This window comes from Carica papaya, chromosome 5 (genome assembly GCF_054855325.1).
Source record: "Carica papaya isolate Zhongbai chromosome 5, ASM5485532v1, whole genome shotgun sequence".
Lineage (NCBI taxonomy): Eukaryota > Viridiplantae > Streptophyta > Magnoliopsida > Brassicales > Caricaceae > Carica > Carica papaya.
Genome location: NC_142313.1, coordinates 22657618 through 22773464, shown reverse-complemented (window position 1 = coordinate 22773464; position 115847 = coordinate 22657618). Strand labels below are relative to the sequence as shown.

At 36.0% G+C, this 115847-nt stretch overlaps 1 protein-coding gene across 5 annotated transcripts; it reads right to left on the bottom strand.

Annotated features, from left to right (window-relative positions):
- Positions 1-820: 820 nt before the first annotated feature.
- On the bottom strand, positions 821-80455 carry EDD1 (glycine-tRNA ligase). 5 transcript variants are annotated; one of them, XM_088219412.1, is made up of 36 exons: positions 79881-80453; positions 79680-79730; positions 79351-79418; positions 78830-78911; positions 78633-78696; positions 78255-78310; positions 55168-55245; positions 54914-54988; positions 54758-54828; positions 53164-53280; positions 52966-53067; positions 47190-47316; positions 40582-40665; positions 40279-40365; positions 37498-37599; positions 36244-36307; positions 25584-25639; positions 21458-21529; positions 19449-19531; positions 18452-18500; positions 17270-17332; positions 17076-17165; positions 16911-16997; positions 16148-16219; positions 15985-16043; positions 15563-15656; positions 15064-15282; positions 14581-14675; positions 9696-9786; positions 9489-9593; positions 9096-9134; positions 8736-8825; positions 4213-4314; positions 3834-3915; positions 2255-2340; positions 821-1121 (listed from the first exon to the last, which is right to left on the bottom strand). In XM_088219412.1, the coding sequence occupies exons 1-36, from the start codon at positions 80130-80132 to the stop codon at positions 1023-1025; spliced, it is 3213 nt and encodes a 1070-aa protein (XP_088075538.1). In that variant the 5' UTR covers positions 80133-80453; the 3' UTR covers positions 821-1022. The 5 variants fall into 5 exon arrangements, 4 of the variants coding, with proteins under 4 accessions (XP_088075538.1, XP_088075539.1, XP_088075540.1 ...); XM_088219413.1 differs by having other exon boundaries at positions 9489-9572; XM_088219414.1 differs by having other exon boundaries at positions 78633-78663.
- Between the last annotated feature and the right edge of the window lie 35392 nt (positions 80456-115847).

Genomic DNA, 115847 nt, shown 5'->3' with positions numbered 1-115847 from the left:
AATATGTTGTGAAAACTTATTTCATTTATATTTTGATTAGTTTATAAATTCAAAAAGTTTATATATCTTATTATTCAAATATATATGGCTTTAAAAAAAAAAATTAATATTTTCAATTGTCAATTTCATTTTTTTTCTAAACACAATGTTATAATAAATTTATATAATATTATAGTCTAGATTAACTTTTGGAAGTGAAAAAGAAGAGAAATAATTATTAAAGTAAAATACTCAACTGACTTGAATATTTCGTGAGGGAGGATGAATTTGATTGCCACGTGTCTTTGAGGTTTTATACCTACCGTTAATCATGTGAAGAGGTAATGATAAGAATTTTCCACAAAGGAATTCTTTTTAGAGAATAACTAAAAGCACACACGGAACTAATGCCTGTATCATGCCAGAACTCTCCCAGTCTCAAAACTGCACACTTCATGTATTCTTCAGTTTATAAAAATTAATTGTACTCTACACATTTATTACATAATTAAATTAATTTTATTTAAACTTTTTAATCAACGGTCATAAATTTGCATTCTTACCTCTTAAGGAAGAAATGATAAAAATAACTTGGATGTAAAATTAATTTGGAATTCAAATGTTATTTTCATTAACATGTCCGTCATAATTATATTAAAACTGAAATTTCTGCCACATACTTCGATTCCATTTTCTTAGCAATAAAGGAATGCCCTCTAAATTTACAGAAGAAATATTTATATTCATAAAAAATCTATTTTTATCCTCAATGTAAACGTAAAATATATACTTGAACCTCAAAATTCAGCACCCGACAGTGTTACTTCTAAAAGAAAATTAGTAATCGAGAAGGGTCTGTTTATTGACATTGAGGTTACAAAACATGAAAAAATTATGCTAGTTTACAATTAAGAATATTTTATGATTTAAATATTCCCAAGTTTGAACTGAAAGTAGATAAATAATACCACCCGAACTCAACCCAAAATTGAATAAATAAATTTACTCTACACGAGTAGAGGTGAAAATGATCTCCAAAACTTCTAAAATCCTGGCAGAACAGAGAGGTCTGCTATGCCTTTCGGGAGGTCAGCAATTTTCTTGAGTAGAGCAAGTCTGTTCTTTCTGATTCTTTCATCATCCTGCAATTAATGTTCCGATCCGTTGATAAATTCAAGATTATGAGATAAAAGATGACGAATAGAAGCAAAATTAGCAACCAGTTGGTGTAAAATGAGCATTCCCAGATAATGAATAGAAGAAAAATTAGCAATCAGTTCGTGTACAATGAGCATTTCCAGATATATTACTCAAAAAATTGACAGAAAATGCCAACTCGATTGGAATTGAGTAAATTCTGTCCCTATTATTACAAACATACAATTCACAGGAGATAAAGAAATAGATTAAATCAAGTGCTTGTAGTCAATTTTCCAAGGAAAATTAGGTATGTACTATTACATATATTTACATATAAACAAATCAAACAAAGAGATGATAGGATTTAGAAAACTAACATGAAAACAGTTCAGTGTTTCTAAGCAAAATCAGTTTGCCTTAAATGTGAAAAAATTAACTTAGCAATATGTAATGAGCAAGTTATAACTTATATTTGGACCTATATGAAGTCTATCTTTCTTGGAATTGACTTGAAAGTATTTGAAAACCTCTTTAGTACCTAATCGTTTCATACAACTAATAGATTGTTCCAATTGATATGGTGAACTAATGGTTAGTAGCAGCCTATACCTTATTTTTGAAAGTCAGAAATTCTTGAAGCATATAAAGCTGTCTGATCATAAAAAGATTTCTTTTCCCCAAAAATGAATTTAGACACATAATTAAGCATCAATATCAATTGGTTTTGCTCCCTCAACCAACCATTTCATCTGGCAGATGAACAAGGAAGCATACATGTCCATGTTATATCTTGCTGAGTTTAACTACAAAAATTACACTAACAGAGGTTAGGACAACTCGGAGCCACTTTTCCAGTTCTTATCAAAACCAACACTTACTTAGGGTTGTTCATTAGTGAAGGTTATTATCAGTACTCTCTGTAAATCGTTGATATATGGTGATTGTGTAAATAGTATTAAAGATATCAAAGCAAAAGAGACTGACGTTTAGGGTTTGTGCGCATGTGTGCATGCAGAGTAGAAATGATGGAACATGAGAACTACATGAATTCAAATCGAACTTTCAACACTTCAGCAGTGGTAGATGGAAAGATCTTTACTCAACATTTTTCTATTGTATTTTGAAGAAAACATACCACCATCACAAATACGTGATTGAAAAAATCCTCGAGTGGTTGTAGTAGCTGTGAAGATATTTCAACAAACTCATCAACCTCAATACCTGAAAAAACAAGATATATTTTCAGGATACCCAACTCAAATACTAAAAGTTCTTTAAGCATAGTGAATACAGAGACAAACGAGGGCTTATTTGGAGCAAATTTTGTTCTTTTTCAAAATAAACTCCTAGTTATAGAAACAAATAAAAACATTTTCATGTAAAGTTTGACAGAAAGTAAAACATGTTTCTTGAAAAATTATTTTCAGCTCCTTTTAATTTAGAGAACATCCAGAACATGTTACGTGCTTTTCATAGAAAAAAGGGAAAGAAAGGTAAAAACCGGAAACAATTCTTTCAAACTAAACAAGAACTACATTTTCAAAAAAGTAGAAAGCACGTATGCTACAACAACATGCAATTTTTGAATGAAAAGCGAAGATTCTTAACTTGATATATGTTAAGGGACATTTGGTTCATGTTTGACACCTAGTTAGGCTAATTAGATAGGATAGTGTAAGACAGTGAGGTAGCATAGGATAAACTACCGATAGGTAAACTTACCCTATCACATGTTTGAGATATTTAGATAATGATTTAGTAGGATTGAATGATAACCAGAATATCCTCTTCACCTGCAAATCCTCTCCTCTCTAAACCCAAACATAAAAATAGACTAACATGAAGTATGCTTGTTCAACTAGGTAAAGCTAGAAACAAAAAGAATTTTCAAGACCAAGATGAAGCATAAGGTCCCTGAGAACAAAACAATATAAAATAGAAGAAGAACAAAAAATATCAAATAAATAACCAGGAGTAATACACAAAAGATTTGTTTTGGAACTTCAACAACATAAAACCAATCAGCATCAAAGGAAAGCAATTCACGGGTCAATACATGCATAAACATATACACAGATTGAAATCTCCTTTGCCAAACAAGTCTTTCCAACAATTCTTCTTCTTCTTCTTCTTCTTCTTCTTCTCTTGGAAGACTGGTACTGAGCTTGCAAGCAATACCGGGTATGACAAAATCAATCTGCAGAGAATTCTTTTTGTTTGTTGATGAGTTGGGTGAAGCATCGAAGGTACAAGGCAAACAAATTGAAGTAGAGACTTGTGGACGGTGGCAGACTTGTCGATTTGGGTTTCCTGGTTTTTCCTAGGGGTTCATTTGGTAAGGTCTCTTGGTTTTAATCCAAAGACGCAGTTTGAGTATGTGGTTTAGACAGAGGAAATGGAAGGAAGGTGGCTATGTCAGCAAGGAGAAGAAAAAATGGGGCTCGGAGAGAGGAAGGAGACATGAAGAAAGATAATAAGAAGCAAAAAGAAATAGGAAGCAAAAGGAAAAAGAAGCATATTTTGGTATTAAGTTAAACTAGCGACCAAAGTAGTGTCTTATTCTGATGATAATATAAACCCATTGCATAGTGTCTTAACCTACTTAAAAAAAAGGTTCCCAAATATTGGGTAATGATGCTAAGGGGCCTTCTCCACCCCTTGCCTTACCCTAACTACCATAAGAAAAGTGGCCTTGGATGAGAAAGAACAATTACCTGGGTAAACGTTGTTTTCAATTGCCGTAAAAGTGCTCCACAGAGCAACCTCTTCATTTGTCTCAAATGCAGCCTCATCCACCTTACAAGATTATTTAAAAGCATTACAAGAATGTAAAGCCAAATAAACTGTTGACAGAAAACAGCAAAATATGCCAAAGATATATCTAAACAATGCATTATACATGTCTGACACTAGTCATATCCTTCCGTGATAGTAGTTCCCACTCACCATGAAAAGGACCTCAATAAATGATTATGACCCCATCAAAGAATGCAGAGAATGATCTGAACCTCATAGTTTTTGGACAAGCTAAAGACAAAAGCCAGACCTGCTTCAAGATCTGAGAAAATTCCTTTCAAATTTAAACAAAAGTACCTTCAATTCAACATCCACATCTTTTCCGCGGACAATTCTGGTTGGACGAGAATATGCTTCTACAATCTTTGGAAAAAGCTCACCCCTAGACAAAGTTTCCATCTGCATGTCAAACAAGAATTATAAAGGGAAAAGGTTTCCTATAAAGACTATATTTACATAACAAGGCAAGCATAAAGGTATGCACAAAGCTCAATTTCCTCAGTAGATCCCCACCCACCAGTTGAAAAGAGGAGAAATCAAGAGTACCTTCGTCAAAGACCATTTGAAAATAAAAGCTGATTTCAAGTGAGATATTAACTGCTGGACTATTTCATTTTCTTCCTTAAGTATCAGGTAGATGACTGCACAAAGTTTTCTAACTTTCTTAAATAAAAAGAAAAGCTCAATATGGAGTTGCAAAATCATATTTCTCAATCCATATACATTCAGAACAGAGAATAGGTTTTGCAGAGTTGATATTTGGAATGCTAAAAGCTAAGCAATCAACTGGGATTTTGTAGGCACTATTACCAAGATTAGAAACTTCCTTGGCAATTTTGTATTAGAGATGTTCAGAACTTTTACAGGGGGGTTAATAAGGAAAGATAAAAATTTCTGACTTGTTGGCTTCCCTATGGTAGTAACATAAAACCGTAAGAAGCTTCAGTTACTATCACTGAAGTTAATAATGCACTTTAGTGGTCCATAGTGGAATGGCAGAGGCAAAATTCCGTAACAGATAATACCAGCTAGAATTGGTGAATTCTACTCAAGATTTGTTGATACCATCTAATACAGAGCTTACCAGCTGATATATTGGAATAGAATAGTACCAAACAAAATATGCTTGGTATACGTTTTTGTACTTGAAAATTAAATTTAATGCTCGAATTCATGTATGACAACTAGACAAAATTTTTTCGTTTTAATGTTTTTATATTTATTTTAGTATGATATATTTTCATTTTGTACTTTGAATTATGAGTTGGATTTACTTAATATATTTGTAAGTTAGATGTTTAAACATGATCTAATTTTTTTAAAAAGTACCTTTCTAATGCTTAATATGAAGTCCTTTTTTCGACAAAAATATCAATATTATTAGTACTATTATTATCAGCGAAAATTCCTGATTCATTTCTCAAACTTTGGCTAATTTTTCATTTTAGTGCCAAAGGAATCGTTTCTTACAAATTAATCATCAATGCTTTTGTTGTTCTATATCATTGACGCTGTTTAGTTTTTAACAAAAAATAAAAGGGGGTAAAATCTTATTTAAGAGAAAAACTTAAGACTAATTTGAAAATTAGGGAAAAAAAAAATGTCTATTTTCATTATAAAAAGGCGTGACAGAAGTTGCCACTTCTAAGTTAAAAAAAGTCATCTCTGTTTTGGGCCCTCACCTCAACCTCCATATGCTTGGCGTCAATTTCACTCTCAACTATACGTGCAACTACATTGCCAACCTCCTTCCACCGTGTGTATGCCACATACTCGACTTGGACCTCATCCTCAATGGCATCGCCATGCTGGCAGCCAGGTTGCTTCCCAATGACATTTTGGCAGCTCTTGAATACTGCACACCAACTTCACCTCCTATCTAACCCAGCTTTTGGTTGAACCCATCTCTCTCCTTCAACCTCACAGCTCGGAGAATAGAGCCCTGGTGCTTTCAACAAAGAGTGGACAGCCAGAGAGCAGGGAATGGAAGCAGAGATATTTTAGGGAATTTGGGATTATAGGTTCTTATTAGGAAAATCAATCACGTAAATAAAGGGGAAATAAAGGGTACTTGAAAGGGAATTTGGGATTATAGGTTCTTATCAGGAAAATCAATCACGTAAATAAAGGGGAAATAAAGGGTACTTAAAAGGGAATTTAAAAAAAAGAAACCAGAGGGAATCGAGAGGGATAAAGGTAGCTTTGGGGAGAAAGGGAGAGGCTCCAACGTGAAGATTAGGGTCTGCTCTAGCTTGCTTTCAACCTAAGCAATTGAAACATGTAAATCTTTTCAACAGATTTTAGTTTTTTTTGAGCAATTGGGATGAATCTTGCAAATGTCTATTAAAAATTTGTAAATAAATTTTCTCTTTATTGAATTTTTATTTACACTTCTTAATTTAAAATATTTGGATAGATGTAGCAGAAGATTAGACAGAGTTTTAGTAGAAAACTAAATACAAATCAGACCAATAAAAAGAAAAGGTTTTCAAGTCATGGAAGTCGACTATAATTTTTCTTTACATGAAGATTTCCTTGAAAATATCATTTTGTATAGAAATTGGACTTTTACAAGAAGTCGAATTTATTGATACATATCTACATAGGAATTGGATGTCTACGATAAGTCAGATTCCGACACTTTCCTTCAAATTGGTTTGAAGATGTTGAGCAAACCAAGTTTGGAACTCAATTTTTCGAAAGTCTTACTAGGTAATGTCTTGGTGAAAATATATGCAATTTGATGGGAAAATTGAATGTGCCACAAGGATAATCTTCTTGAGTTTATTTTCTCTTCAACAATCTGACTATCAATCTCTACATATTTAATTCGATCATGATGAACAAAGTTCTTTTCTACATTTATTGTAAATTGACTTTCATAAAACATTTTCATAGGCTCTGAAGAAGGAATTCTCAGTTCACCCAATACCCTCTATAGCTATATTTCTTCACAGATATCATATGCTAAAACTTTAAACTCAGCCTCAGTACTACTTTTTGATATCATTGACTGCTTTTTACTTTTTCAAGTAACTAGCTTTCTCCAAATACATGCACAGTATGCAAAGGTGGATCTTCTATCAGTTATAGGATCAAATTAGTCTGCATCAATATATATTTCAATTTCTTGACTTCTGTATTCTTTTTAAATAGTTCTTTTCCAATTTTCATTTTTTGATACTTGAGAATCCGAAATATTATCTTTATAAGTTCTTCAGTTAAGTTATTCATGAATAAACTTACTATATTGAAGGCAAAACTGATATCTGGTATGCTATGTGAAAGATAAATCAATTTACTCACTAAAGACTAGCAGCGTAGTTGGGACACCGCGAGAGGCTGGATCCGGCAATGAAGGTCGATCCTAATGGATGTGCTGAGTTCGTGGTAGTCGATAGCTTGGGTTGTCGTGGCCGAAAATAAAGGCTGGGCACCCTTTAGGATTTTTTTACTTCGGCAATGATGACTCAGTAGGATTTGTGAAAGAATTTAGAGTTTCTTAACCGAATTCTGGTACCATGTGAAGAATGGTTAAATGTGTCTTTTACTAAATATTAGAACTCTATATATATAGATTTTCTAGGATAAAAATGAAATAAATAATTAACTACAATTAATTACATCGGATGTATTATATACTTATACCTTTTAATCTAATTCATACTTTTTTAACCGATACAATTTGGTATAATTTATTTGAGACAATACAGTTTCTCAAGACATTTGATTTTTCGTCCTCAAAAAATCTTCTTCTCCAATGAATCTACTACTTCACTGAAAATATTATTTTACCCAATTGAAGTAGGTACAGAAGAAAAAACCCTCTCAGTCTTAATTTGAATATTCAATTATTTTACCCAATTGAAAAAGGTGCAGAAGAAGCTTCATAGGTTCAAATTGAATGATTTGATGACAAAATCTTTCACATGTTCCATCGTGCTTCAGTAGCCATACGAGCAGAGGGCAACATAAGGGGGAAGGGGAAGAGCCGATTGAAGAAGATGAAAGAGGATGAAAGTTGATGATTTAGGATTATTAGAGTTTTATTATTTCAATTATTATTTTTTAATTGTTTTTGTGATTCATATATATATTTTTTCCTTTCCAAAACAAACCTCAAGCCAATTCCATTTTTTCCATCCAATTCTAAATAATGTTAACCTTTTACAATAACGTTCAAAAGTTGAAGAATTAAATTGTAACAATTAGGACTAAAATGAAAAATTGGACAAAGTCTCGGATGCGTACATGCCCTTATTATTATTATGTATATATGTTTTCATATATTTTTTCAAATAAATTAGAAAATAACAATAAAGCTGGTGCAACAGAACTTATAAATATCAGTATTACTTCTCATCAACTAAAACCGAGACGTCAACGAGTACAGTATTTAGTACTTTTGTTACTATCACAGGTTAAGCCTTTTGTCTCCCACTTGAAAGGAAACAAGTATACACTTACAGCCTATTCGGTTAAACTCCCAATCAAATTGTATAACAATCTTTTCTTTTATTTAATTACTATAATATCCTTGATATATAAAATTGCATGATATTTTCATATTTGATTCAATTTGGCTTCTAATGTCAGTTCTTTGGAGCTACATTTCAAATTCCTGTCCGCAGGAATTCAAACTTGGAATAGAAATTAATTAAGAAATGAATAGTCTCATATTATACATATCAAGAATACTTAAACAAGAGAATGTAAAAGAAATTAAACCGAAGCTGAAGCATAGTGGAAAGAAAAGTTTATCTGAAACAGAAATTTACAAGTTGCAAGAGGAAATAAGTACGGTAGCAATACAGGCTTACTTTAGAGGCTGTTCTTGCTGCTAGACAAGGCAAGTTTGCACGCTCCGCGAGGACAGAACGCATAATCTCTGGATTTATTCCCTTGTCAATCTGTAACAAAATGGTAGTATATTGGACGGACAACCATCTACTTCCATATAGAAGAATGGTAAAAATCTTGGTTACAGAGGTATATTCTAGTTACCGGACTACCAATCTGGATTTCTATGAAGAAACAAAACATAAAAAGATAAACTTCAAAGAAAAGAACATGGTTAAAAATTTACGCCTCCTAACATCATACATACATCATGTTCAACAAAACAAAAGGACGTAGTAAACAAACTAGGTAGAATGGTACTATGTGAATGTTATCCATACCAGAAATTGCTCTAATCTCCGGGTAACAAATTGGTATACCTAAATCATAAAAAGAAGAGAAGCTCAATTATCACATACTGTAAGCAAATCAAGCAAAATATTAATAGCACAAAGAGGAAGCACGTTAAGTGGCATTAAACCCATATTTGATCGATCTACAGAGTCAGAATCTAATTTACTGCTGAGGAATTCATAATATAGATGTGGCCTAAGCAAAATTTGTTTAGGCACTTTTGTGGATCTTGATTGAGAAAACTTCACTGGTGGGAAATGAGTTGACCTTTTCAGGACCTTGTGACTAATAAACACATTAAGGTTGAAAGTAAACCTGGAGGGACAATCACGTGAAACTACTACTCTCTTATAATGAAAAGAAAATTGCTTCATTCTCACATCTTCTAATATGCCTGAATCAACATCAATTGGTTGTACATCAGCAGCAAACTCCAGAGCATGTTTCAAGTCCATATTTTTATCCTGCTCCACCAATATTTGGACCTGTTTAATTTATGCTTAAAAATACATTTAGTTAAAGCTCAAAGCAATATAATCATTCTATATACTTCATTTCTTTGTAAAACATCTCACTTATTTACTTACAAGACCATAAGAGATTCTTCTCAGGCCAAATGGATCATTAGTAGAACTAGGTTGACAACCAGCAGCAAAGAGGCCAACAAGACTATCTAACCTGAAACATTAGGCATCATGTAAGTTACACGTAAAGGAGCACTGTATGAGAGTTAAGGGGAAAAATGCATTGAAAATTTTGAAGAAAACATGCAGGCGCACCACATGTGTTTTCAAGAATAATGAACTACAAGTAGAAGGATTAGGCATCCTCCAAAGAAAAGAAACAGAACCCAGACAAAAACAGGAAGAAAAAAATGAGTGTTTAACATAAAAGAGCCTCCCAGCTCCTATAGAAACTAAACAATGGTATTCTGGAAGTCATGTGTCTAGCACACACAGAGGCCTAAAACACCACCATATATCCTCCCTTGCATTGTGTTCCAACCATAAAAGCCAACACCAAGAAAAAAGAGAACCAGGCCATAAAAGTTTAAGCACCTCCATCTGCAACCAACTCGTCAGAAGGATGGATGTGAGAATTTCCAGGGTAAGATGGCAAACAAACATGTTTCCCTCCTCTGTGAGCACCCTTTCAGATGGATTGATAACCAACACCTTAATAATACTGTAAAAAGCTAACACCATAATTGCCACAGAACCTCATAAGGTAGGAACAAAAAAGAATTATTCTTCTAAGGACTTCCATTTCCATGGCACAAACATATGGAGAGATAATTCTATTTAGTCTGTAAACCTAATTGATATACTTACCAAACTGATTTCATTTATATCTCCTTCCATAGAAATTTATTTCAAACAGTATGACAATCAAGTTGTCATATACACTGTTCCACACTCTCCCTCAAGCTGGTAAACAGACATTGTCTGTTCTCAACCTGACAATGACTGCCTATAAGATTGAATTCTGTAAAGTACATCTGCAAGTTGAGAGTTGGTAGACACATGGGGTGCACAAATTAAAACATTGTCTAGCTTCTCTCAAAAGGGAAATCAATTTTTTCTAAGCCTGGGAATGCTTCTTGAGGGTAGAATGACATCGTATAAAGCAAGAAAATGCTTTGTGAACATGAGAAAATAATTGGATTGTGAATCAGGAGAGAAATCCCCAAAAAGGGGGAGAAAATCCCCCGAGTGAGGGAGAAAAATCCCCCAAGAAGCTCTAGTTGATCTTTTCGGCTTGATTTGTGTCGTATGATCAAAATATATGGAATTTGAGACTCAAATTTGGCTTAGCACTAGCCAAGACATATAAGAAGTGTGTGAAAAAAGAAAAATGTCCACAAAAGAAATTTTGAGAGAAATAAAGCCAAACCCAAGAGGCATACACATGGAGGACAGTTTTGATCTTTTGGGCTTGTTTGGGCCATAAGTGGGCAAAATGGATTCGGGAAGTCCAAACCAAAACCATATGATAGCTGCCTGCTTGAGGAACACGTGAAACAAAAAGTTTGCTAAACAAATATTAAGAATTGAGCAAGTTATGGGGTTTTGAAGTAAGGGTCTGGGCATGGACCTAACTTTGTGCGTGGTTTGGATCTTCTAGGCCTTAGGTGAACTTTCCATTAGCCAAATGTGATCTTGTTGAGCCTAAATTTTGGTCAGCAAGCAGCTGAAACCATGACGAGCAAGTGAAGATAAAATGGGCCGGAAACTCATAAGAATCAAAGGAGTTATGGCTGTTCGAAGTAAAGGCATGAGCATGGAGTGCGGTTTTGGGTCTTAAGGGTTTAGGTGGGCATAAGGTGGTGCAAATCAGCTGGGATTGAGCCAAAATTTGGCATGGAAGCTCCTGGAAAGAGGACACACCGATGTATGAAATCTGGATAAGTATAGAACTCTCTGGAGTTCCTTAAGGGTGAAGGAAAGGGAAAAGAGGGAAGAAAAGGATAAACTCAAGGAATTGAGGCGGTAACCTCACAATTTGCCACCTAAACCTCCCTTGGCCGACTCTTTTGGCTTTCCTCCCTTATAAATAGGAGTGGGGAGATGGGAAATGAATTCTGGAGTGAAGGAGAGCAAAGTTAGAGAGAGAAAGAAGAGAGAGAGAGAAAAGAGAAGAAAAAGAGAGAAAAATGGCGCGTGCCTAAGAAAGGTGAGAGAAATTGAGGGAATTTGAGAATTTTTTCTTGAGGAAACTTTGTCCAAATCTTGAGAGGAAGAGAGAGGAAGGAAAAAGGAAAGGAGAAAACCAAAAAAAGAAGAGAAAAAGGAGAGGGAAAGCTCACGGCCGACCGAAGGAAGGCCCACGGGCTTAAGGTGAGTTTTCCCCTTCATTTTAATTCCGTTTCTATTGAAATTTTGAGGATGATTTTTAAGAGATATGAAGAGTATTTTTGAGGTTAGGTAGTGCTCAAAACATCTTGAAACTCTACTGAAATTCCAGGAGAAAAAAGTAGAAAAACTAAGCCGGGACTCTATTGACGTCAAGGTTGTGTGTGATACAAGATAAGCCCGTTCAAACCTTTTTTTTCAGAAATTTAATTCCATGTGAGGAGGATATTTTTTAAGTTAAAAATTATTGGTATTCCAAAGGGAAAACTCTACCGAAAATTGAGTAAAAAATTGAGAAAAACTAAGGGAAGACTCTACCTGTTTGAATATAGGAAATTAAAGTTTTCATAAAAGGAGACTTAGCCCAAATACACAGAGAAATTTAGAGGTTTTATAGAGGAGACTCTACCCGAGTTAACATTTGAGTTAAGAGTATACAAAGAAGGGTCAGTTCAAGAACTGAGGTAAGTGGGTATTGTGATCGCATAGCCTACGTAGTTTTCAAAGTATTTTCAGTTAGGATATTAAGGAGATATTATGATTGCATAGCTTATGTGTTTTCATTAGTATTTTATACGTATTTTTATATATAAAGTGCAAGTATTTTGTGAAAGTACTATTATATTTTAAGTTTTATTTTACCCAAGGATTTTGAAAAGTAATTTTAATATGTGTGCATCACTCGTTATCGAGGCAAACCGTTCTGAAAGCACCTGATGATGCTAGACTTCAATGTGCTCCTATATAACGTCATTTTTTGGTGTAGTAGGAAAGTAATAAATATGTACTCATACATAACAATTCCGCTTTCGAGTGTATGGGGATGTGTTAAGTGTTAAGTGTTAAGTGTTAAGTGTGCGCCTATGCATGCATGGCAGTAGGAAGATGTGATTAGTCCTCTATAACAGTGATGTAATGTGGCTCATTGTATAATATAGCGAAGGGCATCCGTCTTCTAATTATAGGACATGTGACTCGTTGTACAATGTGGCGCACTGTACATGTTGAGTGATCTGGTACATATGAGAGTGTAGCTTATTGTACAATGTAATAATGTGTTTTCTGAATCGTGATTCCGACTTCAGTTTTGTACTGTGCATCTGTTCTCAGTGAAAGTGAATATGTTTTCGAGAAAATATATAACATATATATGGTTTGATGAGTGTAAAAGCTATATATATTGCATGTATTAACTGTGTTATCACGATATATACTTACTGAGATAGTGTATCTCACTCCTTCATCATCTTTCAGATAGTGAAGATTCCGCTTCAAAATAGTTAGTGATACACAAGAGAAATTGAGAAGTTAGTCTCAGGAATTTAGGTTACCATTATGTTCTTTGTATTATAAGAAAAAGAAAAATTTTCAAGGTTCGTATGTATGTATCTGATATACATGTTTCAATAAATGTAACATTTCTACACACTTTGTGTATCAATGAAAAGTTAAGTTCTATTATTTGATTAAGTGTAAAGTATAAGTGTGCTCCAAACACGCCCTATAAGAGGGTGCCATTCGCGACAGGCAGAGAGTCGCAGACGGCAGTCACAAACGGTGGAAGGTGGTTGGCAGATGACGGGTGAAAAACAGTGGGTGGTAGGCAGCGGGCAGCGGGCAGCAGGCAACAGGCAATAACGGGTGAAAGGCGGGCGTCACAGAGGAATTGGCTGGCGGAGGGCAGCTAGCAGCGGTTGCCTAGTAGTAGAGAACAGCTAGCTGGCAGCGGGCAGTGACAGGTTGGTAGTGAGGAAGGCTAGCTAGTGGAGGCCACAGCCTAGTGGTGGTAAAGGGCAGATGCCAGCTGCCAGCTGGTGGCAGATGGTGGCGTGTGGTAGCCAGTATGAGGCTGAGGATGGGGGCAGCTGGTGGCGTGGTACGCCAGTGTGACAGCCGATGTCCGGTGGACGACAATGGCAACGATTGGATAAAGTGAAAGAAATGAGAATGTATTATTTTTTTAGTTGATTAAAGGTAATTTTGAAACAAAAAATGTTGACAGCTCAAGTCAATTTTCAAAAGTTAGTATTTTTACATTTTGTGTTTAACATATCAAAAACATATTTTTGGTTTTGATTTTGACCACAAGTGGTTTTATTTTACGTGTTTGGTTGAAAAACATTTCCCAAACGCAGAAATTGCAGGTAGAAGCTGCAGCCAAACAGGTACTTAATACATAAAAAGAAATTCTTAGAAAAGAAAGTTGTTACAAATAGGATTAAGATGCTAAGGTGTCCTTCAACCACAGAACAAAAAAGAAAAGAAACGAAACAAATCAATAAGAAAAAATAGCTTTCTTATCCCTTTCAGAAGTAGATGAGGGCATCTGCCAATGGGCCCTTGCCTGAAAAGGAGAAGATTTTTTCGTCCCAGATTATGAACAGTTATTGCTCACAATTAGCATCCTCTCCAACCAAGTTTGGCAAAAAATGAATTTTACCATTCACAAGCTATAAATTTATAAGCACAAATTCCTCATTAATCAGGGTACATATTAAGTCCAAAAGCAAATATTATGCCAAGAATATTATCACCTGCTGATAATAAAATAGCATTAACAGAACTGAAAATTAAGCAACCAATACTATGCACAGGAAAATAAACTTGTGGTCCAAATTACCTATCAGCTATTGCCAAAACTATCCCCACATCAGTTTTCGGAAGCAAATCTCCAGAAAATCGGGGAAGTGTGATCTCTAACAAGGCCTCTGCAACCTGCTAGGTATAAGCACAGACAGGGAAAAGAATCGTTAGAACTAAAAACATGGTTCTGCATCTGGTAGAAAATTGAAGTAGGAGATATTTTGCACAAGTTAATGGAGAAAAGAATTACTGCAATTGTGACTATGCAGATGCATGTGCAACATGCAAGCATGCACAGAAATGACCCAAGAGAACTATAACCTTCATTAAATTCGTAACAGATAGTTCCTGAATAAGATGATAAATATCGAAAGATAAAGAATTTATATGTTTACATGCCCGATGGAGCAAAGGATTAGCGCCCTGGTATGTGCACAGGCACTAAGAGAAGGAATAGATAATAAAAATAAATATTTGTGTTGCACAGAACATGTGCATGCACGCATTGATATCTAACAACCTCTTTTGAATAGCCATCTCTAAGAGCATAATGACGGGCCATTATTCCAGCAAGTGAAGTGAATTCTGTGACAACTGCAGTGGCAAGATCGGACATAGCAAGAGATGCAGCATCCTTGATGAGCTGAAGCATTTCTTCTTTGATTCCCAAAGCCAAACTTAGTTTGGTGATCATGTTTTCAACACGGATCATTTTGTCCAGCATTGTTCCAAGCTTTTCCTGTTATTTCAAATGATCTATACATCAGCATGGAACAGCATAAAAGTTAGCAATTTCATGTGATGTCAGCACCTTCAAACAACATGAAAATTTATCATGTATAAGTAGTTGTTTTCCATTTTGACACAATGAGTAAGGGATCCATTTACCAGCAACTAAAATAGACAATGTCAAACAAACACTGACTTCCAAAAATAAAAAAAGAGACTGTAGACATTCCATCGATCAGTTAGTTCATGAGTCACTCATCCAGTAATCTTTATGCGTCTGAAAACCTTACATGGAAAAGAATTCCTTTCAGTTGACTACGAAATTCCCTAAATCTCTTACGCGTATCCATCTCATAGAAAAACTTGGCATCTTCATAGCGAGCCCTGCAAGAATAAATGAGACACATGGTTCATTGGCTAAGCTCTACATAGGAAGATAACAAATTCGTGCTTGATAACCAAAGTCTTAGCTCATGCCAATAATGGAGAAAGAACGAAAGTGTGATTAACTGGCTCTCCAAGAATGCACAAATCTTTCAAATAGAAGACGTATCAAACTCATCTCTCTATAAATTTGTAATAAAAGTAAACAAAACTAGAAGAATGATGTTCAGATGATGCATCTTTTTGATTTTGGTGTTTAACTGGACTTAAACCCTGGCACAAGAACAACATATTTTCTGCTAAAGAAAAAAATACAGCCCATCCTGACCTGAGTACAGCTTCATTTCCCTTTCTCACTACCTCCTCATTGATTGCTCCATTTGCGACCTGAAAATGAGTCCTGCCTTCAATTATCATACATGAAGAATTTCAACTTGTTCCTCCAGAACAGACAATTTACAAAACATAAATAGATTGCAAGCAAGCCTCACAGCAATGAAATATGGTAAAAGTCTTCCATTATCATCAGTAAGAGCAAAATACTTCTGGTGCTTCTGCATAACCTGCATGATTGTCCATAGCAGTTAAGACTTGATGTAACTAATCAACTTAAAGCACAAAAATAGTAGCACATACACTATAATTAATAGATTCCAGAAGCAAAAGCAGCCATTTATTTTACACTTCAAAGAAGTATACTTGATAATAGTTGGTGTAATCTCAAAGGTACAAAAGTAATAGCACATACACAATCATTAGCAACCCCAAAACTAAAAGGAGTAATTCCCTTTACACTTCAAAAAAGGTAAATTACACAATAATTGGTGCAATGTCAAAAGTATAGATCCTGAGTAACAAATACTGCCAGTAAGGTCCTTGAAACTAAACAAGCATAACTTGAACATGATTGATTAAATAAACATATTAATGCTTCTTAGCTGTATGCAGCTTCCTACTTGGTAAACTGCATCAGGATGAAAGAAATGAAGATTATAAACCATCATTCAACTGATTTAGAACATCAAAGTTTTGCAGTTTGCTAATACAAACTTTAAACAAATTCAATAGGATGACTTGAGGAAATAAGACATTCCTGGCACTTCTTTTCATAAAAAACATTCCCAATATTCTAATGGAAAAATATGATGCGACATAGAGTAATGTCATTACAGAACTTCTGATACAAGTTTTGCTAAGGTGAGAGATGTGCTTAACAAAATACTTTACAAGCAAATACGAATATGTAAAGATTACCATAGTTAACAGATCTTCTGGAAGCTCTAAGAAGGATTCTTTAAATTTCCCAAGTACTGGAACAGGTGCCTCAACAAGATTTATGACCTGAAGTAATCATAACAGGTAACTTTAAAAAATGAACTTATGTAATGTAGCAGACCAAATAAAATACCAATTTCTCACCTCATTAACCAAGCTGTCCTGAAGAACAACATGCCCATTGACACTTTTGGCTAATTCATTTGAGTGCTTCAGAATTGTTGTTTTTCGGTCCTGCAAGTTTGCTTCCTTAGTCACTTGCATAGACAAGAAATATCACACAATTGATATTAAAATCAACTCAGACAGAAAAAATAGTGGAGATTCCAGTATGATACCTCAATTCCAAAGTTAATTCCAGCATTATTCATTAGATCCCCATAAGCTTCAGCACATTGCACCTGTAATTTTCTTGGAAGCATATAAATGCATCTTATGCATGGTATATAAAAGTCAAAATATATGCAAATAAGCACATGTAAATGCATGCATGAATGTCAAAACACCTAGTGGAAACTTTGCAACCCATAAACCTCTTCAAAAGATGAATTCATCTCACAGCTGGTTAGCATGTAATAAGATCTTGTCATAAGTGATCACCAGGTGGTCAGATTATAACGGAAGTAACATCGTAGAACACATTTTCTCCATGTTAGTTGCCTGGTTTGGATTTTAGCAGATTGGTGCAAAGACAAATAGAATTGATGCTAAAGATTCACCGTCAGGTTTACATGGCAAGTAATTAAAGATAGGAAGCAAGAAGACAGTAGGAAATTGAACTGGAAGTTAAAACTATAATTCAAAATATAAAAGTCTACTTTAACCATAGTATCAAAATCCAAAACAATCTGCATCAAATCAAGAAGTCTTTTCTCTGTTCCTTGATAGAACAAATTTCTATTATATGTTATCTAAGTCCAAACAGAAGAATGTTTCATTCATCCTGAGAAGTAAGCATCCTATAAATATGGGTAACATACAAGTAAGCACCCTAGTCAGTTCAAAAGTCTTTCGGATCTAGATAGTCTAATTTCTACCCCTTTGTTCAACAAGACTCCCAGAAAATGAAGAGGGAATGATTAAGGAACTCTTCAAATTTTCTTCTATGGCTTTGTTCATTGCCACATTGAAAAACGAGGGGCTTTATAATTGATACACTAAGAAAATCCCAAAGGAAACCAACCCCAAATCCTAAGTATCAGTAACTTAAAGACAAGCAGTTGTGCACAATGTTCAGAACGCATAACGGTTCCAAGCAGTTCTTTCCTTTTCCTATTTTTCTGCCATGTTTCTAAATCATGCTTCCCGAATAACAAGAAGCAGTTACCTTTAATTTCTATTTGAGCATGTTTTGTACTTGAAGAATGTATGTGGAATTAAGTAATCAAACTTGTGGTTTTTTTCTCACTCTAAGAGAAAACTTATCTTTGATTTTTCTATTCTGATTGGGACCTTATCAATAATTCATGCAAAATGTTGAGAAAGTTGGTTGAGACAATGAACTGATTTTCAATACATACCCTCATGGTGGCGGATGGAGTATTACGAAGACCATATGATACATCTCCGCTAGAATTTCAAAAAAATTAGTAAGAAACTCAAACTCTTTTCAAAAAAGCATGTAGATGCTAAGCATATAGATAAGTGAATTTTTCTAAACAAGTGGTATCGCCAAATAAATCAAGTCACTATTGTTAAAAACTTAGAATTCAGAAGCTAAATTTTAAATTCAATTCAATTCAATAAAAAAGATTCAAATTATATGAGTGTATAGCAATCTATCATGAACCATGAGATGAATCTTAAAAAATCAATAGTAAAAAGTACAATTTGATTCAATTTTTATGATTCACTCGAATCTCATTAAACAAATCTAATCAATTACTTGAATAATTTTTTTTTTTATTTACTTGTAAGTTATAATATTTACATAATTTACGTTTAAAACAAGTATTTCCTTAATTGTCTATTGTATTAAAAGTTTATAAATATTTTATTTTATATTTTTTTAAAAAATATATTTATACATGACAATAAATTTCAATTACTTAACTATGTTTTAAATCTTATAATTTGATTCAATTTATGATGCTCGATTCAAAATGATTAAATTTTCGATTATCAGTTTGAATATCAATTCAGCACTACGAATCATGCAGATAAATTTAATAAGACTATTCGAATAAAGAATATTATATAACTAAAAAAAGTATAAAATAGCAATTAGTTTCATGTGGTTTATATTAAACAAAGGGATTTTTTTTTTCTTTTTAAAAGATGAACGTACCCATTCAAAGAAATTATTTTACAGTCAACAACAAACAAATAGCAACAATCCATCTAAGTAGATAAATGAAATGAATAGAAGCTGAGGTTATATATTTGAAAATCAGAATATCTCATATAAGTTTTCCAAAATAATCATGGGAAAAAGTTATTGCAATGATAAAAAAATTCACCTAAAAGAAGCCAAAGCAAGTTAACAAGAAATGTGAACAGCAGCTAACTATTAATTACCTCATAATTCCAGCAAATGCAAATGGAACAACCACATCTCCATGTAGAGCCATAATCCACCGAATAGGTCGGCTGAACATGACCTATATGATAGAGGTGGAGAAACTTTTCCCATTTAATCACCAAAAATATATTTCTACATGAAAGTAAAAAGTGGCACAAGCAAGCAAGTATTAAATTCTAGTGATTTTTCCTTTTCCGTTGGGACATCTAAAAGGTACCAGTTCTTTAAACAGAAAGTTATTAATCTACATTATTTTTCAGACTTTCAGCTATGGCACAATGCAAGCAATCAATTTTAGTTACTTGAGACTCCCTGGAAGGAAAGCAGATAAAAGGTATTAGGTTGTTGATTGTATCAATCAGCCAGCTGTTTGTCTTGGCTTGGCATATCACTAAAATAGGAATTTGTAATTAAAACAAAACCGCAATGGAATTTCTTCCAATAGAAGAGTTCTAACCTTACTGTTGAAACAATTAAATCATTGCCAATTGTTCTAAAAGTTTAAGTTAATAGAAAATTATCCAACTTTATTATTCTATCTGATATAGGCCTTTCACACACAAGCCCAACAGTTTTCTAGCATCTGCAAAGACAGTCCGACTACACAATTTTCTTTTTAGAAAAAATTGGCAGCCAGGTCTAAACTTTTGAACTCTAGCATTATTGAAATTATTTAATGACCAAGTGTCTCTTTAAGAACCAAGTCCAATATTTGTTGTTGGCAAATTTATACTTTCCACAACAGCTGTGTCTGCATGCACCTTGTCTCGCAATTAATTTATTTGTGCATCACTGCCAACTTATGAATATGTCAGGGATGCGGCTCCAAATTGTGGGTAGTATCAAGATGCAAGTACCCATGAGAAATTTTTGGCTGCATTAAATTGATAAGTCAAAACATAAAAGGTGAGTTTCTTGATTCCCACAAGTTGAGCATAGCAGCAATATTAATAGGTTTAGCTTAATTCCTGTAACATATCCTTGCAAGTCAATTGGTTCCATCCAATCTTAAGTTGGTTAGTAAAGAACAATTTTCTTCTAAAGACCAAACCTTCCAACACTAGTTTCACAATTCCCTTTCCTTTATCTTATGTCTCTCTTGTCTATAAAAAAAAATGAAAACTAATATAATTGTATTTCATTATCGCCCTCTCCATCCAAAAATCAGCTTCAATATTTGACATTAATTGCAAAGCACCAACAATAGATCTTCTTGATCATGAAATCCTGCACGTTGTGCGACCCTGCAACACCAAATTGACATCCCACCAATATTGACCACCTTTGTCTGCACAGAGCTGCAACTATGGAAGCGAGTCTTCCTATCCATAAGTACCAGCACAGAGCTGCAAAATTGAATCAATAACCCCGCCATGGTCAATCTGCAACTTGCATGGGGCAACAGACTCCAGTAGAATTCATTCTTTGTGGCAATAAATAGGGACCTGACTTGCGAGACAGCAGCATCAATGGTCTTTTTCTACAATCGACAAACTGATGCGCGCTAGTCTAACAAGAATGACCAGTGGTCTTTTCTGTCTTTGAACATGAATCAGGTGCTCAATGCAATACTGCATCAACAACCAACCCGAGATGATTCAACTGCACTCACAACTTGGGCAGCAAGAGAATTGTGTGAACCCTGATCTGACCAATTAATGCAAGGCCCTAGGTAGACCTTCAAGGTTGCATCTGGATATATGACCAAAGGTTGGTATGGAGAATGTCCAGCAGACATGGGCTCCCTCCAATACCATGCTGAAGACTAACGTGTAATATACAAAAGGAAGAAAATTTGGTGTCCATATTTCATATGGTGCTATACACATCTATACTAGTTACCTATACGTAGAAGTAACTATATGTGGTTATAAAGTCATACGGGAAATAATCAAGGGATTTGACATCTTAACAGTAAAGATACTATGATATCAATGGAAAATAAACAATTCCGGAGTTATAGCAATATATTCCTAGAATTATGGTAGATAGTCAACATATGTACCTGAGAATTCCAGCGCATTGATTTTGGGAATGATATTTTGGCAATGGCAGTTGGCAACTCCTCAGATAAAACCTTTCACATTAATAACAAACAGAAGAAACATGAGCCTAAAACTGGTAAAAAAGAATCCCTTGAAGAAAACATTACTACAAGTTGTAGCAGGAAATAAGAGCATGCCATAGATGATCAAAAAACATGAAAATAGTTGAAAGGAAGAAAAGAAAACAAGGAAAAAAAGAGAAAAACATGACTGTAAACACAACATTTTCATTTACTAAATATTGAGAACGAAGTCTTTGTTAGAAGAAAACTTTCTTAATGTTGATTATGCAATTGAACTCTCAGTCTAACCATAGTACCTACTTTTAGGTATTTATTTAAATGGCCATTTCTTATCTCTCTCTATGCTTGCACTTATTATTCACAAGTTCTTTTCTAATTCTACTCCCATTTGAGATTCTTTGATTTTTTTCTTGCCAGTCTGATGAGTAAATACTATATAAATCAACTCATGTATGAAAGAATATAGTTATTAACAAGAATTATTCTAGAAAAAATAATAATAGTATTATAAACATGACACCAAAAAGAAGCTGCCACATTATAAGAGAACTACACATCTTTCGAATAACAATATTTATAAGATCTCCTAATGACTTCTACAAAAGCGATAATGACCACTAAGCAAAAATACTCGAGGTGCACAACCAATAATCTCCTACGCTACCAAAAGAAAAGTGTTTTCATCCTAAGTCTTGAATAGTTCATTGGCCTATTAACGACAACATCTGAGGTGAGAGGCTTCTTTGTTTGATATTTGGCCTTGACACTCTATGTTTGAAACTGGTTGGAGAAAACCCTCAATCTCTAAAGAAAAAATCCAACTTTAATAGTAATTATTAAGTGCTTTACTGATTCTTTGGAGTGCAGGCATATAGATAATAGAGCAATTAGCTTTTCAGTTTTCTAGGATCTAAATAGATAATTTCCTAACCAGAGCCAAATACAACCTATCTGGAATAATAAACTGAAGATCTCCGAAAGTTTAATCCAACAAGAATTCCAGAGTTACATATCGCTAGGTTAGAGTCATAGAAAGAAGCCAGAGGTGCTTCTCTTTGCTATTTTTGTAGGTCCTACGATGGTTACCAAAGCAATAAACCAGTCAAGCTTGTTTTCTTGAGCGTAACAGAAAAACAATGCCCTTGACATCTCAGTTGTTCCTTTCTTTCCACATCATGCAAATATAGCCAATGGAGAGATGAAGTTCCTCCTTTCAGTACAATCTCTAATTTCATCATAAGCACAAATCGTATCAGTTACAAAAGCAACTAACCATCCAAGGCAAGTTAAGAAGATTGAGGGCTCAATCTCACAACTTTCTTTTCAGCATTAGAACACCATTGACTATGATTCTACCTTTTCTTAAGATAATCAAAAGTGAGAATTTTTTCCTAAGCTTTATTTCAAATTTTTTTTTTTTTTCCTAAGCTACTTTCTAATAAAGGAAAAAAATAGTATGGGAAAGCATTTTCCTTCCAGAACTATTTCCAACGAAATGTAAAAGCAGCATCAAATTGATTGAGAGTATGTGATAAAAAGATTTCACAGTAAACGGGAGGGACTACACTGTGAAGTCACATACAAAAGGACCAAATAGCGAAAATGCCTGACAACAACAACAAAGCTGCAAAGTCATCAATCTCCCTTCATTCGGATTATGGATAACTTGGATACTCCATAAGGGCCTGCAAGTACCATTCAAATGACAAGCATTACCTTCCAACTAATTTTCTGGTTCAACTGATTCAATAGCACTACCAGCCCCTCTCTCCCACTCTCAAACCAGACTTTTTTTTGTTATGTTCCTCCTTTAACCTCAAGCAGTTTCCCTGCCTCAGAGATTCTTGGTCATTGCACAAATCTTTTAACATCTTTCAATAGGGTGGTGCCACTAAATTGTTGATGTTGTCTGGAAATGTCAAAGGCTTTCAATCTTCCATTCTCTGTAGAGGTCCTAAAATGGGATGGCTTGTAGATACTTTTGGTGAGTTTTACCCAAAGAGAGGTGTGTCCTCTTGGGTTAGGAATATGAAGTGAGCAATGCACGCAATGCGGCTTGCCATCCAGTCGAGTAGCATTATGGCAGGGGGAGGGCAAATTCTTGGCCCTCAATAAGGGGTTCAGGAAGACTAGGAAGAGAATCTACATCCCAAAAAGTTTTGAGGTTGACGTATAGTGGTGCTTCATGAAAGCCATTAGAAAATGCATAGGTAAGGGGACTAAAGCATCTACCTTGAATCCAAAGGAGTAATTTTGGTGATTAGGAGGCGCATCTACCAATGGCGAACCCACTCCTTTCCCATTCGTAGGGCGTCACTCTCAATTTCCACTCGCGGCAACATTAATGGTGGCAAAATCATCAACAGCTTTTGTAGATGTCATGAGGGGTTCAAGTGCATTTTATAAACCCAAAAGCACCCAATTCTCTCTGCCCAATTGGTTAGGCAGAAATTCAAGTTTTTCTCTACGTAAGCGTCTTTTCACTTTCATTTCAAACAAATAATTCTTATCACTTAGATCATGCAGAGTTATTTTTAATATCTTCTGAACAATTTTATGAGGATAAAGATTGTCGTGTTGTTCCTGTGACTTCTTTTCTTTTGCAGTTTTAAGCACTTGAAAATAATATTAAATTTTGTTTTAGAATATCTATCATCTAAGCAGTATCTTTGGAGAGAACTTCGAGCTCATGTAACATCTTCACAAAGTTCATAAGTCATTCATTTTTTAAATTTATCCAAAGTTCCTCGTAAATCCAAGCACCACTACGTTTAAATTATGGAACTGCCAAAAAGTGAATGTAGAACAGAAATTTGACCAAACTAACCTGAAAAAAAAACAAAAGCATATGCCTAACAAACTTTAAGAACTGGTATAAAAATATAGAGAACCAGTTTGGAAAGGATTGAACTTGAAAAGTCAAATCGGGTCAGGTCAAATTGGTCAAAAGATGCCAATTGACGACAAGAATTCTGAAACTCAAGTGCATTTGCCGGCATGTGGGCGTCAAGCACTAGCTTTGAGAGAGCTCTTGAAGTGGTCTTCTGGCAGAGGATTCATCTGTAGGTATGAGTTTAGAATTGACTGTCGATGTCACTCACTGCAGCCAAGGAGGAGATCTAGTCTTTGCAACAATGGTAACTGTTAAGATTTGGCAGTAGGCCTATCGGTATCCTCTGAAATCAAATGGAAGGGCAGTGTTGACCACCTCCTGGCAATGGCTGCAGACTATGTTGCGCAAGTGCCTCTTGTTAATGTACTGTTGGTGTAATGACCCGGAAATTCAGAAGGAATTTCTGGAGGTTTGGTGTTGTTATATGGATGAAAACATGTAGGTAAAGTACCTATAGTAAGGATGAGAACTTAGTTCTGAGAGAAACATGATAAAGAGAATCCCTTAAAGTAAGATTTTCCCTTTAAAAGAGAAATTGAGTTTCCTGGCCAAGGTATGTGTTTTGAGGTCACACCGACACCTTAGGAGGTTGAAAAGTATTCCTGGGAAGTGAAAAAAATAATTGGAACGAAAATGAGAAGAGAAAACAGAAAATTGGGGTTAAGTGAGAAAAAAAAATCTCGTGTAAGGGAGAAAAAATAACATTTCAAGGGAAAAACGCTTCCTGAGCCCAAAATCGCTGGAATTTGGAGCCAAAATTTTAGGGAGTGATAGTTCACCTATGAGAAAAGAAAAGTGCAAATGAGAAAAGTTTTTGGATAAGGAAAAGGCAGAGAGAAAAATGAAAAACCGAAAGGGGAGAAAAAGTTTTTCTCCGAGAGACCCTAATTTGACCTTTCGAGCTTGTTTAATGAAGCGTCAATTCCAAATTCGACGTGAACTGGAGTGATGTAGCATGCATACACATGAAAAAACTCTCTTTTTTGTTTTTCTCGAGGAAAGGTAAGAAATAATAGTGAACATTTGATATAAAGGATCTCTAGTGAACTTTTTTATTAAAAGGGGAGGGGGGGAAGAAAAGTAGCCACCACTTTTCCGCTCACAACAGGATCCATTCATCTAAAAATCAAATCAGCAACTGAATCAGAAGATAGAGATCGGAACTAGAACCTCCAAGGCAAGTCTAGTCGACTCTGTCACGCATGCATAGACATACTCTGTCTTCCCTGCAATATAACAATGTTAAAAGAAGATATATTAACTTAATATTATTAAAAACTCCTAGCAAAAGGACAGGCTACAGGAAAATTTTCATTTTTCAGAAAAAGGAGCCCCTAAGCTTCAGAAACAAATGTAGTAACAATAACAAATAAAGAAACTTTAGCTTTAGTACTACATTTTAGTTATGGATAAATTACTTAGCAACACATCATCTTCAGAAAAAAAATTTAGTAATAATAACAATTAAAAGAAACTCTAGCTTTTGTACTATATTTTGATAGTAACAATGTACAAATTACTTCTTTAACTATTTTGAGAAGAAACCATCAGCTTATGCTGCGATCATCACTGAAATAAAATCCAGTTTTCGTAGTTTATGAAATTGTAATCTGTATAACATGATTTTAAGGGAATTATGGATAGTACATAATAAATGTACACAAAAAAATAGTAAAAATAAAGAGAACTTGAATAATGGACCGTTTGTTAGCCAAAAATCTTTTAGCTGTTTACTGCTTGCTGTTAAAAATGTTTATTCTATAGTAAAATAGTAATGTATCTGGAAAAAGGTAACATTAAGGTGCTTTCTATGGTACTTAAGAAAATTTATTAGATGTTATCTACCAAAAGATTAGATAGTATGACAATGACATATAAAAGTCCAACTTTTTATTGGAAATAATAATTTGAAATATAAATAATACAGGATGAAACATAAAGAAATTACCTTATCTCATTAAGGTTGAAGAAAGATTACTTCATATCATTCGAAATTTGAAGCCTAATATTCATTAAGAAAATCTAGAAATCCACCAAGAAAGAAGAAAAAGACTTCGAAAATAAAGCTTCGTCCTGTACATGAAAATATTTTCTAGTTTCTTAATATGGTAACAAGTATCCCAAGTTTTACTTGAGGCTAACTCCCCTCTTCACTTGGCTTCAAGGTTGCACTCTCCCATGTTAGTTTGGTGCACTTAGGATTTTTATTATGTTGAGAATTGTTAACCTTAACCAGTTTACAATCTGCATGGGACTTGCAGAAAGAAGTGTTGTGGAATGTAAAGGCTATGCTAAGTGTAGAAATTTGAGAAAAATATTTACTTTATTTTTTACTATATGTTTTGTGTTACAAAGAACTCATATATATACAAGAATTACTAAAAACAAATAAAGAAATTCCCCTTATAGTAGGGATTCTAAATAATTACAATAATTAAAAAATCACAACCATTAAAGCAACAAAATATTCGTGTCAACACTCCCTCTCAAGTTGGCGCAAAGATATCACACATGCACAATTTGTATATCAAGTTTTGAAGAGTTTTATTGCAGAGTCATTTGGTGAAAATATCTGCTACTTGATTGATAAAACATGATATAAACATAAAGAGTCATTAACCACTTTTTCTTTTATAAAATGAAAGTCAATTTCAATGTGTTTCGTCTGGTCATGTTGAACTGGATTTTGCACAATACTAATAACTGTTTTATTGTCACAAAACAATGATAGACTTTTTTTTAAAATAATTTTAATTTCTTCATTAGTTTTTTCACCCATAACAATTCATATACCCATTGAGTCATTGCTCTATATCCTGCTTCAGCAATAGAGTGGATAACTACACTTTAATTCTTACTTTTTCATATAATCAAGTTGCTTCCGACGAGTGTGTAGTAACCGATGGTTGACCTTCTATCATCTGGATATCCAGTCCAATCAGCATTTATAGATACTTCTATCTTAAAGTGATAATTTTGGAGAAGAATAAACTTTTTCCTAATACAGAATCAAACTAACGTAGTATTCAAAAAACGGCATGTAAATGAGTCTCGCGATAATCATGCATGTACTGACTCACCAGGCTAATTGCATATACTATATCCGATCTGATATGTGAGAGATAAATGAATCTTCCAACTAATCTCTAATATTTTCCCATGTCAATTGATGTACCACTTACATGCTTGTAACTTGTGATTATTTTCAATGGGAGATTCAACTGGGTTGCAACCCACCATACTAGTATCTTCTAATAAGTGTAGAATATACTTTTTTTGAGAAATGAAGATTCTTTTATTAGATATGGCAACCTTAATTATCAGAAAATATTAGAATTTTTCTAAATTTTTTATTTCAAATTATTGAGCAAGAAGTCCCTTTAATCGAGTCATATCCTTTTTATCATCTCCAGTCACTACAATATCATCAATATAAATAATAAGAAGAGTGATCATACCCTCACAATACTTGATGAATAGGGTATGATCAACATTGCTTTACTGATATCCGAAAGAAATCATAACTCTTCTGAACCTTTCAAACCATGCTCTTGGAGACTAATTCAGTCCATACAAAACTTTCTTTAATATGTAAACCTTCCCTTGTGTTCTTTCATATTCAAATCCAGATGGTATTTTCATGTATATCTTCTCCTCTAAGTCCTCATAGAGGAAAACATTTTTTACATCAAACTGGTGTAAGTCTCAATTAAGATTAGCAGCACAGAATAATAATATTCTGATTGTGTTCATTTTTGCGACAAGTGCAAAGATTTTTTGGTAGTCAACTTCATAGGTCTGAATAAACCCTTTAGCCACTATTCTACTTTTATATCTTTCAATCGACTCACCTGTTTTATGTTTTACAATGAACACCCATTTGCAACCAATCATCTTCTTTCTTTATGCAGATGAAATAAGCTCCCATGTTTCATTTTTTACTAATACTTTCATTTCTTCAATCATCGCTCCCTTCCATTTAGAACCTCCTAAACCTTCTCTCTAATCCTATGGAATAGACACAGAGGAAACAGACGAAACAAAAACTTTATAGGAGGGAGATAGAGAATCATAGGAAACAAAATTAGACATAAAACATTTAGTACAAGTTTTGATTTATTTTCTAAGAGCAATGAGTTTATTAGATAATTTATAAGGTAAAGAAAAGTCACTAGTATTTTCAGGAACTGAGGAAGATTATTGACCTGAGATAGATTGCATGATGACTTTTCTTTTCTTCTCTCTCCTTGAATACTACTTCAAGTTCGGTTTGTTCAATTGTCTAATATTTTCTTCTTGAGTAAGATCTTTTGACATAAAATTCTCCCCCTGAATATGACTGTCAAGGGTTACCGAACTGAACACCGCCTCTTTCATTTCATTCTTCCCCTGAAGAGATGTTGAAGTGTTGCTAAAGTAAGGTTCAAATTCTCTAAAAATAATATCCATAGTTATAAAGTATTTTCTAAACGGTGGATGATAACACTTATAATCCTTTTGAGTAGAAGAAAATTCAACAAATACACACTTGAGAGCTCTACATTCTAGCTTACACACATTTCTAGCATGGACAAAACAAACACAACCAAACATTTTAAGGGGAATAGTATAGGAATTTGTACAATGCAAGATCTCTAGATGACTTCTAAAATCAAGAACCCGGAAAGATATCTATTACTAAGATAGGTAGCTGAGAGAACTGCATCTCCCCTATAACTTTTTGGTAAATTTATGGAGAACATTAGTAATCGAGCTACCTCCAATATATGCCTATTTTTTCTTTCAACAACCCCATTCTGTTTACTGATGTAGGCACAACTTGTGTGATGAATTATTCCATTAGACTCTAAGTAGGCACGAAATCTACCATTCATATATTTTGTATTTTTATCTGTTCTTAAAATCTTAACTTGAGCATCAAACTGTGTATCATAGCATTTTATGAAATGACTAAAAACATGAGAACACATCACTTTTGGTTTTCAACAGATAAATCCATGTTAATCTAGTACAACAGTTAATGAAAATAACAAACCATCTATGATAAAATAAAAATGTATTATGAGTAAGTCCCCAAACGTATGAGTGAATTGTCATAAAAATGGTAGAACTTTTATGGTTACTCACATGATATGAACTCCTTCTATGTTTAGCTAGCTAACATGCATTACAAAATAAAGAATTCATATAACATTTTTTAAATAATGTGGGATATAATTTTTCTAAAGAAAAGAAGGAAAAATCTCCAAACTGTCGATGAAACTGTAGAATTTTCCCATTAACATTCATATCTCCGAAAATAGCTTGATTCTCAATTACACTTTGACTTCTATTCAAGACATATAAGTCATCTTGCAGTTTGTCAGTGTCAATCGTCTTTCTTCTTTGAAGATCCTAAAGGACACAATAGTGAGAAAACAATTCAATTTTATACTTAAAATCTCGAGTAAGACCACTAATGGATAAGAGACGGTTAGAAAAACTAAACACATGAAGAATGGAAGACCATGTGATGGTCGGAGTACAATTAATAGAATATGTTCCAGATATAGAAGTGGATGATCCATCTGCGACATGAACATTTTCTCGTTGAGTACACGGAAAATAGGTTAGAAAATTTTTAGAAGAACATGTCATATGTCTGTTAGCTCTAGAATCTATAATCCAAGTATAAGAATTAAAAATAGCAGGGAGAAAAGCAGTACCTAAGTTTATCATTTTTGACGTACCAATAGTCAATGAAGGGTTACTCGAACATGGAACGAACAATCTCTTTACTTATGTCATTATTTAAAAATAGCTAGAGACAGAGAAAGAATAATACCCAACAACTAATCTCAACAAGATAAAAAGGTCCATCTGATCAACACTAAGGATGCCAAAAAGCTGCAAACTAGAACCAAATCTGTTAGGCAACAAAAACGGCTCCAAAAACAGCTCAGATTGGCTTGAAAGCAACTCGGCTCAACAACTCACATTGGCTTCAGAAACAGATGCTAGTTGCATAACAAGGGAGGGAAGATTGCGACTAGATCGAGTGGACTTGTTGGCAGATGGCGAAGCCTGTTGGGAGTTCGAGGGGAGGATCAAATCGCGACAATGCGCGCTAGGAGAACAAATATCGTGAGCGGCTGTGTGGATCATAGGAAAAACACATTGTTTCAGGTGGCAAAGCCAGATCTACAAAGGTGTTTGTGCGCGAACTGGAGTGTCTTGCGCGAACAGAGTAGCTCGAAGCACGAACCAGAGAGCTTAGTGTTGTGCAGCCGCATAGATCCCAAAAAAACAAAGCGGATCGAGTCAAGTGTGCGCATATCAGAGAAGGAAGCAGCACGAACAACTGCAAGCAAACAGATTGAAACGCGAACCAGAGGGTTACGCGCGAAGTAATGCGTGAATCGCTGCAATCGAATTGAGCAAACAGAGGGTTGTATGCGAAGAAGCAAACGAGTCAGGTACACGAACTAGATGAGTCGAGAACACGAACAAGAGAGCTGCATGCGAAATGCCACTTGAACCGCTGTAGTCGGACGGAGCAGATAGGTCGGGTAGGGCGGAGATAGCCGCTGGAGTAGGGCGGCCAGCCGCCTGGTGAGACTATCCCTCTATTTGGGTGGCTGGTGAGAAGGTTCTAGTGTTTGAAAGAAATCTTTAAAATAAAACCCTAAAATACCCTTACTCTGCTCTGAAATCATGTAGAAATTTTAAAAAAAATATTTACTTTATTTTTCATTATATGTTTTGTATTACAAAGGACTCATATTAATACAAGAATTATTAAGAACAAATAAAAAATTTTCTCTTATAATAGAGATTTTAAATAATTACAATAATTAAAATATCACGGTCATTTAGGCAATAAAATATTCTTATCAATATTAAGGTAAATTGGTATATTAGTAATGTACTCATCTCATTGTAATTAAGTGTATTTCCTTTTATTACTCATAGAATTGTACATACAGGGTCCTAATATTCATTACATCATATACTTTACTCTTCATGTGGTATTAGAGTTCAAAAAAAAAACCCTAGGATTCTTTCACAAACCCTAATCAGCCTTCATTGCTAAAATAAGACAAAAACCCAAGAGAGCGAGCCGTTACTGCCGGCCACCATTAGACCAGCCACCAACCCTAACACCAACTTTGATTGCCAGCTCTAGCCTCCTACCGCATGGCTAGAAGCAGTCCAGCCTGGTCGCTGCTCCCTGCAGCCACTGGTTCCCAAGTTGCACGCTACCCTAAGTGCACCACTCTATCAGACTCCAGCTGCTGCTCCCTGCAATTGCCAGCCTGCAGCCGCACGCCACCCTGTGTGCAACCCTTGTCCAGCCAGATCCAGTCCAGAAACAGTCATGTGCCAACCTGTGTGCCACTCTTCCAACCGCCAGCTCTAAGGGCATTTTGTCCCAGTAGCAGCACAAGTCCTACCACTAGCTAGCAATCTTTCATTACTCTCTCCAACTGGTAATCTCCTTCAAGTAAGTTTGTTTTTAGCCTCAATTTCCTAAGAAATCGTGAACTATGTCTGAGGTAACATTGTAAATCACTGGTACAAATCTTCACATGAGAAATTCCACACAAACTAATAGTGAATTTCAGCCAGTTCAGGCTGCTTCTTGCTTCACTGATAAGAATTATTTGAGTTAGTTACAATTGATCTGGATTACTATTAAAGGAAAAGGAAAACTCAGTCATCTTGTTGGCACTGGACCAAAACTAGAGATCGAACCTTTAATGCGTGGGATGAATAAGACTCGATGATTATGGCTTAATTCTGGAATTATATGTTGCCAAAAGTAGCTAAAAGTATTATGTCCCTGCCTATAACAAGAGACGTTTGGAACTCAAACAAAAGCACCTACTGTAGGGAAAAGGATGCAACCCAGGTTTATAACCTAATTGTCAAAGTCTAAACAACCAAACAGGAAAAACAAATCAATCACAGAATATGCTACTCTTTTGAAGAGCCGGTGACAAGAACTTGATCAATACCAAAATCTTACTATGTGGTGCAGCAACGACGCAGCAATGTTGCAAAAGCTAGTTGAGAAAAATAAGATATCAATTTATACCAGAACTCAATGAAAAATATCATCAGATGAGAGCTCAGATCCTGGGGAAAGAAGAGATATCATCCCTGAATGAGGTAATATCTACTGCCAAAGAAAGCAGAACTCAAGGAGGAGGATTGGACGTGCTGAGACTCGGCATGGGTTGTACATCCTAGGTACACCTAAACTACCTCGTGCCACCCTCTCTACCAGCACATTAAATAAGTTATGTCTTTATCATGAAAGACTAGGACACCCTTCTTTTTATACGCTTAAGGTTATGTTTTCTCTTCATTTTCTAATTGCAAAAACGAAAACTTACATTGTGATGTATGTGAAATGGTAAAATACAAACGTGCAATTTTTTTTCCTAACAATAAAAGTAATTTCCTTTTCAATTTATATAAAGAAATATTTAGGGTCCCTCAAATATTCCTAATATTTATGGGAGTCAATGGTTTGTTTCTTTTATAGATGATTATACTCAAGTAACTTAACTTTTCTTATTGAAATTTAAAATTGAACTTAGTCATATTATTCCCAAGTTCACACTATAATCAAACACTGTTAGGTTTACAATTCACACTAATAATGCACGAGACTACTTTAATTAGACATTATCCTCATTCTTCCAAAAGAAATGAATTATTCATGAAGCCTTTTGTGTTTATATTCCATAACAAAATGGAGTAATATAATGAAAAAATAGCCACTTACCACGACGCGTGCCTTTTTATTTTAAAAATATGTACCCAAATACTTATGGGAGAAAGTTGTTTTAACTGCTAACTATCTTATCAACCGGTTACCATATAAATAGCTAGACTTCTGCAGTCCTATGAAAGTTATAGTTAGATTTTTTCCTGATGTCCAAATCACCAATAACATCATCTCTCATATCTTTGGATATGTTTCCTATGTTCACATACATCCGTCTCAAAGAGGAAAACTTTGACCTCAAGGCCATCAAGTATGTCTTTAAAGGATACAAAAGTTATCATCCATCTATCCAAAAAGTTTTATGTATCCGTTGATATTACCTTTGTTTAGATTAAGTTATTCTTTCATCAACCTTGTCTTTAGGGAGAGACTAACTAAAAGATAAGAAAAACTCGTTTTTTAATATTCCTCCTTTAACCTTAAACACTAGACCCTCTAAAACAACCACCTCACTGGAAAACCAAAGTCCAGAAAATGAGCTTGAACCTCAAGCACCACAAATTGAGCCTGAACCTCAAGCCATACAAGACCCACACCTCTCCCAAGCGCATTCGAGAAGAAAAAACTTGGACTTTGATTTGAAACAAGTTCAAGGATCCAAGCCAAGCCCTGGAATAAGGTAAGCACTGAGAATCACCTTTCTTCTGGTAATGATATACCTGTTGCACTTAGAAAAGGGACAAGAGAATGGAATAAGCAGCCTTTCTACCCAATGTCAAACTTTGTCTCTTTTGAAAAATGTTAATCATCTCACTAGAAACTTCGCATTAAGTATAATGTAGTGTCCATCCCCTAAAACATTGCTTGAGACTTTAAACTATAAGGAATTGAGAAATAATGTGAATGTTGAAATGCAAACACTTTAAAAGAATCAAACATGGAAAGTGATAGACTTACCTAAAGGAAATAGACCAATATAAGTGGGTGTTGACTACCAAGTATAAACCCAATGGAACAGTAGAGAATATAAGATAAAATTGGTAGCCAAAGGACATATACTTAGACCTATGGGATTGATTACTAAAAGACAATCTTGTCAGTTGCAAGATGAACACTATACATGTATTAATGTCCTTGGCTACAAATTTTAATTGGCAATCGCAATTATCTGATTAAAAAATGTCTTCCTACATGGAGAAATCGGAGGAAGAATTTTATATTGAAATTCCTCCTAGGTATGTAAGTTAAAAAAAGGCATTATATAGGCTCAAATAGTTTTCCCAGGTATGGTTCGAAAATTTTGAACGTTATGTTATCCATGGGGTAGACAGTTAGGGAGATCATATATTGTTTATTAAACAATTAGATTCAGGAGTCATAGTCCTCCAAGCATATGGAATGATATCATTATAACAGGAAATGACGAAGGAGAAAACTTGGCACTTAGCAATATCTGGTCAAATAGTTTGAAATTAAAAAATTTTTGAAATTAAAATATTTTCCTAAAATAGAAGCAGCCTACTAAAAGGCAAGGGTATTCATCTCACAACAAAAGTGTGGGAACTGGTAAGTTGGCATACAAGCTTATTGGCACCCCGATTTGTCCCAATCATAAGCTAGAACTGGCATAAGAAGACACAAATGCTGATAGGAATATTTACCAGAGGTTAGCTGGAAAATTGATATACTTCTTAAAGCCTACACTGATGCGGATTATGTTAGACTATTAGTCGATTAGAGATCGACTAAAAGATATTGTATTTTCTTTGGAAGGAACCTAATTATTTAGAGAAGTAAGAAGCAAAATGTGGTAACTCATTGTAGTTCAAAGTCAGAATTCAGGGTCATGGCTTAAGGATTTCCGAACTTTTATGCTTAAAGATGATTCTAGAAGACTTAAGAATTGAATGGGACCGGACCTACAAGACCTCACTTGACAATAGTTCAACATTTAGTATTCCACACAATCCACTACAATACGACATAACCAAGCATATTAAAGTTCATAGACATTTCATTAAGGATAAACTGGATAGTGGCTTGATATGCATACCTTACATATCCACTACTTCACAACTTGTAGATGTATTGACTAAATCTCGAGATTCAAATCATTATTGCCAAGCCGGGTAATATCTATTTACCAGTTTGAGGAGTGTTGTGAAGTTAAAATGTATAGTAAGTAAGATAAAAGATATACTAGTAATATATCGAAGTTTGTAATTAAAATGTATTTCCTTTAATTGCTCATAAAACCTGTATTTATAGGGTTCTAATATTTCGATAAAACATATAGTTTATTCTCCACAAGCAAAAAGTTTTTATGGCAAAGTAAGTTCTTTTATTTTGTAATTCTATTTATAAGTTTAGATGACTTCTTTACAAATAAATCAAGAATTTGGATAAGATTAAGTTATTGGATTGGTTAAATATTTTAGTAGTTACCAATCAAGATGTGACAGGAGATTAGCAGGAGACTAGTCGCCGTTAATCTCCTACAAACGTATCTAGTTAAGGATAAATAGAAGTATCTCAAACACTAACAGTCAACTAAGAGAAATTCACAAAAAGATTCTGGGTTCTGTTCCTTGATGATTCGTAAGTTCCACCAACAGGAGGCGAGGACACAAGTGTAACAAACGAGCTTTTAACTTGTTGAATGACTTTGTGCTTTAGTTATCCCATGACTAGATCCCAATCTTAGAGTTTTACCATTTTTACTCTGGAAGTACTACAGATAAAAATTGAGGGTAGATAATCAAATTAAGGAGCAAATTTCTTGCCAAGTAACGTATGGATATTACAATTCTTTTGGGTTACGAACACTATTTTTTTTAAAAAAAAAGGCTTATCGATGCCATAAAACTAATAATTCTTACAATCACATCCCAATTATTATCTACTGTGAATTCACAACCATTTGTTAAACATTGATTTCATTTTCAACTACGACATGTCTTTATGAATAAGCATATATGATGTTGAAGATGAAAATAAAAAATTAACTTCATTTACCAAATGGGATCACAATGTTTAATTGAGAGATTGCAAACAATAAAGCAAAAATAGAACACACCCTAACTAGTGTTAGTGAATACATCTGGATCAACTCACCATCAACCTTGCAAAATAATGAGTCAAGTGGAACAGCCAATCTACGGCAAAAACCTTCAACAGCCTGGGGTGAAATAACAAAGAAAATGTTATGCCTGTTCAAAATTACTATTAGATAGAAAGTGAAAGCAACAAATAAGCAAAATATTCTAAAGCTTTGGTAGCAAACAGAAAGGCACAAATAGGAAACATTTATCACATGTACACCAGAAAGCTGGAGGTATATAAACCGTTGCAAGGCAAAACCATATACGTCTGAGAATAGAAATGATTAGTGTATAAACATTCCAGGCTCAAGTTACTTTTTTTAAAAAAATGAAAAGTAGTTGAGTTGTATTACTATAAGCACCAGAGGTGCAAAAAACATACACAAATTATTTACAGTTTAGTCCTCCATACCAAAAATCTTCCTAAAAAACTCAAAAAATACTAGAGGATGACCTGTAAGCAAATAATTTAGGGTACTAAGCCATCTATTCTTCAGTACATCAAAACCCTTCATGTCATCAAGCCCCTCAAATGCCTTACAATTTCTAACCTTCACACAGTCCACATAAGCGAAATGGGGATCAAATCAGCCAGGATACAGCTGTCACTGAGATGCTTCCATGCTCATACCTCTTCTTTAATAGAACCCGAGCAAAACCAGCCATCTAACTCAGAATACAGAAGTTACTGCCTTTTATACAGAAGTAGTATGGTCCCACTATCTAACTCAGAATAAAAGATCAACACCATCTTTAGGAGTTTGGCGAGGAAAGTCAGAAAAGATTGTTTTTTAGTGAGATAAAAGTGAAGTAGGAGTTGGGAGTTAATATAGTAAAAAGGGTAAGCGGAAGTTTAAAACCTGATCTTATTTGGTGAAGAAGGTAAGGTAAAGTATGGGTTCATTAACTAGAGAAAATATTCATCCATATTAAAAAAATATAGTGTTATAAATTAAAACGAAACATGGAATGAGGTATGTTTTCTCAAAAAATTAGTATGAAATAAATTATGACTCCCTTGTAACCCATCCCCCCCTCTCCTCATGGCCTGCTTAAAAAGATGGTAACTTGATAATTGAGATGTTGTAAGGATCAGAGGAAGTTTAGCGAACTCATAACTTTATCATCTTGTACTCCCTTTAAAATTAAATTGATATAAGCACTTATTTTATTCTCATTTACCCCAGAAAATAAACTATTAAGTAGAATGTAAAGTTTCTTTAAGCTTTAAAAACTTAATCAAGATAGAAATCAGGGAAAGCAAAACCTTGGTAGGATTTCCTTCGTCATCAAATGCTTTTGAAGTAGGAGGTCCCCGTACCTCAACCACATTCTCTGCTTGCTTAGCAGAGAGATCCTCAACACACATCTGAAAATATGAAACAAGCCTTAGGCCATATGGATTTTGACCAGATAAAGAACGAGGAAAAAAGACTCTCCATGACCTAATAGGTGATCTACTTCTAGTAGCAAAAAAAAATACAAGCTGTTTTAGTTGAAAGCCTTGTAATGCAATTATTCATGTAAAATCCAACTAGTACTTAAAATCCATGGGCACGAAATGAGAACCATGCAATTATAGGTATACACCATCCTACAAAATATAGACCTAGCAAGCAACACTAAGTTACTAAGATAATCAGGAATTGCAAGAGTCAGCAGACACAAAGGTCAGATACACAAATATGTATGTTATATGTGTGTATGTACATAAGAAAAAAAACAATAGTTTTCTGGAATGCAGTGCATACAAATGAAACTGCAAGGTCTTAGGTGAGAAATTGATACGCTATTTTGATTATAGATTCAATTGAACTATTTATTAAGTAGATATTTAATAGTAGATGCGAACTTGAGGTTCAAAGAGGGGTAGGTTTAGAAATTAATACACTATTTTGATTCTAGGTTTGATTGAACTATTTATTAAGTTGATATTTAATCAGTAGGAAGTATTTTGGAGGCTAGACATATATTTGCAAGAGAATTACTAAATTTTCCTTTCTTATCATATTTTATAGTCATATAATAAATATTTTAAAAAGTTATTGTTTAGTTTTTTACATAAGATCTTAGAAAAAAATACTTGAAAATAACAATGTTCAATGTGTGACAGCTTCCAAAACAGAATTAAGAGACGACAAAGTTCAAAAGATATAATTAACGTTTTTGTAAAAAAGAGAAATGTCATTCAAAGGCCACAAATGAATGCCATCGATTACACAGGAAATTACAAGCGAGAACTGAACAAAACAGCTATAAAGTACCTTAGCTTGTCTCCATCACAAAGAGGTTTTTTCTTTTTTAATGAAAACGTAAATATGATTAGACATTGAAGAACAAGGTACAAAGAGAGGGTAAACAATCCTCCAAAGCCAAGAACAGAAGCAAACAATAAAAAATAAACACATAAAATCAAAACAACAAAGCAACTCGTAGTAATTTAAGATGGTATGGAAGTTTTGGACTATGATAGTTGGCAGTTTTAACTTATCATGGGTTACTCCTTTCAAATGTTTTCTCAACTCCGATATTGGTGAATCTGGGGTCAGAAAGAAGGCGTTAAGTGGCAAGTTGCTTTGTTTCCAGGTCTTTGGACAATTTGGTTAGAACAAAATTGGCGAATATTTGACAGCCAATTTTTGCCAGACATGTTTGTTTGGAATAAGATGAGTTTCACGGCTTCCTTTTGTGCCAAGGCTCATGGGAAATATTCTGACCTTTCCCTTACGGTCCTTTACAAGAATTGGGACGCTATAGTCACGTGATACGAGTCCTCTTATGTATTATCTATTTTCACTTTCTGTTATAGTTTCTTTGGTTTCAGTTGGATAATTTATCTGCTATTTTCTCTGTAATATTTTCCCCACTTTCTCAATAGAACTTTTTTTATCCAAAAAAAATTATCATAGTAAGCAGCCAGGTATCCACCTCAGCCTTTGGGTCCTATTTATTAACTATGAAATACTTAATCAAAGAAATAATTAATCAAAAGGGACTCCAACTACTACCTTTCTGACATTGAGTCTAAAGATGTGATAAAATAGTGATCTAGTCCACCAAACAAAATATGAGCACATACTGGCTTTTTCAAATATTAATTTAACGAGATTAAATTAATTAGTTAAGCATCCAATTAATTAAATGTTCATTAATATAATTGATTGGAAATTTGTTTGTTTGGGAAACAAATAAATTAAAGCATGATTATTTGGGGAAGAGATGTTTTTGTGTTCCTTCAAGTAGGCATTTGTCATATAAAAGATTTCCAACAAAAGTTACAGAATCAAATCGCTTCATAATTAAAATTCTCTTTTTTTTTCTTCATTTTCTGAGATAAACAAGTGTCTTCCAAGAACTTGCTAGCACAAGAGAACGTCGCAATTACCCTTTACGTATCTCAAATGAGAGAGACTAAAGAATATAATTCCTTCTCCATAGTTAAGCTTAGGAGTCCAGCAGCATAAATAACTTTAAAGGAAGACATTTGGGCTGCTATCTTAATCATTAGATGCACTCAGTTGCCAAAAAGTCGTGATATATCGTGATCAAGGAGCAGTTAGAACCAATGGTTGTCTTCAATTAAAGTGTGATTTCTTAACTGATAAAGTTAGTGAAAGCAATTTCATTTTATGTGCAATTATGCATTAGGCATAAGAATTGATTAAAAATTTTTCCCACGAGTGAACTAGGATGCGTTACACCGAACCTACAGTTTTCACAGCCCAAAAATTATGGAACAGAATATTGATGTATACACTACTGTTGCCGAAAGAAACAAAGAAAAAAAAAAGGTTTTCAGATGAAATAGTTGAGGATCTAGGGCAGTCAACAATCAAGAATATAGAAAGATTCTAACAAGCCAAAAAGGTTTACATAGTAAATCTACAATTACTACGATCATACATCACAGATGATTTATGGCACTTTAGCTCCATGCAAGTTATGCTCAACTAATTTTATTAAATGAAAGTTAACCATATACAGGCATAACCTCGGGAATCTGCATGGATGCTTGTTGAACTTAATAATTTATGAATAGACGTCATACCACAATTCTGCGAGGTGTGCCAAAAGCCCGTACTTGCCCATGCTTCAATCTTTGCTTTTCTAGTACTTGGAGCATTAAATCTCTTAGCTGCAAAGAGGACCATAAACAATGGTGCATTTTTAAAGATTTTTAAGTTGAAAAGGAACTACACATCATGGCAGCATAGCAAAGCTTGAAATTGGAATTTTATCAAAACACAACGCTCCAGATTGGACATAACAGAACATTTCAGAGAGAAAAAAGAAAGATATAAGCTAGGAGAGAGATAAGAGACAGAGTATGTGACAAAAAAGTAAATCATACTTGCTGACTTGCATTAACTACATCATGAGGTGGCATCTCTTCAGTCCCAATTTCAAGAACAAATGACCTTGGATCACTGGGAACCTGCAAAAGTCAAACCATAGACAAATAGCTAATATTAAGGGGGGAAAAAGCTAATCAGTTAGTCAGCATTTTCAAAAGTCCTACTTCTTGGCTGAAGCCCACAACCTTGTGTGTCAAGATTTATCAGAAAAAGAAACAACAATAACTTAAAAAGAAATTGGAAAACAATTTACCAATGAACTCTCTTATGACATGTTTAGATGACATAATGGAATACGACTGAAATGGAATAGTTATTTGATGGGCATGGAATAAGATTGTAATACAATTTGGCTCGCATTACATTTTTTTGGGATGATTACATTGTTGTATTGGTATCTTGTAATAAAGGTGAAATAAGTTGAAAAATATAACTATAATTAGATTTTGATTTTAAATTGAAAATATACCTATAAACTTAAAGATTATGATAATAAAATCAAAGCTTAACCTTCAGACTTCCTCTTATTTGCTTCCCCAAATGGGGGAATTGGGGGGGGAGGCCCATTTTCGATCACTTTCCAATTTGCTTGATGATGGATGGGAATCCAATGGGGCCCTATGCCGTTCAGATTTGATAACCTGTGGTTGAAGGAGGATAAATTTAAATCCTTGGTGGAGCATGTATGGACTTCTACTTCGGTGAAGGGGTGTGCCAGCTTTCGGGTTGCCCAGAAACTCAAAGCTGTTAAGGGTGTCATAAAAGAGTGGATTAAAGAGGAGAAAGAAAAACAGGACGTGGATTTTAACAAAATCATGGAGGATATTAGTGTTTTGACATGAAAGAGGGTGATAGTGGCCTCTTAGCTATAGATAGAACAAGAAGAGACCCGCTGAAAGTGAATTTGACATCGTTCTTAAAAGCGGAGGAATCTTCTTGGAGGCAGGAATCTAGGGAGAAATGGATTCAAGAGGGAGATCAGGATACAAAGTATTTCCACCCTATTGCTTCGCAAAGGAGAAGAACAAATTACATTAGTGAGATTCAAGTGAGGAACAGAATCATTAAGGGAAATAATGAGATTAGAAAGGCTGCCAAAAATTATTATGCTAAGATGTATGAAGAGCATTTTGTCCAGTGGTCTACTCTGGATGGGCTGAATTTCCAGCGCTTAAATGAGGCTAACATTCAATTTTTGAAGGCTCCTTTTTCTGAGGAGGATGTCTTGGAGAACTTGAGAGCTTCTAATGGGAGTAAATCACCAGGGTCGAATGGTTTTAACTTGAATTTCGTTCAAGAATTTTGGCATTTAATTAAAGAGGAATGGGGATGTTTAATGATTTGCATCAATTGGGGAGGTCCATAAAATCTCTTAACTCCACGTTTTTTGTTCTTATTCCTAAAAGAAGAGGGGCTAATGAATTCAGCGACTTCAGATCGATCAGTTTGGTGGGCTGTATGTATAAATTAATTGCAAAGGTGTTGGAAAAAAGAATCTCTAGTGTTCTTGGGGAGGTTATTGGGGAGTGTCAACATGCTTTTGTTGAAGGGAGACAGATTTTGGAGGCTGTTATGGCTGCTAACGAGGTGGTTGATGATTTATTTGCAAACAAAAGAAATGGGCTGATATGTAAATTGGATCCGGTAAAAGTATATGATCATGTCAGCTGAAACTTCATTGATTACATGCTGGGTAGAATGGGGTTCGGTCCAAATGGAGAGGTTGGATGAAAACTTGCATTTCCACTACATCCTTTGCTATGATTGTGAATGGGGGGCCATCTAAATTTTTCTTTGTGACCCGTGGATTACGGCAGGAGGATCCTCTCTCCCCGTTACTATTTATCATTGCAATGGAAGCTCTAAATGGTTTACCGTGCAGGGCTAAAGGGTTGGACTTATTGAATGGAGTTAAGGTTGGGAAAAGATTGAATGTTCTTGATGTTACACACCTGTCTTTTGCCGATGACACCCTCATGTTTTGCCATCTGGATATCAGAAATCTCTTAAATCTGCGATGCATTCTCCATTATTTTCATACTGTTTCTGGATTAAAAATTAATCTGCTAAAATCTGAATTAGCCAGGACAGGTGGTGAGGGTGATGGCAGCAACTTTCCTAAGGTCCTGGGGCGCAAATCGGTGAGATTCCCTTTGAAATACCTAGGGGTTCCATTGGGTGTAAAATTTAAAGACAAATGCACATGGGATCCGGTTATTGAATTGTTTGAAAATAAACTTGTTGGGTGGAAGAGAAACTTTCTTTCCAATGGTGGGCGTCTCACTTTAATAAAAAGCACGTTGGCCAACCTCTCCATCTACTACCTCTCAACTCTTACAATCCCTAAAGAAATTGCGAAGAAACTAAAAACAATTCAACATAATATTCTTTGGGGAGATAATGAAGGGCATAGGAAGTATCACTTGATTAGTTGGGAGGAGATAAAAAAACCAGTTCTTAGGGGTGGTTTGGGGTTAAGATCCATTGTCTACATGAACAAGGCTCTTCAAGGAAAATGGTTTTGGAAATTTTTGATGGAGGAGGACAAAATTTGGAGGAAAATTGTGTTTGTTTGGTGGGTTGAGCCGGATTTGGGTGGGGCCGAGGCTAGCTACAGGCCCCATGGGCGTGGGTTGTGGAAGAATATTATGAAACAGGGGCCAAGTTTCTGTAATCTATCCTCAGCAGCCCATCTATCTTGCCAAAATCTGATTTTGTCCCCTTTACCCAATTGCCATAACAGAATTTGTTTCCCAGAATTTTTGAAATTGCATATTTGAAAGGGTTGGCGGTGGCTGATGTATATAGGCTTTGTAATGGCTGTGTTGATTGGTCTGTTAGAGTCAATAGACATTTAAATGATTGGGAAATCCAGGAGTATGAAGAACTTTTGATAACATTAGAGAAATAACGTATACAAGAGGAACCAGATAAAATTCTGTGGAGTCTTGAGAAAATGGGTAATTTTTCTGTTCATTCATACTATAACTTTTTGGTTGGGGGGGAGGAGGAAGTAAGTCTGGAACTCCCTATTAAGCAAATCTGGAAAACTAAAGTGCCCCCTAGAATGACTTTCTTTGCATGGGAAGTGTGTAGGGAAAAAATACTCACTTTCGACAACTTAAGGGCAAGGGGTCAGGTTATTGTTAATAGATGCTCTATTTGCATGTGTGATGAGGAATCTTGTAATCACCTGCTGCTATGGTGTCCTATTGTTCATAACTTATGGAGCATTATTTATCAACTTTTGGGGATTAGTTGGGTGATTTCTGGGAATGTGAGGGGGAAGTCTCGGCTTGGGATGGGCTGATCAACAAATATAATGTTTCCAATTTGATTCCTTTGCCTGTTTTTTGGGTTATTTGGAAAGAAAGCAATGTTAGGGTCTTTGATGGGAAAGAGTTAGGGTTGTATAAATTAAGAGATAGGTGGATTAACTATTTTGGGTCTAGTTTGCTTGGTTATGATATTGTTAGAGATGAAGATTTTGGAGATATCATTGACATACTAACTACTTTGTAAATTGTTTACGGGGCGGTACCCCCTCTTTTTGGTATCTTGTTAATATACACGTTATTTTTTATTCCAAAAAAAAAAATTTAACCTTCAGACTAAAAGACTTTTTAACTTACAATAATAAATATTATAATTACAATATTCTATAATTAACAAAAACAACGGCTATACAAACATTCCATTTTATTTTCTTAAAAGGTTCATTTAATCTTCAACAAAATCTATAGTGTTTTGCAAGTCCCCACTACTCAGGCCAGCAACCCTGTGACAAAGAACAAAATCATTATTACCTTAGGTGTCAGCTTAAAGAGAGACCACGCGGGATACAGATGTAGGCATTGCAAAAGGAGTTGAATTTCGACTTATGAAAGATATGGATTTGTGAGTCTTGACTTTCCATTTCGACTTCCCGCAGTAGATAATTCAAATGGACATTCAATGAGATCTAATCAAATCAAAGCTTTCATGTCCTGTCCAATGACATTAATAGCTTTCAAGTGAGTTATTGGTAGTCTATGTTTTCTATTTCGTGACAGTCTGGCAACCCCAACTATCTCCAGTTATGGGTTAATGATGTTTTCATTGTGTTTGGAGTATGGTAGAAAACTATTAAATGAGTAATTATTTGTATGCTTGAGGAAGGTTATGGAAATTTACTTCATGTTTCGAAGGATAAATTTGATTTATAGATATTTTGAGAGCTTGTTCTTGGGATTCAGACTCCCCTGGTAGGTCTGAAATCCTAATTGCAGTAGATAAGGTAATTGCAAAAATTTTGGAATTATATTAAACCGAACTTTGCAATAACTATTCTTAATGAATATCTATTACATTCCTCAAGAATTCTACTCTTATTTAATCACCCAAATATGCTTTTAGATCATTGTCATGTAAAATTCAGTGCCATGAACAGTGCACATAAAACTAACACCTTGTGCAGAATTATCTTTATGAGTATTTAACCTTCATAATATGAAAATAATAATAATAATAAATTTGAAAGTTACCAACTTAAAATCCGAATAGGCAACCAGAGAGCAAGAAATATATTTATAATTCAGTGATTGTCCAGTGCATGTCATGTCAAATGATGAAACACAAAATTCCCAAATTATCGGTGGTGATACCTAATTGTAATATACTTTGGTAGAATGACTTTGTTAAGAGTATGAACATTACGTTTTTTTTTTCCTTATAGCAGTTTCCTAGGTAAGTTGTCAGGTTGGAGGTGCTGTTTTTGAGATAAATGCTGGGACTTCTAAAGACCATTTTTCTCCTTCATTCTTTCTTCAGGATAAGTTGACTTTGGCATTTCTTTGGTAAGATAGATAAGCTTTATAAGGATATTTATTTCTCTATATGCAAATAAATTCAAAAGCAGTTTTATATTGATTTTTGTTTTTGCTTTTTCTTTTTTTTTTTCTCTTTTGTTGATGCACCCATAGTTCTTCGATGATGTACTCTTCTTTCCACTATCGCCTATTCGACCCTACTCCTCCAAAATGATGTAACTTTCTTCCTTTTTTTCTTTGCATTGATGGATCCTAGCAGATGTGGTTGAACTACTGGCAGATCCTTATGGATATAGAAAGTTAGTTGGTAATTGAAACCCTTCCACGCGAGTACATCCTAATCGCTAGGATGGGTGAGGTTTCAAGAGATTATCTAGTGAGGTGGGATGTACACTCTCTCTAAAAAGTCTGGTGACTTTGGTACTGGGAACTTGGTATTGAAAAACTTATCTTTGTTAACTAAATGGCTTTATTTTGTGTTTTCCGCAAGAAACTTTTTTTCTATGGCACAGGGAGAGCAAGAGCATTCATAGTATGAAGATGCGCAGTTGGAACTCTAAAACTAGAAGTTCTACAGCTCACAGGAGCTCCTTGAGAGTTATTTCTCAGCTTTATTACCTTTTGTTCCTCCTATCCCCATGACCGTGGGAGATAGATCTTGCATTTTGTTCAAGAAGATAATTAAACTGCGGATTGTTCAATCACCCCTCATTTTCCTTGTCTTTATAACTGTTCCCCGTGCCATAATGCTCCTATTCATGATGTCATTAATCGATTTGAAGCTCATACCTCATGAAATATTTATTTCTTCAGAAACCTAAATGTTTGAGAACTTAGTAATATGCATCTAACCTTTTCTAATTAACTTGAGCCTGTCATATTTCCACTCAATCTCATAGAGACATTGGACTCCTCAAATATTTATACCAGCAAGTCCTTTCCTTCCTATCTTACTCATAATGCCAATTGCAAAAATCAAATTTGCATTAGTGTTTTTGAAAGTTAAAACTCCCTTCAAGATAACAGGTTTTGATTGTATTCTTGTTCTCAACATACTTAATACAAATGATATGTCGCAAGCTCATAGAAATAACCATGCTTTCTCCCAAACGTATGTGTTATGTGCTTCAGGAGGGTTGAATCCCATTGTTACCTTTTTCTTTTGATGTAGCTTGGAAATTTGGACTATGCTTTTTGGAACTTTTCTGAAGGGGATTGGGGGAAGAACGAAGCTACGATTGGTTGGAGTTGCAATTCTTTGCTAGTTTGTGGATTTTGTAGTTTGAGACTAATGTTAGAATTTTCAAGGATCAATTATCTTTCCTCTCCTGTTCTTTGGAAGAAAATAGCTTTCCTTGCTTCTTTGTGGACCAAGGAAACCGAGTGCTTCACAGACGTCTCCTGTCCTTGTTACAAAGGAAATCCAATGCTATTTTGTATTGAGGTTTTGTTTTCCCTTTTGTTTTTCTTTCTACTATGTTGCAGGCGATTTCCAGACATGTCTTATCCTCTCTTCTTCTAGTTCCTCTTCTATTTTTTCTAATAATATTTCTTTTTCTAACAAATAATAATAAAATAATTATAATCATGTATTAAATAGACATAATAGAAAAAAGAATTAGTTATTACTGTTCTGCCAGAAAACAAATATTCAATTATTATATGTTCCCAAATCTCTACACGTTAATGAATGCAGTCAGTTTCATTAAAAAGAATAAGTAAGCCTTGAAAGTTACAAGAAAGAAAAATGTTCAGCATGCAGACATTTAGAAGGGGGAAAAATGATGCAGACTGACCTTTTTGATATTAGCATCCAAAACTTCTTTCGTACAAACAAGATCAGCAGCTTCAGAAACAATACCCAGTGGATGTCCAAGAGATTCGCGGGTCTTTAACCACAGTTGCGCACATTGCCGAGCTAAACTGGTAAGTCAAGAAAAGATGAGCAGAGAAACAAATGTTAATGAAAAACGTCGAACTATATATTTTAAGTAAGCATAGACCTAAAACTTGTTTGGCATAATGAACCCATTGGCCACATTATGTACATCGGTATTCCAATATATCAAAGTGAATTTATTCTAAATAAAACAATGTTACAATTTTTTTTTATAAATTTGCAACAAGAGAACATAAGTTAACTTGATTAATTCATTGATCAATTATCTTGCCTGATAAAGCATTAAGAGGATCCAACAGAATGAAAATGAAAGTAGACCTTAAACTTTTGGCTCAAAGTCAACCTAGGACTAAACTCCATATTATTGCTACTACAGAAATAACAATGCATATTTATTGATCTCAAAATATAAAAAAAAACAAAAAAAGCAACCACACTTGAAGACCAGTTTAATTCACTGAAAGAAAGATGGTATGTGCTCATTGCGACTTAAACCTAAATGCCAAATTAGGAAACAAGCAGGTAAATATTCGAACAAAAAGTACTAATTGTAAAAATGTCATTCTTGTCTTTGGTAAGATAGAGAGAGAGAGAGAGAGAGAGAGAGAGGAGATTAGTATGAAGATAAATAGATAAATAATATGTTAAAAGAAGGACCAAAATGTAAGGCTAGAAATCTTTCTCTTAAGAAATACTAGTAAGCACCTAATAAGTATATTCTTTGAGCAACCTTTTAGTTTACTTAACAAGGATGTTAGATTTATGTTTATAAATGTTAAGAATGGTTTTAATGTATATTTTATTAAATATCACAGCCCTATATATACAACTTTTTTAAAATAGAAAAGAAAATGTACAATTAATTATATAGGGTGCATTTTACCCTTATACCATTTGATGTAATTTACATGATACATTTCCTTTAACACTCTTCCTCAAGTTGGGAAATAGTCTATCTAGAATGTTGAACTGCCTAGGCCTTTAGTCAACATACCTATTAGCTGTGAACTGTTAGGCACGTATGGAGTACATATTATAACACACAAATTTCTCTCTGATAAAGGGTTTATTGACCTCGAAATGTTTGTTCTAGTCATGTTGCACCGGATTGTATGCGAAGCTTATGCCTGACTTGTTGCCACAGTATAGACGCATAGGACTATCTCATTTAATTCTTAGATCTTATAAAATTTTTCTTATCTCAATAGTATACATACCCTTTGGGTCATTATCCGTAATTTTGATTATACACTTGATCCAGCAACTATATTTTGCTTCTTACTCCTCCAGGTAATTAGGCTATCCCCAAGGAAGGTACAGTAACTTGTGGTTGATCTTTTATTCACAACTAACCCTGCGTAATCTGCATTTATATAGATTTCTAAAAATAATTTATCACCATTTCTTAATAAGATTCCTTTACCATGTGATCCCTTTAGGTGATGCAATATCCTATACTTTGTCTATAAATATACTTCTTTATGGTTATGCATAAACTAACTTATAACACTCACTACATAGACGATATCTGATCTCTTATGAGACAATTTTTCAACTAATTTCTATACATCTCCTTATCTACTGGTGTATCTTCTTCTGTCACTCCTAATCTATGATTGGGATCAATAGAAGTATTAGATGGTTTACATCTACCTTGCTAATATCTCTTAGCAAGTCAAATGTACTTCTGCTAAGAAATGAAGATCGTAGATTTTGAGCCGGTGACATAAATTCCAATGAAATATTTCAACTAACCCAACTTCTTGATTTCGAATTATCTTGTCAGGCACTGCTTTAGGATCAATTTTTCTTTCTCATCATTTTCTACTACAATAATATCATCAACATATACTAAAAAAGTTATAACTCCCTCTACATCTAAGTGCTCGATAAATAGAGTGTAGCCACCTTGAGCCTGCTTATATCCCAAGTTTATCATCACATTTACGAACTTGCCAAATCATACTCTTGGAAATCAGTTGAGTCCACAGCGTACCTCCTTCAATTTATACACCTTATTTTTTCTCGCTTCTCCAACCAAACCTTGTGGGATCTTCATATAGATTTCTTATTCTAGGTCTCATGCAGAAATGTATTTTCCACCTCGAATTGTTATAGTTGTCAATCAAAGTGGGCAACTAGGGATTATATGGCTAACATCATATTTGGTGTTAAGAAAAAAAAAACCAGATGACTCTAGTGCAATCATCAATAAATGACACAAATAATCGAATCTCAGAAATATTAGGTATGTATGTCTCTAAATATCAATATAGATTAATGAAAATGGAACTAAACTTTTTTGTAACTAATAGAAAATGTTACACGTTTATGTTTGGCAAACTCATATATATCACAATATAAACTCTCATATTCTGAATTCTTAAATAACAAAAGAAAAAACCTTTAAGATAGAAAAATATAGGTGCCTAATTTCCCACATGTATCCAAATAGTGAAAACTGATTCTGACTTCAGCACATCCAATCATCTTCTCCAAATTCTGATCCTAAAAGTCAAAACGAGAAAATATTAAAATTACTTTGCAGTTCAAATTTTGTGATAACTTATTGACCGACACATTATTAATATACAATTTACGAACATGTAACACTTTTTAGAACTAATTTAGGGCAAAGCCTAACGTTTTCCTTCCTTGCAATAACATTGAAAGAATCATCTGCAATAATTTTTTTATTACTTGATTAGGGAACATATGTTTAGAAGTATTAATCATATGATCAATGACTTTTGACTCTATAGTCCATGAATTTCAAATGATTTATCTATGTCATCCAAAACGTGTGAAAATGAGAGTGTACCTGAGTGCTTTATTAACCACGTACCTGTAAGATTCTCAAGATTCTACAATCAACTTCACAGTCACTCAATTTCAGCTTTGAAAGTAATAAAATCAGCAGATTATTCTTCCTTCCGCTAGGTGGCCACATGAATTTGTTCTAGAATCTTCTAAAGAGTAGTTCTTTATCCTTATTCCTTACTGGATATATTGGGTTTACCATGCAATTTCCAACTTTTTTTTGTATGTCTAGACTTCTTACAAAAGATACATCAAAGATTATTCCTGTTATCCACTCTACAAGATAAGTTCCCAGAGTGACTCAGTTCCCTTGCAGTTAGCTATGTTTAAAGCCTTGTGACACCAAGTTGAACTATCAGTTGAGTGGGATTCTAGCATGACTCTCCTCTCGCTCTCCTCCGCAGTTACAATGAAAATTATCTCATTAAGTGATGACAGTTCCTCCTTTCCCAAGATTTGAATCATTACTCAATCATATTCAGGATTTAATCCTGCTAAAAACTAATAGACACAATCTTTTTTCCACAAATTTTTTTAGGCGGGTTGCATCCCTACTAGAATTCACTATAAGACTGTGGTACTAGTCCAGTATCTACAACCAATTTTGTAATATATTATAATATTCATTGACTGACCTATTCCCTTTCTTGATGGACCACATCTTTATAGTCATGTCATAAATCTACTGCGGCATCCTTAATTTTATAGTGTGGTTCGTTGATTGCATCCCATACTTTTTTGTTATGGGCAGAAACATCATGGTCTTGTTGATTTATGGGGCCTGGAATTCCAGAGTCACACCATGATTGTTGAATTTTCTTTATCCCAAGCATCGAAGGTTGGGTCTCTGGGTTTTGATCTAATACACAGAAGATGGTTGAGCTTGCTTTTTCCCTTGAGGATGGTCCAGATTGATTGAAACCAGTTCTGATAATCTTTGTTCATGAAACGATAAGCAGTCTGAATTGGCTTAAATTCGCTGGTCTTGTGTGTGGAATTCTCACGTAGAAGTTTCTTCTAGTATTTTGGAATGCTACCTTCGACATCCTCTAAGAGTTGTATGACAACTAAAGCCCAGTAAAAGTCACAGAAAGAATTTTACCAACATGTCACGCGTTTGTGTTTGTCTAGCTAAAAGAGGTGCTAGGAAAGCACCTGGTTGGCAAACTAGTTGTTGGGCACAACAGAGGAGACTGGTAGTTAGGGCATATAGAGCAACTGGCTTCTGGCAAGTTGACCAAGTGGCTGGGGCAGGCTATGCGCAAGAGGGAGCTGCTACTTGCGGCTTGCAACTGGGGTTAAGGGTGGCTATGCACAACTAGTTGCAAGAAGGGAACCTCGGCTTGCGCCTTGTTGCTATTACTATTGGCGATGAAGGCCAATTTGGGTGGATTGGTCGCCAACAGCTATTAGATGGTGGCCGCGGCAAGTGCAAACATGTGATTTTGGCGGCTAGATAGATGTGCAAGGGATTAGTGACTATGCTATGTGGATAGAACCTAGAGACATGGATTGAGGAACACAGACGTCCGGCTGGGCTGCCATAAGCAACAACGAGCCTTTTTTATGGCTACTTGTCGATCTGTGGCCAGCTATTTGGGTGATGGAGGGAGGCCGCAATGATGGCCGTCTTCCTATGGTTTTCTATTTCAACAATAAACACTGAGTAGAATCTATAAAAGGGTGAATAATTTTTTAACTTATGCCTTTGATAGTATGTTTAGAATGGTTTGATTTATTGTATATGGGTTATGCCCCCCTTGGCGTCCATTTTTATACTGTTTCTCTCTTTTACCTCAAAAAAAAATATTAAGATGGTTTGAATATATATTTTATTAAATATCATAATTTTATATATATAGGTTTTCTAAAATAGAAAAGAAAATAGACATCTAATTACATATGATGTATTTTACCTTATACCCTTTAACCTAATTTACACAATACACTTTCTTTAACAATAAGCAACAATTTGGAGTAAATACTTTTTGGTACCAAATTCCGAACCCACCAGTGGATGTCAAGAACCTGAAATGAAAGATAAAAGGAACAAAAATTGTAGTTCTTTGTCACCACTAACAATAAGTTAATGCTGATGTAGATATGATTCCCTTCAATTTAGAATTGTTAGATAATAAACCAATTCAGAATTCAATGAAAGAAAATCAAGCTTCAATTTCTATTTCCTCATTCTTAGAGCCATTTCTTGCAACTTATCAACTACTACATGAAAGGAAAAAAAAACTTTTAATTGATTTACTTATTTATCATAATCATTGCTGTCCTTGTTATCACCTTCTCATCACTATTAATGTTTTATGTTATCTTTCCTTTATTTGGGACAACTTTTACGTTTGGAGAAAGAGCAAGGGAGCAAGGGAATCATTTATGCAGAATAAATATAACATCCTCTTAACCATTTGAAAGAAAGTAGAAAAACGTGTTGCATGCAAAGTGGTTCTATAAGTTCTAATTGCCACTTGCGTTGGATTTATTCCAAGTAAAAAAATGATCCCTACTTTGACTGTGTCAACTTCTTATAGGAATCCACTAATGTTACATTGCCACTAGAGCAATTTGTTTTATGAAAATAAGACATGAATCTTGTACTGCCTGGGGACCAAGCATCAAAAGCTTAGTAATTTTTGGGCTAAAATAATTTGTACTCAAAAACTCAAGTTTAAGTAATTGGTATTGAAAGCCTTGGTCCCTTATAAAGCAGTAATCAAATCCATTTCTACAAATGTAAAACAAAAATATCACAATCTTTCCCCACTCAAATCTTTAGTTTTCTCATTAAAATCACCTGCTCAATCACAAATCAAATCAATAACCACATAAGCTAATCTCACCTACGCATTCGACCAAAATAACGAGCACGCTCTGTGACCCCAACAAAGCCTCTAGAGTCGAGGACATTGAAAGCATGAGACATCTTCAGAAGCTGATCATACCTAGCATGTAAGAAGAAAATGTTAAATAAAGAAGGCAACCCTAGATATATATTTCCAAGGAACAATGGAAAATATATAAAAACTTTCTGAACATACGCAGGAATCGCAAGGCCTGCGGCAAGAAGTGAACGAGCTTCTTCCTCAAAAAGGTCAAAATGTTTTTGAAGATGATGAACACTGGCACATTCTAGATAATATTCACTCATTTCCTTCCTGCAAAGTATCTCAAAATATATTACTTTGTGTTTTACATAAAAAGTAAGGAGCAGCATTTCATGCTGCAGGCTGCTTTGATAGTTCAATTGATAACACAAAATCTTTGCTGGATAAACATTGAAGAGTAGAATAAATGGTCAAACAAAACATGCATAGATTGAAACCTTCTAGTAGACACCTAGCTTTATTGGCTGAAAGGTTATTGCAATTTTCTTTGGAACTGAACTCTTTGTTGTGGTGGGTGATTAAGAGTAACTTTAGTCTACATCGGTACATTTGGGACTCCAACATCAATTCTTCTACTACTTACAAGAGTAGGAAGCTATTGAACCTTTATGCTCCTTTTCTTCCCTTGGTCAAGTTAAGGGTGGATAACGGTTCACATGTTTATTTTTAGAAGTCTCAAGATTGACAACATTCTCCTAGCTGCTCTTTGTCACATTTGTACAATTTGTCCAAGAGTCAAAACACCTATATTTTCTTTCTTTATCAGGCAGCAGGTTACCTTTCACTGGATTTGTTCTTTTTCAGAAATCTTAATGACTGTGAAGCTTTTGTTGTGATTTTTTTATTCAGCTGCTCTATTCTATTTTCTTTTCTCCAATCAACTGTAGAGTTTGTTCTTTACTCTTCATGAACTTTTATCTTCAAGTCCTTCTTTGTAGGTAATACTTCTATTCATAATAATGTCTTCACTATGTATTGCTGGAAGGTTATGTCCCTTCTAAGGTTAAGATCTTTGTTTGGACTGCAGTTTAAAATAGGGTGAATACTAACAATTTGTTCCAGACTCATACGTGGAATCGTGCTTTATCCCCTAGACTGCGTTAGTGTGCTTCAAACAATTGTCTCTTAATCTCCTTTTTTCTGCATAGGGATATGGCTTGGAGACTTTGGACCCATTTAGTTGATACTTCCGAAGTTTCTTGGGTTTCTCCTCATCATCTACTCTCTGTGGTGTCGATAGGAAAAAAGATGTAAAGTCATCGGGGCACAGGCTATTTTTGTTGAGTTGTGAATGATTTAACAAGAGAGAAAACACTAGGATTTTCAGACATCATATCTCTCATTTTTCTTTTCTTTGTAATAGATTTTTTTTTTTTTGCATCTCTTTGGATTACAGGGAATGAATGTTCTAAATTACTTTCCGGCTATTTTGCATAGAGATTTCAAACCATAATCTATTTGGTATTGCCAAATTTCTCCTTTTCTTTCTTCTTTTTATTTTTTGTTTTCTTTCTGTAGTGAGGATAAGCAGTCCTCCATAGTTGTACTTCTCCTAAGGAAGGGGTTAAATATAGTTATACGGAAAAATTATATACAATGCAACCACCAGCACTTGGCCTGGCTGGCCAGTGTCAGCCACTTCCTTAGAAGTAATCTGGGTTTCAGCCAAAAAAATTAAAATCAGTCAAAACGACTATATATGAAGTAATACCAAAAGAAACAAAAAGTTAAGGAGAAGTTTATTTACTCATTTTCCAAAAACAGCTCCCCATAAGTAATTCCATCAGCATACTGAATTTTCTTAAAATGATCAACTCCCTGCCAATCATTTGAATTAATATAAAGCAAGACTAGTAAATCAACAAAAAAAAATGTAATACGAAAGAAAAAGATACATATTGACCTGAAGCAACATAAGTATGCGCTCAAGTCCGTAAGTGATTTCAACGGATATTGGTGACAACTGAAGACTCCCAGCCTACAGAAATGGAGAACAAAGAACTTCTAGTGTAACCACTATATAACATATTAAAATATGATTAGAATAACATAACCTAAACATGAGCAAAAAAATGTCTTACGTTCCAAAAGTTAAAAATAGAAGCCAAATATCCAAAGTGGAAATACAAAAAATGTTTAATGATTGCACGAAAGAACCTGTTGGAAGTAGGTGAATTGTGTGATCTCCATCCCATCCATCCATATCTCCCAGCCCAAACCCCAGGCACCGAGTACCTATCACAAATTCAAACCAACAAAAGAAACAAATTTTTAGGTTAAGATCACATGAAGACAAACATCTCAAATACCACTTATTGGTGGTCTCCAACAAACATCTCAAACAATCTTTATTAGACAAAAGAAGAGGAATACAGCAAGGAAAGACTAGACATCCTCCCAAAAATAAAAAAGAAATAAAAGGAAAACAGAGAGAGCCCAACATCACTCAACCAAAGATTGTTACTCAATCTCTATATAAAGTAGAGAAAGAATAGTGTTTAAAATACGCACATGCCTTACCTAGACATGCCAAAAAAGGAGAAAATATGTCCTTTGAGAATCTGGCATGTCTCTCCAATCATAACACCCCCAGCGAAAAAAAGGCGCCATGCTGGAAAGACAGCCTACTTACTCCCACAAACACTGAAAAGAGCAGGGGAAAGGAACCCCTCTAGATGAGAAGTAGATGCCCATGTAGGTAACAGGAAACAAAGAGCTTCCCAAGGAGCTTTCTTTCCTACATAAGTTGACTGCTGCTAATCTCATTTCTTAGGATCAATAAGGGTAGGTTATCCTCTTTAAGGGATTAGTTTGAAAAGGTTATCATCAAAGAATAAATTTTTTTTTGAGACAGAAACCATCAAGGAATAGCTGAAGGTAAAAATCTAGAATCAAACGGGTTACGGATAGAAATGCCAATCAGGATCTTTTCATAAAGTTTCCAATGGGAGAAGAAGGAACAGTTCCATTAAGGAATTGGAGTTGAAGATAAACTCAAGCGAGACTGTATAGCTATAGGGAGGGAGATCATTGACCTTTAAATATGGAGGATAAAGACCATCCTTTTCTGGAGGACAACACTTGGAGTCCCAATTGAGCAAATAGAGCTAGTTGCCTAGAAAGACCTTCCCTTAAGGAAGCGGTAAAGAAGGCCATTTGGAACTCGATCTTGATAAGTCTCCTGGTCCATATGGTATTCCTATTGCTTTCTTTCAACTTGGTGGTACCAAAGAATGAGAGGTCTAAAAATGTTTATAATTTTCATTATATCATTAGTGACTAGTGTATAAGGTTATCATAAAGGTACTCTCTATGAGATTGAGTGATGATGACATTTTGCACTCAAATCCACTTATTCTGACTCATTTGAATCTGATCCGACATGGTTTTTTCATTAAAGTATGGATTCAGATTGGATCGAGTTTGGTTTGGTCAGACAAAAGGGTTGAGTAGGGGCGATTAGGGTTTGGTCTTCCAAAATCTGTACAAACTTGACCTGCTACATATATACATTTTTTAATTTTTATTATTGTAAATATATTATATTTATATTGATAAATATATTTATATTTTTTAATATAAACATAATTACATTTATACTAACATAATAAAATAATCGGATCAGGTAACTCGCAAACCTGACAAAGTCTGCAAATTTTAAAAAATTTAAACTCGCTCTTTTTACTGGTAGGATGGGTTCAGGTTTTGTAAAACCCACCAATTGTCATCACTAAGATTGAGGGTGGGTTTGAATGATACTATTGGTTTCAATCGAAGTGTCTTTATGGGTGGTAAGCAAATTCTTAATATTTCTTTTTTTTAAATAAAAAGTATAAATTGTATTATTATAGGCACCAAGGAAATGAAACCCATGTACAACATTTACAGCTCAGTCATCACGAGACAAAAATGATAAAAATCATCCATGACCACTGTTGCATGACCTGTCAACAAAAACTCAATGGTCTTAAATCATCTATTCTTTAAAATATCAAAACTTTTACAATCCTCAACCCCTCCAAAAGCCCTTATGTTCCTCTCCTACCATACTGTCCAAACAATGGTGAGGGTAATAACTTCACCGATAACACTCCTGCAAAAAGATACTCCCACACCTACAGCTCCTCTTTAACCAACCCTACCATAACCCAACTAATATCCAACGCCCGATACATCAAAGACCACAACTTGAAGGAAACAGGACACCATAACAGCAGATGGTTACAACTCTCCTCCTGAAGGCACATATACATTTTACCAGCATCTGCCCTCTCCTTCTTAACTTATCAATGATAATAATACATTTTCTCGAGGCCTCCCAAGCAAAAGAAGATACCCTTGGAGGGATTTGGACTTTCCAGATCTACTTATGAGGAAACTAACCAGTGTCCTCAGCTCTCTCAACAAGCCTCCCATACTAGGACTTCACTGTAAAAGAACCATCCCTCGCAAACCTCCATCTTGGCCTGTCATTCTCGTCACTAAGGGAAACAGAAGATAGAATGCTCAGCAACCCCTCATACTCACCAATTTCCCAATCATTAAGATGCCTTGTAACCAAAACCAGCCACCCCCCTCCATCCCCGGCAGCATCACAGTGGTAATCACTAATTCTAAGATCTCTATTTTGCGCAAAAGAAAAAATGTGGAAATTGGGTCTTGAGACTCTCTCCATCCAGCCAGTTATCCTTCCAGAATCTGATTCTATTCCCACTCCCTACACTCCAACTGATGCAATTCAGAACCTCATCCTTACCATCAATGATCTTCCTCCATAGGCTCCTTTCCTCATATCAAAGCAAACCTCTAGATTTTGAGAAAAAATATAAATTCTACCTCTCACCTTTTACGTTGTTATACTTGAAGTATTTATATAATTATCAACCTACTAATTATGAAATAACTATTCTATTAGAATTCTAATTACATTAGATTACTATTCTAGTAAAATTCTAATTACACCATCTTAACTAATTAAATAATAAATTAAAATAATTAAATAATAAAATATACTACTCAATACTCCCCCTCAAGTTGGTACAGGAATATCACACATACCTAACTTGCAAACCAAATTGCAAACTGAAACTAAATCTTTTAGGCAGCAGCTTAGTTCGGTTTGGCTCAAAACAGCTCGATGTAGCTCAAAATGGCTCGGCCTGCCTCAAAATGACTGGGTCTAACTCAAGACAGCTCAATCCCACTCAAAATGGTTCAGCTCGACTCAAAACGACTCGGTCTGTCTCAAAATGGCTCGGGTTTGACTCTAAAATAGCTCAAGCTCGGCTCTAAAATGGCTCAACCTCCACCGGAGTACGACACGAGCTCTCACGTGCCGCCGGATGCCCTACCACTGGACCACTAGGCGCCGCCACGTCCACCGCTAGAAACCGCCACGCGCCACCAAGAACTCACCGGGAATCAACACAGAAGCTTGCGCCAGCTCAGATCTTGCACGAATCTAATGAAATCGCGTCGAAAACATGCTGATTCTACCTGCGCCCGGAGCTGGCTGCCGAGGCTTGGTTTTTTTCTCCGCCGCGCTCCACTGTGTGATCTGTCTCCAGCTCTTCTGTTTTCACACAAACAGTTGCGGTCTCTTCTTCTCCGGCCCTCTTCTTTCAAAAAATCACCGGACATATTTGTCTTCCTGAGCGCAACAGTTCATCGAAAAGCCACCGCGCGGTCACCTTCTTTAGTTTTGGTCATGCCGAAGCGCATCTCACCTTTCCGACCGCGCACGGTTCGACTTCTCCAACCGCACTCACAGGCTGTCTTCCTCCTCGCGCGCGCAGATCTACTTCGTCTTCAGGTCGCCCCACCAAATAGTGTACCAGCTTTGTCTAGTTTCAGATCTATCAACAGCCGCAGCCGCAGCCGCCATTGTTTCCTCTCTCTTCAATCTGATCTGTAATGAGGCTCCGACGCTGTTTAGAGTGGTGATAAAGGTAGAGTTGGATAAATGGGTACTAACTCACCCTATTGTGATATTTTGGGGTTTGAAGAAAACCCTAAAATAATTTTATTTAACTCTAATACTATGTAAATTTTAGAGAAAAATTATAAATTTTATTTTTCACCATTTAAGTTGTTATAATTAGGGTATTTATATAATTCTCAACCTACTAATTAAAAAATAACTATTATACTAGAATCCTAATTATATGAGATTACTATTCTACTAAAATTCTGACTACACCATCTTAACTAATTAAATAATAAACTAAAATAATCAAATAATAAAATATGATACTCAACAAAACCACCTGTGAACCACCCCATATCCTCCAGCCTATATTTGGCTAGAATCGATCTTCTCCAAAACCCCTATCTTCACACATAAACCTCCAAAACCACTTTCATGACAGAGCTTGATTCATTTCCAACAAAGATCTAATTCCCAGCCTCCCAACTTTAACTGATTTCTTGAGCTCATTCCATGCAACAAGGAAATACTTTCTCAGGTCATCCGAGTCACCCCAAAGGAACATACATTGGATTCTTTCCAACTTTCTAGCAACACCAACCGGAATAGAGAGAAGGGATAGATAATAAATGGGAAGATTGCTTAAAGTTCTCTTTAATATTTCTTTTATTGTGAATGGCAAATTACTAAATTGGTCACCAAAGTTTGGCACTTGTTACAAATTGTTCCCTAATATTTTTTGTTACAATTTAATATCTAACATTTTTTATTTGTTTTAACATCCATTTTCCTTTCATTTCTTAACTAAAAAAGCTAAAATAGTTATGTCATATTTAGATGCTTTAAGAAATAACTTAAAAAATAACTTTGACTAATTAATTAAATTAATACATCTATAACAATTAAAAAAACTCCTAATATTACTATTAATTTATCAATATGTTAATTTAATTAATTAGTTAAAATTATTTTTTTAAGTTATTTTTTTAAAGTATTTGATAATGGTATAACTATTTTAGTTTTTCTCGCTAAAAAATACAAAAAAACTAGATGTTTGAAATAAGTACCAAACTTCAGAGATTAATATGGTATTTTACCCTATTGTTAATGACGTGGTGTAGACTAGAAAACTGAAGGAAAGGTGCCACGAGAAGTGGATAAGATGGATTAAGGGTGTTTATCATTGGTGTCTTTGGTGGGTTTCTTTTTTAAATAAAAAGTGTAAATTGTATTAATTACATGCACCAAAGGGGAGCGAAACCCATATACAAAAGAATTTATATATCAGTTAGTATGTCAATAAATTATCCTAGATTTTCCATTAGATGCAATCGTTGCCTCATTATCAAAATATCAAGAGTCTAGAATTATCTTTCTCTAATTCTATCTAGGCTCTCCTCCACCCCTCAAAGACTCCTCTATTTCTTTCTTTCTAAAGCGCTCAAATAATTGTGAAAGGAACGAGCCCCAACTGCTTTTTTCTCCTCATAATGTCCTTCCATGCCCAAATCTCCTCCTTGACAATACCAGCCATAATCAATTATATCCCAATATCTTGAGAGCCATATACCATAAGTTATAGGCAAAGGGACACTTAATAAGAATGTGGTCTCAAGTCTTTTCCGCGATTTACATAAACAACATCAGTTTTTCATGATCTTCCCTCTCGACTATAGCATATCAATGGTTAATATGCATCCACGAGGTGCTTTCCAAGTGAAAAAAGCTATTCTTAAGGCTTCATTGACCTTCCATGTGTGACTTTGGTTATTGATGTTACTGGTAAGCCTCAGTCATGGTTTAAAAGCTCTAGGAGTGTTAGACACAGTGATCATCTTTCCTCATTCATTCTCACTTTGGCAACTAATGTTCTTAGTTGTATGTTTGTACGGGACTCGGGCAGGGGTTTAGTTAAAGGATTGTTTGTTAGGGATGATATAAAGTGGAGGTCTTCCACCTCCAATTTGAAGATGCAATTGTCCTGTACATTGGTGAGGATGCTCTTACTCTTGTCCAAATCTTTGAGAGAATTTTGGGGCTTCACATTAACCAAAAAAGCGACACGACGGGAAATAATATTGGGAATCAAGTCTTCAAAGATATTGTTGAGGCTATAAGGTGTATAAAGTTATCCGAACATATCACTTATTTAGGTGTTCTATCAAAGACCTTACTCAGAGTCTGACTTAGGCTAGGAAAGGGAAACAGAGAAGGGAGAAAAGAGAGAGTCAAGAGAAAGTGCCTGATTTTGAGAGAAATTTTCTTTGATGATTCATTTAAATCAAAACACTTATTTATAGGTCAGGTTGGCAGGAAGAAGAGCATTTAACCTCTAGGCACGCCTGGAGGTCGCAACAGCCACAAGTGGCTTACAACCGAATGGTTACAAGTCCCTATCACCCAATTGCAATTTGTTTACAAATAAGAAATTAATTTACTCCTATACAAGAGTTATTCCTTTGCCATTTATAGTCTTTTCCTATTTTAGCCTTCTTCCATTGTAGAATTTGAGTGGTTTGCCTACAATACCCTTCCATTGAGCAGCAACCTCATCCTCAAGGTTGAGATTGGAAAACTATTGTCGTGTGTACTTGTAATCCTCCCAAGTACATTCTTCTGATGGAGTGCCTTCCTACTGTATAAGAACTTGTTCCATAGGGAGTTTTCCACGCGGGATGGTTCCGTGTTGCAATATTTGTTGTGGTTTGACGCTCATTATGGCTTACCTGTGTTGGCGAGTAAGTCTTCAACCACCATTTTCTTGCCTTTGATGTATTTCTTGAATTGCGATATACTGAAAACTGGGTAGATTTGAAAGGAAGGGGGCAACTACAGCTTGTATGCAACAAGGCCAATCTTTTTGTACTATCTAGAAATGACCGTAGAAGCAAGGTAATAATTGGATCCTCCTCCTTGTCGTATCAAATCCTACTAGAACAGATGCAGTTTGAGCAATACCCAATCTTGTACCTCAAAAATATGCTACATAGTACTTATTTCTTAATTGAGCCTTCAAGAGTTGTTGTTTAATCGTTCGAGCTTTTCCTTGTTCAGCAAGGAATGCCGCTACTGAAGGAGAAGCTGGATAAGGGTCGAAAATAATCCAAATGTGGAGGAGCATACCCGTATAGTGCTTGGAAGGATGTTATCTTGAGACTTGTATGGCAGAAAGTGTTATTACCACTACTCAGTAATAGAGAGTCATTCACCCCATGTTTTAGGTTGGTAATGGGCCATGCATCGGAAATATATCTCGAGACATTGATTGAGTCGCTCTCTTTGGCCATGAGTTTGAGGCTCACGGGCAGTACTGAAATGTAGATGGATTCCAACAGCTTTCATTAGTTCCCTCCAAAAGGGTTAGTAAATAATGTATCCCTATCAGATGTTATGACCATACCATGTAGCTTTTGAATGGTTTCCATGTAGCTACGAGCTTCCTCTTGAGCCGTGAAGGGGTAGTGTGGTGGAACAAGATGACTGTACTTAGTGAATCGGTCAACTATCACTAGTATGGTGTCTTTACCCTCAAACTTGGGAAGTTGTTTGATGAAGCTCATTGATAATATGGGTCCATGCTTGAGAAGGTTACACGAAAGTCCAAGAATTGGAACCTTTTAAACTTTGCATCATTGGTTGGTGTCACATTATCGTACCCACTAAGTATTTTGTTCCTTCACATTGGGTCAATAAAAATGTTCTTTGGCTCTCTCATAGGTGGCCCTGATCCCTGAGTGTCCTATGGCAGAGTTGTGGCATTGATATAAGAGTTGATTCTATAACTCATCATTGTCGCCTATAACCAACCTCCCTTTATAACAGAGGAGTCCATTTGTAGACTGGTGGCTTACTTTATGAGAACACCATTAATTCCACAAACAGTTGTTGAATAAAGGAGTCATTGGTGTAACTTTTGAGCACCTGAAACATCCAAACAAAGGTTGTGGGTGTGACAATATAGAGGGCCTCCATGGTATGATCCTTATGTTCTCTTCTAGATAGAGCATCCGTGACTGCATTGGAAGACTCTTGCTTATACTAGATAGTGTAATTCAAACCTAACAATTTCATTATGCCCTTCTGTTGGACCATAAAAATTACTCTTTGGTCCAGTAGATATTTCAGGCTGTCGTTGGTCTGTCTTAATGACCAATGAAACCCCTTCCAAGTAGTGGCCCCATAGATTATTGCATATAGCACGGTCATAAGTTCTTTTTCATACACAGATTTGGTTTGGTTCCAAGGACTCAAGGCTTTGCCTATGAAGGCTATAGGTTGGCTTTCTTGCATCAACACTACTCCAATTCCTTTATCACTAGCATCTGTTTCCATAATGAATGCATCCCCGAATTTTAGCAATCTCAGTACTAGGCCGGAAGTCATGACAGTTTTGAGGTATTGAAAAGCTTGGTCAGCCTCTAAGTTTCACTGAAATGTTCCTTTCTTCAACAGATTTGTGAGTGGTTTGGCAATTACCCTGTAGTTCCGTATGAATCTCCAATAATAGCTTGGTAGTCTCAAAAATCCCTTGAGAGTCCTTAAAGTTTGTGAGGGTGGCCAGTTGACCATAGCCTCTATTTTCCTAGGTTTTGTTTTTACCCCTTGCTGTGAAGTAATATATCTCAAATATTCTATTTCAGTCTGTAGAATACAACATTTGGATTGATTGGTATATTGTTTGTTACTCTATCATAATTTCGAGATATCTTCAAGTTGGTGAAAACGTTCTTGTTCATTGGTATTGTAGATGAGTATGTCATCAAAGACAACAATGACAAACTTTCAAAAAATGGACTTAAAGACATGATTTATGAGGATATGAAAGGTGGTTGGGGGATTGATGAGACCAAACGGCATCACCCTGAACTCGTAGTGGCCCTATTGTGTTTGGAAGATTATTTTATGAGTGTCCTCTTCCTTAATGCAGATCTAATGATACCCTGGTCTAAGATCAAGCTTGGAAAATATAAAGGCTCCATGTAATTTATCAAGTCATCAATGATGGATGATATAGGGAACTTATCTTTGATGGTCAGGAAATTGAGTTCCTTGTAGTCAACATAGAATCTCTAGGTTCCATCCTTCTTATTGACTAACAAGACTAGTGATGAGAATGGGCAATGGTCAGGGCAAATGATTGATTCTTGCAGCATCTTCTATATTTGTCTTTCTGTTTCATTTTTTTGGAGGAGAGAGTACCTATAACGCGTATATTAACCGTTGTCCCTTCTTTGATTAATGCTATGGCATGGTGGAAATCACTAGGTGGAGGGAAGACTCAAAGCTTCCAAAAGAGATGGTTATATTGATCAAGTAAGGCTCCTAGTGTCTCATTTGAGGTCTTCATAGCCAAAACTCTTGTTTTGACCTCCATGACAAAAAAAAAGGTCCTCAATGTTGTGTTCTTACTTCACCCATTTTCAAGAGGCGGCCTCCTTCATGTTGGTGGATAATTTTCCACAGTTGTTGCCCCCTTTGGGTACCATGTGATATCGTCCAATTAACTTAACAGTGCCTTGGAGAAAGTCGAATATCATTAGATTGAACTGTTTCATCCAATCAACTCCCAATATCATGTCATACCCACCTAACTGAATCACATGGAAGTTGTAGCAAAGCTTGTAACCTTGCAACACTCAGGTAACCTTTGAGCATTTAGTGTTGTTAGTAATTCGCTAGCCTTTTGTGACCATCACCATAAGTGGTTTGTTGCTTACCATTTGATTCTTAACTCACCTAGCAAAACCTTTGTCCAAGGAGTGTAACAGGCTGCCATTGATTTCTTAATCTCCATTTATCTCCCCATGTTCTTGGGAATACATTCATAATTTTGGGCTCTTGACATTCCTGATCCTCCTGGAAGTTAGGTGGTCCTCTCGATAAAATATGAGCTTTTGGACATTTATTTTATAGATTGCTCTTCGAGTAGGGTTTGTTCAAATAGTTGATTGAGCGTGCAGGGTTTGCGCAATCTTATTATTGGTTGCAATTCTAAATTGAGATTGCTGATAAAATTGGAGATAAAAAATTTCTCCACAGAGTAAAGAATTACCAGCATTCATTAAAACTCGTAAATGCTCGAACTATTCTTAATATTCTAAAATAGTTTCGATTTGTGCAAGTTTGTTGAATTTTTCTATAAAGTTTTTCCTTGAGGCACCACCGAACCTATAACAAAGTTCATCCACAAAATACTGCCACTCCAACTCATCATTCTTTGCCGCCACCCTTTATACAAACATCCACCACTTCATCGAGGAAAAGGAATGTCACTTCCACTTTTTACTTGTCGGGTATGTCGTGTACTAGAAAATACTTGTCACATCTTTTTATCTAGGCTCGGGGATTTATTCCTCAAACAGCAGAATTTCCACTTTTGGTAGAGAAGCAGGGGAATTTGGTCTGGGTCAATTGCGTGCTGCCAACGGTTTGTCGTTCAGGTTGCGACCGTGTGGAAACATGGAGGAGAGGACTCCTCTTCGCCCGACGTTCAGTAGTGTCGGTTGTGCAGACTAATACAACACCTTATTAATTTTAGCATCGCCCCATAAAAGCTCCACGATTTGGTTAAGCTGATGTCAAGATTGTCACTGCGCTTCATACATCTCTATCATGAAGTCAAACAACTTTTGGTCGACCTCTTTCACAATCGCGTTAGTAGATAAGGCTTTAGGCGATTCGACCATCACAGCTTTTCCTTTGGGCATGGTACGTGAGGCGATTGAAGCATAAGTCTCCATCAGCTCTAATGGCTCTGGTACCATTCTGTCTACGACCTTAATCATGGTCTGACTTGGATTGGGAAAGGAAAACAGAGAAAAGAGAAAGTCGAGAGAGAGAGAGAGAGAGAGAGATCGATTCTGAATGAAATTTTCTTTGATTATTCATTCAGATCAAGCCACTTATTCATAGGCTAGGTTGGCAGAAGAGGAGCATCTAACCTTTAGGCGCGGTTGCAACAGCCATGAGTGGCTTATAGACGAATGGGTACAAGTCCCTATCACCCAACTGCAATTTGTTAACAAGTAAAAAACTAATTTACCTCTATAAAAATCGAACTTTTCCCTATTTTACCCTTCTTCCTATAGTAGACTTTGAGTGGCTTGCTTACATGTTCATTTGGGAAAAGCTAGGACTGAGTCTTTCTAGGATCATGTTTTCTTTAGGTGGTAGAGTTACTCTTCTTCATGATTCCTTATTTAGTATCGGAAAGTACCATTCTCCACACTCATAACAAGAACTCATTACTCTTCTAGTTTTCGTATCCCTTTGGAGCGGTGGGTCATAATTTCTTGTTTTAAAAACTTCAACTTTACTAGTAAGATATGAATTTCGGGACAATTCTATCACATATTGTTCATGAAGCAAGACCTATTCAAATGTTTGATTAAGCGTTCATAGCTTGTTCTAAATAATCAAAAACATTACCTATTTAGGATAGTTTAGTGAACTTCTCTACGAAATTTTTCCGTGAGGGTGCTCCGAATCGCCGATAGAGTTCTTCTACAAAATATTCTCAATTCAGGATATCAACTTTAGCTAGGCAACCACGATACCATATTTCGGTGGCTTATCCCAAATATACTGACGCAATCTCACCTTTTACTCATTAAGAGTGTTGTGGATCATAAAGTGTTTTCATATCTTCGAACCCAACCCGCAAGGGTTTGCGCCTTCGAAAAAAGGAATTTCCACCCTAGAAAGTGCAAAATTGTGGGTCAAACCAGGTCGGTTCCTTGTTGTGGCCGGTCCAATGTGCCTAATCCAACTCAAACCAGGTCGGGTTGGTTCTGGGCCAGTTGGGGTCAGTTGGTTCGGGTCGGACCGGGTCAGTTCAGGTGGATTCAAACCAGTTCAGCCCGATATATTTCTTTTGCCAGTTCGGTCTGGTTTTTCTCAGTCAAATCAGGTACAAAAGGAAACTCTAACCTGGATTTTCTCACTTCTATAAGCGTGCCATTCGGGAGAGGCAAGAGGCCTCCGTTCTTGTGAATCTCGACCACAAGGCGCACTGAGTTTTCTTCGGCCCGGTCATCGGAGCCGCTGTGGAGCAGATCTAGGATTGATGTGAGCTACCATTGTGTTTCGTGGCGGAATTCGTTCATTTCGTCCATGAACACAGAGAGTTTTAGGACGATCTCCTTCGCAGTGATTGTTCTGGGATTCTCCGGTTCTACAATTGCGGCTTTCTCTTTGAACCGAGTTTGTATGGCAATACTGGCGTAGAATTCGACCAATTCGGGCTCTGATACCACCTCATCAGAAGCCTTTAACATGGTTGTCTGATCTGAAGAAAATGAAGAAGGGGAAGAAGAGACCAAAGTCAAGAAGAGAATAGAGAGGTAAATTTTTATTATTTCTCGATGATGATTACAACAAATGAAGAACAGCCTTTTAGGCAAAAATACAATAAAAAGTAGTGAGATCAACAGACGGAATTAGGTGGTCGTTACGCGTTGCAACGGTGCCACGAGAGGCGATGGCGATGACTCAAGTGCCGGCTACGAGATGCTGATAAGTTGTTTAGGGTTTGTCAACCCTAACCTAACTAGTTCTATGATTTTACCAATTTGCCCTTTGGTGAGTGAATTTCCTATTTTACCCCCCTATTACACTAAACCCTAAATGGTTTCTTGACATAGACTCCAAAATAGTACAATACTTTTTCATTTAAAAGAATCGCAAATAACCTCTTTAGGCAAGGCAAAACTATCCATTTTACATCAAGGAATTTAGGTGCGAAATAGAAGAATAAAGATACTCTAAATAAAATTGGAGATTAAGGTGAGAAATATAAAAAGAATTAGACTGAAGTACTAAATGGACTAGATTAAACATAACAATAACTAAAAGAATGAAGACAGAAAAATAACAAGGAACAAAACACGAAAGCAAGAGTTCTTACTTCATCATCATTCCATTTTTGTTGTTGATAGTTATAGTTTTTCTATAGCCATTAGTTAAAATTAATAAGTAAAATATTAAAATAATTGATAAGGAAATTAATAGCTTATATAACTTAATATCTAGCTATATAGCCCCAAGTTTCTAATAACTTAAGGTCTACGTAAATAGGCTAAGAAAATTAAACATACCAAATAATAATAAAAATAATACAAACAAAAAATTCTTTAATAGAAATTTTATTCCAAATTAGGCTCTTCGAGCCCTACTTCAGTTTTACTAGTCTGATGATAGAGGCTACAAATTGGGCTGGATGCGAAGTTTCTTGGTCCAGCGGATGCCAATTTGTGTTAGCAACTTGCACAGTTTCCAATGATTTTTGGGGTTCTAGATCGAGAGAAAGACTAATCTGGGCCAAGGGCAGTAGTTGTAACAGTGACAATCACCTCCCACTGGCTGTTGGTCATTTGAGGTGCCAACCGTCTTCAGTATGGTCTCTATGATGTCTGGTTTTGTTTTCTTTTCTTTCAGGTGGTTGTAAGGAAACCATGTAAGGATTACCAAAGGAAAATGGCAAATTGGGAAATAATTGTAAAGGAAAAGCATAGATAGATAATTCACCAAACACAGTTTGTTTTGAATCTGTTTTTTTTTTTTTGTTGTAACTAGCAGACGCACCTAACAGACAAGGCACTCCTCCACCTTCCCTTGGCCTATATATTCAGCCCTCAAAAGTGAAAAAACACAAGAAATATTCAAATTCAAATTCTATTCAAATTTCCCTCTCTCTTCTCTTTGACTTTTCTCTCTTTTTTTCTCTTTTCCAGTCCTCTAAGTCACAAACCATTTCCCATGGTTCTCTGGCAGCAATTCTCAAATTCTATGGCATACACCAACTTGTCAGGTACACTTTCCATTCAGGCCATAGAAGGCATTGCTGCCAGAGCACGTTGAAAATCAGAGGAACTCTGGGAGGACATGATGTTCTAGTCCTGCTAGATATCGGCAACTCACATTCATTTCTAGATGAGAGTGCTGCTAGATGGGTTAAGAATAAAGTGGTAGATGAAAAATCATTAATGGTGATTGTAGAAAATGTAGAAAATAGTTGTTATTTTAGAAGGAAAACAGCTGTCATCTCCTTTGTCCTTTCTTGTGTACCGTAAAAAAGAGAATAACAAATTGGTGATGTCACCTATATCAATTCTGAATATTCCCTTACCCCATCAAATCTTGCTCTCCTGCAGAAAAGTTGTTATTCATTTGTGTATAAATATACTCCTTTGGAGTTGGAAAAAGTAAGCAAAAAATAGAGGAAAACTTCTCTCAAAATAGCTTCATAATTTCTTTATGGTATTAGAGCTTCTTCGGCTCTAATTCCGCATTCAACTACCCCTGTTCTAGCATAATATAATAAGTGTTATGGCTTCTGGAGGTACGTCGTCCTCATCTTCACCTGAGGTATATTCAGGACCTCTCCTTTCTTCAGCAGTCACGCATGGCCTTGGAGAGCAAGCCTCTTCACAGATTACAGGCCATAAGCTAACTGAAAACAACTATCTACAGTGGTCCTCTTCTGTGCTGCTTTTTATCCGGGACAAGGGTAAAGAGGAATATATCAACGGAGAAGCACCACCACCACTCGCCACTTATCCAAACGCGAAGACATGGAAAATGGAGAACAGCCTCGTCATGTCTTGGCTCGTCGCCTCAATGACGTCGGAAATAATAGAAAATTTCTTCCTATACAAAACTGCTCATGACATTTGAACTTCTGTCAAGGAATTTTATTCCTCCAAAGACAATACCGCAGTTGTGTTTGAAGTGGAAACAGTCCTCAACGACCTCCACCAGGGCGACTCCACCGTGACACAATATTACAATATTCTTACGCGAAGTTGGCAGCAACTTGACGCATTTGAAGAGCTGAAATGGGTCTCCCCTGAAGATGCCAGAACTTACCAGAAAGAGGATGTTTAAATTTCTGCTGGGTCTAAATCCCTACCTTGACAATGTAAGAGGACGCATTCTAGGTCAGAAGCCTCTGCCCAGCATTCGCGAAGCCTTCTCAGAAGTCAGAAGAGAGGAGAACCAGAAGAAAATTATGATGGGTGAGGGCCGTGTTGTAGCAGGTGTCGGCTCTAATGACGCATTACGAGAGTCGTGGGAGAAAGGGCAGACCATTTTGTGATTACTGCAAAAAGCCCGGCCACGTACGCGACCGTTGCTGGCGACTTCATGACAAGCCAGCCGACCATTGTCCTCTGAAATCCGAAAGCTCCACAGAATCGCGAAGTAACGCAGTTGTAGTCGCAGCAACAAATGAAGAAAGGTCTGCGTCTGCTTCAAGTTCTGGAAAGGACCATTTTACCCCAGGGCAACTTGATATTTTCTAAAAAACTATTCAAAAATTGTTGTCCCAAGGTTCAACTAATATAACAGTCACTCAAAAAGGTAATAATCCTCAGTTACTATGTTTTATAGCATGTTCTACAGATGAACAAGCATGGATAGTTTATTCTGGTACAACCGATCACATGACTGGTAAAATTTCTCTGTTTAAAGATTACCGTCCTTGCAGTGAGTATTTCACCATTAGGGTTGCGGATGGAACTGTATCTAGAGTGGTTGGTATTGGCTCAGTTGTCGTGTCACTCTCAATTGTTCTGGAATCGGTTTTCTTTATTGTAAATTTAGCATATAATTTACTATCAATTCGGAAACTGACTATTGATCTCAACTGTATTGCTAAATTTGGTTAAAATTTATATGAATTTCAGGACTCGGACTCGGGAAAGATAATTGACAGTGCTAGAGTGCATACCGGACTCTACCTCCTCCGTGCTGAACCTTCTAGTAGACAAGCTCCAAATGTAGTATGTACTGGTTTTATTTCTGTTAGTAATATTTGTGACCATGAAACCATGTTATGACATTCCCACTTGGGACATCCAAATTTTTTGTATTTAAATAAAATATTTCCGTCATTGTTCACTAATAAAGACCCTTTATTATATCGATGTGAAACCTATTAACTTTCTAAGTATGTTCGGAATACTTTTCCTAGTCTCAAATATACGTTATCTAAACCATTTTCCTTAACTCATAGTGATGTTTGGGGACCTTCCCGCCTCACTGACATATTCGGAAATAAGTAGTTTGTATTCTTCATTGATGATGACACAAGAATCACTTGGGTATTTCTTATGAAAGGGAAGTCAAAAGTAGGAGCCATATTTCAACATTTTCACAAAATGATCAAAACTCAATTTGACACAACAATACAAGTGTTAGATCTGATAATGCATGTGAGTACTTTACATCAACACTTAATAGTTATTTTGCTGAAAATTGTATAATTCATCAGAGTTCATGTGTTTATTCCCCTCAGCAGAATGGTATTGCTGAGAGAAAAAATAGACACATTTTGGAAGTCACCTGGTCCATTATATTTGCTATGAATGTACCAAAATATTTTTGGGGGAAAGCCTTACTCACAGCCACTTACTTGATAAACAGAATGTCTTCCCAAGTCCTCAAGTACCAAACCCCATTTAATCTTCTCTCAGAATCCTTTCCACATTCCCATATCCTATATTCCCTACCACTAAGGGTCTTTCGCTGCTCTGCATATGTTCATGTTCACTCACACCTTCGAGGTAAACTTGATCCCAGAGCCCTTAAGTGCATTTTGTGGGTTATTCTCCTCATCAAAAAGGATATAAATGCTTTTTTTCGGATACTCGTCGATTCTATCACACCATGAATGTCACATTTTTTGAACATAAACCACTTTGTCTCAAAAGCGACATTCAGAGGGAGAAACATACTCAAGAATGTCACATTTGGGAAGCTATTATTTCGTCACTACTTGTCCACACACACCAGATATTACCGACACAAAATGAGCCCAAGCCAGAAAGTACATTACCTACAACAAAGGAGTTACGTGTCTACACTAGGAGGAACAAGGCCCAAAAAGGTAGTGTTCCAGCAGGGTTTGAGCTCTGCCATGACTCGACTCCGCCTCCGCCCATCCTGGATCCGACTGGTAAAACTGTTACTACTGATTATGATTTACCTATTGCCTTGAGAAAAAAGAACCAGATTCTATACTAACCACCCCATACAGGATTATTTGTCACTTGGTAATCTGTCTACAGAATATCATACTTTTGTAAGCAAACTAGATAAGAGCTCACCTGAGCTCAAGACAGTTCATGAGGCACTCAGAATTCCAGAATGGCGAACAGCTATCCAGGAAGAAATGAGAGCTCTTGAAAAAAATGGGACTTGGGAATTGACAGAGTTGTCTCCTGACAAGTGCCAGGTAGGATATAAATGGGTTTTCACAACTAAATATAATCCTGATGGCAGTATAGACAGACACAAAACCCGTCTCGTGGCAAAGGGGTTCACACAATCGTATGGAATAGACTATCAAAAGACTTTCGCTCCTAAAGCCAAGCACAACACAATACGGATCTTGTTTTCTCTTGCAATAAATCTAAACTGGCCCTCGTTCCAATTAGATGTGAAGAATGTTTTCCTTAACGGAGACTTGGAGGAGAAAGTGTACATGAACATCCCTCTAAGTTTTGATACAAACGACAACTCTCATAAGGTATACAGACTCAGAAAGGCACTTTATGGACTCAAACAGTCTCCAAGGACATGATTTGGAAGATTCACAAAAGCTGTCAAGCAAGTGGGATATGATCAGTGTCAGTCATATCACACTTTATTTGTCAAACACTACGACTCGAGTAAGAAGTCTATCTTAATAGTTTATGTTGACGATATTATAATTACAGGGGACAATGGTGAAGAAATTCAGAAATTTAAAGAGTTCCTGCCTAAAGAATTTAAGATAAAAGACCTAGGGATACCCAGATATTTTCTAGACATAGAGATTGCACGATCAAAGAGAGAATTTTCGTGGCTCAACGGAAATATGTACTTGATCTCTTAAAAGAGACCGGAATGCTCGGCTGCAAGCCTGCAAACACACCCATGAATTCTACTGTGAAACTTGGCAAGAGCGAGGGTGACAAGTTGACTGATAAGGAGAGCTATCAGAGGTTAGTTGGGAAGCTCATATATTGGCACATACAAGACCAGATATAAGTTTTGCAGTCAGCACAATGAGCCAATTTATGAGTCAACCAACTGACACACACATAGGAGCTGTGTACAGGATTCTCAGGTATCTAAAGAAAACATTAGGATATGGCCTATTTTTCCAAAAGAACACAAACATGGAGATAGGAGTTTATACAGATGCTGATTGGGCTGGTTCAGTCAGTGATAGGAGGTCAACCTCAGGGTACTGCACCTACGTCTGGGGTAACCTTGTTACATGACGAAGTAAGAAGCAATCAGTGGTATCACGGAGTAGTGCAGAATCTGAATTCAGAGCTCTTGCCCATGGTATATGTGAAGGTGTCTAGTTAAAGAGAGTATTGTCAAAGCTAAACCTGACTCCAGGAGTGCCCATAAAAGTATGGTGTGATAATCAGTCAACTATCCGAATGGCAAAGAATCCAGTCCATCATGGTAGGACAAAGTATGTGGAGATAGACCGGCATTTCATCAGAGAGAAGATCGAAAACAATGTTATAGACATCATTCATGTTCCCACAGATTGACAAGTTGCTGATATACTAACCAAAACTCTTCCTAAACATGTATTTGAAAATATTATATTCAATCTAGGTTTACACAACATTTATGTAAATTAGATTGAGGGGGAGTGTAGAAAATGTAGAAAATAGCTATTATTCTAGAAGGAAAACAGCTGTCATCTCCCTTGTCCTTTCTTGTATGTCGTAGAAAGGATAATAACAAAATTGGTGATGTGTCACCTACACCAATTCTAAATATTCCCTTATCTAAAAAATCTGACTCTCCTGCAGAAAAGCTGTTATTCATTTGTGTATAAATATGCTCCTTTAGAACTGGAAAAAGTAAGCAAAAAATAGAGGAAAAACTTCCCTCAAAATTGCTTCATAATTTCTTTAGTGAAGATAGCCAATGATTAGAAGATCAACAGCAACATTGAATTATTTGATTTTGTCCATGCCACTACAAAGTTTTAGGTATGGTGACTTGTTAATAGTTCTTGAATGAGGTGATACAAGTGGAAAATTGTCCAACATGAATTGCACAATTGAAGCACAAGCAATCCATTGAATGAGGGCAGTCTTTCTGGTGATGGTGATAGAGTCAATGGACATTGCCACAAAGAATTTAAATGAAGCATTAGACTGCTGAATCACAGCAAAGGTGCCTTTGAAGAGCCTCAAGGCCTGGCCCCACCGAGGGCTTTTGATCATACCATATCCTTGACTCAAGTAGGGATGACAGTGAATATATGTCCCTACCCATACTCTTTTCACCAGAAGAAAGAGATAGAAAGACAAGTTTAAAAATGTTGGAAGAATCCATCATCCAACCCAGCCACAGACCATTGTCGTCTCCTGTTTAAATAGTCAAAAAGAATGATAGATCTTAGGGATTCTGTATTGATTACAGGGAACTTGATTCCCTCGTAATGAAGGATAAGTTCCCTGTGCCCATCAATGATGATATATTGGATGAAGTACATGGGGCTGTGATCTTCTCCAAGTTGGACCTCAAAGCTAGCTATCAACAAATACAGGTGAGGGAATAGGATATTAAGAAAATAGTCTTCAGAATGCACCAAGACCACTATGAATTCAGGGTGATGCCTTTCGGCCTCACCAATGCCCCAATGACTTTTTAGGCTTTCATGAACCATGTATTCAGAGCTTTTCTCTGGAAATTTGCCCTAATCTTCTTTGATGACATCTTAGTTTACAGCTATAATGAGCAAGAGCACTACAAGAAATTGGAAGATGCACTAAAACTGTTAAGGGACCATAAACCGTATGTCAAGCAATCCAAATGTTGTTTCCTCCAAAATGAAGTGGAATATTTAGGTCATATAATCTCCTAGTAAAGAGTAAAGACAAACCCAAGAAAGACAAAAGCTTTTGTTAGTTGGCGGCCACTAAAAACCTTGAAAGTTCTCAAAGTATTTTTGGGCTTGACAAGGTACGCTGCAAATTCATTCGACACAATGGCATTATAACAAAGCCACTCACGAACTTACTAAAAAAGGGGCGTTCTAGTAGAGTTCTGAGTCTAACCCAGCTTTCCAGCAACTAAAATCCGTCATGACCTCCAACCTAATGTTGAGACTGCCAAAATTTGGAGACTCTTTTACTATGGAGTCTGATGCAAGTGACAAATGGAGTGGAGTAGCTCTTATGCAAGAAGAAAGACTCATAGCCTTCATTAGCAAGGCATTGAGTCCTAGAGATCAATCGAAGTCGGTGCACGAGATACAACTCATGACTATGTTATATGCAGAAAGTCAGTGGCAGCATTATTTGGAGGAAACTCAATTTGTCATCAAGGTAGGCCAAAAACAGCCTGAAATATCTTCTGGATCAGAGGGTGTCCTGCATGATTTAACAAAAAGGCATAATGAAATTGTTAAAAGTTAACTACACCATTCAATATAGGTCAGGGTTCCCAACTCTACTATAGATGCCCTCTCAAGAAGAGAACAAATGATTACTGCAGCTGAGGTCCTATACATTGTCACCACATCAACTCCTACATGAATTTCTGAAGTACTAAACAGCTATATCAATGATTCCTTTATTCAGCCACTATGAGGAACTTCTGGTAAATACTGAGAGCAAGCCTCCGTTTAGTCTACGATACAGATTCATCTGTTACAAAGGCAGGTTGTTAATTGGAGCTAATAACAAATTGAAAATCAGATTACTACATCAATGCCACAACTCAGCTGTTGGAGGTCACTCGAGAATTAGATCCACCTATGAGAGAGCTAAACAGCATTTCTATATGTTAGATATGAAGAACCAAGTTACTCAATATGTACAATGTTGTGACATTTTTCAACATTGTAAAGCCGAGAATGTCCCACTTCTTAGACTCCTGCAACCACCACCAATTCCATCTAAAGCATGGACTCACGTGTCCATGAATTTCATCGACCAACTCCCAAAGGCAAAGACACCATACTGGTGGTCATAGACCACTTCACTAAATATGGACACTTCATACCCCTACACTACCCCTTCACAGCTCAAGAGGTAGCTCCACTAAACATGGAGACCATCCACCAGCTACATGAAATTCCACAGGTTCTGGCCTCGGATAGAGATAAAGTGTTCACTAGCCTTTTCTAGAGAGAGTTAATGAAGGCTATGGGCACTACAAACAACTAAACAGAGAGACTTAATTAATGCCTAGAAATATATCTCACGTGCATGGGTCATCAACAATCTAAAACATGGGCAAAGTGGCTACCTGCTGTTAAATAGTGGTAGAACTCTTCTTACTACTCCAGTATGAAAATGACCCTCTTCCAAGCACTATATGGATACACTCTTCCATGTTTATTGGATAGTGTTGACCCTCACTCTGCCTCACAATTGGTGGAAGATTGTAGCATATAGAGATGAAACCAATTGAACAATTAAGCAACATATTTTGAAGGCTCAACTCCGGATCAAACAGTATGTTGACGCTCATCAAAATGAAAGAGGTTACAAAGAACACAACCTGGTGTTACTCAGGCTTCAACCATTTAAGCAATGATCGGTAAGACGTAGTAAAGGCTCTAAACTCTCACCCAGAATCTATGGTCCTTTTGAAGTAACACAGAAGGTCGGACCACTGGCGTATAGGCTCAAATTACCATCAGCCTCTCGTATCCACTCGGTCTTTCATGTGTCCCAGTTAAAGAAGTATATTGTTGGCGGCGAAATTTAGGTGGAAGACTTACCAACTAGCAACTGGGACGAAGTAGTGAGTGTCCAACCGAAGCAAGTGTTGCAACGAAGAACCATTCTTCGTGGAGATCACAAAGTGGATCAGGACCTTATCTTTTGGGAAAGAACTTAATCAAACAATTGCACTTTGGAAGACTATGAATACATTCATCAACAATTTTTCATCTCAACCTTAAGGATAAGCTTGTTATTCGAGGGGAGGGTATTGTAAGAAAACCACTTAAGGTTTATCAAAGGAAAAAGGGTAAATTGGGAAATAATTGTAAAGAAAAAGGGTAGATAGGCAATTCACGAAACACAGTTTGTTTCTTATGTTGTAACCAGCATATGACAAGACAAGGCGCACCTCCCCTTCCCCTGGCCTATATATTCGACCCTCCAGAAGTGAAAAAGCACAAGAAATATTCAAATTCAAATTTTATTCAAATTTCCCTCTCTCTCTTCTCTTCGACTTTCCTCTCTTCCTTTCTCTTCTTCAGTCTTCTAAGTCATGAACCATGAGCAAGGTTACTGGCAGTGGTCTAGGACTTGTTTGGACACAAAATTTTGAGATTCTGGTTAAAGGAACTTTTTACTTTTATATTAATTAATATAGGATAAACAAGGATTCCTTTGCTCACTTAGGAATTTTAGGTAAACCTATTAAGAAGTCTTAACCATTGTACTTAAATTTTGGTTGCATAACATAACAAAAATATCAGAAAATTTTCAAAATACTTCTATTGAATAATTGGATTTATTATATGTGATGTGTTTTGGGTTAAATTAATATCATGACCACCTCTTTCTTCACCGTGAAGTGGCTTGGGAGATATAGACTTAGCTTTTTGGAACCTTTTGGCCTAACGCAAACTAAACATTTCCTGAGATCATCTCTTAAAGGAGATGGGATGAGGAAGGAAATGAGGATTCTACATGAGGTGCCATTTTCCTGGTCTGTAGGTGTTATGGTTTTTAGGAGCACTATGATAGAATTTTCAAGGATCAATATATGCCTCCCTAGTTACTTGGGATAGAAATGATTACTCTAGCTTGTTTATGAGCCAATCCAAGTAACTTTTTTAGAGACATCTCTTTATCTAAGTTGCAGAGAAAACAGAAGGCAATTTTGCATTGATTTTATGTTTCTTTTCTTTCTCTTTTCCTCCAATTTTAAGGAGATCATTTAGAGGATGTCTTATCCTCAATGTCGTATATCTTCTTTCTTCGATTATAATTTTTTTGAAATACTTTTGATTATAATAATACTTCTTTACTTATAAAAAAAAATGAATCTTAATAGAAAATTTATAACTTGAAAGAATTCAAAGCATAAACAAAACTTAAAGATATTAAATACCTTATCTTACTGCTACAACAAATTGTAGCTTAGCTAGAAATAGAATTCCTAATCTATTTAGAAATTCAGAGTGTAATCCATTCTCATCACTTATGCATCATAGTTAATGTGTTCATTATGAAGTGAACTCTTCATTTCTCTATAAGTTCTCCCATAACAGATTACATAACCTTTTCAACATGGGGATAAAGAACAAGTTTAAATGATATAAACAATGCAATACCGGGCTTTCCCAATTGTCCTCCACAAATCGTATATCATGTTCACGCACATCAATACCTGAAAAAAGTTTGTTAGATAGAAAGAAAACAGGAAACTGTAGTTGGAGAAACAAAATGGTAGAAACTTTACTTATATACCAATTGACGATTATAGAAAAGATAGTAAAGATAAGTTCTCAGAATCTAGAGCCCCATTAAGAAAGTAGATAGCACTTTTTGCTCACTTAATAAATCGGCCAACCCAAGTCAAGTGAACGATGATGAATGCATTTTTCTTGTTTCTTTCACAATACATTATAGAAGAAAACAGAACTATGATAATTGAAACAGATCGTTACTTATTTGAGCATTTATCGGAAAAAGAAACAATTGAATAGTACCTAAAGCAGAAAGGCTACGGATGAAGAGGTCCTGTGAATTTCCAGGATCAGGTTTCAATATAACCTAAAAATTAACTCAGACAACAAAAGAACAATAATAAGTCCTGCGGGAGCTGTGTAAATTATTTACTGGTCCCACCTAATAAAGTTTATCATAATCTATGACAATTCAATCAATATAATAAACGAGAATAAACCTGAAATTGAGTGTGCCTTTGAAGTCTGTTTGGATTTTCCCCATACCGACTATCATCAGGACGTATGCTAGGCTCCACATACCTTCCATACAAAACAGTAAGTTAGCACCCAGATAGCAAAAAACTTCAAAAACTATCATTAGCACTTTCTTTGGAACAAAAGCAATGGCAGAAGCTACCGGTAAATAGATGATGTTTCAAAACTTCGTAGAGGATTCAATTTGAAACTCCATGCAAGAAATCCAAAGTGCAAACTATAACAGATTACTAAAAGGGAATTAAAGGGAAAAAAACAGGCAAGACTTCTCCAAATTGATCATCAAACACTGATTAATCAAAACATGCAGCACCATTTCACTTCAGGACCCCCAGTTTCTTAATTTGTTGGAGTTGATGCCTCAGTAGATACAGGTGAAAGATTACTTCCTTTTGCCTTGAAAAGGCATAAAACACACAAAGGCAGGGTATAGAAGATTCTCATTTCACACTGTCAAGGTTTTACTTTCAAAGTCCAAACTTACGCTACATTCCACGGTTCTGGTCCAAGGACCCTTAAAAATGTCAGAGGATTCATTGTCCCTGCTCCAACCTGCTCATTGTAGCCAATAATTTAAAAAGATAAGAATTTGACGATCATAAGTGCAGCAATCAGATTTTCACAATCCGAAAAGTAGAAATCTTTATATGTGTACATATATCAAAATAGCAACTAAACCTAACAGGGGTCAGTAGAGGAATGCTCTAGAACTTCCCAATGGGATGGAATTTCTTCAACCAACATATAAAGATTTCTACTTCCCCCCGACTGAAAGTAAATGTGTATATATATCAAAACAGCAACTAAAAAAACCTCTGTGTTGCTGCATTGCATAACAGCACATCCAACAGAAGCCCAATATTCCTGCAAAATAATTAAATATCAAGATTAAAATATATAGTTAAGAAGAGAAATTGATAATGTTAGAAGGAATTTAGAATTTTCAAGTAAAGAAGAAAAGAGAGAATTTATAAGTGGGGTAACGGAGAACATTTTGTTCTTTTAAGAGAAAACCTGGAGCCGCTGAATTGCTTGTTGAAAGGTGTGAACAGAGGCTTTTTGAGGCCCCCTGTTAGGGTCAGTTGACGAATGCTCTTGAATTGCGGAGGTACTAATGGCAGAGACAGATGCTCCGTTGAAGTTCCGGAGGCTCAGCAGTGGCTTACACAGCCAGCCAGGGTTTAACTTCCGCGCACGGAGGAGAGCGAGGTCAATTGCATGAGGCTTGAGAACAGAAATGACCAAGGGAAGCGTAAAGATCGCCATGGCTGGCTCCCAATATGAGACAGGTGGAAAACCGAAGAGGACAACTTGAGCAGAGACAGAGCGCGGAGACGAATGCCTGTCCAGCTAGGAGCAAGAGGAACACCATGCGCGGGGAATGGAAGAGGGAGAGGAAAACTGAAAGCAGATGCGGCGAAGACTGGAAGAGGGAAGGAAGACCACAAGGGGCGCGGGCTCTGTGCTGCAGAACAAAGACGAAGAGGAAGAGGAAGACTGGAAGAAGAAGATAACAAAAGAGGAAGAGATTCGGCTTCGGCGGCTCTCTGGACTGGAGGAGGGAGACTGTTATCTTAAAAATTTTATATATAAAATAAAATTAAAATATGTACATTATATATAGATCGGTTAGGTGCCAATGAATTTTTCGCCCGACTCAGCTTATATTAAAAATTAACATAACCTGCTCCGCCCAATTTATGTTTTAAAAAAATTGAAACAGGTCTTGATGGAACGATATACTACTATCAAATTAAGATTTTTTTATCATCCCTAAACATTAGTGATAAACCTTACCTATTAACGAGTGATAGTTCGATAATGAAGCCACTTTGTTATCTATGTGACATTCACTTTTAATAAAATATTAAACGTAACATATGTATAAAATATAATTTAAAATATTTTTTATTAAACAAATTATTTTAATAACTAATATATTTTGATTTTTGTTTAAACATACATTTCTAAAAATTATCAATGCAAATCTATGTAGATGTCAAGTTGGGCAACACCCTTCATCTTATCTACCCAAAAGCTCTCATACAAAACTTAATCTCCATATCCCCTTAGATCTCCAAAACCTTAACTTCATCCTCACATAGGAAATCGAACAATGGCCTTCTCAGTTTATTGTCCTCTTCACCTTTGAACAAATCATAACATTCATCTCATTCATATTGCTCTATTCATCACCACAAGATATAACGATGAGAGATTTCTACAACAATGGTTATGAGGGAGGAAAGAGGTAGAGACCAAAAATGACCAAACAAAAACTTAGTGAATCTTGGCTTATTGAACTAGAATCTGATTTAGATGTTTGTTTTTTGAAGAGAACTTATACTCCATATATGTTAGAGTTTGAATATCTTTTTATTAAATATATTTTTATTGCTATTTGCATTAACAAAATAAAGATAGTTGTAAATGTGATTGTATGAATGGAATTTGATATTTGCATTTAATTTTAAAAATAGAATTTTTCACAAGAGATCATATCCAAGAAAACCTTTTAAATGCACTTGAGAAGTACAACTTTTATAATTATTGTCAATAAACAAGTTAAGAATGTTAACATGATGAGCAAATCCCTTTTAACATTGTGTTTCTCTATTTTTAAGATGCATAAAAATTTAAAATATTTTTGTTTCATTCGCTTATTCATATTTTTTTTATATTATTGATATTGGTAATTATATGTATATATTAGTCTCATTAAAAGTTCCTAATGAAGTATTTAGTTTTCACGAAAACTACTATCATTGGTAATCTTACCAATATTGAGAAAAAGTGTGACATCCTAATACCTAGTGTGGTAAAGGGTGCTTGATAACATAACATATATGAATGCATGAAATATAAACACATATACATACATATATTCAGCAGAAAATATCATCTATTCCAAAATATTTGAGTTTCAAATACACCTGAAGCTAATAAGTTAGCTACCAAAATACATATGTATACAAAAATTATGAAGAGTCACTTCTTTTATTACAAGGGTATTTCATTAGAGTGCATAAAGATAATGCACTCAAAAAATTTTTAAAGATCCAAGAACAGATATAAACATGTTTCAATGGGTAACTCAGCAAGCGAATCATCATTTCTAACATCATTTGAGGTGGACTAGATCAGGTTGAGAACTAATAAACTCAGTAAAGAAATAATATTTAAACTACACTACTAAGGGTATTTTATCAAAGTATGGACATATATTGCACTCAAAATTCTTCTAAAGATATGAGAAGGAATACAAACATACCTCAATAGGCAACTTAGTGAGCAAATCGTCACTTCTAACATCATCTGAGGGGGACATGGATTGGGGTGAGGTCCAATATACTCAGTAAGAAAAATATTATTTAAACTACACTACAAAAATTTTCAAAAGTTGACGAGTTCAAAACATATCCTTATGAACTTACCATTTGATGGAACTATAGAAAACTTGATTAAAGTATTTCCAAAAACATTGGTTTTTAAAAAACAATGTATTTGATTGAGAACCCCATTCAAATCATAAGTTTCTAAGTAGAATAGTGAGAAACATATGTAACAAAAAAATAAACCAATAATAATAAAATAAAAGCAAAAATAAAAAAATACAAAACATACATAGTTCCATATAGCATGACAGAATGAAAAAGCACATAGGAAACACATAAGGGCAAACAAATCATTTTATTAGGGAGATAGTTAAACAATGGTAGTCATGCATAAACATCAATCAATAATCTCAAAAAATAATATGATAGTTTTTATAGATTTTACAGATTTTCGCACGAAACCATTTTAACTTATATCAGCTGAGGACATAAGGGATCCCCAACTAAACTGTAAATGGGCAAATAGATCAATTTTAATATCAGATAATTTAAAGAGGAAATTAATGACCACGGTCGTACTTTGCCACTGTGCCTCCCTATAATCAAGTGAAGAGTAATGACTATGATTGTACTTCGCCATTGTGGCCTCAATAATCAATCATGAATCTACTCTTATCAGAGGGAATGCCGGTATCATTCACAGAGAGTGGTCACTAATGGTTAATTAAGTCAAATTTAGATATTCCTAAGTGATAACAATTAAACGAATTTTAAATTCTTTTCTCTTTTTCTTTACTGCTTTAGATTCACATATAATCGTACAATTAAAACCCAGTATGGATCCAATAACTTATTCTAGCCTATTGAGGCCTTTACACTCGGACTTCACCAACAGGCCACCTTCTCTAGTTGTGAATCAATTGGATAACCTTCTCCACTATCACTTAAAAGCAAGGCAGAGAGCCAAATCTACACATATACATCAGTCATTTTCGAAGTTTGATCTAAACATGCATTTTTATTTTTAAAAAAATCTATAACATATATCCAATTTTATAAAATAATCAATAATTTACGATTAATAACAATATTAAATATTATGCATTAAAAATAATTTGATAGTCATAATTTAATTATCTATAAATTAGTTTAGAACTGTACGAGAAAATATTAAGAAATCCCTTACTAAAACCTTTAAACTTTTTGAAATCTTAATAAGAAAAGAATGAAAGATTGCTCGGTGATTCGTCAATCATACGAAGGAAATCGAACTTGTGGTTTCCCTTAATTCTCTCACAATTTTTCTCAAATTCTCTCTAGAAAATGAAGAAGTAGAAATTTTTTGAAGAGAAGGGAGGAAAAAGAGCCTTTAAATAGACTTTTTGGAAAAATGAGGACTATCAGATCGAACATGCCAACAATGGTCGTCGATCGACTAAATGGTCGACCGACCACCCTTATGTGGCATGCATGCATGTAACGTGGCGACCATACATACCCAGCTAGGCAGAAGTGACGGACAGATGGACAATCAGTCACCCAGGTGACCATGTATGTACGAAGCTGTGCGTTGCAATATGATGGGACAACTTGCGTAACACGCAAGCACGCGCAAGCACACGCAAGCATGCACAGGCGTGTGCAGCTTGACACGACAGCTTACGCGTGTGTGCAGGCATGTGCACAAACTTGCACATGCATTGTCTTGTCAGTGATGTGACAGCCATTAGTTAGGCACAAACATGCATGTATGTAGTCACATCTGTGATGTGATTGCCCTGCCTGTGCAGTTGGTACGCGGGCATGGCACACGACCATTCTCGTAAGGTCGGGGGTTTTTTCCTTTGATTTTCCATTTTTTGCTTTATTTTATTCATTTTTGAAAATTTTCAATTACTTTGTGTAAAAATAAATAAAATTAAAATGCAAATAAAATCATGCATATTATTTTAAATGTCGATAAAATTAAAGTTAATGATAAAACATCGTAAGTTACAAAACTATGAATTTAAAAACACGACATTTGAATATAGAGATTTCGAGGTGTTATATCGTCCCCACCTTACAAAAATTTGGTCCTCCAAATTTGAAATTTAAAATAACTCGGGATACTTGTCCCGTATTTTGTCTTTCAATTCCCACATAGCCTCCTTAGGAGTGCGATGTTGACATAAAACCTTGACCATTGAAATCCTCCTATTCCTCAAAACCTTCTCCACTCAATCAAGGGTCTCGATAGGGTATTATGTATAAGGCATGTCCGAACAGACTATGATTTATTGATGCAGGATGATGTGAGAAAGATCGTGGTGATACCTCTTAAACATGAAGACATAAAAAATATCATGTAGGTTGGAGAATTTATGGGATAAAGTAATATGTTATGTCATGAGGCCTACATGCTCCAAAATTTCAAAAGGTCCAACAAAGCGATGACTCAACTTTCATCTCTTCCCATATCACATTTTTCTCTTGTATTGAAAAACCTTAAGAAAAACGTAGTCACCAACAAGAAATTTTAAAGCTCTCATTCTGTTGTTAACATAACTCTTTTGGCAACTCTAAGTGGTAATGAGATTTCTACGAATGATGGCAACTTTGTCAACAGTCTTTTGGACATAATCTGTTTTGATTAGACTTTTTTTCTAACTTTATTCCAATAAGTAGGGGATCGACAGAGTTGTTTATAGAGAGCTTCATATGGAGCCATACTAATATTGAAGTGATACTTGTTGTTGTAAGTAAACTTTGTAAAGGGGAGATGTTGATCTCAACTAACTCCAAAATTCAATACACCAACAAACAACATGTCATCTAGTGTCTTAATGGTTCGTTCAAACATTCCATCAGTTTGTGAATAGTAAGTAGTGTTGAAATAAAGGCTAGAGTCAACAACCTCTAGGAAACTTTCTAAAAATTGAGAAGTAAAACAAGGATAATTGTTTGAAATAGTATAAGCTGGGACACCATGGTGTTTGACAATCTTCTCAACATACAACCTAGCTAACTTGCTAGTTGAATCAATAGTCTTGATTGCATTAAAATGGGAAAATTTGGTCAATTTATCCATAATGACCCAAATAGCATTACTATATGAATTACTTCTCGACACACCTATGATAAAGTCCATGGTCATATGCTCCCATTTTCATTATAGGATGGGGAGACCCTGTAGAAAGCCGTTGAGTCTCTGATATTCTGCCTTGATCTATTGGTAAATGAGACATTGAGAGACAAATTCAACAATCTCATTTTTAATACCAGGCCACCAAAAAAATCACAAGGTTTTTTTAATGCAAACTTATCTATATGCTTTAAAATTTTAGGATCTATAGCTAGGCTTCCCAAATTCTCATGAAGAGAATGTGTTAGATCTGAATTTGGGCAATGTATGCACTTTCACTATAATGGTTCAATCGAAGATCTTGAATTGTCTTGAGCATCCTCCAACTAGAAATTATCGACTGAGTTAACATGACTTAGTTCTTTTGAATAAGGACATCAGTGACTATATTACCCTTACTAGAATGGTATAGGATCTTACAACCATAGTCTTTCAAGAGGTCCATCCAACACCTTTATATCATATTCAACTCTCTTTGAGAAAACAAATACTTTCAACTTTTATGATCAATGTAGATTTTAAAAGTCTGACCCTGCAGGTAGTGACATCATATCTTAAGGGCAAAGACTGTGGCGGTAAGCTTAAGGTCATGAGTGGGGTAGTTCCGTTCATGTGGTTTTAGCTGTATGAAACTATATGCTACTACCCGACCATGTTGCATGAGTACGTATCCCAAACCAACATGAGACGCATCATAGAAAATTTAAAATTGGTTGGTATTATCAGGAAGAATCAATATTAGAGCAGTGGTAAGTTGACGTTGAGTTCGATAAAACTTTCTTCACATTTGTTATCCCAATCGAAAATAATACCTTTTTTGGTGAGGCGATTCAAGGGATTGGCAATGTGGGAAAAGTCTACAATGAACTCACATTTTCTCAAATGACGTTGATGAGGATTTTTGTGATGAGTTTTCCACTGAGTTACCTCTTGAAGCTTGCCTGGATACTGTGGATCCATGATCGTTGACGAATGCATGTCTTGTTCTGCACTCGATGAGTCTATTTATATAGTAAAAGAAATGGTTTTCTTTTGTATTTTGTATTTTGTATTTTATTGGCACTTCTAGGCTCAGTTGTATATGTAATTGGGAACTCACATATTTTGTAAGAGATTTTATATTGTAAACATTTCTACTGCATATATTCTATTTAAATGCACTCGTATTCTATGTTGGTATCTAGCACCCTTATATTATAATCAATATCACAAGTGATATTATAGCAGAATTCAAAAAAAAAAATCCTTACACTAAGGCCAATCTAGAGTTAAAAAAAAATTTTAGCGTATAGGAGACTTCTTTCTAGAAATCTCATTTAGAAACTTCCTTGAAATTCCTCCTTATTATCTCTTTTTTCATTTTGTAAGAAATGACATGGGGGAGACCATCAGCAGAAAGAACCGAGGCCCAGGACACACCAACTAGGGCCGAATTTATTGAACTGTTTTGAGCCATTCAAGGCTTGACAGTAGCTGTTGTGCATAATTAGACAAACAATATCAGCCTCCCCCACATCGTAGAGCCCTTGAGTGTCATCCCCTTGATCGTCCTATCTACCAGCACATCATAGAGTTTAAGAGACTGAATCCTTCTCACTTTGACGGCAGTCCCAATCCAATGGTCGCTGAAGCCTGGACCCAGAAAATGGAGAAGCTCTTCATAGTATTAGATGTGACGGAAGAACATAAGGTTTCCTTGGTTGTTTTTATATTCACTGGAGAATTGGCTCACTTCTGGTGAGTAAAAAAAGATTCACTACGTGACTCCCACCACCTAGGAAATATTTATGGATGCCTTCTATGAAAACTTCTTCTCAGCCTATGTACGGAATAAGAAGGAAAAAGAGTTTATAAAACTCTGACAAGGGAATCTGGCAGTTAGCCAATATAGGGCTAAGTTTATTCAATTGTCAAGATTTACTCTGCTATTGGTATCCACCTGAGCTTGGAAGGCCCGAAAGTTCTCGAAGGGTCTTCGCCCAAATATTTTTGATGGGGTTGCCATGTCCAAGCCTAGTTCCTACGGTGAGGTACTAGAGAATGCCCAATTGGCTGAATACATTATCTCGGCTTGCAACCAGCGCATCACCCACTTCTGCAGTCAGCAGCAACAACAGCAGAAGAGGAGATTTCCTAACACTGGTCTCGATCACTTAAACAAGAGATCTCATATTGCTCCAGCCCTTACTGCTTTGCCCCTTCCTACTAGAGATCCTATTCGGACTTCTCCCCCTTGCCGACATTGTGGTTGTTAGCATAGTGACTGAAACACCCTGCTCACCACCATGATAAATTATATTTAGAAAACCCTTATTTATTCAGGCATTAAGGCCACCTAAGCTCCTTTAAATTTATTTCGTAGCTTTATATTATAATTTATAATTTCAATCTTATGCTGATTTTTATTTTATTTTATTTTATCTATTATTATTTTTATTTTAATTTATTATATAATATCCACCTGAGAAAAAAAAATATAAAATAAATAAATAAAATTGAAGTTTGGATGTAAATGAAAGGAATTTTTAAAATTTGGGGCTTTTAATTATTTTATGGGACCTAAATGAAAGTGAGTAAGAAAAAGGGGGGGAAAAACATAAATAAGGAAAACTGGAAGGGGACAAAGGAAATTAGGAGAATGGACGGCCCAGATTGGACCATTTGAGGAGATCAGATAGAGGAGATTTAAAAAGAAAATAGACGGTCCAGATCGAGTCATGAAGATCCAACGGTTGAGGGAACATGTATAAAAAGGGGAAGAAATTAAGGTTTCCTTCATTTGGGAGAGAAGTCAAAAAAGAGAAAGGGAGAAAAAGAGAGATAGGCGATTGGGGAGAGGAGGAAGACGATGGTCGCACGGGAAGCTGAGAGAGAAAAAAGAGAGAGAAAAGAAAAGAGAGGTCAGAAGGGAAGAGGGGAAGGGAAAAGAAAGGAGAGAAGAGGGAAGAGGAAGAAGGTGGCCGAACGGGAAGAAGGAAAGCCAAGAACGGTTATGCAAGGGGAGATGAGAGAAAGAGAGTCATGGATGAAGAAGAAGAAAAAAGGGAATTACGGTCGAGGAACACCATGTGATGGCAGAATCCAAAACTGACTCTGTTTGAGTTTTTTGAGCACAGCACCCGCGCTAGGTGCATTCCTTTTCTTCTTTTGATTTGTGCTTTTGACCAAACGAGTGTTCATGTGTGTGTGTGCAGGTTTGGGAGTTAAAGGACCACGAGGTGACCGAGAGGAGGCGACCGAGAGCCAACTTGAGGCTGAATCATCCCATGCCAAAAAAGTAAAGTTTTTTTGTGTTTTTTAGTGGTTGTTGAGCAGTGGTGGTGCTGGGACAGTGTCAGGTTAGTCGTGCAGGCTTGGCTAGGCCACCCACTCGTGCTGGAACCGAAGAGGTTTCCTCAGTAATGGGGAAAGCTGACCCATTCGGGAAACTGAAGGGTCTTCCCCAAGCGTGGGAACCCGATCTACCATTTTGGGTTTTGATTCACTATTCGAGATGCTGAAAAGTCTTTATCGGGAAATGAGAATCCGATTTATAGTCTAGAAAACTGAAAAATCTTTCTCAGGAATTGGAAATCTGGTTTGTTATCTAAAAAGTTGAAAAGTCTTTCTCAAAAAATAGAAATCTAATTCGCTGAACGGGGAGCCGAAAGGTTTTTCAGGTTCAGATCTCGATAGATTTAGGTATTTCATTAGGTGCTCGTTAGAACTCGTGATTTGATTAAATTAATTTTTAGTGTTTTGAAGTATTTTAATTAATTATGTCGTGTGTACAGAAAAATTTGAACATTCAGACTGATCCAAAAAGACATGTAGGAGTGTAAGTATTTCTAAATCTCAACCGGATTAAAATTCAAAAAGAACATTTATTTTATGAAAATTATGAATTTTGAAATTTGAAGGGACATTGGCCCAATTTCGATGGAAAAGCAGAACCTAAATTATGATCAGTAAACCTAAACAATTGGAACTCTATGAGGAGACAACCAAAAAACAGACCCAATGGACTGAGAATTATTTAGACTGAATTATTTAGACTGATTAAATGTGAAATTAAAAAAAAAATCCTAACTAAAGAAAAATTGAAAAAGAAAAAGAAATAAAATAAAAATGTAAAAATAAAAAGAAAAAGAAATAATTAAGGTTAAGAATTTAAACAAACTTAGAATTTTGTTATGAGAGGGTAGGAGTGAATAGGGTAAGGACCCTGAATACTTTCTCGTTTAGTCTGAATTGAGGAGGAGAGAGTGTGTGTGTGGCTAAAGTTCAGCAGGCATCGTGAATCTGCACATGGATAGAGTCTGAAACCTAATCCAGACGTGGATAGGCATTCGTGTGAGTGTGGGCCACCTAGCAAACGTACCTGTTATGACCATTGTGTGATATATGTGTGTGCTATCCATCCGATGGGGGGATCCATTTTTCCTTTCTTCGATGATGACAAAAACAGCATCGCGCGATAAAACCATAGAAATAACCATTCGAGTGTATCTGTGATCTTTTATTGATTTTGTTTCTTACCGTGTGTTTTGCATGAAATTTTATCTGGATTGAGAGAACAAGAATACTTATTGAGTTGATGAAACTCATTAAATTTTATAATGATATTTTTCAGAAGAGAATGAAGAGTCAGCATCACTGCCAGACAAGTAGAACTTGTAAAAAGGTTCTTGTTTTTGTATATTTTGTACATATTTGAAAAGTTTTATTTTGTTATATTAGACTCTAAGTTCTAACCTCATGTTTTGTATATATAGTTACTGTACATATCACATGGGATGGTAGGTTGTATTCTATTTTTTATCAACACATGTATATATTTTACGGACTCATTGCATAAAATGGCTTGAGCAAGAATTGCGCCTCATATCGAGTATTAGGGTGTGAAATATTATTATTTTAATTTTATTTTATTTATTATTATTATTATTATTATTATTATTTCAAAATAATTAATTTTTAGGAGAAAACAAAAAGGGGAAAAAATCATGTGGGAAAACACCTGCGGGAGAAGGTCGTCCATGTGGGCATTGCGTGCTGTGTGCATGTGTGCGTGCACGACCAGGTGCAGAACGTGTGCATAATGCGCACTTTCCGTTGGCGTGAGGCCCGGGGCCAGTCCTGCACACGCATCTTATAGCTTGTAGGCAGACCCGTCTGCGCGCATCACATCGTATGTGAATAGGGACAGGCGCCGCACATTGTGCACGCACCATTCGCACTGCAGGCCTCTATGGATAAGCTTACGCGCATGGTGCCTGAGCATTCCGTAGGCCCTGCATGCATGTAGGCTAGCTATTGCATGCAGCGCCCCAGCGCGCTGTTAGCCTTGCGTGCGGCAGGGTAGGCCAACGCTTGCAGGCTAGGCCTACAGCATGCGTCGATTGAGTGAGGTGCACTATCGCCTCGAGCAATGGGCTACTGACCTCTTTAGACAGTGTTCCACCGCCGGTGGAGGAATTTTTCCTCTATTTTTCACATCGCGTCAAATCGATCATCTTCCATTAAACTTTTTTTCTCTCTCTTCACTAGATTTTGACACTTAGTGCAGATTCAACGGTCTCCATTTTCTATAAATAGGGACCCTTCCCCCTAGTTTCTCATCACTTCCACTTCATTCTTCCACAGAGAGAGGGAGTGATCTAAAGAGAGAAGGAGAGGAGGAGAAGAAGAACGGTGTAGGAAAACTTCGAGGTTCCAGTAAGAAATTTTGTATTTCTTTAAATATTTTAAGGAGTATTTCTAGAAAAATTAAAATTATAAATATGTGATTTTGTGTGGTTTGAATGATCTCTGTTTAATAAAGTGAATTGTTTTTTATTTAAATCACGCTTAATTATTTATAGGCACTTGATATTTGCATGTAAATAAAATAATGTGAATCGGTGATATTATTTAGAAAGTAAAAAAAAACAGAAAAAAGAAGTGGAATGAAGCTTGAATGATCTGAAGTATGTATATATTTTTGTTGACATGTATAATGCATCAAGTGTCTCGTTAGACTTTTTATCTCTGAGGGGTATCTGTTTTTTCCTCTCTCATATGGTCTGGAAATACATGAGAGGATCACTTCATGTGGATAACGATGTACCCTTTGACGAGAGCGGTGACGTGAATATCTGTTAGGGGTCACCTTTGGCTAAGTATTGTCGTGGCTATAGAATATCTTACAAGATCACTATGGTTAGTACGGTCGTGGTCATAGTCATACCATGATTTGGCAAACCGAAAATCTACTTGAGTAAATTATCGTTATCTATATCTGATATGGTCATTCTACATGGATAGTTAGAAATTCGTATATACCCTCAGAGATAAAAGTCAGAACGATTTCGCGAAGCATGATATGAAAATATGAACATTTCATGATTTATTTGATTTTTTTCTATTGTTGAGTATGATTTTGACTTGATTGTTGTGACTATGACATGGTGTTTCCTATAATAAATAAAATCGTTTTCATAAAGTAAGATAGGACCCCAACATGAACTGATGGAAAGTAGTATTGATATTATTATTCACATTTTAAACCTTATAATGTTATTTAAACACTGTTTTCCTTATTGATCATATGGAACTTTCTTTTTCCATGCCCCCTGCCAGATGAGGAAGATAGTGAGGAACCGTCCGCTGACCTATCCCTTGAAGTTTATGAGGATCTCGTAAATTCGCAAGCCTTGAGTGCATGATTGTTCCCGCACTCTGATGAGTCTAATAACATAATGATAAAAAGTGACCCTTTTTGTATTTTGTTGCCACTTTTGGCCTCAATTATATATATGTGTGTGTAATTGGAACTCATATATTTTGTAAGAGATCTGTAATAATTTGCTCCACTAGATATAATTTTTATCAAACACTCGTAATCTGTTTTTATATCTAACACTCTTACGCCTTAATTTGCATTGGGGATGTCACAGTGACCAGCCTTGTCGACAAGCCACTCATGTTACAAGTGCGATAGTACACAACATTGGGAGAAGGATTGCCCACAAAGGTCCCAAGACCTCGCCAGACTAGTTGCCCATTGACGTGTTTACCACCTAGACATGCTCGATATTCTCGTTACTCTTGCGATCATTCATGGTATGTTTTTTTGTTCATAATACCACCGCACATGCTTTCATTAATACATGTGTCACTCACTTTTTGGTATCTTGTAATTTTTTTTGTAAATTAAACCTGAAGTCAGAACCCCTAGAATGTATTTTAGTAGTAGAGACACCTTTTAGGGACTATTAGAAGCTTTTATGTATATAAAAATTGTAAAGTAAATGCCTCATAGAAAGAACTCACTGTAGATCAAATACTATTAGACTTATTAGGATTTGATGTAAACTTATGTATGGACTAGTTAGAAAAATATAGAGCAATTATTGATTATGAGACAAAAATTGTAAAACTACATTCACTTAGGCAGTAAACCTGTTTTTTTTTTTTGTTTTGTAAAAGTTATGTAAAATAAATAAAGAGTGTTTTCTTTTAAAAAAATTTGTTGCTTTAGTTACCTTGTGTTGGATAGGATCATGGATTGTGAGCTGAAAATTTCTACAATCCCCTTTATATGCAATTTCCTGAACATTTTTTGGAGGAGCTACTAAGCCTACCTCCCCAATGAGAGATAAAGTTTTCGATTAACCTGATTTTAGGTACCCAACCAATTTCGAAACCCCTATATCACATAACTCGTGCAGAATTTGCATATTAGAGCACCAGCTTTCTGAACTACAGGGAGTGAGGTTCATCTGCCCCAGTCATTCCCCTTGGGGTGTGCCTGTCTTGTTTGCCAATAAGAAGGACAGATCCCTCTACTTGTGTATTGAGTACCGCGAACTCAATCGAGTGACCATAAAGTGTAAGTACCCTCTACCTCGCATAAATGATTTGTTTGACTAGTTACCAGGTGCTTCTGTGTTTTCAAAGATTGATCTCTGATCTGACTACCATTAGTTATGAGTGAAGGAAGAGAACATTCTTAAGATGGTCTTTTGCTGCAGGTATGACAAATTTGAGTTTAGAGTTATGCCCTTTGAAGTGAAATGCCCCTACAACCTTTATGAACTTAATGAATATAATTTTTTAATATGTACTGGATCAATATGTCATTGTCTTTATCCATGACATCCTAGTATATTCAAAGAGCCTGGAGGAGTATTCCAATCACCTGACCCGTGTCGTGAGCACCCTTCGTGAGCACCATCTCTACACCAAGTTTAGTAAACATTTCTTTTGGTTGAACTAAGTGTATTTTCTTGGCCATGAGATTTTTTATGCTGGAATTTTTTTTGATCTCTCTAAATTCCAGGCAGCTGTGACTTGAAACCAACCGACCAATGTTATTAAGATCCATAACTTTTTGGGTCTAGTTTGTTATTATTGGTATTTTATTTGAGATTTTTATAAGATTACAACCCTTTTAACTTGCCTTACTAAAAAGAGAGTAGTATTTCATTGGGATGAGGAATGTGAAAAATCTTTTATGGAATTGAAGCGTCGACTCTGCACTACTCCCGTGTTGATCCTCCCCGACAACACATGAAGAATTTATATATTTTGTGATGCCTCTTACATTAGTTTGGGTTTTGTCTTTATGCAGCATGGGCGGGTAGTTGCATGGGGTTCTTGACAGCTCAAAATTCACGAGTGCAACTACCCTATGTATGACCTCGAGTTGGTAGCCATTGTGCATTCTTTGAAGATTTGGCATCATTATCTCTATGGGCAAACCTTTGAGATCTACATCGACCACAAGAGCTTGAAGTATTTGTTCTCACAAAGAGAACTAAACATAAGCAAAGGCACTAGATTGATTAGTCGAATGATTACGACTACAAGATCTTTTATCACTTCGGTAAAGGTAATATAGTCATTTATGCCATAAGTCGGAAGGAATTGACCATGTTGGCCCAGATAAATGATATCCAGTTAGAAGTTAATAAACTTAATGCAATCTCTCCATCTAAACCATTATGGTAATGGTGCTTACCTTGCCAAGATTCGGGTCCTACCAGATCTTTTTATGAAATTTTGAGAAGCTTAGTCTATTAATCTTGAGCCCGTGCAAAACCTTAGTGAGTTCACCTCGGATGAATTCCTTGATTATATGATGTCAAACAATGGTCTATATCGATTCCAAAATCATCTTTGGGTTCCTTTTACCGTAAGGGATGATTTTCTTCAGGCAGTTCGTGCATACAACTTGTCTATCCATATAGGAAGCACCAAGATGTACCGTGATTTGAAGTATCAGTATTAGTGGTTAAGAATGAAGAGAGACATTATGAATTACATCTTTCGGTGCCTCACTTGTCAAAGAGTTAAGGCAAATATTAGAGACCTGGTGGGTTGTTGCACAACTTTTCCATTATAGAATGGAAATGGGAGCATGTAACCATGGACTTCATCACTGGTCTACCAAGGACCAGTAATGGTTACGATGCAATTTGGTCATTGTGGATAGATTAACTAAGACAGTTTATTTCCTTTCCATCAAAATCACTGATCCTAGAAGTTAGCCTGTTTGTATGTTGACTAAATTGTTTAACTTCATGGTGTACCCTCCTTTATTATGTCGGATAGAGATCCCCAATTTACTTCCCGCTTCTAGGACCATTTTTAGGAAACCCTAGGCACCAACTTCCATTTTAGTACTGCCAATCATCCATAAACTGATGGGTAGTCAGAGCGTACCATTCACACATTAAAAGATATATTGCGTGCCTATCTTTTATATTTTAGAAGTAATTGAAGTAAACACCTCCTTCTTTGTGAGTTTGCCTACAACAACAATTACTATTTCAGCATCTGCATGGCTCCATTTGAGGTTCTTTATGGTAGGTCATGTAGATCTCCTACTTGCTGGAATAAGATTGGGAACAGGTAGTATACAGGGACAGATTTTATCCAAGAGACTATTGACAAAGTGGATCTTATCTAGATGAACCTTCTTACCGCTTAAAATCACCAAAAGAGTTACGCTGGTAACCGCATGTGACCTTAAGAGTTTGCTGTTGACGACCAGATATTTGTTAAGGTCATTCCCTTCAAAAGAGTGATGAGGTTTGGAAAGGAAGGGAAGTTAAGCTCTCGATATGTTGGTCCTATGGAGATTTTGGGGCGTGTTGGTCTTGTGGCACATTGCCTTGCTTTGCCCCGAGAGTTTGCCGGTGTGCATGACATCTTCCATATCTTCATGTTAAAAAAAGTACCACCTTAACCCTTATCAAATTGTTCCTATTCAAGAAACTCTTGTCAACTCCAACTTGGTGTACGTGAAATACTCGACAAGGTGTTGTGCAACAAGAGGATCTCGATGGCGAAGGTGTTGTGGCAGCATAACACCCTAGAGGAGGCTACATGGGAATTGGAAAATGAATTGAGAAAGAAATTTTCACACCTGTTCACAACAATTTTGGAGGACCAAAATTTTTAAAGGTGGGGGGGAATGTGACACCCTGCACCTTTGTGCTTCATGTGGTATTAATATTCCATTTTATTCGTGCATTTGGTCATTAAAATTTTGTGATGTAATATTATTTTTTTATTTTATTTTTAATTTCTACTATTTTACCTTAATTTATCAAAAAATTTGTTATTATATTATATTATATTATTTTGATTTATTAAGAATTTTTTTAAAAAAAAAAAAGAGAAAAGAAAAAAAATTTGGAAGGAAAGTGTCACGAGAAAAATCAGCCCACGTGGGCGTGCCTGTACACCCACGTGGAGATGCTCGCGCACCGTGCGCCCTCATGCACGTACACGTTAGGTCAGTTGGACGAGCGCACAGGTGCACGTCCTGCCCATGTCGAGCTCAGTCTGCACGCGTGAATTCACATGCAAAAGCGCACATCAGGGGCACATCAGGCGCCCATCTCCACACGTGCTTGTGCGAGGCAACAGGGGCAAGGCAGCTTACGCGTGCATAGACCTCACCCTACACGCGTGTGAGCGTATTGTCCGGGTGCGCAGAGCAGCCTGCGTGCGCGCTAGGCCTACCCTACCACGAGCAACAGACTTGGATAGCATGCAGCGCCTTGAGCTCGATGCGCTCCTCTTCACAAATTTGTGACACTTGTCGTAAATCCAACAGTTCTTATTTTCTTTAAATAGTAGGACGTCTCCACCCATTCTTCTTCACCCATTTTCACCCTCAAGACCAAAATTTTAGAGAGAGAAAGTTAAAAAGAGAAAAAAGGAAAAAAGAGAAGAAAAAAAGGACTACCTTACAAAGAGTCATCAGTAATCAATAAGGAATTCTGTATTTTCTTGCACATTCTAAGAGGCATTTCTAAAAAATATAGAAGTGAATATTGATTTTATTACATGTTTTGTGGCATGATTTTGAGGGTGTGATGAGTTATCAATTATGAAGTTGTTTTAATAATACATGCATTGTGTAAAGGTTTAGTTTGTTGTTTCATGAACAAAATTGAAATGTAATTGATGCGAGAAGGGAATTACATGTAATTGTTGACATGACATGAAAAAAATGAATGGATACATGAAACATGAGTTAATCTGTTAAACTATTTTATCTACTTCTGTTATCCCCTTCTTACCTGGAAAGACGTGAGATGACCACTCCTTGTGGATAACGGTGCAAAAATGCGTAGGAGATCTTATGACCATTGTGGCAAAGTACGTCGTGGTCATAGATCGTGTTATGGTATGGTAAGCAGCAAATCAGCTATGGTTGAACAAGCCGTAAATTGTCGGTAGTGTCACCACAGTGGTAATTAGGAGTTCGTATTAGCCAGTGGATAAAAAATCATAACGGACTTCGTGCGAAGTATGATAAAAGACTTAATAATAGTGATTAAGTTGATTTGTTTGATTTTCTCTAATATTACATTGTCTTGATGATCTTGATATTTCTAATTAAATATTTTTTTTATAATAATCCTACTCCTATGGACTGTTGCAAATGGTAAGTGGCAAAAGATATTTCTTTAACGTTTATAGTTTTATAAAATTCTTAGTTATTTTAATTTAATATTGTATTGCTTACTGAGTTTCATAAAACTCAGCCTTTCTATACTAGTCCCTCCTAGATGACGTTGATGAGGATGTTTGCAATGAGTTGTCCACCAATTTACCTCTTAAAGCTTGCTTGGATTGCATGGATCCATGATCATTGATGAGTGCATGTCTTGTTTCGTACTTTGATGAGTCCATTTACATAGTAGAAGAAGTGGCATTCTTTTGTATTTTATATTTTGTATTTTGTTGCCACTTCTGCCTTAAGTTGTATATGTAATTTGAAACTCGCATATTTTGTATTGTAAATTTTTTGCTATATATATTATATTTAAATGTATTCGTATTCTGTATTGGTATCTATCACCCTTATGTTGTAATCAGTATTGGGGATGTCACAAGCACTTATTGATCTTGACATAGAGTTGACGCTGTCGAAGAGTACTTAGGACTTGAGTTAGGTGGATAACATGTTCTTGAGGGTCCTCAAAATACACTAGGATGTCATCAATGAGAACAATGATGTATCAATTTAATGTAGGCTTGAAAATTAGATTCATGAAGTCTATAAACACTGTATGGACATTGGTTAACACGAAGGGCATTACCCTAAATTCAAATTGGTCATACCTACAGTGGAACGCCATTTTGGAAATGTCTTCAGCTAACCCTCAACTGGTGATAACCCGACCTGAGATCAATCTTTAAAAAAATCAATGCACCTTATAATTTGTCAAATAGATCATCAATACAGGGTAAAGAATATTACTCTTGATTGTCATCTGGTTGAGTTCCTTGTCGTCAATACAAAACTTAATGGTCCCATCTTTCTTCTTAACAAACAAAACTGAAGCACCCAAAGGAGAAAGATTTGGTCTGATAAACTTATTTTTCCTCAACGCTGTGATATGACGTTCTATCTCTATAAATTCTATTTGGCCCATTCGGTAGGTGGTCTTGGAGATAAGCTTTGTCCCTAGCATTAGGCCAATGGATAACTCGATCTCCTGCCTGGGTGGCAGAATTGGTAGCTTTACAGGAAAAACATTTTGGAAGTCATGAATGATTGAGACTGTCTATACTAACTGCCAAAATCGATGTGCCTATACATCACAAAGGTTAGAAAAAGAGAGACAATCTTAATCTTAAAAATCTTTTTTATTCAAATATTTAAACATATTTAAATTTTAAATATTCAAAAAATAAAGCTTCCTATAATCATATGATTATTTCTTTTTAGGAGAATGGAGTGTTGTAGTTTTGTTACCACAATCGATGACAACAAGATAGTTTTTTAACTAGTCCATACCTAAAATTACATCGAACTTAGACAAATATAAGAGTATAAGGTCTATAGTTAGTTCTTTACCTGAAAGTATCATCCTACAATTTTTATATAAAATATGTGTTTTTAAGAGTCCCTTAGAGGTGTTTTTATAACTAAAGTTTATCTTAAAGGTTATGGTTTAATTTTTAAATTTTTGGCAAACTTACATGACATAAAAGAATGGGTGGCACCAGTATCAATCAAAGCACGGATGGTAAGATTATGAACAGAAAGCGTACCTTGAATGACAGCTGATGTCACCATGGCACTAGACTCGTCAATATGGAAGACTCTTCCCTGGGTAATCGGTCTAGCTATGTCCTGTGACTTCTGGGAACAGTCCTTCAAGAAGTGTTGTGTTCTTTAGCACTTGTAACAAACATTGTTCTATCGGCAGCAATGCCAATTACCATGATTTGGTCCGTAATGTTGGCATGTCTAGGCAGGTTGAACAAGATTACCAAGAGGTGGAGGTGGGACAGTAGCTACGACATGAGCTACTGAGGCGGTCCGTAATGTTGGCATCCTAGGTCGCTTGTTAGTACAATCCTGGCCAATTAGTTTTCTATTATATTATTGTTGTGCTCGGACATGGTTAATGTACTGGTAACGGGCCGCAAGGAGCTCTTCAGCTAACTAGGCATGCTCAAGGACCTTAACATTAGTATTTGACTTCACGATAGCCATTCAATCAAAGATATTCGGCCTAAGGCCTTCAAAATTTTTTGAGCCTTTCGATTCTCAATGGCTACGATCTCATGGGTAAATTGGGATAACTTAAAAAATCTAGCGACTTACTAGCTGACAATCATGCTTCCCTATTGCAGGTTTTGGAATTCTTCTTCTTTCTTCTCTCAAACATAAATTAGGAAGAAACTCTTGAGAAAAACATCCATGAAATGATCCCAGGTAGTAGGAGTTGGCAGTGCATCCTTTTGAGATGCCACTAATGTTCGACCTCTTCAGTGAACATGAAGGCTGTTTAAGGGACCTTCTACTCTTGATGAGCTCCAAGACGGATAAGAGCTTTTCGATCAAAATTATGCATGCTTCAGTAACCATAGAGTTAGGTCCACTATCGAAGTGATAAGGGTTCAGTCTATTAAATTCATAGATATTTTAGGAGATGATACGTTTAACTAGACAATGGTCATTTATAAGAGGTGGCTAGTCGGCATTAGGGGAAAGGTTGTGGCCCATAACGACAGTCAAACCCTGAATGGCTCGAAATAATTTGGTGAATTCAGCCTAGATTGATGCATCCTAGGCATCTGGCCATTTTACATAAGGTTCCCCCGAGCCATTTTGCCTACAAAAGGGAGACAAAAGTTTATAAACAAAGTTTGTTGGCTAGGTTGTAAAAGATTATTTCTAATTATAAGAATTTCCTAGTTTTGTAAATCTAAACCTTACACCTTAGTGTAAGGGAAGTTTCGAGAATCATGCTCTGATATCAACTATGACATCATGATATCAGGTGGGGTAAATAGTGCCTAATAATAGAACATATACGAGCCCATGAAATGTAAACATATATATTTGGCGAAAAATACCATCCCTTGTAAAATATTTGAGTTTCAAATACACTGGAGTCCGAAAAGTTGGCTGCCAAAATACATATATACACAAAAGTCACGAAAAGTCACTTCTTTCATTACAAGGGTATTTCATCAGAGTGCGGATAGATAATGCACTCAAAATTCTTCTAAAGATCCGAGAACATATCCAAACATGCTTCAATTGGCAACTCAACGAGCGAATCATCACTTCCAACATTATCTGACGATGATGTGGATTAGGGACTAAGAAAAATAGTATTTAAACTACACTAACGAGATTTTCAAACATTGATTGGTTTTAAAACATACCCTTATGAACTTACCATTAGATGGAATTGTAGCAAACTTGATTAAGGTATTTAAGAAAATATTAGTTTTTAGAAAACAATGTATCTGATCGAGAACCCCTTTCAAATCATAAGTTTATAAACGGAACAGTGAGAAACATATGTAATAAAAAATAAACCAATAATAGTAAAGCAAAAGCGAAAAAAATTAATACAAAGCATACATAGTTCCATATAGCATGATAAAATGAAAAAGCACATAGGAAACATGAAAGGGCGAACATATCATAATTATCAGGGAGATAGCTAAACAATGGCAATCATGCATAAACATCAACCAATAATCTCAATAAACGATGAGACAGTTTTTACGGATTTCATATATCTTTGCGTAAAATCGTTTTGACATATATCAACTGAGTGCAGAAGAGATCCCCAACTATTACTGTGAATGGGGGGTAAGCATATCAATTTTCATATCAGAAAATTTAGAGACAAAAATAATAGTCACAGTCGTACTTCACCACTGTGACCCCTACAATCACAATAAAGACTAATGACCACAACCATACTTTACCATTGTAGCCCCTACAATCAATCACGAATCCACTCTCATAAGAAGGAATGCTGGTACCATTTAAATAAAGTGATTCACCAATAATCAATTCAATTAGATTTAGATATCCCTAAGGTATAACGATCAAATGGATTTTCAGTTCTTTTTTTTTTCTTTACTATTTTAAATTCACAGATAATCATGCAATTAAAAGTTGGTGGAGGTCTAATAACTTACTTCGACCTATAGAGGGCTTTACACCTGGACTTCACCAACATGTCTCCTTCTCGAGTCGTGACTTAATCATATAACCCGCTCTGCCATCACTTAAAGGCAAGGCCGAGAGCTAAATCTGCACTTATACATTTGTCATTTTTGGAATTCGATCTAAACATGCATTTTCACTTTAAAGAAAATCTATAGCATGTATCTAATTTTATCCAATAATCAATAATCTACGATTAATAATAACATTCTATATTATGCACTAAAAATAATTTGATAGTCATAATTTAATTATTTATAAACTCACTTAGAATTGTAAGAAAAAAATATTAAGAAATCCCTTATCGAAACTTTTAAACTTTTTGAAGTCCTAAAGGGAAAAAATAAAAAGGTTGTTCGGCGATTCATGAATCATACGAAGGAAATCAGATTTCTGGTCTCCTTTAATTCTCTCATAGTTTTTCTTAAATTCTCTACAGAAAATGAAGAAATAGAAATTTTGTGAAGAGAAGGGAGGGAAATGGGCCTTAAATAGGCTTTCTTGAAAAATGAGGAGCGTCGGATCGAATGGGCCAATGGTGATCATTGATCGACTAAATGGTTGATCGACCACCCTCATGCGGCATGCATGTGTCCCATATGGCACCCATACACGCTTGGCTGGGCAGAAGTGACAAACGGACGAGACAGTGTATCCATCGATTTGTCACCAAGGTGACCATGCGCGTACGGAGCCACGTGCTGCTGGCTGACGGGACAACCCTCGCAGCGCGCAGGCGCGTTGTTATGTCCATGAAGAGATTACCCTGCAAGCATGGGCCCATAAGCCATTCCCACAGGTTCGCAAGTTTTCCTCCTCTGATTTTTTTTGTTTTTCACTTTATTTTATTCTATTTCGAAAAATTTTAATTATTTTGTTCAAAAATAAATAAAATTAAAATGCAAATAAAATCATGCATATAATTTTAAATACCGACATAATTAAAGTTAACATCAAAACATCATAAATTACAAAAATATGAATTTTAAAACACAGGATTCGAATATAGAGGTTCTGGGGTGTTACGAAAAGCTTCTTGGTATATGATTGAATTTTAGTGCATATTTGCTAGTTCTTCCATTAGACGACCATCATTTATGATCGTGACAATATTGAAAGAGAAGCTTTTTAGTTTCATTTTTCTCTCTTGAACCTCATGTGTGCAGTCCATGCAGGCACACGTTCATGTTTGTGGGCTTTGCTGGTTGGGCTACTTGTTTGGTGTGCATGTGGGCCTCTTCCTCAGGCACGGGCTTTCTTATAAATTTTCAAGCCCATTAATCCTACTTGGGCCTTAAGCCTTCTGGGTTGGACAAACTTAGCTTATCTATTTTAATAATCCTAATTATGAAATATTTAGGGATGAAATTACTCTCCTATTATGGGCATTTTCAAATTTCGAACTAATTCTAGGTTGTCTAGGATTACATCAGATGTAGTAAGGTTCAAAACAACATTTCGAGTAGAATGGTGTAAAAACAGTGAAATTAGGATAAAAAGAAACCCTAGAGAAAGATTTTGCCCTCTACAGAGGAAACTGAGTTTCCTAAGTCTGGGAATAATTCTTGAGGCTAAAACCAATTCATAAGAATGGGAAAAACACTCAACATGAAGGAATAATCAGATTAAGAATTGTGAAAGAAAATGCTTAAGAGAGGGAGAAAATCCCTCAAGCAAGGGCAAAAAATCCCTGAGTGAAGAAAAATGACCTTTTGTGCTTCGAACACCTCCTGAGTCTCTAATTGATGGAATTTTGAGCTGAAATTCAAGAAAATGATAGCTCAAATATGAGAAAAGAGAAATGGAAAAGAGAAAAATCTTTAGAAAAGGAAAAGGTAGAGAGAAAACCCAAAACCTTTGTGTTAAAGGGAAGAATTCCCCTAAAAAACTTAAATTAGCCCTTCAGACTAAATCGGTGTTTGAGGCCAAAATACTTGGAATTTAAGGCTCAAATTTCGTTGAGAACTAGCCAAGACATTAAGGAAGATGTATGTGAAAAGAAAAAAAATTCCATGGAAAATAATTTTGGAGGAACAGAGCCAAACTTAAGATGCATGGAAATAGGTGGTGATTTTGACCTTTTGGGCTTATGTGGGCCATAAATGGGCCAAATGAACCCCCATTAAGCTCAATCCAAAGCTATATGATCATTGCCTACTTAAGGAATACATGAATCTAGATATGACCCAATTTGGTTAAGCATTAAGCAAGATATGAAATCTTGAAATGAAGTAACGGGTATGGGTTTATGCTTGCTTACGATTTTGGATAATAAGTAGTTGAAACCATGTAGAACACATAACACTAAAATGGGCCATAAACTCATAAGATTATAGGGAGATATGGTCGTTGGAATAGAGGGCATGTGCAAGGTTGTGGTTTTGGGGCCTTAAATGCACCTAAGGTGACCTAAATCAACTCCAACTTGGCCTAAAATTTACAGAAAAACACCTAAAAGGAGAATTAAGAGGTGTGAGAAGTTTGGATAAGATCATAAGACTCTATAATGCCTTAAGGCCAACGAAAGAGAAAAATGAGGATAAGATGAAGCTTGAGGAGGTTTAAATGACCAATCATAATTTGCCACCTCTTCCTTACTTACCAACTTGCATGGTTGTCCCTCCCTTATAAATAGGGGTGGGGGGAGAAGGGAGATGCATTTTAAAAATGGAAAGGAAGGAAAAAAAGAGAGAAAGAGAGAAGAAAAAGTGAGAGAACCTGAAAGGTAAAAAAGAGAAAAGTAAGTGAAAACCAAGTGTTTGAAGTGATTTCTATGAGATATTTTGTGAGGAAATTGTGAGGGAAACTCTTAGGAAATTGAGAGGGAAACTCTTGAGAAATTGAAATGGAAATGAAGAATAAAGAAAGAGGAAGATGATAGTGTGCATAAACAACATCTTTATCATTTATTTTGAACGTGTGATTGAGTTGCTTATTGCCTAATATAGGTTTTTTTTTTCTGTTTTAATGCAAGTTAAAGAATAAAACTCAAATTTAGGAAAGTAGCGCAGTAGAGATAGATTTTGTACAAACACAATCATTAGTCCTGGTATAAGGCTCATGCAAGACTTAAGCCCTAGCATGAGAAGTAGATGTTAGTTCAAGAACAATGCCTCAAGCACGACTTGCACTCTCATGTCAGCAGAAAGCACCATTTTATACGCAGATAACCCTTGGGCAAAGCTAACACCCTAATAATGGTAACAAATATCAGATCATGCATGGACGAGCCTCAGGCAAGACTTAGACCCTGACAATAATAGCAAATACTGATATCCCAATAAACTTTCAAATTTTTAAAAAAGATCTTGTTTTTATCTAGAAGCGAGAAACCCAATCAAGCAAAAGACAACACTAGAAAGCATAAAAAAAATTGAAATCATCGTGGAAAACCATATCTCTATAAGAGGAAACCCTTATCCTCTCGGTCTTTAAATAAGAAGAAAAATATAAAAGAAAAGGCACTACCGAGAACAACAACAGACTTCGATTTCTGAATTTTTCTTTCTTTCTATAATCACTAAAGAATCTATTGTGTATTAAGCTCATCATGAGTGGCTGAACAAACACTCTTTCTAGTTAGCTATTTAATTGAAGTTCTAGTTTTGAATTATGAGCTCTAAATATTTTTATTTTTTTGTTCTTGTTTAAACTTAAATATTTAAGTATTTGTGCACATATTATTATTGTTGTTTATTGATTGTTTGACAAGACCCATTGAACATGAAACATAGTAGCATACTGCCATTCAAACTCCTAAATCTGTAATTGTTTAAGTTGTCTTGATGATTTGCAGTGAATTAATTCCATACTAAGAGGATATGTAATCTAGTTTGAATGATTTACGTGGTTGAATTCATTTATTAGAATTAGATCTTTCTAGTTTTTAATGTTGTTAGTAAATTAAATTCTTGAAGCATTTCCATGGTTGTTTATTAACAAGCATTAACTAACAAAAATATCTTAGTTAATGTCGGATTAAGAAAAAAATTGGTTGTTAAGAGTGTCTCTGACAATTAGAATTAGTTTATTGAAGTTTGATGAAAATAATCAATGCATCAATGATCAATCCTATAACTGGAATCAAAACTGCTTCTTTAACTGGAATCCACTCATAATCGTTTGTTACTTCAATCACTTACTGATAACATTCTGTGTTTTTCTATTTTAAGCTTATCCTCAACTTTGTTTTTGTCACTGTTTTTAACAGGAGAGTGGTTCTTAATTCCTTGAGGATTCAACTCTATTAACCACTACTATCAAGTTTTAATTGTTGTCAGAATAGGATATTATTTTTGGTGGATTTGACACCCATCATATTTTAGCATTAGTTGCTGAGCAGTTAAAGTAATTAACTTAGTTTTTTTCTTTTTATGATCAGGTCTGATCATGAAGAGCCTCTTCTTTATAATCGAGAAATCAAGAAAACTGTCAAAAATTTAAGAAAACAAACCAATCTAAAGAGGATAACGTGTCTGTCGAACACTAATTTTCAAGAAAATAGTGCAGCTATTGAACCCGAAGCAGTAATAGAATATATGGCCGAGGTACTTTGAGAGAGCTAGCAACACCACCTATTAATCAACCGCCTCTCTATATCACTTGTTTTGATCTGGACATCGTGTTTACGCTGAAGTTTGGTCTAATCCACTTGTTATCTAAGTTAAGAGGTTTAGAGAATGAAAATCTCCATAAGCACCTCAAGGAGTTTCATATAGTGTGCCCAAGCATGAACCTGCAAGGAATATTCAAGGAATAGATTAAGATGAGACTATTCCCCTTCTCTTTAGATGATCCAGCCAGAGATTGGTTGTTATATTTCTTTCCTAGCTTAATCACAACATGGATAGATATGGTGAAGTCATTTTTAGACAGGTTTTCCCCAGCTTTTAAAGTAGCTGAGATAAGGAGGGAGATATGGGGGATCAAACAAAAAGACTCAGAGAGCCGCCATAATTATTGGAAAAGATTTAAGTGACTATGCACGAGCTACCCACAATATGATATATCAAACTAATCCCTCATTCACTACTTTTATGAAGGGTTGCTTCCCTTGAAAAGAAGAATGTTAGATGCAACTAATGGTGGTGTTATAGTGAACAAGACACAGCGAGAAGCCAAAAATTTAATAGCAATCATGACACCACCTCATAGCAATTCAGAACCACACAGGACACCCCAAGAACGAGGAAAGTTTCTCTTCTCTCAAATCTCATATTTCTCAACTAATCACTTTAGCGCAAAACATGGTTGCAATAACACATTCAGAGAGCAAGAGTTTGTGGGATTTGTGCACATTTAGGGCACCCTAAGGACATGTGTCCTACACTATAAGAAAATGACCAACAATATGTCAATGGAGTGGGAGAATTCTCAAACTAGCCATAAAGAAGATACGACCCTTTCTCCAACACATACAAGCCGAAATGAAGGGATTACCCAACTTTTATTATGGGCCAAAACATTTAAACATTTAACAATACTCACCAAGGCTACCTTCACAACAACAACGAGCACATCTAAAATAAGGTATATCTCTTGAAGAAATAATTAAATCTCTTACTATTAACATTCAACAGTTTTAATAGGAGACAAGAGCGAACATTTAAAATTTGGAGACCCAAGTGAGCCAACTAGGAATGCCCATGAGTAAATTAAAATCCCAAGGTAAATTGCCTTCCTAAATAGAGGTAAATCCAAGGCTGAATGTGTGACACCCCTAAACCTTTTAATATTTAATGTAGTAATTTGCTTTATTTTTTTATTTTATTATTTTTAATTTGGTATTTAAAATATTTAATACATATTTTAAATAGCTATTTTACCTAAAAAATTGTCTAAAATATTTAAAATAAAAAAAATCAAAGTGAAAGAGAAGAACCTATAAGTAGGCCTCGAGGGAAATACCCGTAAGCATGTGCATGGACATGCGAGCCCACGCAACTGCGCACGACCTATAGCACTGCATGCAGAATAGTGCTACATGGTCAACTCATGGCACATCCACCAGCACACGCCAATTACCCGACTGCCATTTGGTGTGCATGCACGCCATAGGGCGATCGTCAATCGACCCATTGGCTGTTGGATCACATGTACCCTCCTTTGGCTGTTTAAAGACAATTCTTCCTCTCCTGTCCTACATCTCTTTTTTTTTCTTCTTCTTCTATACTTGCTCGAGAGAGAGATGAAATAAGGGAACTCGAGAGCTTCCCTCTTCCATAAGGTAAGCTTCTTTTCTTATTCTTCTCGGATTTCTTTCTTCACTACGTGATGTGGTGACGCGATACCCGCTGACAACACACCTAAACTAGAGGAGTGCAAGAAGTTTCTAGGAAATAAGAGAAAGTAATTGCGAGGTAATAATACTCCAAGTTACTTTATTTTCGACCAAGAACCAAGCAACAAGACTGAATCCATCAGACAAAGTTCTCAGCAAAGGAAAAAATGACACCAGAAGGTGCTAGAAACTTGAATAATAAAAGGCCTTACTGCTAAGGAACAACTCGGTCTGAGAATTTCGAGCCAAGACGAAAGCCGAAACGTAGTATGGGTATGGGTACTCGTGGGGTACATATATGTTGCAATGCACGTATAGGATACTTGCCCCGCGCATCCACTAATGTTCCCCAGTCCCTCGGTGAAGCAGTTAGGTCGACCTTATACTCCGTAGGGAAACTAGAGACAGACAACCTTCTTGACACAGAGATCTGGAGGCCCACACAAAAGCAAAGAGGCCCACACAGGTGCCAGACATGTGGCCCAGGTAGAACGACCCCCGAAAATGCATGCGTACCCACACGGACCGCATGCATGAGCTCTCGGGAGTGCCCATGCACGTGGCCCTCTTGGCTCGTGAGGAACCAACCGTGCGTGTGCAAGCCCAAGGTCCGAGCGCACGCATCCCACGTGGATGGGTGTGCAGACAGCCCAGTAAAATGACCCACGCCACTAGCCCACGACTCCCGCAAGCTTTCTCCCGCACAACTCGCGTGGACTGGCCGACCTAGCCCATCTGGGTAGCCCAACCAACTAGCCCCTCTTTCCCTTTTTAAATATTTAAATTATATAATATTTTTTATTATTTTAAAATCTTTTAAAAAGACTTGAGACCTACTTTTCAAAATACCCATGTGTTAAAATTAATTTCCACATATGTTTTAAATGGATTTCACATGGGATAAATATGGATTTAAATTAAATATTATTTTAATTATAACTCTATCTCTTATGATTATTTAATTAATTTATTTGGGATAGAATAATTATTTTTTATATAATTATCCTAGATTAAGATAGAATTTTATGTAAAGTATTATTTTATTAATTATCTACAAGATTTTGTCCTCATTTAGATTGTCCGGGAAAGACTATAAATAGACATTTGCCCCTTAGATGTAAACAAAACCTTTGATAATAAATTTGAGAGAATTCTTGAGAGTTTCAGGTTTTCTTCTTTTAGTTTTTTTTTTTAAAATTAGCTTTCTCAAGTTCTTTAGGAAGCAAGAGTTTTCAGAAGTCTTATTGAGCCAAGGAATGGGGATCAACTAATCGGTTAGTCTGTAACGTCTTTTCTTTACTTATTTATTTTCTCTAGTCTTTGTTTTTACTTTTCTTTAGGATTGTAGATTCAATTAGAGGGAGGAGTTTAATTTTAGGTGATTATTTTTTCGGTATTGTATACGTTTTGTGGGTTTTAGAAGTAGATTCGATCTCCCCATACTCTCTCGAGTCATCTAATATCGGAGCTTTGGCTCCTAGAAATCCAAATCTATCTTTATTTGCTTTAGCATTTTGTTCTTAAATTAACATTTAAATTTATTTTATTGTTAATTTGTATTGCATCCTGCTTGAATTTATATCTGTCTGTTCAATTTAAGTAGTTTGTGTTATTATTCAAAAAAAAAATTACATATAAAAAATACCCCAGTTGCACCCTATAAGGTAATTGACACATTATTTGCATTTAGCATCAGAAAAGTAGAATAACTGCCTAATTGGTGGCTAGAAATCCTTTAAGAAATTGATGGCAAAGTATATTGCCTAACTGGTGTTAGCAAAAACTTTCATTTTCATTTCATCCATATCCACCTTTAATTTTCAAATTGCATTTCTGTAATCTGCATCAACGTTGCATGAAGAAACTTAACTGGTTGTAGAGCACAGTCGAGAAATTAGGGGTTAGTGTAGGAAGATACACTTGTCGATTATATCCATCAGGATTGATCGGATCCATACGCATCAGTCTGAATTATCATTCTTTGCGATCTATATTTCATTCTTTTTTTTTACTTTTGTTCTATTACATAATTAAGCGACAAATTGTTACTAGTTGTTTAACACACAATGAGCACATCATTCTTTTTTTTTGTGTGCTTGTTTTTGAGCTTCTGTAGAAATCAAAATCCTTTAGGGTTCTTTATTGTGTCATAAGGATGAATGTGCAGACCTAAATTAAGTGATCCCGATTTCAAATGCTCAACTTGATAGATGAAGCTATCAATTGAGGGATTTCGAGGTAAATATAAGTGAAGGTGAGGGAGAGATATTGTTTTCACTAACTCTTGTCTTTGTAGGAACTCCGCAATGTCGGACTAGAGAACTAACAGCAAACCAACCACCTTAGAAGAGAGAGTTATGGATATGTTCACCCAGTTAAGTGTCCAACTGGGAAACATGGCTGCACATATGGATCACCAAGAATGACGCAAACACTGCATCATGCCCGACGCCAAATAATGCACGACGAGATAGGATCATCTGGCGACAATGTTGGTGACACATAGGGAGGCCGTCGCGAAAAGACAGACAGAGACCTCCATGATTTTAAGTTCCATATACCAGCATTTCAAGGGAAAAATGACCCCGAAGCCTACCTCGAGTGGGAACGGAAGGTCATTCGCATTTTCGGCTACTGTAACTATAGTGAGGAGAAAAAGCTCAAGTTGGCCACAGTTGAGTTTCCCTAATATGCCTCAATATGGTGGGATCAATTAGCTCTTCTTTGGGAACGAGATGGAGACTTCCCTATCACAACATGGCGAGAATTGAGATCCATTATGAGGAAGCGGTTTGTGCCAGCTCATTTTGACAGGGACATGAACCTGAGATTGCAATGCTTGACCCAGTGTTCTAAGTCCGTGGATGAGTACTATAAGGAAATTGAGATAACCATGATTAGGGCCCGAGTTGATAAGCGGCCAGAGGCCACCATGGCTCGGTTCTTGGGGTCTAAACAAGGATATCGCAACATTTTAAAACTCCAAAACTATGTCAACTTAGACGAAATAATGCACAAGGCCACCAAGATTGAAATGCAATTAAAGAGTAGAGGAACTAATTGGGGGTACGTCAGTAACGTTCCCGAACGAAACCAAAGATGGACTCAAAGGGATGAAAGTAAGAAAGTGGACGATAGTAAGGGAAAATAGCCCGCTGGCAATCCAACAGTTAATCCTACGGCACTAGACACTTCCTAGAGCACTGTTAAATGTTTCAAGTGCTTAGGAGTGGGGCATATTGCATCCTAATGTCCTAATTAGCATGCCATGATTATCCGAGATGATGGAGATATCGTCAGTGACCACAAAAGTAGTGATGAGTAGGAAGATCTACCACTAGTGGACGCAGAGAGTATAGCTCGACCAATACAGGGAGATGTATTTGTGGCTCAACAAGCACTAAACATATAGGTTACACCTGAGGGAACAGTCAGCGAGATACCTTTTTCCATTATAGGTGCCTGGTTAACGAAAAAATTTGTAGTGTGATAGTTGACAGAGATAGTTTTTCTAATGTTGCCAGCACCTTGCTGGTGGATTGAGCAGGGTTAACATGTAAACAACACCCGACTCCCTAAAAATTACACTAGTTGGATGATAGCAAAAAGATCGACATCACCCAGCAGGTATGTGTCCCATTCTCTATTGGTGACTACATGGATGAGATATTGTGCGATGTAGTTCCCATGTAAATAGGACACCTATTGCTAGGAACGTCCTGACAATATGACCGTGATGTCAACCATATCGGTAAAAAGAATCAATACTTTATCCAAATAGGTGAACACAACCATGTTTTAACCCCTTTGCCAAGAAGGGATACTTATGAGGATTAGCTGAAAACTAAAAAGTCATACGGGGAGTTCGCTAAGAGACAGACGAAGAAGGACCACAATCCGAAGATCTTGACCAAAGTTACTTCTTCATTCAAGAATGACTCGAGCACTCGACTAAGTGTTTGGTAAATCCTCTATCTTTATTGACTTTAGATGAAAATTTTATTGTCTTTACAGATTCGAGGATGAATCCTCATGAAGAAGGCGGGGATGATGCAATATTCACTAACAATACACCTAAACTAGAAAAGTGCAAGAAGTGAGCAAGTACAGATGAGCTTCTGGGAAACAAGAGAAAGCAATTGCGAGGTAACAATACTCCAAGTTACTCTGTTCTTGATCAAGTGTCAAATAGCAAGGCTGAATCCATTCGAAAAAGTTCCCGGTCAAAGAAGAAATGACACAAGAAGGTGCTAGAAACTCAAAGGGTAACAGGTCTTACTGCTAAGGAATGGCTCAGCCCAAGAATCCTGACCCGAGATGAAAGCCCAAATGTAGTATGGGTTTGGGTACCTATGGGGTACACATACGTTGCAAGGCACGTACATTATACTTGACCCACACATCCAACGGTGTTCCATAGTCTAGTGGTGAAGCAGTCAGGGCAACCTTATACTTCGTAGGAAAACTAGAGACAAGTAACCTTCTTGACGCAAGGATCTGGAGGCGCATACGCAAGCAAAGAGACCCGCATGTGTGCCCACACAGACCATGCACACGAGCACTTGGGAGCACCCACGCCGCAACCCTCTAGGCTCGCGCAGAACAAACTGTGCGCGCGCAAGCCCAAGGGTCAAATGCACGCATCCTGCACAGACAAGCCTATGGACAACCCAGCAAAATGGCCTAAGTCGCTAGCCCACGACTCTCTTAGGCTTTATCCCATGCAACTCGTGCGGATTGGCTGGCCCGCCCCATCTGGGTAGCCCAACCGGTCGACCACTCTATTCACTTTTTTAAATATGTAAATGATTTAATATATATTTTTACTGTTTTAAAACCCTTTAAAAAGGCTTGGGACCCACTTTTCAAAATACTGATGTGTTAAAATTAATTTCCACGTGTTTTTAATGGATTTCACATAGGATAAATATGGATTTAAATTAAATATTATTTTAATTATAACTATTTAGAATTATTTAATTAATTTATTTGGGATAGAATAATTATTTTATTATATAATTATCTTATATTAAGATAGAATTTTAGAATTTTAGATAGGTATTATTTTATTAATTATCTCAAGATTTTGTCTTCATTTAAATTGCCCAAGAAATGCTATAAATAGACCTTTACCCCTAGGATGTAAGCACAATTTTTGATAATAAATTTGAGAGAATTCTTAAGAGTTTCAGCTTTTCTTATTTTAGCATTTTTGCTAAAATTAGCTTCTTCAAGTTCTTCAAGATGCAAGAGTCTTTAGAAGTCTTTTTGAGCTAAAGAGTAGGGATCAACTTATCGATAAGTCTGTGGAATTTCTTCTTTCCTTGTTTATTTCTCATAGTCTTTATTTTTACTTTTTTGGAGGATTGTTAGAGGGAGGGGTTTAATTATAGGTGGTTATTATTTTGGTATTAAATACATTAGTGGGTTTCAAGTGTAGATTTGATCCTCCCCATACCTCCCACGTCATGTGGCCTTAGGAGGGCATTTCAGTTACCTAGGAGGCAACCATCAGATTTCGTGCCAATTCGGTAACAAGGTTCAGGAGAAGCCTGGGCCAAGGAAAGAGAATCAAGATTTGATGACAAGGCCCAATCCTATGAAGCCTAAGGATCCAGTTCATGGAAGCGTAGATCAAGTAAGAAAGATCATCGATGCCATTAAGACTAGGAAGCCTTATGGGCTACTGAGACAACCAGCCCAAGAAAGCATCAACTACAATGAGTTGTGACTTTCGCATTGATCTTAGAAGATAAAGGTGGCGTGTCTAAGACAATGTAAGGAGGGGAGGTACCCACTGGCGAGCAACCCGAGTCACCCGGCCTATTACTCGGCTCATTAGGCCCAACCTACAGCCTATCAAGCTGCGCACTCAAGAAGAACGTACGGTCCATGTCGCACACTCCTGCAGGTGGGCTGACCGGGGCCCATCAAGAAGACCTGATGACCGGCTGTCATCCCAAGACTCGATCCAACGGATCCACACCTGAGGGAGAAGAAACTGGGCCGAAAGTCCAACCCAATAGCCTATCCCAACAGTAGCCTCGGGCCCAACCAAGGAGAGACCCGGCAGGCCACAAAGCCGTGAGGCCCAAAGGTCATGCAGCGAGCCTAGCCCAAAGCCACGCGCACATGCGGGCTTCCCTAGCCCACATGGGTGAGGTATGTGTGTGTGGTAAGTTTTGGACTTTTTTCTCCACATGCCCCTTGTGATTTTTCAGCCCAAATTCACAAAATTCACATGGTAAATATCACCTCATTATTCAATTATTATTATTTAAATTAAAGATTAATTATATAATATTTTAATCTTAGCATTATCCTAAGCGATTATTTTATTATATTTTTAATCCTATTATTTTAATATAATTTTCGCATGTATTTTATATGAAATTCACATGGGATAAATATTAGCATATTTTAATTATTATTTTATTATAATTCTTTCCCTTTGGATTATTTAATTAATTTATTTAGGATATAATAATTATTTTATTGTATTTATCCTATATTAAGATAGAATTTTATCTAGAGTACTATTTTATTAAGTTATCTTAAGATTTTATATTCATATAGATTGCCGTGGAAAGGCTATAAATAGACTTTTGCCTCTAGGATGTAAGTACAACCTTTGATAATCAATGTGAGAGAATTCTTGAGAGCTTCATCTTTTCTTCTTTTAGCATTTTTTAGAAAATTAGGTTCTTCAAGTTCTTTAGAAAGCAGGAGTATTCAGAAGTCTTGAGTCAAGGAGCAGGGATCAACTTATCAGTAAGTTTGTAGTATTTTTTCTTTCTTTATTTTATTTTTCTAGTCCTTTTTTTTGCATTCCTTTTAAAATTGTAGATTCAATTAGAGGGAGATGTTAATTCTTGGTAGTTATAGTTTCAGTATTGCATATATTGAATGAGTTTCAAGAGTTGCTTTAATCCTCCCCATACCTTTCCGCTTCACTACAATTTCCAAGAGCTTACGCTTAAGCTCTTCTTTTCTTTAAAACTTCAAAAAGCTTCTAAAGATCCACGGGTTACCGAGCAACCTTCTTTCTCTTATAAGCCACAAGCAACCTCATTTTTGGAACCCAAAAGCTTGAAAGTTTAGATAAAGGTCTTGGTATTTTTGCATACTCTCCTAATGTATTTTTTATACTTTAAAAGTATTTAAAGATAATGAAATTCATGATTGTTTGGTTTAGTTTCATACATGCAATGAGTATTGTTTTAAATATTGTGTTTTGTTTAGTGTTTGATGAAATTTGAGTATTTTGTCTTCAGACCATGTATAGATATGAATTTTCATGTTTAAATTGAGTTATAGAAATGGAAAAGAATTATTTGTAATGTAAAAATGAGTTCAAAAATGGTTTGACCACCAAGGTGTTAAACAGGTTATGGGTTGCGGCTATTCCGTAATTGTCTGCGGGAGCACAAGCTCCATAAGTCGTGCCAACACTCCAAAGGGGACCACTGTTAGTATGTGTACGCATAGTGCCATGTGTGTGTGCTGGGGCTAGCCAGGCTTGTTTACACGCTCAGTAACTTGGGCACGCAAGGAAAGACCTAGTGTGCGCAGCTTGCCATGCTGCGCTCCTGGCCGAGCACCTCGCATGCGCATGTCGATGCGATATACATAAGAGGCATGTACCCGAACGCTCATGCGCGCGCGATACGCAGTCTGTACTAGCTGTGCTCTCTACCTCGCTTTTAGGTGATGGCTGAGAGGGTTTCCCAATTGGGTCTTGGCCAAAAAGGTAACTCGATGGCCCAAACTAGGTGTGTGGCCCTTGTTGGGCCATGTTCAATCAAGTAGGCCCTTGACGAGTCGAGTTTAGGTACAAACCTGTGACATCCTAAATGTTAATTAAGGTATAAAAGTACCAGATATGGAAATAGATTACGAGTGCATGATAAAATTTGTATGCAATAAAGTAACTTATTACAAATCCCTTACCGAAATATATAAGTTCTAATTACACACATATATATAACTGAGGTTAGAAGTGGTAACAAAATACAATATATTAAAAATACAAAAGGAAAACTTCTATCATTATACGATTGGACTCATCAGAGTGCGGGACAAGTCATGCACTCAAGGTTTGTAGATCCACAAGATCCTCATAGACTTCAAGGGGAAGTTCAGGGGTCGGTTCCTCACTATCTTCCTCATCTTGGGGAGGGGGAACATGGAAATAGTGAGTTTCATATACTCAGTAAAGAAAATAATATCGTAAGATTTTAAAAGTGAATAATTATATCATAAATAATTACCA

Coding starts and splice junctions, on each gene's coding strand:
- EDD1 (XM_088219412.1), bottom strand. CDS start 80,132: ATGGCGATCTTTACGCTTCCCTTGGTCATTTCTGTTCTCAAGCCTCAT. Junction 25,640..36,243: donor ATTATTTTGCAAGGTTGATG/GTGAGTTGATCC, acceptor GTTATATTGCAG/GGAAGACAGAGTATGTCTAT. Junction 21,530..25,583: donor CGACTAGACTTGCCTTGGAG/GTTCTAGTTCCG, acceptor TTAATGTGAAAG/GTTTTATCTGAGGAGTTGCC.